At 39.1% G+C, this 103405-nt stretch overlaps 2 protein-coding genes across 4 annotated transcripts; one reads left to right on the top strand and one right to left on the bottom strand.

Annotated features, from left to right (window-relative positions):
- Positions 1-6166: 6166 nt before the first annotated feature.
- On the top strand, positions 6167-57113 carry TPP2 (tripeptidyl peptidase 2). Of its 3 annotated transcripts, XM_081946758.1 has the most exons (30): positions 6170-6534; positions 14501-14629; positions 14809-14904; positions 16000-16104; positions 18358-18482; positions 21334-21497; positions 23108-23262; positions 26450-26526; positions 27011-27138; positions 28689-28788; positions 29985-30133; positions 30239-30354; positions 31575-31743; positions 32380-32537; positions 36312-36388; positions 37686-37792; positions 38095-38249; positions 39084-39200; positions 40079-40179; positions 41204-41300; positions 41558-41695; positions 43519-43763; positions 44766-44844; positions 47011-47049; positions 51215-51360; positions 51495-51591; positions 52533-52663; positions 53806-54013; positions 55071-55190; positions 55938-57113. In XM_081946758.1, the coding sequence occupies exons 1-30, from the start codon at positions 6370-6372 to the stop codon at positions 56025-56027; spliced, it is 3783 nt and encodes a 1260-aa protein (XP_081802884.1). In that variant the 5' UTR covers positions 6170-6369; the 3' UTR covers positions 56028-57113. The 3 variants fall into 3 exon arrangements, with proteins under 3 accessions (XP_081802886.1, XP_081802884.1, XP_081802885.1); XM_081946759.1 differs by lacking the exon at positions 47011-47049 and having other exon boundaries at positions 55938-57110; XM_081946760.1 differs by lacking the exons at positions 55071-55190; positions 55938-57113 and having other exon boundaries at positions 6167-6534; positions 52533-52674; positions 53806-53973.
- Positions 57114-57301: 188 nt separating this feature from the next.
- METTL21C (methyltransferase 21C, AARS1 lysine) lies at positions 57302-72030 on the bottom strand. Its single transcript, XM_081949380.1, has 5 exons — positions 71978-72030; positions 65689-65798; positions 63080-63219; positions 59783-59900; positions 57302-57944 (listed from the first exon to the last, which is right to left on the bottom strand). The coding sequence occupies exons 2-5, from the start codon at positions 65786-65788 to the stop codon at positions 57550-57552; spliced, it is 753 nt and encodes a 250-aa protein (XP_081805506.1). The 5' UTR covers positions 65789-65798; positions 71978-72030; the 3' UTR covers positions 57302-57549.
- Between the last annotated feature and the right edge of the window lie 31375 nt (positions 72031-103405).

Here is a 103405-nt window from a genome sequence, read left to right as displayed (position 1 = left end):
CATTCATAACTCAAGGACTACCTGTTTCATCTAAATGTTTATGTGTTCCAGTTTTACCTATGTGAATAAATTATATTAATCAACCTGCGTGTGATAAAAACCTTGTATGGTATATCTTTTCCATTCTCAGGTTGATCTAAACAAGGGACTCTACAAGGTTGCTTGCAATGCTACCAGTAAAGTTTAGATACAGGTAGTCCAATCATTCGTTTAGTGACTGTTCAAAGTTACAGCAGCACTGAAAAAAAGTGACTCATGAGCATTTTTCACACTCCTAACCATTGTAGCATCTCTATGGTCACATGATCAAAATTTGGAAGCTTTTAAAGACAGTTTTTCTAGATCGCCTGCTCTGATTTTACCGAGCTGTCTTTATGTAATGTTTTTTATCAATTGTATGGAGAACATTATTTTATTGTTTTACCATTGTATTACCATTGGTATTGTATTTACTTTATTTTATATTCTACCTAAAATAGAATGCAAGGGGGAGTTATAGACAATAAGTAAGTTATAGAACTATTTCATTTATTTATTTTTTATTTATTTGTCAATAAGTACAAGGAAACAAGTATGAAAAACACATGAAAAAATGGCACAAATAAATGGATAAAATAAGCAAATCATAGTCCTAAACACAATAAAGAGTACATATAAATGGGACAGTAGGACAGGGATGGTAGGCATACTGGCGCACTTATGCATGCCCCCTTAGGGACCTCTTAAGAAACATGTTAGGTCCACGGTAGACAGCTTAAGGTAAAAGGTATGGGGGTTAGAGGAACTAACAATGAGATCGGGTAGGGTGCTCCGCATATTTACTATTCTATTGCTAAAATTGTTTTTCCTGCAATCAAGATTCAGGGATGTTAGGATGTTATGCAGATTATCTTTGCACTAAGCTCAGGTTGGAACGTAAATGGCGTAGTTCAAGATTATCCAGGCCTAAAATTTCAAGCCTGGTGGTATACATAATTTTATTACGAGCAGAGGAGTTGAGTAATTATAGACAATAAATAAATAAATCTAAACTAATGATTGCAAATAAGAAAAAAAGAGAAATATTTTGATGCCTTCAAAATGTAAATGATCATTTCAGGGCCTTATCCCATGGTACACTAGTACACAAAGAACATTAATTAAATGTGACTAATTTATCTGTTTTCCCAATGTGAAAAGATCGGTTTTATGAATGAAATGAGCAGAATCCCGAATGAAAGAATGAACAAACTGAAATAATGGCTCCAAAAGAGATTAACGCCAAGAGAATGGAGCTGTCCAGTTGAGGGACGAACAAAACATATGCATAAACATATTAGAGGAAGGTACTCAGTAGAATGTTATCTATTGAGAGACATGAATTCTAAAATATATGCAAATTGTCCTAAAGGCTATGCACAGCCATTTTTGCAAAGGGGACAGGGTTTCGGGAGGCCAGAAATGCTGTATTCAGTGTATAAAACGCACCCAGATTTTCAGCCTCTTTTTTAAGGGAAAAAGGTGTGTCTTATACTCTGAAAAATACGGTACTTACTGAATGTGTAATGCTGACAATTTGAAAACTCTCTTCATTAAAACTGCTAAGGCTGCAGATAAGACTATGAGAAGAACAGAACCTGTCTATAGTTGAGCTGCATAATCTTCATAGTTGACATGGAACTTTTTTTTACCAGGGTCAGAATATTCCTCAGGTCCATTTTGATAAGGATCCTGTCACCTGCTTGATCTTGAGGAGCTTCAGTCACCAAGTCTTAAAGTCTCTCAGCTGCCACCTGCTTGACTGGGATCTGAAAAATGGGGGTTGACTTTTGAATCTTCTTTTGTGCCATTTTAAAAAGTCCCCACATTTCACCAGCCTATGTGACCAGCTCAATTCACATGTAATGGGATCCATCCTATGCATTTTTTCAGTGTCATATTAATTTTGCTTAGTGAAGCCCCGAAATAGCCGAAATTACGAGATACCCAATTTATAAATGAGCCATTCATTTTACAGGTAGTCTTCAACTTACAGTTCATTTAGTGACTGTTCGAAGTTGCAACGGCACTGAACAAAAATGACTCACGACTATTTTTCACATTACCACTATTGTAGCATCCTCACAATCATGGGATCAAAACTCAGATGCTTGGCAACTGGTTGATATTTATGACTGTTACAGTGTCCCGGGGACACACGGAATCCCCTTTTGCAACCTTCTGACAAGCAGTTATTGGAGAAGCGAGTTTCACTTAGCAACTATGTTACTAACTTAACAACTGCACTGATTCATTTAACAACTGAGGCAAAAAAAGGTGACAAAATGGGGCAAAACTCAATGTCTCGCTTAACAATAGAAATTTTGGGCTGAGTTTTGATCCTAAGTCGAGGACTACTCTGTATATTCAATTTTTTTCTACTGGAACTGAAACGGCTCCTCCACCTTTACTACAAGTTGGGGTATAGGCTGGAATAAAAAAGAGCATTGGAGTAGCTGAGGGGCACCCTGTGAATGTCCCAGTCTTGGACTTGGGTCTCCATAGTCATCGTCCTTTTCCAGCATACATTCCGGGCATCCAACGTCTTTCTCTAAACCAGTGGGTCTCAACCTTCCTAATGCCGCGACCCTTTAATACAGTTCCTCACGTTGTGGTGACCCCCAACCATAAAATTATTTTATGTTTTCCGTATTTTTCAAAAATTTGTGTTTTCCGATGGTCTTAGGCGACCCCTGTGGAAGGTCATTCGACCCCCAAAGGTGTCCCGACCCACAGGTTGAGAACCACTGCTCTAAACCATCTAAACCAGTGGTTCTCAACCTTCCCAATGCCGCGAACCTTTAATACAGTTCCTCATGTTGTGGTGACCCCCAACCATAAAATTGGTGTCTCGGTTCCTAAGACCATCGAAAATATGTGTTTTCCAATGGTCTTAGGCGACCCCTGTGAAAGGGTCATTCGAACCCCCAAAGGGGTCCCGACCCACAGGTTGAGAACCACTAAACCATGAGAGGGACTTTGGAATCCTAGTGGAAGATCCCTTGAATATGAGCCAGCAGTGTGCAGCAGCAGCCCAAAAAGCTAACACAATCCTGGGTTGTAGAAACAGAGGCACAGAATCAAGATCACATGAAGCATTACTACTGCTTTACAAAACACTAATAAGACCACCCCTGGAATACTGCATCCAATTTTGATACCATACTACAAAAAAGATGTTGAGACTTTGGAAAAAACTTCAGAGAAGAGCTACTAAGATGATCAAAGGCCTGGCGACTAAAACATATGAAGAATGTTTGCAGGATTTGGGCTTGGCTAGTCCAGGGAAGACAAACTTGCAGCCCACGGCCCAAATGCATCATGTGCTGAACCCACCCCGCCCTGTTTAGCGAAGGGGGAAACAGTCCCAATACGTCACGTGACGATGGGAGTTTGACAGCCGTGAGGTAGTCTAAGGAAAACAATTAGGGGCGACATGACAGCAGTATTCCAGTATTTTTTTTTTCAAAAGTTGTTTATTTTTTCATTTTCATACAAATAACCACATGTATACCATTACATAATCAACACTATTTTGTATTATTCAATATTATGTCGTCTTACTATCAACCGCCAAAGACTTTCATTAGCTCTTCTGCTCTCCATATACCATATTTATACCCTTTCCATCACTTTCTTCTCCCTCTCTCCACCTCCCTACCTCCTTTCTTCCCTCTGTCTCTTCTCTACTTCCCCTTCCTCTCTTCTTCTCCTCTCTCCTCATTCCACTCCTTCTTTCTCTTCCCGTCCTCCTACCCTCTCTCCTAACCCTATCTTCTTCCTCTTGCCTCTCTCCTCTCTTCCACACTCTTCATAATAATAATAAATAATAATAAACTTTAATTTATAAACCGCTCCCATTCCTAAACAGGACTCGGGGCGGTGTACAGTCATATTAAAACAGTATGAATACAAAATATAGATATACTTAAATATACAAATAGGTAAACGGAGGAGGTAGGATATGCACTGTACAATATTTGAATTAAAATACAAATAAACATTAAAATTACCCTTAAAAACTACCCAATAAGATGTTTGCCAGGAGGTTAAAAATGGGACTATAAATCAGTTAAGCCAGCTAATTTGAACAGGTGGGTCTTAAGCTTCTGTTGGAAGGAGCGGAGGTCGGTAATAGTTCTAATATGGGGGGGGGGGGAGGTCATTCCAGAGGGTTGGGCCCATCACAGACAAGGCTCTACTCCTGGGCGCCGCCCGTTGACATGTCATTTACATGGTGTATTTCAGCATCTGAGCGGGCTCCATTTAATGTTGATAGTGTTAGCAATTTCATTTCAATAAACATCTTTCATATTAATAATTTTAACATATATCCTCCTTTTTTTAAAAAAAGTACACATATATAGCAATTATATTTAACCCCCCCCCCAAAAAAAACCCTTATTTTTTGGCCAAAGTGTGGACCTGGTTACAATTTCCAGCTATTATCATCATAATATTGTATAGTTATACATCATTACATGCCCCCAATTTTTAGTTCTATTTTTAGAACTATTTTTTTAGCAGTATTCCAGTATTTGAGGGGCTGCCACAAAGAAGAGGGGATCACATTATTCTCCAAAGCACCAGATGGCAGGACAAGAAACAACGTTTGGAAACTAATCAGAGAGAAGTGTTGAATAAAAGGAAAATGTTCATTTAAAAGAATAATTAATCACGTATTATTATTTTGTATAAGAAAATGGAATTGGTATTGTTTCTAAAAAGGCAAATGTTTGATATGTCAAATGGCACAATTACAAGCTGTTTCAAAATTACCTGTATGTAGCAGCCAACATCTAAGAATCAGCTGTGTGAAAAGACAAGCTTAGCGAGCCAGCTGAAACCTCCAGCAGAGGAAGAACAAAAATAACAACACTTATACTAGCAAGGAAAAAGGTTATGATGAATATGATGAACTTGTTAAAAAAATTTGAACAAAGCTGGAGGGAGCTTTAAGAATTGAGTAGGATACCGTGTCAAAAAGGGGAGGGGGAAATGTTCTTGCCTCTTAAGGGAATAAAAGCTGATGAATGCTTTGTTCCACACCTGTGTTTGCAAATACATGAATAAACTTTGCTGCTTTCAAGTTGCTGTCTCAGGTAGTTCCATATGCCAACGTGCACTGTTTATAACTGAAGCAACCTGGAATTAAGGAGAAGGGGGAGTCCATAAGCGCACCAGCATGCCTACTTTCCCTGTCCTACTGCCCCCACTTATTTGTATTCATTTCCTTTGTTCATGTCCCTGTTCATACTTATACCTGCTATCTTGTGCATGTTTGACAAACTAATAAATAAAACAATAGAAACTGCCTAACAGTGATGATGACAATCAACCAGTGGAACAGCTTGACTTCAGAAGTCATGGATGCTCCATTACTGGAGGCAACAGTAACAGAGTTGGAAGGGACCTTGGAGGTCATCTAGTCCAACCCCTGCTCACGCAGGAGACCTGTACTAGGGACTCGAACCGCTGAACTGCCGACCTTTCTGATCGACAAGCTCATTGTCTTAGCCACCGAGCCGATGTTTAAAAAGAGACCGGACAGCCACTTGTCTGAAATGGTTAGGTTCTCCTGCTTGAACCGGGGACTAGCCCAGGAGTCCGCAAACTTGGCAGCTTTAGGACTTGTGGACTTCCCCGGCCGGGGAATTCTGGGAGTTGAAGTCCACAAGTCTTAAAGCTGCCAAGTTTGCAGACCCCTGGGCTAGACTGAACAACCTCTAAGGTCCCTTCCAGCTCTTCCTATTCTTATTATTGCTATTGCATTCCATTCCGTTCTATCGAAGCGGCCACCCTCCCCGTCCCACACCAGCGAACAAATAGTATTAAGATCTCGCGTTGTTTGAAATAAGACGAAGCCGAGGCCGGTGAGTCTACTCCAGCGAGACTGGAAACCGCGAAAGTGGGAAAGGCGGGAAGGAGGGGCGGAAGAGAGCTCAAAGCACTGCAGGCTATTAATCAACCTGCTGCCCCTTTAAGAAAGCCTTCCCCTTTCTCATTGGTCCACACCTCAAGAGGGAGCCGCGCTGTAATTTGAGAGGCGGTTCCAAGTCTCGCTCAGCCAAGCCAAAGCACGATCAAATCTCCCTCGCAGGCTGCGAGTGCTCGTGACGTGGCACCCCTGCCGGGCTGTGCTTATTGTTGCTATTGGCTAGAACGGCGGCGCATGCGTTCGGAGGGAAAAGAAGCCTGCGCCCTTTCCCCCCCTTTCTTCCTTCGGGAGCGTTTCTTCCCAAGAGAGCCGTTGCGTCACCTCGGGCTGCGCGGCCCCTTCTTGTCTTTCCGTGTCGGTTGCGTGTTTGGCGTCTTCTTTAGCCTTTCCTTCCCTCTCCTCTTGTTTTCAACATGGCGGCGTCGGCTGGAGACGAGCAATTCCCCTTTCAAGGGCTTCTGCCCAAGAAGGAAACCGGAGCGACCTCCTTCCTTTCCCGGTACCCGGAATATGATGGACGGGGTGTTCTCTTGGCCATCTTAGACACGGGTGTGGACCCCGGCGCTCCGGGCATGCAGGTGAGATGCCAACGGAGGTCTCTCTAGCCTTAAATTGTATTATTATTATTGTTATTATTTTCTCTTTGTGTCGCTTCTTCCCGCTACAGGTAGTCCTCAACTTACGACCACAATGGAGCCCAAAATTTAGGAATAGGAATAGAGCTGGAAGGGACCTTGGAGGTCTTCTAGTCCAGTCCCCTGCTCAAGCAGGCGAACCTATACTCACCGTTTCAGACAAATGGCTGTCCGGTCTCTTTATAAAGAGGTCTCCAGTAATGAAGCATGCATGACTTCTGAAGGCAAGCTGTTCCACTGGTTGATTGTCCTCGCTTTTAGGCAGTTTCTCCTTGATTCCACGTTGCTTCAGTTATAAACGGTGCACATTCGCATGTGGAACTACCTGAGACAGTTAACTTTAAAGCAGCAAAGAAGCTTCTTCACGTATTTGCAAACATGGGTGCACCTGTGGCTAAGCGAGACATTGGTTCAGTGAGTTTTGCCCGGCTTTTCTTCTTCCCTTTGTTAGGTGAATCATTGCAGTTGTTACATTAGGTACAAGGTTGTTAAGTGAATCCGGCTTTCCTGTGGACGTTGCTTGTCGGAAGTCCGCAAAAGGGGATCGCATGATGCTGCAACCGTTATAAATGTGAGTCGGTTGTCAAGCATCCGAATGTAAAGCACTTGCCTATGGGGATGCTGCAATGGTAACAAATGGTCATAAGTCACTTTTTCCAGTGCCGTTGTAACTTCAAATGGTCACTAAGTGAACTGTTGTAAATCAAGGACTTCCTGTACTTCATACTTTGGGTTGAATAATAGTGTAAGAGAGATTTGTTTTTCACAGCATTTCCTCCTGCTGTTGCTCTTTAGTTGTCAAATCGCCCCGGTACCAGGCTTTGTATAGTTCAGTGGATGGAAAAGTTAGATAATAGGCATGGAGAAGATACAAGGAAAGTTGAGTGGCCTTCTTGGTGTAAAATGTGTTGGGTGTCCGCAGGGATTAAGAGACTGCTTCCTTTGGAGAAGCTCAAGGAGAAAGGGAACTGCTTATTGGGATAGGAGAGACACAACCTAATTCATATCTTCTTTTTTTTCCACTTCTTGGGATCTTGGGTCAGATAACTTTAGAATGGGGATATTATTATTATTGTTGTTGTTAATCGCACAGTCAGCCAGATGTTCAGTCTGGGTTTGGCATTTTTGTCTACCTATCGAGTCCTTAGCAAGGACCTGGGATAGGCAAATCTGGATGTTTGATGGTGTTACAGATATCGTCGCAGGATGGAAGCAGTACCAAGTAAAGCCGCCTTCTGCAATTGACTGATGGCAAATTTGTCAATGCCTATGGTGTTAAAGTGGTGCTCCAGTTGTTTTGGGACTGCACCCAAGGCGCTTATTACTATTGGTACTACCCTTGCTTGCCTTTGCCATAGTCGTTCTGTTTCTATTTGTAGGCATTTGTATTTTGTTATGATCTCCAGTTCTTCCTCTTCTATTCTGCTGTCTTCAGGTACTGCCATATCCACTATCCAGACTTTTTTGTCTTTCTTATCGACAGCTGTTAAGTCCAGGGTGTTATGTAGCAGGTCCCTGTCTGTCTGGATTCTGAAGTCCCAGAGCAATTTAACTTCTGTGAAACTTCATTTTCTATGACTTTCTCTATTTTATGGTGACACCAGTTCTTGCTTACAGGCAAATGATATTTCTTGCAAATCTTCCAAAGCACCATTATTGTTACTTTGTCATGCTGCTGCTGGTATTCAGTTTGTGCAATCTTCTTGCAGCAGCTTATCAGGTGTTCCACTATTTCTTCAGCTTCTTTGCATAGGTGGCTGTTACTATTATTGTTGTTACCATGTTTTCCCGAAAATACGACATGTCCTCATAATACAGCCATGCCACATTTTTCTGGTGGGCAAAAATATAAGCCCCCCCCCTCCGCATATAAACCCCCTGGACAACCCCCCACCTCCGGCCAGGCAGAGCGCCGCTCACCAACCTAGCAGTATCCCGAAGGTGCCAAGCCGCCGGAACCTGGGGGGAGGCAAAGGTGATCACGTTGCTTGGCACCTTCAGGATACCGCTAGGTTGGTGAGCAGCTCTGTGCCCAGCTGAAGAGGGGCGTTGCAGGGCGGCTGCTCTCTTGCGAGTGGACTCCCAAAGAGCCGGGCCTCATGGGTGAATGGCTGTGTTGCTCTGTCGCAGCAGTGCAACACAACAGCCATGAAGCGACCACGCTTATGAGCAGCCATCCGGCAAACCCCCTTTGCAGCCGGGCACAGCACCATTCACTGACCTTGGGGTATCGCCAGGTCGCGTGAACACCTGTTCGCCGCCGCCCAGCTCCCGCGGCTTGGCGCCTTCCAAATGCCAGTGAATGGCGCTCTGCACGGCTGGAGAGGGCTTGCGCGAGCGGCTGTTCTGCTCTCGCTCACCCACCTCCCAATGCATGGCCCAGCTCTCATTACAGAGCCAGGGCACCTACGCCGCTGCCAGCATCCCAGCCTGGCTTTTTCCGCGGCTTCTGACCTGAGTCTTTCGGCAGTGGCCACTCTGGGCACACGCTCTATGGTTGTGGGCCAGCTGCCCGCAGAGCGTACAACCGTAGAGCATGCGCCCAGAGCGGACAGTGCCGAAAGACTCGGGTTGGAAGCCACGGAAAAAGCCAGGCTGGGATGGCGGCGGAGGTGCCCTGGCTCCGTAATGAGAGCTGGGCCATGCATCGTGAGGCTGGGAGGCGGGTGAGCGAGAACGGAACAGCCGCTCGCACAACCCCCCTCCAGCCGTGCAGACCGCCATTCATTGGCATTTGGAAGGCGCCAAGCCGCGGGAACTGGGCAGCAGCGAACAGGTGCTCACGTGGATTGGCGATACCCCAAGGTCAGTGAATGGTGCTGTGCCCGGCTGCAAGGGGGTTTGCCGGGTGGCTGCTCGTGAGCGTGGTCGCTTCATGGCTGTTGTGTTGTGCTGCTACGGTTGCAGTGTCCCAGGGTCACATGATCCCTTTTACATCCTTCTGACAAGCAAAGTCAATGGGGAAGCCAGATTCACTTTACAACCGTTTTACTAACTTAACTGCACTGATTCATTTAACAATTGTGCTGAGAGTTATAAAAGGCTATAAAATGTGGCAAAACTCACTTAATAAATGTCTCACTTAGCAACATAAAATTTTGGGCTCCATTGTGATTGTAAATTGACTACCTATATTCCCAAAGATGGTTTTCCAAAAGACAACTGGAGCTTCTTGGGTTTTTTCCCCCCTTGAAACCATTTCACTTCTCATCCAAGAAGCTTCAGTTGTAACTCAATTTTGGGAGAGATGACTGCAAAAAATATAAATCTTTCCATTCCCCCATCATTCGGTTAGAATTTAAGAAGCTCTCAGTCTCCTTAGGCATACATCCATGTAATGTTTGACAACATTGGAAGTAATTTGTTACTGTCTACTGAGGTTTTTTTCCCAGCCTTCCTACTTTACTATGTAATGTTAGGATTCCTTAGTAGTCTTCCATCCGAGTACCAATGATGACACATAGGATACAAACTTTTTTTCCCTTACAATCCTAATATGATTTTTTTTTCATTAAATATACAGTACATTATAAGAATTCAGTGATGCCTTAAAATGCATTTTTGTGTAGAACTATACAAGGCATTTGAAAGGGAAGCCCTAATGTCCCACGTCTCTTAAATGTTAGAATAGTTACATCTTTTTAAGGCTTGTATGTATTCCCACATACTCCTTTCACTAATAGTCCCAGTGGAAGTTTTCTTTGTACATTAACATCTGTACAAATCTTTGGCAAAAGCTGAGGCTGCTTTGGTGTTTCAAAGAGGGGCTTTGTTCAAGTTTACAAATCTTGTGAAGAAACTTTCAGCCTTAATGTTTGTAGTTTGAGTTTCCTTCACATGTTATCAGTGGATGTTATATGCATTATATTGAAGTAAAGAGAAATGGGGTTGTAGGGGAAGTATCATTAAAAGTGTTGCAGTCATCTTTATAAATTAGCAAGATTGTTACTATAAGTCAGTGATGGCGAACATATGGCACGCGTGCCACAGGTGGCATGCGGAGCCATTTGTCAGGGCACGCGAGGCGCTGCCCTGTTAGCTGGCTTGCGCGCATGCGCGCGCTGGCCAGCTGACTTCACCGTTTTTAAACGCCATTTTTTTCACCCTCCCCAGGCTCCAGAGGCTTTATAGGAGCCTGGGGAGGGTGAAAAGAGCCTCCCCCGCCCCCCCGGACGCCCTCCGGAGGCTTCAGGGACCGTCCGGAGGCTTCCGTGAAGCCTTCAGAACGCTTAAAATGACCCTCCGAGCAAACCGGAAATGACTTCCGGTTTGCTCAGAGGGTCGTTTTAAGCATTCCGAAGGCGTCAGGGAAGCCTCCGGACGGTCCCTGAAGCCTTCGGAGCGCTTAAAACGACCCTCCGAGCAAACCGGAAGTCACTTCCGGTTTGCTCAGAGGGTCGTTTTAAGCGTTCCGAAGGCGTCAGGGAAGCCTCCGGACCGTCCCTGAAGTCTTTGGAATGCTTAAAACGACCCTCCTAGCAAACCAGAAGTCACTTCCAGTTTGCTCGGAGGGTCATTTTAAGCGTTCCAAAGGCTTCAGGGAAGCCTCCGGATGGCCTCTAGGGGGGCGGGGGAGGCTCTTTTCACCCTCCCCAGGCTCCTATAAAGCCTCTGGAGCCTGGGGAGGGTGAAAAAAGCATGTAAAAATGGGGGGGTTGTGCCTGTTGTGCGCACATGCGCACTGGGGGGGTCGCATATTGCATTATGGGTGCAGCACGTCCGCACACGACCCCCCTGTGCTCCGTCCACTTGTGGCACGCGAGCCAAAAAAGGTTCGCCATCGCTGCTATAAGTTATAATGCTGAACTCTCTAAAACTCTCGGTTATGCGTAAAATATTATGTTATTGAATGAAGTTGCGTCACCTGTACAAGGTATAATTAAGAAAAATGTGTGATCCTCTTAAAACTGGCTGATGTTGCAAATGGGATTGTGAAAACTGAAGGATGTCAAATTTCAGGAAAAAAACAAAGAGGTATATTATTAAATGTTTTACGTACTTACTGTAATTAATTCTTCATAGGTGGGAGGGGAAAAAAGCCCTAACTAGTTCTGCCATGCCAACGATTGTGCAATACTCTGTAAAATAATTGTGTTTACTGTGCTTGACACATTTAACAGTGATTAATTAATTGCAATTTAATTATATGGGAATGCTTCAATTCATAATTAGCAGAAAGTTGAAGGATTTCTATGAGCATATTACCTTGCTCTTGTCAAATCAAGACATGCAGCAGTATAATTTTAAATTGAGATTTATGAAAGGCTTAGATGTGGTTAACAGGTTTTAAAAGTTATGGTTATAGAATCTTAAAATTGCCCTTTGGTGGCTCTTGTTCAAATTCAGGTAAATCATGTAATTCAAAATAACATTAATGAGGAAAGAGATGAGACTAAAGATGTTTAATTACTAAATGCAATGTGGTTCATGGATTACAGGGAACGTATCTGGTCAGATGTGCTGAATCCTCCCCATTAACCTACATAGTTCCTAACAGCTTTAAAATTTAAAGTTTAGTTTTAAAATTCTTGTGTTGTCAGGCTGCAACCTTTTCCCCTGTTAAGTATAGGGAGCAACTTGATTCAGGTTATGGTTTCTTTCAGTTTTATTTTCAGTTAAAAACCCTTTTCCATTTAAAAAGTCATGTTTTTTAATTGTTTAGCGAGATATTTGAGAGAGAGAAAGATGAATATCTCATCTTTGTGTGTTCATGATATTTTACAATTCATATATTAATGGAATATATGCATTTGTATTTTGTCTTAAGTGTCAAGAAAATTTGGTAAAGATGAAATTTTGATGTTTAGTTATTTTTGGATTCAATATTTAGTTATGCTAAATGACACACAAAAAAACATTTTCTTTGATCTTTGGAAAACCTTGCGAAATCCTTAACTTTCGTGGAGAACAATCATGTACCCTAGAGTATAATTTAAGAAACATTGAATATAAAGATATAATTAAACCTAGTGTAATTGTTTTGCTATATAAATTTTGTAACATTTAATGATTTAGAATATTTTACAAATAAAACCCAAAATAAAATGTTTTAAAATACAATGTACTTGTTATGCTTTAGGACAGTACTATCATTACGTAAATAAATTCACAATGTAAATTTTGTTGAAAACATAAAGTAAAAGTTCTTTAAGAGCAAGTTAGGGCCAGCGGTATGGTAACTGAGAATTATAAAATATGAGTTCTGGTCACACCTTAGTCACACCTTAGTTGGATGACTACAGGCTTTGTGCCAGTCTCTCTCTCTCTCTCTCTCTCCCCCTAGGAAGAAGGCAGTGACACACCACTTAAAAATATTACCAAGAAAACTAAACAAGGTTGTCCATGTATTGAACTTGAAGGCAAAAAAAAAAAGAAGTCACCTTCATTGTTTCTGTCCTAAAAATTAAAACCTTAAATCTAGTCCAGTAGTGGCTAACCTTTTTGGCACCGAGTGCTGACACAGGAGCATGCGCGCGCACCAGCTGGTCTTCAGACATGTGCGTGACGGAACCCAGAAGTGCAGCTAGTGACGGCGCACATGTCCACACGGCCACCTGCTCTCTTCTGGATTCCGGACCAGCTGGCTGGCACACATGTGCGTGACAGAACCCGTAAGAGACCGGCTGGCCATGCACGCTGGTCTTCACGCATGCACCTGACTGAACCCGGAAGTGCAGCTTGCGACGGTGCACGTGCCCACAGAGAGGGCTCTGTGTGCCACCTCTAGCACATGTGCCATAGGTTCGCCATCATAGATCTAGTTCATTACTTAAGGCTTGAGTTTGGTTAGCTCTGCTTGGTCTTACTCTGCCTCTTGTTATACATGAGATCTGTTAAACAGATTAGCTCCAATGGTAGGCAGTATGCAGATTGCTGTAATAAAAACAAAAGTTAAATATTTGATTGTATTGAGCTTGATATGAAAGCAATTATGTTATTTAGTTTTGAATTAAGACAATTGCTACGGTATTTTGCTTGGATGTTAAAGCTGCTTTTCAAATGAATTTTGCATCCTTGTTTTATCCTGGCCAATAAAGATCTGTCTCTGCTTTGTCATATCCTTCCAGTTGATTTTCCATACTGTCTCCTTTGTGACAGTATCCAGTTTATCTGCTTCCTCTTACATAATTTGAATTCCTATTCCTCCCACTCTTTATAGGATGCTTATGTATAAGCTCTACTGTACCAAGTATTACCTTTGATTATTACGTTTATGTTTCAAACTCTCTAAAATGCATGGCTCTTATAAGAGCAATTTGTTTTAAATGGCTAACATTGCCATGACCGGAGAAGGTTGTCTTAATAGTTGTACCAAAATTTTGGAATTCTCTGTTGTAAGAGTCTCATAATGGTCTGTGAATTAATGAAGACCTTTTTCAGAATGGTTTGGGCAGGAATAAATTAAATGCAGGTTGTCCTCAGATTATGGTGGCCATTGGGACCAAAATTGCTATTGCTAAGTAACATTATTGTAAAGTGCAATGTCACATGACAGCATTGCTTAGCAACAGCAATTCAGGCCATCCTGATTGCCATCATTAAGCAAGGACTATGTGATTCATTAAGCAAGAACCTCGTGTGGAAAAAAAAACCCCACCTTTTAAAAAATTCTTCATACTCTGATGAATTGACATAGGCCAATCAAATATAATTCTCACTGAATTGTGAGCTTTGTTTCTACTGAATATTTGCTTATCTTGCTGTTTTAACCTGTGCTGTTAATTTGAACTTTATGGATTTGTTTATGTTGTGAATCAACTTGGCTTTAGAAAAGGCTGAATTACATTTATTGAAGTAAATTTAGGTGGTGTCTGCTGTAACAGACCGATAGCATTATTCCAATCCATGTAGCAGTAGTTATAAAACAGAATATTCAAGTATCATATGTGCTTTTATTTATTGCCTTTAGGTCACAACTGATGGAAAACCCAAGATAGTTGACATAATTGATACAACAGGCAGTGGGGATGTAAATACTTCGACTGTTACAGAAGCAAAAAATGGAGAAATTACTGGTCTTTCAGGAAGAATTTTAAAGGTAACAGAATTTGGCATTAAATTGTGATGCCCTATTTTGAAACAAAACTTTAAAAAAGCCCGATTGGGCTTATTATCTAGGGAGGTCTTATTTAGTTCTTATTATAAATAGTTCAATAATTGCTTGAAGTGTATGAACCAAACGTAATTTATGTTTCTCCTTTCTTTCCTTTTTTTTAGATTCCAGACGACTGGATAAATCCTTCAGGAAAATATCACATTGGCTTAAAAAATGGTTATGAATTCTATCCTAAAGCTCTTAAAGAGAGAATACAGGTATTATTTTATATTCTTTATCCTAACTTCAGTTACATTTGAAGTAATTTTGAACCACAAGAAAGAAAGAAAAATGCATTTAGGTTGTTGTGAGTTTCTGCAAATACTCCATGCCAAAATCCTGCTTGGATTTCAGGACAGATCTTTTTCAGCAAGGCCCCTGGTGAGCAGGAGTTCTTGCGATCTTCCCTCCTCTTCTGGAAATTGCAAATGATAATCACATGATCACGGGGCACTTGGCAAGTACAAATGGGTTTCCAAGTGCCCAGATTGCAATCATGACTGTGAGGGCACTGCAACGGCCATAACTTTGGGCACAGATGTTCAGAATTTCAATGGTTTCTGAATGAATTAGAATTAGAATTCTTTATTGGCCAAGACACACAAGGAACTTGTCTCCAGTGCATAAGCTCTCAGTGTACATACAACAATAGTGATAAATCATTATCATAGTCATTGTAAAAATACATTCATCCTAAAACATTAGATAAAACACAGTGATAGTAATGGATACAAAATAAGCAATCAACATAAATTATACTTGGATGATTTAAATTGTAAGATACAAACAACAAAGTTATAGTTATAAGAAGATACCGTGATAGGTAATAGGGAAGGTGAGGGAATAATGATGGTAATACTGCCTTTTTAGATATTTCAACAGTATTGTGGGAATTAATTGTTTAGCAGAGTGATGGATGGGGGGAAAACTGTCCTTGTGTCTAGTTGTTCTGGTGTGCATTGCCCTATAGCATTGTTATAGCAAATGTTCCTTAAGCAAGGGGTGCTTGTACTAATATCTGTTGCTTGATGCCTTTTGAGTGTACTTTTATTCCCTTTGAATTAAGAGACAACACTGAAATTTCTTTTTAGCACTATTCATGCAGCAGCATTTTAAGCATTCTGGGAGTTTATTTCTACTTGTCTGTATTGATAAAGTGTTATAATATTGAAAGTATTGCATATAAAAAGCAAGATTGAGAGAATTGGTTCATTTCAAAGTTTATAACTGAGGTAAGATATTGAATTTATTGTAGTAAAAATTGCCAAGTTTTGATATTTTTTAAAAAATCAATTGCTATTTATTTATTTTAGAAAGAACGCAAGGAAAAACTTTGGGATCCTGTCCACAGATTAGCACTAGCAGAAGCCTGTAGAAAACAAGAAGAATTTGAAGCTGATCAACTCCCTTCATCGCAGGTTTGTATATTAGTATCTATTTTAGAAGAAAAAGCTTGAAGCTGTCTAAATGGTTATAATAGTCAATAAGTACTAGTAAGACCCACGAATGGAAGATTACTTTTGCATAACATACTTACAAATGACAGTTTGTCTAAAAACAATCTGAAGGCTGGTTTCATGTTATGAACGCTTTCCTTAAATTACTTACACTTTAAAATTATTTACTAAAATGAGCTGCTAATATTTTAGTTTGAAGGGATATTCAGGTTAATTTTCTCAATGCCATTAAATAGTTGCAATTGTCTTGTATCATGAGCAAAGTGAGCACCCAGACGACTCTGTTGGAGTTTTAATTGCTTCAGATTGTAGGCACATAAAATATTTAAGTTTAATTTGTTTTCTCTAGTCTCATTATAATTACAGAAATTATTCTGAAAAAGCCCAGGCTGTAATTAGGCTCAAATTCAAAGGGCTTTCAATACCTGTAGGGTAATAATTAAAAAAAAATATTCAAAGCATTTATATATCTTTTTTTACAATTTAAAAAAAAGCTTCCAGGATTACTTACAGATTAATAAAGAAATACAGTCCATTCCCCCAGGGTTGTAATTTGAAGTAACATCACCCAAAATAAAATATACAGGTGAGAAGAAGGAACAAAATTATATATCACTACTTAATTTGCCTCCTCCCTTCTGGCCTTTAAAAAGTCTGTGAAAAATTAGTTATTTCATCAAGCCCTGGAGCCAAAGCTGCTGGGGTTATCTTTCCAGATGACAAATCAGTTTTGTTTTAGTCTGGAAAGTTATTACCCATTTTTATGATTGTTTTACAAGTTACATTTAATTTTAATCTTAATTGTTTATCTGTTGTTTAATCCAAACAATGGATTTAGGGAGTTTTATACAGTACCACTCAGATTTGATTGATTAGAGCAGCCTATAAGCCCTGCAAAGGAGAAAGAAAGAAATATGAATGTAACAATCGCAATGCAGCTGAAAGAACGGGTAGTCCTTAAGTTACAACCACAATTGAGCCCAACATTTCTGTTGTTAAGTGGAATATAACAAATGTAAAATGGGGTAAAAGTGAATTTTGCCCCATTTTACTATCTTTCTTGACACAGTTGTTAAGTGAATCCCTGCAGTTGTTAAATTGGTAACATGGTTATTGAGTGAATCTGGCTTCCCCGTTGACTTTGCTTGTCAGAAGGTCGCAAAAGGGGATCACATGACCCCGGGACACTGCAACCGTCATAAATATGAGTCAGTTGCCAAGCCTCTGAATTTTGATCATGTGACCGTGGGGATGCTGAAATGGTCATAAGTCTGAAAAACGGTCATAACTCACTTTTTTCACTGACGTCGTCACTTTGAATGGTCCCTAAATGAACTGTTGTAAGTCGAGGACTACCTGTAATTATGCCAGTTAATATACAGGAAAAATATTGAAAGAAAATACTTCAAATGTGAGTTACTTATATCAGAGTAAATAAAATATCTGATTCAATGTTTCCTTAATAACCATAAAAAAGAGAAGTTTAGGCAAAGGTAGCTTCTGCATGAGACACATCGTATATGTGGCATAGCAATAAATATCGTATATATCTTAACTGGGTCCAGTAGCTATAAAACATTACATGTTTTCATGACTATTACAGACCTCTAACTGTATGTAAACTTGCTGTTAATGAGATGCAGAGAAGTAATGTGTCAGGGTTCCAAATAGCATCCAAAATTAAATCAGAGTCTAAGGCAAAGTATTGCTCAAAGTTCCAATTTATTAAGAGAGCTATGTTGGCACATCTGGGGAAACCCGAATCAGAAAGCTTCCTGGTTTTCCCCACCCAGTTGAAAGTTCAGAATCTTGCTCCCACACCCACAAATCCATCACATGGTCAATGCTGCCATGTTGGCAGTTTGACCCATCCAGTTCCGGTCAGGTGCAGAGGTGTAAAGACAAAGGATGACCTTGGATTCTAGAAAGGAATTTTATTTTGGCTACATGGCATTTAACTCCATACCATCCCCCCTCCCATTTTCCCACAATAGGAACGCATAGTAGAATAATGGAAAGTGTGGCAGGCTGAAGATCCAAAAGGGAATATGGCTGCAGGCCTGACATAATGGTTGAACTGTTACTGGGTGCAGTATAAACACTATGCTATATATTTTTTTATTGCAGTGAGAGAGGAGCATATCATTTTTTTTTCTCTGTGTAGGGGAAGCGTCGCTTTTAGCATACTTTTTCAGGAGACCCTTTATTTTCCAGGAAAACAAATTAATGAAGGAAGAGCTTCAGAGTCGGGTGGAACTGCTAAACTCTTTTGAGAAAAAATATAATGATCCTGGCCCTGTGTATGACTGCTTGGTGTGGCACGATGGTGAAACTTGGAGGTAATTTTTTCCCTTATATTAAAATACCAATTCATTTTTAAATTAAGACTTTAACTGTAAAAAAAGGTTATTATTATTATTAAGATTAATAGAATTTATATCAGCGTAAGGAATATTGTTTTGAGAATTATGATGATTATCTCAGAATGGATGTACCCAGACAACACACTGTTCAATTGAAATGGGAATTTTTGCACATAAGAAAATAAAATAAAAACTTACTTAAAAGAAGAATAAGGGTGGTGTAACTTTCATCTTTACCGTAATAGATTTGTTGCTCCAGTCTCTGTCAACTAAGGGCAAGATAGCACTGCCTGGGCAAAAAATTTCGGTTACAATGTGGAATTGGCTAAGTGGGAAAAAGTTTGGATACTTAATTAGAAACTAACATTGGCTACGGCGTATAAAGAAAATCTTTATAAGATGTTCTACAGGTGGCATCTCTCTCCAGCACGGCTTTCCAAAATGTTCAAAAATCTGGCCCCAAACTGTTGGAAGTGTAAAAAAACACCAGGCACTTTCTATCATATGTGGTGGACGTGCAATGAGGCAAAAAAATATTGGAAAATGATTCAGTCGTGGTTAGAACAAACGGTGGGAGAACAAATTATGTTTAAACCAGAAACTTTTCTCCTAGGCATAACACCGGAGGGGTTTAAGAAAGATACACTTTATCTAATTATACATATACTAACTGCAGCGCGCATAACCTATGCACAGTATTGGAAAAAAGAAAATACACCATCAGAGCTAGATATAATCAGAAAAGTGTTGGCCTGTGCAGAAGCAGATAGGCTCACTCTTGAACTTAAAAATAAAGGGGAATCAGAATATTATGAGGTATGGAATAGATTTTATGATTGGTATAAGACAAGATGACAAGACTGGAACCAATGTATATATTGTGATTGAACAGAAGGACAGACAATGTATTAAGTAGATTAATTGTAAATGGTTGAAACTAGCTGTACATAATGTGAATGTATGATCACTCCGACTCCGCGGTATTGCATTGTTTTAAATGTAAAAACAATTTATATATATATATGGCAAGATAGCATTCTAATCCATAGACTCCTTCAGTGAATGAGACCAAACTGAGAAAATGCCTTTCAGAAAGGTGCTGTTGTCATTTGTATCTGAGGGCTTTCTGTCCTCTAGATCTTAGCATGATGAAAAAATAATAATCAAATGAAGGTCCTTTTTTCTTACATAGGACTTCTAGAAATAAAGAGAAAGTAGGCTACCATTACTGCACACCCTTGCAGCAGAGCAGAAAGCATAGAAATCCAAAACTGTTGCCCAACTTCCTGTATTTGAAATAGAGGAAGTGGGCATATAAATCAAATTGGAAACTAAATAAATATTATTCTAAGCCTGATATGGAAAAGGTGGGCCAGAAGGTCCAGCCAGAATGCCAGTTGCAAGATAAAGACTTTGCATTTGGTTCTTTCTGTTGTTCTGTTTTCATACTTAGGAAAATTAGGAACAGTTGTTTTCTCTTTGGAAGTGGATGATATAATCATCTGTCTCATCTTTACTGCTCTCAGAGTAGGAGAGCCACGCTAGTTAGGTTTAGTGTATCAATGGTAATTTACTGATCAAATAATGGACTTTTCCTGCGTTTTGACCTCTTATTTAGTGATGACATTCCTATGAACACCCTTATTTAAAGAGGGTGAAGAGTTCCCATTTCAGTTTTTGTGTATGATGTGCCTCATTGCTTAGTTTTTAATTATATGCTTATAAATAAATGTAATGCTATGTTATATTAGGTTACATTGTTGTATCAAAAGGAAATAAGACGCACCTTTTTCCCCTCAAAAAGGAGGCTGAAAATCTGGGTGCGTCTTATACTCTGAATACAGCATTTTTTTGCCTCCTGAAACCCCACTCCCTTCACCAAAATGACCATGCATAGCTTTTAGGAGGCTTTCAGAGAGCTCCTGGGGGCTGGGGAGGGCAGAAATGAGCAAATAATGAGCCGTCTTTTGCTCACTTTTGCCCCTCCAGCCCCCAGAAGCACCCTATAAGCTTCCTAATGCCCCCCCCTTTTTTTTTTTTTACAAAAAGGGCTTGTTTTCGCATAAAACGAGCCAGGTTTTGCTTGTTTTTGCCCCCACCCCCAGGAACACTCTACAAGCCTCCTAAGGGCTATTCATGCCCTTTTTAAAAAAAAAACAGGCCCATTTTCACGAAAAAAAGGTCCTTTTTTGGGGAGGTTTGCAGAGTGTAAAAACTTTTTTAAAAATTGCCTCTTTAAAACCTTGGTGCGTCTTATACTCTGAAAAATACGGTAGATGCAGGGAAAGAATTTTTGCCCTGTGGGGAACATTAGTCCAGCTACAGTGTTAAGGATTTTGAATCACCTGGCTGGGGGATTCTGGGAGTTGAAGTCCACAGGACTTAAAAGTCTCCAAGGTTGAGAAACACTAGCCTAGACAATGTTCTAATGGCCTGTTGCCTAGTAATAATGAGAGTATTAATAAAGCTGCATAATGAAATTATTCTACCTTAAAAGCAGTTGAAGGAAAATAAAATCTAAACATTGATTTTGTGTATTTGCTCATTCAAATCAGCCTAATTTTATGAGGGATTGTTACAGATTGGGAGTATACTCATGTTTTAAAATAGCAGTTTTTATTTGCCCGGCTAAAGTCAGTTTTGAATTTATTATGTGCAGCTGATCACGAGGCTTAAAATTGTGAGCAGGATCACATTAGTAAGTATGGAAATTGCTATTGTGACTGAACGGCAGACAGCATTTGAGAGGAACATACAATTTTATAAGAAAGGAGAACGGAGAATCAATCTTTATTGATTGATCAGTCTTTATGCTCCTTCTCCACAGAGCTTGCTTAGATTCCAATGAAACTGGTGACCTTTCTAATTGTACTGTTCTGCGGAATTACAAAGAAGGTCAAGAATATGGATCTTTTGGAACGTCAGAAATGTTAAATTACTCTGTCAATATTTATGATGAAGGAAATTTGCTTTCGATTGTGACAAGTGGAGGTAAGACTTTACAAAATACTAAAATTTATGTACGACCGGTAAATATGTAGTTTGTAGTTAATCCCAAAGAAAACTCTTAACTTTTAACATCAGATACATATTTGATAATAGCAAAACACAGTGAGCAACTTATTAAAACAGCAGTGTTTTAATCATGGGATAAATATGCAGGAAGATTGAAAGCATTAGTTTAATGACATTGCGTGGGTTGCATAAAATCTTGCATAAAGGTATGATAATGTATATAATATATAATATACTATATATTACATAATTATGAGCATTATGTAATTGTATTTATAAAGAAAAAGCTTTTTTTAAAGAAGTCATTATAGAACAGAAATACAAACATAAGAAAAAAGCGGAAAAGAGAAAAAAGTACAAAAAATATATTATATTTAGAATAAATGATCAATTTTTAAAAGGTCAACATTAAACCTTGATTCATCAATTTTTTTCACAGATAGAAAGAATTCAAAAATAGAGTGAAACCATATTGGTCCAATACGGAAAGACTGTGTAACACAGATTTACAGAGATGAATGCTGAATAAATTTCTATATAATGTTTGAATTAACAGAATAATAGAGTTGGAAGGGACCTTGAAGTTCTTCTAGTCCAACCCTCTGCTCAAGCCTATACCATTTCAGACAAATGGCTGTTCTGTCTCTTTTTAAAAGCCTCCAGTAATGAAATACTCAAAACATTTGAAGGCAAGCCACTCCACTGGTTTATTGTTCTCAGTGTCAGGAAATTTCTCCTTCGTTCTAGGTTGTTTCTCTCCTTGGTTAGTTTCCAACCATTAATTAATGAATTAATGATTTTTTAAAATACAACTGTAGGTAAAAATCTCCATGGAATTGGTTGGCTTTTGAAACCAAATCCATCACATTTTCCTATGATTCAGAATATCTAGACCATAATAGGCACCAGGATGATTCTTTGATGACAGCTTTCTGACTTGAGGTGCAGATGTAAAATTGGTTCTTATCTGCATTCTGATGATACTTAATCCATATTGGTTGATGATTTATCTACAGTTAATGTAGATATTAAATATGGGAGAGAAGGGAGAGCCATGAAGCATGCCCCAGCAGAGAGGTCAAAGTAGAAACCTCTCTATCCCAACCTTTGGAGGGAGTGGGAAAGGATATTATCAGAATCAAATAATATTAGGAGGGTTGAACTCGCCTGTTTTGGTCTCTTCAGAGGTTATCCATAAGCATAATCAATATAGCCTCAGGGAGTGAGAGGATTGGAGACTAAGCAATGATTAGCTACAATGTCTAGGTTTTGTGACGATTTTCCCGAGGAAGGATGCATGGCCACCTTTATGGCACTCTTAACTTCCATCCCGGAGACTTCCCATCAACAAAAAAGAGCAGTGATCTTGAGTATAAAGTGGCAGATGATATAATATTCATTTTACTGTAATCTATTTCCAAATTTGCATTAAAATGTATCGCACAACAGAACTATCAGTCACAATTGATGCAAACTGTGCAGAGAGGGATGAAATGTGGCAAGTTATGGATCCGATGGGTCAGGTTGAATAACAATACACTGAATTGCTTGAGTTTTTTTAAGGTGAATTCAACTTTTTTTTTCAGGTGCCCATGGAACACATGTTGCTAGTATAGCTGCTGGGTATTTTCCTGAAGAGCCAGATAGAAATGGTATAGCCCCTGGTGCACAAATACTTGCAATTAAGGTTGGTGATACAAGATTAAGCACTATGGAAACCGGGACTGGCCTTATAAGAGCAGTAAGTACTGGCAAAATCGTTGCACAGAAAAACTAATCATAAAGCCTCCCTTTATTTATATTTCCTGAATAGTACTCTAAAATGTTCTTGGGCTTCCTTGATGTCTCTTTTGAGATATGAATAAATGCCTTTCTTAGAATGCTTTCCAAGTTGGCACTAAGTGTACAGGGCAGTGAACTAAAACAAGTTTTTTCTGAAGTAGCCATATTAGCAAAGAAGGAATGGTTGTGAAGCATAGGAGGGCCGGTAGTTCATCCTGGCATGCCAAATTTCCTCAGGTCAATATGATCAGGGCAAATTTGTTATTTAAACATGCTCAGTTTAGCCTCACATGAAGCTTCTGCATATTCATTTAAAGACAAGGCCATAGCAATAGTTATTTTGACAGTTAGGAAGGTTTTGGCCTTCTGGCTGAAACTTCCAGTATTTTGCCTGAGATAAGAGAATTGGATACATATTTCGTTGGAAATTCTGTGGGTGTAACTATCTTTTGTCTTCCTTTTTCTAGTTAGGCTGCAATCATGCAATCATATTATTTTTATTTAATAAAAATGAAGAATAACAGAATACAATAACAAAGTTGGAAGGGAGCTTGGAGGTCTTCTAGTCCAACCTCTTGCTCAAGCAGGAAACCCTATAATATGTCAGACAAATGGTTGTCCAATCTCTTCTTATAAACCTCCAGTGTTGGAGCGCCTACAGCTTCCGGAGGCAAGTCGTTCCACTGATTAATTGTTTTAACCATCAGGAAATTTCTCCTTAGTTCTAGGTTGCTTCTCTCCTTGATTAGTTTCCATCCATTGCTTCTTGTCCTGCCTTCAGGTGCTTTGGAGAATGGGTTGACCTCCTCTTCTTTGTGGCAGCTCCTAATATATTGGAACACTGCTATCATCTCACCCCTACTCCTTCTTTTCATTAAACTAGACGTACCGTATTTTTCGGAATATACCAGAGTATAAGATGCACCAGAGTATAAGATGCACCAAGGTTTTGAAGAGGCAAATTTTTTAAAAAGTAGGTAGGTAGATAGAGGGATAGAGAGGGAGAGAAAGAGAGAGAAATACAGTAGGTAGGTAGGGAGAGAGAGAGTAGGTAGGTAGGTAGGTAGGTGGAGAGAGAGAGAGAGAGAGAGAGAGAGAGAGAGAGAGAGAGAAATAGGTAGGGAGAGAGAGAGAGAGTAGGTAGGTAGGCAGGCAGGGAGAGGGATAGAGAGACAGAAATACAGTAGGTAGGGAGAGAGAGAGTAGGTAGGGAGGGAGAGAGAGAGTAGGTAGGGAGGGAGAGAGAGGGAGGGAGTAGGTAGGTAGGGAGATGTTTCCAGGTGTATTTATCCATGTGCTGGAGAAGAAAATCGCTGACAACCTGCAGCACCTAAGACTTGTTTCTGCTGGCACAGCACTTGATCAATGTAATTCTCATCAATCACTCTAACTAAAGAGCTTTCGGAAAGAAAGAAAAAAAGTTTTTGCACTCTGCAAACCTCCCAAAAATGGTTTGTTTTTCCGAAAACGGGCCTGTTTTTTTTTTTTTCAAATAAAAGGCATGAATAGTCTTAAAGGGGCTTGCAGAGTGCTCCTGGGGGGGGGGGGGCAAAAACGAGCAAAAAACGGCCTGTTTTTCAAGAAAACAGACCTTTTTTGTCAAAAAATTGCATGTATAGCCTTATGGAAGCTAATAGAGTGTGGCTGGGGGCTGGGGGGGGTCAAAGGAAACAGCCCATTTTTTGCTCATTTCTGCCCTCCCCAGCCCCCAGGAGCTCTCTGAAAGCCCCCATAAGGGTATGCACAGCCATTTTTGTGAAGGGGGCGGGGCTTTGGGGGGCAAAAAAATGCTGTATTAGATGTATAAGACGCACCCAGATTTTCAGCCTCTTTTTTGAGGAAAAAGGTCCGTGTTATACTCCGAAAAATACAGTACCCATTCCTGCAATCTTTATTCATATGTTTTAGCCTCCAGTTCCCTAAGCAGTTTTATTGCTCTTCTCTGCACTCTTTCTAGAGTCTCGACATCTTTTTTTGTATCATAACAACCAAAACTGGATGCAATATTCCAATTGTGGTCTTACCAAGGGATTATAAAGTGGTACTAACACTTCATATAAACTTGATTCTATTCTTTTGTTAATGCAGCCTAGAACTGCATTGGCTTTTTTGGCAACTGCAACGCACTGCTGGCTCATATTTAAGTGATTGTCCACTAGGACTCTTAAAATCTTATCTCGCCGCTATTGAGCCAGGTACAACTCATCCTGTATTGGTGCATTCAGTTTTTCTTTCCTGAATGTAGAACCTTACTTTTTTCACTATAGAATAAGATAAGGTAAAATAAAAATAAAGGAATGTTTTAATAATTTTAATTTTTTTAAAAAGAATTACATAGGAAAGTTTAGCCTCACAGTTTATTTTAGTCTGAAATTGCAATGTTATGTAGGGCAATGCTTCTTGAGAGTTGCCAATTATTTGCAAAGCTCCCTTGGTATATTTTCATAATGCTAGGATGAAATGTCAGTAGTGCAGCTGCGATAACATAATTTTAAAAAAAGATAATGTGAAAAATTTATAGAAACTAGACCAGGAGTGTCAAAATCAAGGCCCAGGGGCCAGATCCAGCCTGCAGGGTGCTTAGATTTGGCCCACAGGGCCACCTGAAAACAGCAATGGACTAGCCCACAGTGCTTCTACCAGCAAAAACGGAACTTGGGAGCCTGTTTTCTCTGGCAGAGCGCTCGGGCCACCACAGGAGCCCCGACATGAGTGACATCGAACTGGTCACCGTGACCACCTGAGGTCCAATACTATCCTGCTGTAACCCTGAATGAAATCGAGTTTGACACCCCTGAAGTAGACTAAGGAATGACCATCAGTCTGTGAGATTAAATGTTTCATAAGTGAATTTTGAAGGAGCTGAGTTTTCTTTTTTTCAAATCCACTTTGTTTAATATCCGTTTGCTTTTATGATGGGCAGAGCTTTAAATTGTGTTTTTTTATAAATAGTATAGGAAATGCAAGAGGTCTATTACTATATATATATATATATATATATATATATATATATATATATATATATATATATATATATATATATATATATATATATATATTCTGATTAAATTAACAATTAGCTACAAATAAATGATGTTGTTTATGCAGTGCTCTGAGCCTTAAACTTTTTTTTTTTACTTTGACAGATGATAGAAACAATAAAATATAAATGTGACCTTGTCAACTACAGTTATGGGGAGGCAACTCATTGGCCAAATGCTGGGTAAGGAGATTATATATTTATGAGTATTACTTTGCTCTGTGCCAGCAGTGGGGAAACTCATTTAATTTAAAATAATGAATTAACCAAGAATAGAATTGTTGTGTCATGAATTACTGAAGCATCCTGTGTTCACATCCTAGAAATCGTATACAGTTGGAGTGACTGTAGAGAGCCAACGCCACAGTAGGGAATTTCAACACAAATTCCTGGCAGGAAATAGCAGGAGAATGTTGTTGTGGTAGACCAAATGAGCAAATTCCATCCCCCTTTTCACTTTTTTCATGGGAATCTTTATTCATTTTGTACAATGTTCTGATGATTATGATGCTTTGTTACATTGCAGTCCAGAAAGGTGGTGGTAGCATGAGTAGATGCAGCTTGTAGGAGTCTATACAATAAAGGTTATCTCTGACATAAATGAAGAAAGAACAGAAGTAAGTGAAAAAGCCCTTTCTCAGTTTGTGATGTTTTATATCTCTTCTAGGAGAATGTGTGAAGTTATTAATGAAGCAGTATGGAAACATAATGTAATTTATGTTTCAAGTGCTGGAAACAATGGTCCCTGTTTGTCTACTGTTGGATGCCCAGGGGGAACTACATCTAGTGTGATTGGCAAGTATTCACATTACTAGCAATAACAATACCACGTCAACCTATATACCACTCCATTTACAGCACTCTCTGGGCAGTTTACAATGTCAGCATATTGCCCCCAACAATCTGGGTCCTCTCTTTACCAAGGTTGGAAGGATGAATCAACCTTGAGCTTGTTAGAATCAAACTCCAGACTGTGGACAGAGTTAGAATGCCTGCAATACTGCACTCTAATGCTTTGCCGCCGTTACGTAAATTATGGAATTATTTTCTTAAGAATTAAAAGGAGTTTTAAAATGTTTATTAAGGCTGAAAGTTGACTAAAATGATAAATGTGAACTTACATTATTCGCTATGTCTCCAGAATGATTGGGAATGTTTTACAGTTTTTCATTAACATCAGTTCCTCTTTGTTTAGCTGAGCTTTGTAATCTCAGAAACGTAATATAGACATCCAATGTCTATTTTCTAATGTAATCTTTTAAGAATTAGTTATTCTACAGAGCAAAACATGGATGCACAGAACATACCCAAAGCCAGGCTACTGTATTACCCATCTACTGGAGACATGCTTTAAAGCTACAATTGGAAACTGAGGAGAATTCTGTATAACAGAATCATACCGATTGTTTTCCTAGTCTCTCTACATATGAAACTCTGCCTTGTCTTGATTTTTCTTGAAACAGCTCTAAATCTGATTTGTAAAAAAAGCTCATGTCAGAGAGAGCATTTCCTAATTAGAAATCTATACATAATAAATGCCAAAGTTAAATGATATGGGGAATTTAAAATAGCTTAAATGTGGTGGAAGCTTTTGCCTTCTGTTCTCCAGTATTTGAATTTTGGAGTTTATTTATTCTGATCTGGAAGTTAATATGTAGATGTTGACTAATGTCTAATCATAGCCTTATCTGCCATGATTTTATCTAATCCATTTTTAAGTTCCCCAAGTTTACAACTACACATTGATGAAGTATTTTTAATTCACATTAATTTAACCATTTAACTTTATTATTGAATGAGCCGGGATGTATTTAAAGCATTAGCTTATGTAGGGGTTAACTCCATCTTGAGCTGTTTTTTTTTTCAAAAAAGTCACTATTTTTCATCCAATACAATTTCATGGGGTTATTGTTGAGAGTAACTGGAAGAAGAGTAATATGTGTGCCAGCTTCCTTTACATCCTTGAGGAAAAGTGAGATATAAATCTTAATAAATCAATAGTATCTAACTATACAGAAATGGATGTATTATGTTTATGCATCCTATCTAACTATTATGTGCATGCATAGGTTCTGAATAATTTGTAAAGCAAATATTGCGTACATTTTGACATAGTGAATGATTCATTTGAGTGGAGACTGAAGTAATGATATCAAACAGAAACAAAAAATATGTCTAGTTTATAGTATAAATATGCTGCTATTTTGGAATGATTTTTTTTTTAAATTCTTTGAAAAAAGATACCATTACCCACTTAACAGTGATTAGAATTTAATGTAAACATAATTTAAATCATTAAAGAGAACTAATGGTAGACTTGAATCTTATGTCAACTAATCCTAAAGGTGTTGGTGCATATGTATCCCCTGATATGATGGTTGCTGAGTACTCCTTACGAGAGAAATTACCTGCAAATCAGTATACATGGTCATCTCGAGGACCAAGGTAAGTGATATATTAATGTATGAGTTAAATCCTGGTGTTTTTATAATCCACTTAGAAATTACATGTTAATATGGCAGAAAATAACTTGAAAGTACAACTTAGGTTTCCAAATCAATTAAAGAGTCTAACTTCTGAAAAATGGAACTGATTTTCAAGAATTTGAGATAAATAAAATCATTTTAAGGTGAATATGAGTAGGAAGAGAAAACTTTTAAGTTTTGTTTCTTTTTTTAAAAAAAATGTAAATATACTTTAAATTCTGCTTTCTTAACTGATCCCTAACCTTGCAATACTTACATTCTGTGATATAAAAGCTGTATATATTAAAATACATATTAAAAAGAAGCAGGTGTAAATGTATGTTACTGAAAATAGTAAAAAAAAAAAATCCTAGTATAGAAAAAGGTTGCAAAAACACTTAACATGAAGCATGCCTGCACACTAAATTAGGGATAATTTTCAGGTGTCATCAGAGTGTTGATGATACTCAACTTTATATCTCCACCCCTGATGATCCAAATGATGCTCTTGCTGCTCTCTCGGGGGAGTCTATGACAATTCGCTGCAGCCAACTTGCTGCGGGACAAGAGTTACACTAATATCAAAGAAATGGCAGAACAGAATCATTAAAGAAAGGATGCAAAAGGAGGAACAAAATGAAATGTGAATGACAACACATAAAGTAATTTTTATTTATTTTAATAATGAAACAGAATTGTTAAATTGTCCCGCGGAGAGTTGGCCATGGCAAGTTGTCCCGTGGCTAGTTGGCCATGGCGAGGTGGCCGCAGCAAGTTTGGCTGTGTCACATTCTCATTCCCCTCTTGTGGTGCCTGGAGGCTATCCAGGCTTTGAATGAGCCCTGGCAAGACCAATTGAAGAAATGCACGATAGTTCATATAATTTTATAGGATAGCTATAGAAGAATAACTCTTGAAGTCATTATATGCACATCTACATTGGTTCCTAATTGGTAGATATAAACTATAAACACATATGTATTCTGAAATACATAGACATTCTGAACTAAGGAACGAATTAAATGTAATGCACTTAAGACCCAGCCGTCCATTAAAAAGAATGTATTAGTACAGACAAAAAGGAATATTTGGTGATATTGTCTAAAGGAGGGCTACTTGACAGCCTGGGGAAAAAAAATGAGAGTTTTGCTATTCTGACGTTTATATTAATTTCAGTATTGATGGAGCCCTGGGAGTGAGTATCAGCGCACCTGGTGGTGCTATTGCCTCTGTCCCTAACTGGACATTACGTGGTACACAACTCATGAATGGCACCTCAATGTCTTCACCCAATGCTTGTGGTGGCATTGCTTTAATACTCTCAGGTAAAATGGAATACTATTCTTTTAAAACAAATTGCATTTTGTTGATTGTAAGAAGTGTGTTGATGGCTAACAGTTTTATCTGCTTTACTCTTCCTTTGATTACAGGACTCAAAGCTAATGATGTAGATTATACTGTTCACTCAGTCAAAAGAGCATTAGAAAATACAGCAGTGAAGGTGGATAATACCCATCTGTTTGCCCAAGGACATGGTATTATTCAGGTAATTTACTCTGGTGTTGAAAGAACAAAATCCCATATTTACAAGCTATTGATGGAAAAAATAATATTTAATGTCTGCATTCCTAATGTTGCATTCAAAGATTTATTGTTCTCTACTTCTCCTCCCCTTGCCCCCCACCCCATGCATAATAATTAATTTTGGGGGGATGTTTCCTGTTTGTCTTCACATAATTGTAATGATATTCTAATAGCTATATTATTAGCACTGAAATTATTAAGAGGGTTTTTTCGTATATCTTGGCCCCATTTTTTCTTGTGTTATTCTGTTTAAGAAATGAATTGTGAACACTTTAATTGTCAATGGGACCTATTTCTGATTAACATGATTATGTAATGTAATCATATTTTGTTTTTTGGCGATTACACTGGCTCTTCCAAATTCTCCTTTCCCTAAAGTTAAAAAAAACAAAACACCTTTTTTTTTCAACTTGGCATTCCAGAAACGGGTGAATATCTTCGATGGCTGAGTTGTTGGAGGATAGGTGGACAGAAATGTTAGCTGTATTGTCCTTGATAGTTATGGTTTTATGCTTAGAGTTGAGACTCTTTTTTTTATTATTTTAGTATCTAACATTATTGTATCAATTATTGTATCAATCGTGCTTTGCGGTGATGAGCACGTTGCACACGAAAATTGGAAAATAGATAGATGAATAAATACTTCAGTGACCCAGATACCTTGAATACACAGAGATCATCTATAATAGAAATTTACATTTTAATTTCTGAAAATGATCAATACAAATATGAAAGCGATTAAAAAGAGTTAAGTGAGAATTTACAAAAAAGTTACTGTGATGAAGATTTTGTCACAGCTGGTTAATTTCCTTATGAAAATGGCACCTGTAATGATTTTTAATTTAGAAATGTAAACATTTACCTTGTAGTATAATTATTAGAAAGCTTTCTCTCTTAAGAGCAAACGATGACATTTTAAAATCACTTCCAAAGGTAACAGTTGAAAGACAGATTTACTTTAACTTCTTAGTCCTAAACTAAACAATCTGTTTTTGATCCAATACTTCATCAGCTGATGATATTTAAAGATTTATTTAGACCATTTGCCCAAGCTGGAGGAAACTTTGCTCCATGGAACTGCTGTCAATCAGTATTATTTGGGGGCAGATGTAAAACATGAATTTCATACTGAAGAAAATCTGGGTTAATTTTGATTTATTCTTTTAATTCATTTTTCTCTAGGTTGATAAAGCCTATGACTACCTCATTCAGAATAAATCATTTGTTAACAACATAGGCTTTACTGTTACTGTTGGTTGCAAGCGTGGAATCTACCTCAGAGAGCCTTTTCAAGTAGCTGCACCTTTTGACCACAGTGTTGGAATAGAACCTTTATTTCCTGAGAATACAGGTAGAAATCAGCTATTTTCATTACATATTTTCAAAGGTAGATATTGGGGAAGATTTGGGGAGTTACCGCTATGAGATGGGACACTCTATAAATTGTTTAAATTAATAAATTTGATAAAAATAGATAGAGACAAATGATACTATGGAGCAAGTATAAGCTTAGGTTATTGTAGCAGCCTGTTGGTTGAGTTGCCAGTTCCATCTTGGTCTAGGGCCATGATGGCGAATCCATGGCATGTGTGCCACAAGTGGGCATGCGAGCCATCGCCTTAGTTCAGCTCTACCACAAATGCATGCACACCTCCCGTAGGCCAGCTGGTCGTCGGCTCTCTGGCGCTCGGGGGTGTGGCATGCATGGGGTGTGTGCACGTATGTGCAAGGGGGGCTGCAGGGGCGGGGCAGGATTCATGCATGGGAGCCAGGCACACATTGCATTTTGGGGGTACAGGCACTCGCTCCGGAAAAGGTTCACCATCACTGGTCTAGAGGTAGAGCAAATCCGGGGAAATTGGATTCCAACTTCTAGCGAGATAGGACAGTGTTGGCTGTGGGAATATAGCCATTTTCTGTTTAAATCCTTTAAATTTATTTTCTATCTAAGGGATTAAAACTTAAAAGTTGCATGTTCTTGTTTCAGAAAATAATGAGAGGATATCGCTGCAGCTTCATTTAGCTCTAACATCAAACGCTTCCTGGGTTCAGTGTCCCACCCACTTGGAGCTCATGAATCAGTGTAGACATATTATCATTCGGGTGGATCCCCGTGGCCTACGAGAAGGAGTCCATTATACAGAGGTATTGGTTTTGGTTCTCTTAGGCCTTATCTTTGACAACTCCACTAAAGAGATACAGGCATTTTAGGTAGGATTTTGTTCTCATCGTAAGTATCGTAATCATCCTACCTCTTCTTATAGATCAAAAGATGTAATAGGAATTAACTGTTATTTGTCTCTGATTCACACTTGTGATAGGATTGTGAGGGAGAGATATGGCTGAAAAAATAGTCTTTTTCATTGTTTTACACTGTTGAGGTGGAAGGGGAAAATGGAAAATGAGCATTAAGGAAACAGTCAATGACTTATTAGCCAGCCATCAACACCCCCATCAACAAATAAAAACCCAGACACAACCATGTAAATGCTACACACAGAATAGCCCAAAGCACATATTCTGGTAGAGAGAAATCCCCTGAGAATAGCTCCAACACAGGTTTGGAAGCTCAGAAATCTAAATTTCTGTTCCCAATGACCAATCCAGATTGGATCCTACAACATTATCCTGGGACATGTATATTTGCCTTCATTTGTGAGAGACATGGAAGGGTTGCACGTCAAACACTTTGGCTTTGGGAATCCTTCGCAACACCAAGGCATCCACTTACAAACAAGTACATTTCCTACACCAATGCACTTGGAAAGAGTCTATTCCATGCAGCCTATGATACTGATCACCAGTCAACATGGAGATGGACAGACATATGACGTAAGCATTCAGCAAACATATGTTAGGGATCTTAATCAATGATTGCCATCTAAGATCGGGCAAGTTCAAAACAGCTATCAATATCCATAAGGAGGATTGTCTATCATAACTTGAAGAAGAACTAGTCACCCACCTAGAGAATGTTACTAGGACCCTTGTAAAAGAAAGACAGGCGAGAAAAAGGAAACAATTTGAGGATAAAATTCAAAACTCCAAAACCTGTGTGAGTTTGGTCCATAATTTATCGAACAAACAAGCCACTGGGAATTATGAATACTTGAACATGTTAATAACGTGAGACGCCACACCAAGAGAATTCATAGCAGCGTTAGAATCCATATTCAACAGAGTAGAGATAGAAGAGTCATCAAAACATGTCATCCGACAAAAAATATCAGCAATGCTGGTCACACACAAACAAACAGTGCACTCCGCCCAATGGAGAAACGCAACTTGAAGGACGGGAAACACGACCAGGACATTATTATTTTACCTGCAGATAAAGGTCACTCAATGGTGCTGATGAGCCATACAGATTATGAAATGAAGGCATTCGCCCTGCTCAATGATTCCTCAGCATACAGACCAGCAAAGGCATCAGAAATGAGAAAGAGGATCCCACAATTGAGTGCTTATCCCAGCCAACTCAAACAAAACAACTATATAATGGGAAAAGAATAATGGGAAATGAGAAATAGACACCTAGCAAGATTTTAGGAACTCCCCAAGATGAACAAAATAGAAATCCCCCCTCAGATCTATTGTAACACTACGAGACTAAACTTGGCTAAACGGCTGTCATAATGCATACGCTTCCTGACCCCACCCTCAAATAGTACAGTGACATAATCCATACAATTTTTGACAAAACTACAAGGCTTAAATGTGGCTCTTGACAAGATTATGGTCTACTTTGATGAAGTGTCCTTATTTATATCCCTCCCTCCCTATTTAGCATACGAAGTAAGAGATAAAAACTAGAAGAGTACAACACATATCAGAGCAACTTAACCAGGACACAAATCATGAAGCTGCTCCAGTACTGTCAATATACGTTCTTCATGTTCAAAAGAGAAATGTATGAGCAAATAATGAAAAAGGAAAGACTCACTGGAGAAGAGCCTAATGCTGGGAAAGATGGCGGGCAAAAGAAGAAGGGGACAACAGAGAATGAGGTGGCTGGATGGAGTCACCGAAGCATTAGCCGTGAGCTTAAATGGGCTCCAGAGGATGTTAGAGGACAGGAAGGAACGTTGTCCACGGGATCACGATGGGTCGGACACGACTTCGCAACTAACAACAACAACATGAGCAAATAAAGGGATCCCCCATGGGATCCCCAGTATCAAGAATTGTTGAAGAAACTGTCCTGCTTGGACTAGAACACCATGTATTTCCAAACTACACCTCTAAATTTGGGTGCTGCTATATGATATGTCATCATCAAAAGAAATGCTGCACTGAAAAACTTTCATAACTTACTGAACTCTATCTTCTGAGGCATACAATTCACAATGGAGGAAGAAACGCATAGACAATTACCATTTTTAGATGTGGTTTGTCACTAGGCAAGAAGATGGGAGCCTGGAAACCACAGTTTATCGCAACAACTAAAACATCCCACACGTTCTTAGTTTCAACAATAACCATCCATTGTCACACAAAAAGAGGGGTGCATGGCAGGGTGAAAACCCACTGTAGTACCTGGCAAACTAAACTGGAGAGCAGATACCTGCGTGAACAATTCAGAAAGAATGGGCACAGACATTATAGTATGCCTATTCAACATACAAGGGAGAGAAAAGAAGAAAGAAGGTACAAGACCAACTATATGGCACCCCCTGCCATACATTTCGGAAGCAGTAAAATGCAGCTTTACTGCAAGAGATCTGCAAGCGGGCACGGCACACCGCCCAGAAGCTACCATAGAGGACAAATCATACATTGCAAAGATCACTTGGATGTGGGAGACACTTCTAATGCAGGGGTGCCAAACTCCAGGCCCGCAAGCTTCATCCGTCCCACAGGGCTGCCATGGAAACAGCGAAGGATTGGCCCACAGTGCCTCTGCCAGTGAAAACAGAGTTCCATTTTTGCGGCCAGAGGGTTGCAGGAGGACATTGCAGTGAAAAACAAAGCTCGGGAACCTGTTTTAGGTGCCAGAGCGCTCGGGCCACCACAGGTTCCCCCAACACGAGTGACATCAAGCTGGCCAAGCCTATCCTGGCCACACACACACAGGCCCCCACCCTGAGGTCAAACACAATGAAATTGAGTTTGACACCCCTATTCTAATGTAATATACCAGATCTGCTGCATGGATTGCCCCTATGACTATGTAGAACAGACGGAAGAAAGCTATAACCACCTGATCGCAAAAACACAAGTGAGTGGTCAGACAAGGAGACCCAAACTCTTTGGTAGCCTCACATTTTAGTGAACAAGGCATACATTTAATTTCGCAGCTACTAAGGTTGTTGGCTGTGCAGGGACAAAGATAGCCAGGGTAAATAATTGAAATGTAGGAAACAGGCCCCCTTGTCAGTCAATAGGATTGCTAATTTATCACCAGTTTTATCATGTTATATTAAGAGCCGAGGACTTGGCAGCACAAGAAAACAACTGCCTACAACTTAATAACTAGCCATCAATACCTCGATCAACAAATAAAAAGCCACACACAACTAGGCGCCATACAAATACTATGCATAGACTAGCCCAAAAGCACACATTCTGGTAGAGAGTTCCCTGAGGATGGACTCCAGACAAGTCCAAATTCTTGCAAGATTAAGCCTCTGGTTCCGGTAACCGACCCAGTTTGCATCCTGCATTAAGGAAACATTCTGATTAAACTGAACTAATAATTTCTAGCACAGTGTGTCAAATAAAGATACTAGCTCACTGTGAAGATTAAAATAAATTGGAAAAAAAAATCTTTTTCAAAATATTTAAATTGAGTTATAATGCTTAATGTACAGGTTAGAGTTTAAGGAAATTTGATTTGTAAACGTTTAATATTAAAGACATTGCCTTTTAAAGATTGAAATATTAAAAATATGACAATTTGTGGTGTTTTCACTGCTTTAGGTGTGTGGTTATGAAATAACAATGCCCAACGCAGGACCTTTGTTCCGAGTTCCTATAACTATTGTTATACCAACAAGGTACGTGGATTTTTACTCTTGTCAGAAAATTTGTGGCAATGTTTATGGGGGAGGTTTGTTTTCTATTTCTGTTGTTCAATATACATTCCAAACAATAATAGTCAATAGAAATAAAATCCCTTTATATATTGTATGTGGAGTTACACATTCTCAGCAATCTTGTTTTCAATTGTAGCCAGACAGTTGCCTTGGGAACGGTTGTTTGTCACAGTATTTGTTCTGTAATAGAAAGGAAACTTTTCAGTTTTAATTTTTCTGTATAGCCAATTTTTGAAATTTTGTTTTTTGCTTGTTTAAAAATGGTATCAAGAGCCAGAATCGTTGATGATCCTATCATATTTTATTTTTGTAAAAAAAACAACAACAATTTTTAATCAAAGACAGTATCGTATTGCTGTAATTATTTAAAATATTTTTGGACCACTCTAACAAACAAAACTCTTCCTATGTAGGCTTGCTTAAGTGCTTTTTAGATATGTTAGACTACAACGTCTATAATAATAGTATCATTCTGGAATCTCTGGAAATACCAGAGAGGGGGAGATTGTTCAGAGATTGGGTTTTGTGTTTGTGTTTGCCTTCGAGTCAGTGTTGCCACTTGCTTGGGTAAATTCTACAATTTTGTTGGCAAGATTTCCCAACTCTCGGCAGCTTCCTAGGACTGAGAGAGGCACTGGCCCAAGTTCACCCAGTTGGCTGTGTGCCTCAGGTGAGATTAGAACCCACAGCTCCCTTATCTCTAGCCTTGGACCTTTATCACTATACCAAGATGGCTCTTGGTGTTCAGAGGTATAGCTAAAAACATTAACAGCTATTCTCAATTAGATACTATGGTGAAAGCCAGCTACATATATATATAAGCTACATATATATATATATATATATATATATATATATTATATATATATATAAGGAGGCGATCCTGTGGCTTAGTGGCTAAGACTTCTGCCTAAGAATAATACAGCCCAGGTTCGAATCCCAGTAACGGTATGGCTAGCTGATGAGAGCTAATTAGCTCGAAATAGATCTATACTAGTCTCCCTTTATTTATTTATCAGTACAAATACAACATTTATTTATATATATATATATATATATATATATATATATATATATATATATATATATATATATATATATATATATATATATATATATATATATATATATATATATATGAATGACATGATTTTTTGTTTTTCAACCTTATTAAAATATTTAATATTCCAATCTATATTGATAGTTTAAAGTGAGCTTTCTACAACTTAAAAAAATTACATTTTTTTTTAAATCACAGGGTAGGTGAAGCCTCAAACTTTGATCTCAAATTTACTAATGTTCATTTTAAACCGGGACAAATTCAGAGACACTTTATTGAAGTTCCATCGGGAGCAACCTGGGCTGGTAAGGTGAATCTATTGGATTCCTCTTGAAATCCATGAAGATTTTAGTATAGATATTGGAGAAATGTTTTATTTAAATATCTGAAATCTATCTGTAGCATTATATGTTCAGATTAAAAGTGTTTTTCCTCAGTGTAATGGTGGTTAGAATATTTTTTTATTGTTTTAATAATAATGAGCATATTTATTGCTGAAGAGTTAAATGCTGTGAAACTAAATTTATCAATATTTTTCTGATACATATTTGCCTCATAGAAAGGAGCCTATAATATGAATATTAAAGTCATGCCTTTTCTTATTTAGAAATCTCAGTCTGTTCATCATCATCTGATGTAACTGCCAAGTTTATTCTCCATGCGATTCAGTTAGTAAAACAAAAGGCATACCGGAGCCATGAGTTCTACAAGTTCTGTTCAATACCAGAAAAAGGATCAGTCACTGAAGCATTTTCAGTATTAGTAAGTTCCTTGAATTAAGAATTGAGTACCTGTCATTTATATGCTACATTTGATACATGATAAATGTCAATCATCATGTGCTCAGCCTGAGAGTGACTTATAGGTTGCATAGAAGAGTCTTTCAACTAAGATTCCTATTTGAATATTGTAAATACTGGTCGCCTGCTGCACTTTCATTGTGAAAATCCTACATGTCAACCATAGAATGTAAGGCAATACTAACTTTAAAAACTAACGTAATGTCCCTGATCCAGAGCCCGTTTTTTGGCTGCAGAGGCCTTTCCTGAAGGCCTCTGACAACAAAACAGTTCAGAGGTAATGCGCGCGAGCAGCGGCAAGCGGCGACAGAAGTGGGCCGGCAGCGGCCACATGGGCTCCTGCTGGGTGGGGCTGTTGGTGCCACCGCTGCAAAGTAAGACAATGGAAGATATCTACCGAAAATAAGATCTGGTGCCTCTTTTAGAGACAAAAAATATATATCTTATTTTCGGGAAAACATGGTAGTAAGGAGAGCACTCCTTACTAGCACTGATGTTGTTACCTAGTTAGGGTAATGAAATGTCTGCAAGAAAACAAGCTCAGAGAGCACCAAGGACTCCTCATTTCAACCCTGAGCTACAAATATTCTCATTTATTGGTAAACTTGAATGGTTTGGTTTAGTCATCGCTAAGAATTGCAAGTTATTTATAGTTCAGCAGCCATATTCTCCTTGGTTTATGACTATTTTTTGCTAAGAGCTGGGATGCAAAATGTTTATACGCTGGGATGAGGAGATGAGGCTTAAGAGGGGAAGAAGACTTTAAATAAATTTATTTTTCTTTTCCTACCAACAGGAGGGAAGAACAATTGAAATTTGTATTGCCCGATGGTGGGCAAGTCTCAGTGATGTCAGTATTGATTATTCCATTTCTTTCCATGGCATAGTTTGCACTACATCTCAATTGAACTTTGTAAGTGTCACAATTTGCTTTTTTTTTTTGAAATTCTGTTCATTTTTAAAATTGTTAAAATCATAAGTTAGTAGTATTAGTAAATGCCCAGCCAAATTTCATGGAAGTATAGGTGATTTTGTTTTCTTCATTAAAAATGGTTGAAATCACACTAAATTTCAGTAATCTTACTCCAGCGAGATGATTTAGAGGTAAATAATATTGCATAGCATTGACCAGTTTTATTAGATTAATCATTTTAGTTTTGGATCTGTAAATGGGTTAAGGGGTCCTTGAAGTTTTATGGCATTTATCTATGGTGTCATACCTGCTCCAGTTATATCCCTAGAAAAGAAAGACTCTTGACTTTATTTGGTTGAAGTGATAGGTTCTTTTACTAAGGATTAGTGGTTGCAGCAAAAGCAAAGCTAGATTTGAATATTCCTGCACAAACATACAAAGATTCTCCTTGTTTGTGGCCCTCCCCATGACTGGACCATCAGTGTCCAGTCACTGGACTCCAGTGGAAGCCCAGCTTGATGTTTTGGGAACCGCTTTGATTGTAGGCATGTCTCAGAGAAGCTTCACATTCTTTCTCAAGCTAAGCATCCTTGGGGTTGTGGAATTTGGCTGCTTAGCAATGTCCTCCCTCATCCCTTACAACCCCCTTCACACCACCTGCATAATCTCCCTAACTTCCTCTGCCCTGCTCCCTCTATTTATGGCAGGATGCCAACAAGCTTAGTGATACATAGTGAAGATGATAGAGCTGACATATGGTGCATTGTCAGCTCTTAAGGGGAAGCGCCTTGGAAAAGCATGACTTAAATATATATACTGTTGGCCTAATATTAATCTGAAATTCATTTCAAATAAACTTTTTCACTCTTTGATTATAGCATGCTTCAGAAGGCATAGTGCGTTTTGATGTTCGGGCAACACTGAAATACGAAGATATTGTGCCTTGCATAAATCTAAAATGCTGGGTTCAAACACTAAGGTACTAAAAGAAATTTAGATTCAAATAAGTGTAATGCATAGTGCAGGGGTGTCCAAACTTGGGAACTTTAAGACTTGTGGACTTCAACTCCCAGAATTCCCCAGCCAGCATGGCTGGCTGGGGAATTCTGGGAGTTGAAGTCCACAAGTCTTAAAGTTCCCAAGTTTGGACACCCCTGGCATAGTGAAATAAATAACTTGTACTGTAGTTAGTAAGATTAAATAACTTTCTGTCACATTGAATATAAATATAAAGTAAATTTAATATTTGAGAAAGATATTCTGTTTATTTTAAGTATGTAATTATTGTCTGTTGAATGTTTAAATAAAGATTTAACTAATGATTTAATCATCATGTTTAATGGTTTAATTAAAACCTGAAAATGGAATTACAGCTTGCCATCAAGACAGCTGATTTATATCTGAGGCAGATTGTTTTGGTCTTAACATTTTTGAAATAATCAAGAGAGCTTGGTTTATGTTTAATATGAGAAGTTCTGCTCCTGAGACAGTTTGAATTTGAAATATTTTTTCCCTGTAAATCTGGGTTTTGTGTTATTATCTGAACTTCCCAGAGTTGCCTCAAGCTGCAAGATGGGTGACATATAAATTTAATCAATCCAATAAAAATAAATTTAAAAAGAGGGTTAAATTGTGTTTAACATAATTAAGCATAAGCATATCTTAAGCCAGTAAGTGTACCTGTGTATATGTACAAGTTTTAAAAATGAATTGTACAAGAAGCGATGGATGGAAACTAATCAAAGTGAGAACCAATCTAAGGAGAAATTTCCTCACAGAAACAATTAATCAGTGGAATGACTTGCCTCAAGAAGTTGTAGGTGCTTCAACACTGGAGATTTTTAAAAGGAGATTGGACAGCCATGTCTGAAATGCTATAGGACTTCCTGCTTGAGGAAGGGTTGGGACTAGCAGACCTCCAAAGTCCCTTCCAACTCTGCTATACTGTTATTCTTTAAAACCTTGCCCTCATTTTTCTCCTAATGTGTATTGTTGAATTGCAGACCAGTGAGTGCTAAAATAAGGCCTTTAGGATCCCGAGATGTATTGCCAAATAATCGACAATTGTATGAGATGATTTTGACATACAACTTTCATCAAGTAAGTCTGAGTTATTTAACTGGATCTAACTCAATAAAATGATTTTTTATGGAATATTGTAATCCACCCAGAGTCACTTGGCTATATAAATTTGTTTAATAAACAAATGTAATAATAAATTATGAGCCATCCGGGGTCATTTAGAGTCAGATGGGGCAAGCAAGCTTGATAAATTACCATTGTCAGTATCAATAATAATAATAATAATAACATTTAATATTGTTTTTAAATGCCTTTATCGTTTTATTTTTCTTCAGCCCAAAAGTGGAGAAGTAACTCCAAGTTGTCCCTTGCTCTGTGAACTCTTATATGAATCAGAATTTGACAGTCAATTATGGATTATCTTTGACCAGAATAAAAAATTAATGGGATCAGGTGATGCTTATCCTAACCAGGTATTGCCAATATGTTTGTACTCGTTTTTTATATGATTTCATAATTTTTGTTTTTAATTTTAGGATGTAGTGCTTGCCATGTTTATGCAAATAAATATTTAAAAATTAGATATTTTTTCATTCTCAAGTTGAATTTCCATTCATTTATATACTATTCTTCATTTCTTATGCAACTACTTGTAAATATTATAAAGAATAACTTAAAGTTGTTCTGATAAATAAAGCTGCTTCTTGAACAAGTTGTTTGATTTTATAAATTTATTATAAATCTGACTAATGTATAGCTTGCCATTTGGAAATATAAGCAGCTTTTATCTGTTGGGTAGTTAGATAGATTAGATAGATGGACGGGATTGGTGCATCCTTGAAAAATATATACAGCCTTCATTTTATGGTTTGGGCACAAATGCCTACCTAGCTTCTGCTAATGCATGGACAGTGATAACATCCTGTGCAATGGTGTAAGGATAGAATAAGTCACAGCTTAGGTTATAAGTGATAGAAACATAATTTATATGAAACCACAATCCCATGCTAGGCTATTCTGCAAATGGATAGGGTAGTATTCCATCCATTAATAACAGTCAAGCTGTTCTACAACTCTAAAAGGTTGCTGATCCAAATAAATGAACAAAAGCATAAAACTTCAAGATTTTATGCAATAACCTTGCTTACCCCATTTTCTCTTAAAGCAATATAAATACTATTGAACAGATGAAATGAGAATTTCTTGGCCAAGCATTTGCCATTAAATTGAATCACTCACAGAAGCCCTTTGATGGACGGGCATGGAGGACGGTTCTACGTCACTTTGTAACTTCAGAGATTAATAGTATTGAGAGAACTTCTAGAATTGCAAGGCCAGAAGGGCAAGGATCTGCAAAAAATCAAATCTCCAGCTGAAACGCCTAATAGATTTTAGTCCCTTTTAAAGATAGAAAGAACATTTTGTGCTTATGTAAGGAAAGTTCAGGATCCAGTCAAGTCAACTTTAAATAGGTTATACAGAATACAAATTTACCTTTTATAAACAATATGCAACAGGAAATAGGCATCATAAAATTTGATACTATAATTAAAGTGCATAATAATCAAACCTAAACATGTATTTATGTTCATACTGGCAAATCTGTAATTCTCCATAGTGAGGGGAGGAGTATCCAGGATGGGTTGACCTTGTCCTCTCATTGATTGGGCTGAGTCAGATAAGCTCTTTGGGCCACGCCCCGGTCACCAGGTACCACCCAGTTATCGACTCAGCCCCTCAACGGGCGGCTGTGATCATCCCAAGTTCCTGGAATTTTTTTTTTAAAGGATTGAACTCATTGTTAACTGGATTGCATTCTCTGCCTCCCTGCCTGAGTGAGTAACTGGCTCTTGGCTGATTCCTTGGCCAGGAAAAGAGAGAGAGAGAGCACACGCAGCAAGCCCTTCAGGGCAACGTGCAGCCCAGGTCATAAAGATAGACCTAGGGCACTAATCGAGACTGCAGGCGAGGGGATGCTCCCCTGGAAGCCCTGGGAAGGCAGTCATGTCGGAGAGGCTGGAAATACCATTTACCTTGTGATTGGAAGGGATTTGGGTAATTTTTCTTGTTAGATTTTTTTTCCAAAGAATTTAGTAAGAGATTCCCTCTCTGGGCCTCAAACATGTAACAAATGTCCAAGTTTAAGTTTTGCATACTTAACAGTGACATGCTTTGTGAAAATATTCTACTTCAATTAGAAAGGAATAGTGTAAAGTTGAACTGAAGGAAATGTAATAGTGTGTTAATCTTCTTCATCAAATGAGTCTAGGTACTAAATAATTGCTCTTTTCCCTAGTATTCCCTGAAACTGGAGAAAGGAGATTATACCGTGCGACTACAGATCCGTCATGAGCACAGCAGTGAGCTGGATCGCATCAAAGACCTTCCATTTATTGTCTCCCACAGACTGTCTAATGCACTGAGTTTAGATATATATGATACCCACAGTCAGGCTCTCTTAGGGAAGAAGAAAGCAAACAGTATATCTCTGCCACCAAATCGCACACTGCCATACTTTGTTACTTCTTTGCCAGATGACAAGTAAGTTATGTCCCTTTTGTGGCACATAGCATGCAACGCTTTGATTAGCAAACTCTTCTGAACTTTCAAACTTGGGTAATTTAAGAAAAAAATAGTACCGCCTATTTATTTCTACCCTGTGCCTGCAGGCACTAGCATCTGCTGAAATCTGGCTGCCTTTCCTCTCCATTGCCCATGTTTCCATATATATGTCTTCCCTTAATGTATTAAATCTAGAGTAGTCACTTTTTACTAATAGAATTTGTTGCCAAGGGAGGCCTTCCATTGAGGATCTGTGACAGGCCTGTCAAACTGGCAGTCCACAGGCCGGATGTGTCACATGTAGGCCACGCGTACTCCGGCTCTGCAAAGGCAAAATAAATCGCAATACGTCACGATATGTCACGTGATGCAATTGAGTTTGGCACCCCTGGTCTATGACAATTTGCTGTGGCCGACTCACCATGGACAATTTGCCCCCGTCCAGCTTGCTGTGGCCAACTTGCCTCAGGACAACTTGCTGCGGGACAAGTGTTACACTAATATCAAAAAAATGGTGGAATAGAATCAATAAAGAAAGGATGCAAAAGGAGGGACAGAATGAAACGTGAATGGCAAGAGTTTAAATAATTTTTTATTTATTTTAAATAATTAAATAGGATTGTCCCACTGCAAATTGGCCATGACAAATTGGCCCGTAGCAATTGGCCTTGGTGAGTTGGCCCCGACAAGTTGGCCATGGGAATTTATCCCATTTTGTTCCACTTAGGTTACTGGAATGAGCAGAGCTGGGGATTTTTTAAAATCTTTTGGGTGGGATCAAGGATACAAATAGGTAGCTTCCAGAGTCCTCCTATTCCCATCCTCAGCCTTAACCCCCTTCACCCCTATATATTGGGCTTGACATTGCATTGCTGAAATTAAGTTCAATTTGCAGTTGAATTAAACACTTTGTTCAATGGGAAGGTACAAAAATGAGAATGTGAGCATGAATTTAAAATATTTTGCTTGTTCGTTTGTTAGAGTACCTAAAGGAGCAGGTCCTGGATGCTATCTTACAGGATCATTGACGCTTTCAAAGGCAGAACTTGTGAAGAAAGTGGTGAGTAAAACAAAAGCCTAAACTCAAAACTGTTTTGTGTTGTTTTTAAAAAAGGTAATTGAAATTGACAAACTTGTGTGAAAATGATTTTGAACAGAGTAATCCAGACTTTTGGGAGTTTTTTTTCCTGAAGTCTCTTGAAAAGTTTCAAATACTAAATGCCATTTTCTTTATTGTTTAAATACAACTGCCTTTCAGGTTCTGTTTGGACTTGAATTTTTGCTATTTTTACGGTAACTTCCAGCACCTTGTTACGAATTGTATGTTAACATGCTACATTGCCTTTAATAATTTCTGTAATTATTTTATCCAGCTGCATACCTTGGGGTTTCACTTCAATCTAAAAAATATAACGTTAGTTATTCGGGTTATATTAAAATAGTTGCTGTCTAGCATACATTTGCTGACTAGGAAGTACTTCCTTATTTTAGGCCAAGCTCTTGTTGATGATACAATTCATAAGGTTTCATTTTGCTATCAGCAGAAGTAGCCTGCAGCACTGCATTCTAACTACTGCGCCATCACTGCTCTATAAAGCTATAGTCCTATTATACTAAATAAAAGATGCAAGTATTTGTTACCAAGTAAACATTTGTTTACCAATAGTGCATCCTCAAAGTAATTTCTTTGTTATTCAGTACACACATATACATATTTATTTCATATTAAAATGTCATAGAGTCAAGCTAAATGTATCTTCCACACTTGGAATATAGGGAATATGTCTGATCAGTGAGTTTCCAAAACAATTTGGCTTAATATAATTGATAAGGTTTAGGAATTGATTTTACCAGCTTACCAATTGATTTATTAATAATTCATCCTAAAAAGTGTCCACCGTTCATATATTGGTTATGTTCCATCTGAAAATATGTTTTAATCTAGATTGTGGTAGTATAGGTAAATTAAATAATTGTATTTGAAATTGTAACTCTGCCAATTAGACAATTGAGCCCATTCAATTTGGCAAAATAAGTAGTAACTGTATAGATACTAAAGAAATATTTTAGCAGTGGTTAAAATAATTATCTTTTCCCCCTGCTCTGCCCCTTGGAGGGCGGTAATGTTATTCTTAGAATACTGCATTTCTGATGTTTCTTTTGCCTGCTTATTATAGAAGAGATTATTATTATTACTAATTTAGTTAGAGAATTTTTCCATGCCTCTTAGTTTCGTCTTGCTTTAAATATTTCAGAAACCATAGACGATTTTGGTGCATTGCAGCTAAGATGAAAACATGTCAGAGTCTAGCATATTTTTAAAAATATAGAAGACCATCTCTAGCATGCTTCTGTTCAAAAATTAATTACTGACGATTTAAAACATAGTTTCCAGATTATACTAAGTCAAATATATTTATATATGATTAATATTATTTGTTAAAACCAAGTGATATTTCTATACATTTTTTGCTTTTCATGTGAAAGAAATAGGGTAATTTCACTAATATAACAACAGTGTTGTGTATAGTAAAGCTGTGATCTAGAACATCGGCCATCAACCTTTTCAGTACTAGGGACTAGTTCCCTGAAGGAGGTTTTTCCGCAGACTAGAGGGGGGCGCAGTTTCGCATGCTACCTGCATCCCGTGGGTGGGGCTTCGCTTGTTTGCGCAGCTCGGTTTCTGTCATGCCACAGCCCAGTGCCAGTCCATAGACAGGGAGTTGGTGACCCCTGAAAATTAATTGTAGTATAGTACTATAAACAAGTCAGAGTATATATAGAAAAAAATCTAAAAGTGGCTTGAATGATTGATAGTTTCTTCAAAGTCCTATGGTAGGTTTTTAATGCTTCTCTTTCCATGAGACTTGCCCCAATGTTGTATTACCTCTAAACTCAATGAAAATGGAAAGTTTAAGAAAGCCATTGCAGTTCATTGAATTTTAAATGGGAATGTGTGCAAGTAGTAAAAGTTAGTTACATTCTCTATTGTTGGGTTTCCAAATATTGGGATTTATTTAAATCAAGATTTAAATCAAATCCTTAAATAGCATAACCTTTGTGCTTTCTGTTTTTTAAAGCTAAAATATTGGGATTTAGAAGTATGTTTTAAAGGGAACAAGACATTTAGTGTTCTTCAGTAGTGAATAAAAACTTGATAGATAGTGTCTCCATTCTATAAGAGTTTTGTGGATATTTTCTTACAGTATGTTGTTCTAACTCCCAGGGGCAGTCTTCAGCAAAGCGGCAAGGAAAGGTTAAAAAGGTACTGAATGCCAGTTTTTGAAAGATGTATTTAAGTATTTTTGCCTATCATTTAAAGCAATATACTTAGTTATTTCTATCTTTGGTTACCTTTTATGCAGCTTAATTATTCATATCTTTGAACAGTAAAATTGCATCAGAATAGCAGATTATTAGTTTAGCATGATAGTAATGATATTCGGTGATGGAAGTATTTAATATCTTATCCTACAAAATGATTTTTCTTTTTTAAAAAAAAATACGCATAGCTCTTACATACTATTGCCATATGAAAACCACAGATTGTAAGATTGGGCAGGATAAGGAATATTAGTCCAGTAGCATGGTAAGAGAATTCTCTTTGCTTGCCAGCAGTTTCCTCCTCCAATGGGTACAATCTCATTAGAAACAACGAGAATGAAACTATATGTATCAGAGGCCCTTGTAGCAAAGAGGGAAGTTTTGTTTATTTTGTGATTTTTAATAGTGTAGTGTTAAATGTTTTGAGATGATTAAAAGATTGAAAAATCAATATTATACCACTCTAGCCAAATGGTGACTGCTCTAACCTGTTCTGACCCAGCTCCCCAAACACAACAGATCCTCTGCAGTGAACTCAAAAGATTCCTTTATTAAGAGTGCCCCCCCCCCCGTCTCTCTCTCTCTGCAAGCTCCATTCCCTCTTCCCCCTTTGAGCTCTGAGGTTCCCCGAATGCTGACCCTAACTCCCACGCCTCCTTCTCTGATTTGGCTGCTGGAGGGGTCAGCGGACACAGGCCACAACATAACCATTGAAGCTGTATGTGGTTTAAGGACATAATTTATTGGAGATTGGTTTAAAAAGCTTTGGAATTAGTCACTATCTCAAATAATAGAAACATTACCCCACTTCGCCTCATATCTGAGAAATGATGCTGCATTTCTCAGATACCATCTGCATTTTCCCTTCACATACCCACCCTCTTTGACTTCGGAATGGGGTAGGATGTATAATCAGCAGGATTCAGGCACCATCTTGGCAGAATGGGTTGTCATTCTTTGACATACAATTTTAAGTGTTTGTTTCCTATAATATTGACAATCACCTGGTGAGTCAAATTAAAATTGCTGGTCTAAGCCAGATGCAGTGTAGGCTTGTGGAAGAGGAATCTAGAGCATTAATAAGTATCTTGTATTTGTGAATGTTCCTGCCATAATATGTGTTCTTATATTTATGTAGCTTACTTAGTTTAGCTATGTGTTTTATGGATGGGATTATGGAGATTGAAGGGTTCCAGTAGGAAAGTAATATTTTATTTACATGTTTTACTCGGTTGAGACAGCTCCGTGCTAATATAACTGTGGGTGGTTTTTTTCCTGTAATAGTTAATAAAACATTATTTGTTTACTTAGCACTTTTTGCTAAAATGTTTGCTTCTAAGGTAGGCCTGATAAAGGAATTCTGATATAATGACTTGTATTTTGGACATTTTTCTTTGACTGATATAGAATCCAGTCCAACTGGAACTGGAAGGAACTAAAACACTGATGGGAAAGAAAGAATTCACAGAGATGCCTTACTGCCCATAAAGCATTTAATAATACATCCCCATTCAGCCTTTTTATGTTTTAGAAGCTGACCCAATTTTGCTACTAACGTTTTTGGTTTGTTATAGATACACCTATTACTGAAAGTATTATTAAAAGTGTATCTTTGAAAACCACTCTTAGACTTTTTTTACATCTTGTCAAAATGATTAAGTGGCTTAAAAAGCGAAATGTGAAAGACTTTTGGGGAAATTTGGCTACTATTTCATTCATGGGTCAGATAGCTAGTGTTACAATATAATGATGAATTTTAATTTACCTTTAATTAGTACTTTGTTGGGATATGTCAATTATATATATCAGGGATCCCCAAACTTCAGTTCACTGATCCTCTCAAGAAGTTTCAGATTGTTACCAATTCCCAAACATTTATTACGGAAAATATACACTACTTTAATAGTAGTAAATAATAATAATATCAACTCCTTGAATAGTTCCAAGAACACATGGGTCAATATTGACCACTTTGGAGAACACTGATATAGATTTGCTATGGAAATATAAGAAATCAGTCTCGGGACAATATGTGTGCATTTTGATTTTCTTCCACAGTTGAGTTTATAAGGTCACTTGTGAACAACCTTATAAATAAGGGTATTTTTATATATTATACATTTGTATAATGTATGTTTGTGTGTTACACATTTTTGTTATTGTAAAGCACATTAAATTCAATTACCAACTCTGGGATAAATCAGGATTCAGACAATTGAAGCTATGATCTACTATCCTGGTTTTTTCTGAAGGCAGTAGCCATATTTTCTTGTTGAGTCAAACAAGATGGGAGGAGGCTAAGAGAGTAGATATACAGGCAGATGTCTTAATTATATTTTTACTTATTAAGTGAAGATAATCGCCAAAAGCTGCCACTGACTCTTTCATAATATTGTTAGTTTTTTTGAGGGCTGTGGGTATCATTTAAAGTTAATCACCTCTTCCTTATATTAGATACCACTGACTGCATGACACAGTTTTTCAAGATTCTAGGAAATTCCTCCAAATGTTCCTCTTCTCTTGGATTTCATTTTTTTAGGTTTTGCTCAAGTAATGTTACTTTTATTTCAAAATCTCTTTAAAGGTTTGCTCTTTTTGAAAAAATCTTCCAAGAAGACACAGAAATTCAGATTTGTAGGACAAAAGAAGTACCTTTTGTTGCCAAAATAGAGACAAAATGAAATGTGAATGACATACATACATACATACATACATACATACATACTTACTTACTTACTTACTTACTTACTTACTTAAATAATTCAATTGTCCCATGGCGAATTGGCTGCGGTGAATTCTCCCACTCTGACCCAAACTATTTAATCACAAGAAATTTCCCCTGGGAAAAACTTTGAGTTGTTATGTTTTAGCCATACCCTTGCAAATTAATATTATCTCAATCTGTTTTTATAGACTTTGTACATTCTCATTTTCATATGCCACCATGATGTCCACAGATTTACGGAGACGTGTGTAAATTGTAATGTGTAATATAGAGTAATACATAGGGCAACAGAGAAATACTTGCAGCATTTTTAAAAAGGTTTTATCAAATACTGAGATTTCTAGGACCTTAAAAGATGTGATTCTATGCTTCCAAAAACCAGATATTGGTCAAAAAATTCCATAAGTACTTGTTGGCTGATTTTAAATAAGAAGTACTTCACCATCATTCCAATTTAACTTGTAAAAAAATTAATACATTCGTTTTATACTGTGGCTGATCTTTTTTTTAAAAAAATAAAAGAATAGGTTAGAACTATGATGACTGTTACTTGAATATTTAAGTATGTTTTTTACCATATTATGATTTCATCCTAATCCCTTTTGAATAATAAAATACCTGAATTGAAATTCTGCATTAAATATTGAACAATAATGCATAATTTCCTCAGAAACCACAGTAATATATTATTAGCCATGAGGCCACATCCTAATACAAAATACAAGACAATAATAAGACTACATGTCTTATTAGAATGCTAGCAATATACTTTAGATCAGGGGTCTCCAACCATAACAACTTTAAGATTTGTGGACTTCAACTCCCAGAATTCCTCAGGCAGTTTTGCTGTCCACAAGTCTTAAAGTTGCCAAGGTTGGAGACCCCTGCTTTAGATTGGTTTAGGCCAGGGGTGTCCAAACTTGGCAACTTTAAGACTTGTGGACTTCAACTTAAGTCCACAAGTCTTAAAGTTGCCAAGTTTGGACACCCCTGGTTTAGGCTTTACAACATGTACTCTCATCATCTGAGGGAAAAAAGTCCCATGGTTAATGATGCCAATTAATTTATTTATTTTTTCAATAGTCTGCTGTATTTTTCCACAAAAGAAGATGTAGGTTACATGACATTAAACTTGTGGAGGCTAATCAGTTTGCTGAGGTGCAACTCGTGTGAAATATTTCTGGAATGATTATTAATCAAAATTTGAAATTTGTGGGAGATGATTTGAACTATTCTTTGGACCAAATCTGTTCTAGTCCTCCAAGGCTTCAAAAGATTCTGAATGATCATATACACTCTTCTCAGTTTTTATAATGTATGTTTTGTGAGAAAGAAAATATTGATACTTATTCTGACCATATTGCTATGCTTTTTACTCTAGGATATAATTTCAGTTCATTATCATTTGATCCCATCCCCAATAAAAAGTAAGAATGGAAGCAAGGATAAAGAGAAGGATACAGACAAAGATATAAACAATGAATTTGCAGAAGCTTTAAGAGATTTAAAGATACAGTGGATGACAAGGTATGTTTAAGATTTTTGTTGCCATATCATGTCCTTGAAGAACCAATACATTGGTGCAAATTGTGTTTCTTTTCCACCATGCTTTCGTTATAGACTACTAGAGTTAACATTTTCATTAATACATTTATTTTCAGGTTTGATACCAGTGAGATATACAACGAACTAAAAGAGACCTTCCCTAACCATCTCCCCTTATACGTTGCAAGACTTCATCAACTGGATTCTGAAAAGGTGCGGCCCATTTTCTTTTTTAAAACATCTTTCATTTTAAATCCACTGAGCCGTCTCTAAGCCCCAAATAGACAAATGGTTCCTAATTCAGTGCTCTAAATCAACTGAAGTTATTAATTGAACACCTTTAAACTGTTCCAGAATTTATTCCATTTATTATACTAGTGAGTATTTTGTGGAGATTACTGATGATTTTTCTTCTCTTAGAATCGTTTCAGCAGAACACATTTGATTTATTTTTGAGCTGAATCTCAAGCTTAAAAACAATAGCAGCAGCCACAAGCTTATTTATTAAATCTACAAAACACATAATCATAACTAGAAAAAACAGTATTGGCTTGATATGATTGTGAATAAATGAATTAGACATGTTATGTTATTTTCCAATATGTTTATTTGCTATCATTTTATAACTCAAAAAAAATCAAATTTCTCTATTTTTTTAATGTTCAACCTAGAATTCCATGCATTAAAAAAGGTAAAATGCAGATTTGAAAACCATCATATTCAATGTCACTTGACTATAATATTGTAAGCAAACAATTTACTATTCAGAAACATGTTTCAGTAATATAAATCTGATTTATAGAATGTTTGCTTTGCTGCTGAAACTATAATAATTATTAGCAAAACATTAATTTTAGTGAATTACAGAGTGCCGTTCAAGTTCTTGTTTTTATGCCTATCTTTCTGCATAGATGATGACAATTACAGTAAATGCACTTCTTTATTTTCAAAGTATGTTTTCTGCTTTGGATCAAAATAACTTCCCATCTCTCCTATCAACTTGAATATTCATAGTATTTTATTAATTCATACCTATTTTTTTGTTAAATTTATTTGCTGCCTGTCTTGCTATGGGACTATTCTAGGCGACTTACAACAATAAAAAAAAAATAAGAGAATAATTTAATAAAAGAATATTGTTTATTTTCTTCCAGGAGCGAATGAAATGTTTAAATGAAATAATTGAAGCTTCTAATACAGTGATATCTCATATCGATCAAACAGCCCTTGCTATTTATCTTGCTATGAAGACTGATCCCAGACCTGATGCTGCTACTATAAAAAAGTACCTAGCCAGTAAATACTTTTTTTCCTTGCATCTTATTTCAGCAGTTATCTGCTCTTCTAAGCTAAAAAATTAAAACGTTTTCATATTCATGAGAAAAGAAAACAATCATAAACTGAGCACACTTAATTGCATTTTATACTTTAAAACACTATTTTTAGGGTTGGTATGATATTGCCAAGGAGGAAAGATTGAAGTCTAGAGTATCGTAGCAATACACGTTCAAAGATCATCAGCCAGCCAACAATTCTGCCCAAATCTTTGTATGTTATTACACATTTGTATTAGATTATGGCAAGTAAAAAAACAGTACTTAAACATTTTTAAAGGGAAAACAAAGGATAAACTGTAAAACCATAAAGCCGGTATTTTAAAAAGCAATTTGAAAAACCCTTCCTTCAGAAGGTTGCAAATAAGATTGAGAGATTTTTCTTAATTGTTTTATCTGGGTTTTACCCTCGGCAACCATGGTAGACTTTTACTCCTTGTTAATACTATTTCTTGTTTCTCTGTTTCTAGCTACCCAAAATTGAATTTGTGAGATGAGTGGCCATGTAAATCAAATAAGTAAATGGATGGATAGATAAATGTTAGTGTTCTTCCTTTGAAAAGGGTAGAACTGCTGTTTTTTTGATGAAGATTCCTAGTTAAAAATATTTTGTAACTAGACTCTTTACTCCAGTTTAGAAATGTTGCTGTTGTTAGTTGCGAAATCGTGTCCTACCCTTTGCAACCCCATGGACAACATTCCTCCAGGCCTTCCTGTTCTCTACCATCCTCTGGAGTCCATTTAAGCTCACCTCCTACTGCTTCGGTGACTCCATCCAGACACCTCATTCTCTGTCGTTCCCTTCTTCTTTTGCCCTCAATCTTTCCCAGCATTAGGCTCTTCTCCAGTGAGTCCTTCCTTCTCATTAGGTGGCCAAAGTATTTGAGTTTCATCTCCAGGATCTGGCCTTCTAAAGAGCAGTCAGGGTTGATCATCTCTGGTGGTATCATAGTCAGGATATTATGTTATATACTTAGAAGGGATGCAGGTGTATTTTGTGATGGTGAAATTCGGGAGTTTAGGAAAAATCCATATATAGGCATGATGAAAGAGACCTGTTCACTTAAATGAAATATATATTGTTCCCACATAGTGAGATGGAAAAGCAGAAATCTACCTTAGTAGATGCTCTCTGTCGGAAAGGATGTGCGTTATCAGATCAACTTCTGCAGTTACAGGCCCAGGAAGGGGCTGCATCAAGTGAAACTGAATGTAAAGATGATAATCAAAAAGCTATCTTGAATACTCTAACAGAGACTTTCTGGGAAACATCAAAATGGACTGACCTGTTTGACAGCAAGGTATGTTGGGAGGCGTAGAACCATTTGTTCACACAGTTGAAGAAAGGAATCTCTAGGTTATGATACCTATTATCAATTTAGGTGGAGACCAGTGTTTTGTATTTAAATTGTATAAAAATATTTGCACGCAAGAGCTGCTGTCAAAATGGTAATTCAAATCTTATGTAGCATAATGCATTCAGTAGCGCAGAACTCTTATAAAGACATAATGATAGTGGCTTTCTACCAGTTCCCTGTACATCTTACATGTTGTCATGAGATGTACATCTGATTCATAAATAAATTAACCTCTGGCCGTAGTCTGTTGTAATCTAATTCTGCTGCAGCTAAATCTAAGCATGTTTAATTGGAAAGCTATCACTATGTCCTGCCTTATATGGTGCTCTGAACGTTAATGGCATCATGTAAATGAATGCCTCATTCTTTAAACTATATTTAAATAAGTCCTAAAATAACATTAATATAAGCTGTTTAGAATTATACAGCTGGGAATAACTCAAACAACATTTCATTGCAGTCAACTGAACTTGAGAGGTAGTCCTTGATTTATAACAGTCCATTTACTGACCGTTCAAAGTTATAATGGTACTGAAAAAAGTGACTTATGACTGTTTTTGCACTTATGACCATTGCAGCATACCCACGGTCACATGATCAAAATTCATATGCTTGACAACCGGCTCATATTAATGACGGTTGCAGTGTCCCGGGGTCATGTGATCCTCTTTTGCGACCTTCTGACAGGCAGTGGGAAAGCTATATTCACCCTAACCCTGCCCATGTTATTAACTTAACAACTGCAGTGATTCACTTAGCAACTGTGGCAGCAAGGTGATAAAATGGGGCAAACCCCATTTCACAAATGTCTCACTTAACCACAGAAATTTGGGGCTCAATGGAGCCATAAGTTGACGAGTGCCTATACTTGAAGGCGATTTTTATTCTAGTTCTGTCTTATCTACTGTTGACTCCAAAAGTGAATTTGGATGATTAATCTTTGCAGAACTTATATTCTGCTTACAAATCTCTACCTCCATTTTTTAATGCTCTTCCATAGGTTTTGCTCTTTGCTTACAAGCATGCACTGGTAAACAAAATGTACGGCAGAAGTCTCAAATTTGCAAATAAACTTGCAGAGGAGAAACCCACCAAAGAAAACTTGAAGAACTGTATACAGGTACGTTGCTATTCAGTTCAGTTCAATCAGTATACAAGTGTCAGTAACATTCAAGAATTATAAAATCAAATTAGGACAAGTTTTCTAGGCCTAATGGATAAAAAAATGGAGGAAAATGGAATGTTGATGTTATGTATGCTGACATCAGCAAGATTGCTCTATCTGTGCACAAAAATTGAACTTTAATTCCCACAAGGGATGACTAGCTGCAGACGCTAATGAAGTTAGCAGAGATAGCTAAATTGACTGCTTTAATTAAAGAATAAAAATACAAATAACATTTTTACTTGGAAACCGCTTCTGGACTCTGTGCTTGAGGTGGAAAAAAAACAAAACAGCGATTTTGGGATTTTGCTGATTAGATAGTTTGTTGTTACAGAAATGACTCGTATATATGATTATATAAAAGTAAAAAGTTGAGGTTATTATCTTATTCTACTGCACTAAAACCTGTTAGAAGTAAGTCAGTGCTTTTTTTCTTCTTCTTTTACCTTGCATTTTTTCCTCTTCCCTTTTCCCTACTTTCCTATTATTTTCATTTTTCTTTGTATTTTAATTTTGATAAACTAATAAAATTTGTCAACACGACAACAAATTTTCTAGCAATATCATTGACTAAGTGAAAGTCTAATATATATTGTATTCTAATTTACTAGCTAAATACATTAAGTTTCATTTTCATGACTGGCTTAATACAAAGTTTACTTGTATATAAAAGATTTGTTTTTTTTGTTCTTAACCTTTTAGTTAATGAGGCTACTCGGATGGACTCACTCTGCGTCTTTTAGTGAAAACTGGCTTCCTGTGATGTTCCCACCTGATTATTGTGTGTTTTAAAATACTGCAGTTGTGAATTCAAGATGTTCTTATATTGACTAAATATAACTTACTAGATTGCATGTTTTCATCTATTAATGGATGCTTCACTTGTATGTATTAATCAGAGGATAAGGGGCTGCAGTATATTTGTGTAGTTTGGGTCCAGACATGATCCAAACTGAATTTAAACTGAATTCTTAGTTCCTTGAGTAGTTCATTTGCTTCAGAAGTGAAAATTTAAACACAAAACCTATTGCATACATCACATTGCTGGCAATGGATGTTTGAGAAGAGCCAGCACCAAAGTTTAGAAAATGAAAGTGAAATAGCTCCTTGCATGTGTATGTGAACCTTAACTGTTTGTAATTTTAATCATAAGGCTATACAAGCTGTTATTTTTACAATGAACAGGATTTTAACATGTTTAAACACAAACTTTCAATTGTATGAAAGCCTTAAATGAAGCTACAATAAAAGTAGCTAAACACTTATTTATTAGATTTACTAATAACAGAACTTAATTACCAGTATCATTTGCAAGAGTTTACATTTTGTTTTGTTTTTTAGAAGAATAACTTCCACACTTAGTAACAATGTGTTCTGAATTACTGGTGCAAAGGTGCTCTTGGATATCTTCACTTTGGAGATACTCACAAATATCCACATGATGCAGAGTATCGGCAAAAACCCGATACATGTATAAAGTGTCAGTCAACACTTAATCAGGTATTGTAAAACTTATACATACATGTTAATAATGTTTGAAAAACAAAAAAACACTGCAGAATAAATATGCAGATTTAAATATCAAAGCTTTGAGTACTCATGGTTTAGTTTTTTTAAAAAATAAAATATCGAATAAATTTGAAATCTGTTTTAATTTTTCAGCAATGTGGCTCTGTCAGGGGGCTATACACTCACATTTTCTTGTATTCTAATCAGAAGAAGTGCAAACTCCCATCTTTCATGGTGTACTAATGACAATTTATCTTGGGAATCTTGGTTTATGAGAACATACTGTAGGATAAAAGTGGACCTCCTCTCCTTTCTGTTTCTAATCCAACAATGTGATTAGATACATAGAGTTTCAAGCCTTCATTTATAAATATTTATTAAACCAAGGTTCTCCAACTTTGGGACTATGGAGCTCTGTTCTGTACTCAGGAACCAGGCTGCACAGCTGAAGGTAAGCGACACGTGAACAAGCAAAACCGAAACCCCCACCACTAACCCCCACCACCCCTGGTCCATGGAAAAGTTGGCTTCCATGAAACCAAAATGGTTGGGCACGGCTGAATTAAACGTCAATGAAGGAATGCCAGAATGTGTCAGATGCTAGACATGGGCATAGCTAAGGGGGAAAGCATAACCAAAAGGTCCAGGCCTCCTAGTATCTATTCTTTTGTTAAAACAACTTGTCTTTGAGAAAAGCTCCAAATAAGTACCTAATTGAAAGGGTTAAGTCTTGAAATTTTAAGAATCAGACTCTTCTGATAAGGTCTCGGCTTTTGCACTTCAATCTGGATTCTGCTTCCTCATTTTAATTCCCTTTGATGGTGCCTTTGAACAACTTGATACTTGACTCGGGAAATTCCGCTAGCTGGGTAATATTGAATGCGTTGCTCATTGAGCCCAAAAATTCATAATCTGTGCTGAATCTAAATTTATTTGCCCAAAGCAACGTTGTCCCAGGCTGGCATAAGTAGTGAAGTGTATCCAGCAGAGCATCTAGAGCTGTGTGATGGTAGACAACATCGGTAGCCACAATGAAATCGTAATGGTGGGTCGCTTTGGGAAAGTCTTCAAGAAGATTCGTCCCCCAAATGAGCTTCCTCACTTCAGGCTTGTGAATGTCTAGATTCTGTGTATTCCTAGTAATATTGAACTCCAAGTTTACAAGTACCTCAGGCAAGTCAGTAGCTGTGACAAAAGCTCCTGAAAGATTAAAAAAAAATAACATTGTTCAGTCCATAACCTGCCTTGATAAAATTGTCAGTTGTGGAAAGGGAGGTAGGTCCTAATATTAATTCAACCATCAATGTACTTAAGTTGTCTGCACCAGCAAATCATAAAATGGACTGGAATTGCATCGTGGATTACATCACTGTAATACAAGTAGTTCTCAACTTACAACAGTTCATTGACCGTTCAGAGGTACAATGGCACTGAAAAAAGTGACACACGACCTTTTTTCACAGTTATGACCTTTCCAGCATCCCTATGATCATGTGATCAAAATTCAGATGGTTGACAACTGGTTCATATTTATGACCATTGCTGTGTCCCAAAGTGATGTGATCAATTTTTGTGAACTTCTGACAGTAAAAATCAATGGGGGAAGCCAGATTCACTTAACAGACTGGGTTACTAACTTATCAACTGCAGTGATTTACTTAACAACTGTGGCAAGAAAGGTTGTAAAATGGGGCACAATTCACATAACAAATGTCTCACTTAACAACAGGAATTTGGGGCTCAATTGTGGTCGTAGTTGAGGACTAGCTAGAGTTGCTCTGTTTGCACACCATAATGAGCAAAAATCAAGCAAATCATGTATGGTTTAGAAGATGTGAATTTACTTATAGTTATTCTTTAAACACTAGTTTTATGAGTAAATGTCAAGAGTTTGGGCAGCATGACTATTAGTATGAGATAAACTCAGGAGCAAAACACAGCACAGGGAGCCTTTAGACCCGTGATGGCAAACCTATGGCACATGTGCCACAGGTGGCATGCAGAGCCATTTCTTAGGACATGCTGGCCAGCTAATTTCAGCCTTCAATTTCAGCTGTTTTTCACCCTCCGGTGCGAAAAACAGCCCAACTCGCAAACCAGAAGTTCGGGAACGGACTTCTAGTTTGCGCATTGGGCTGTTTTTCTCTCTCTCGGGGTTTCAGGAGGCTTTCCTGAAGCCTCCGGAGGGAGAAAAACGGCCCAACACGCAAACCGGAAGTTGGAAAATGGGCTGTTTCCAGCCTCCAGAGGGCCTGGGGGGGGGGGCGTTTTCGCCCTCTCCAGGCTCCTAGAAAGCTAGAGCCTGGGGAGGGCGAAAAACGGGTCCACTGTGCCATTGCGCACCAAAAGCGGGGGAGTCACGTACACGTGCATGGGGGAGGGCATGCGTGCACATACATCCCTTATGACATACGATGGCAAAAAGGTTAGCCATCACTGCTTTAGACAATTAATAGTGGTTTATACTGTATATACATATATACAGACATACTCATTTAGATGAATCCCTTACCACTCAGCTACGGACACAAGGAGAGAAATGAGATACACGACGAGAGAGAGAGAGAAATACCCCCTAATGGCTTCCTATATATAGACACTTCTTAAAGAGGTAAATGACTTGTGTGGACCCCATCGGAGGTGATACATGTGTTGCTGAATCATCCTCATTGCATCAGCCTACAGATTACAGTTTACAACCTTACATCAGCTGGCAGCTACTAAATCCTCAGTTACCTGACAGTAAAATACTACAAAATGCCTTTTAGGTGAGCCATTCCTAGCTATTATAGTTTTGCTGAGCATAGTAAATCAACATTAATGTGCATAATCGGTAGCAATAACACATACAATACATGTACACAGAATGATGAAAAATCAATGGAAAGGGGGAAATTGGACGTGTCAAACTGATCCATGTTGAAAGAACATTTAGGAGAGACAGAGCAGTGAAAGTCTCCATGTTTGAAGTGCTTGACTGAAAAAAAACCCGAATCCCTATGGTATCTTATAGTCCGAAAAATCAATGTACAAGTTACCTAATATACTTGCCACAATAGACACTAGACCTGTCCCAGCTCCAATTTCAAGGACTTTCTTTTCTTTGAAGTCAATTTCCTCTTGATTTGATTCCAGGTACTGACATAAAGCAAGAGCCTAAAAGAGTGGGGGAAATCTCTTGATCATTTCAAAGTTGTTTATATATAAATACATTATTTTTCTTTTGCGTTCGGAAATAGGTCAGAATACAAATGAAGGAGTAAAGGCAGATTGCTGCACATTGTAGCTATGCTTCCTAATCATGCTCACCATGCAAGAGCCTTAAGATGCCATACACTGACATTCTCCTGAGACACAGAAGCAAAGGCAGGAGTTTATTACACTTTATAGAAGCTTTTTCAACTGGAATGGGAAAAGAAGGGGATTGAATCTAATCAGATCGCAAAAGAAACATTGAACTTTCAGGAAATGCACACGCTTAATGTGTTAGCAGAATTGATCTGGCTCTCTTGGGTGTGTGCCTCTTTCACTACTGATTTTAATAACAGAAATCTATATTAACGTTTTCAACCGTGTTAGTACTACACTTGGAGTGAGTCTTCAGATAATTTTGATGGACAATGACAAGGAAGAGTTCCTGTCCTTGACAAGAAGACTGATTCAGGAAAAGGCAGGAGCATTTAGGAAAAAGTGAGTGGTTCAAGATAATTCATGTCAGAAACATGAAGCCTGATAGAACTCAATTTCTATTTTAACAATCTCAAGTAAACACTGTCTATTGAATATTTTTTCTCTCCTTTCCTTTTTTTATTTTAAAAAGTTGCATACTTACTGCCCCAACTATTCACAAGTTAAAACAATCCAAATAACAAATGTCCAAAGTTACAGAGTGTGGATCTTCCAATACATAACAAGTGTCATAGAATAAATTCTGAGGCAATCAATAATGTTTGCAACTACAATTGACATGAATATGAGAGCAGCCCCCTAAATCAGTGTTCATCTTAACACAAATAGGGTTGCACACTTTTCTTTTTTAAAAAAATCTGATTTTGGCAATTTACATTAAAAACAGAATTTCTAGAAGCAAAGCCAGTAACTTAGGAAATTTATTCAGTATCAAAACCATTTTTCCCCCTACCAGAACTTAGCTCACAACTTTGTTGCTTGTTTTATATTTTTTGCCCTGTCCAAAAGACCTTAAATAAGGCAAACTAACTAAAGAAGCAGGAACTCTTGATGAGTACATCAAGATTAAATAGTTGGAGAGTAAGAGAAGCCGTGTGGTTAAATTATTTTATGTTAAATCAGCTACTTAATGGCAACACATAATCACTCTGGGTCCTGTTTAACTACCCTAGCAACATTTCTTTGATTTAGGGATAATGTAAAGCAATTGATATTTCCAGTGAACACTTAAGTAAAGCTATTGTAGGTAATCCCCGGGTTACAAGCGTTCCCCTAGCAAACGTCTGAAGTTACACGACAAGCACCTTCTAGCATTTACGAACAAGTCCCGAAACTACAAATCTTGCAGCACCAAGGTAGTTCTTCGCCCTTACAAACAACCACAGAGGCTCTGCAACATATGTTTTGCACGTTGCCAGCCGAAATGGAGCTTCTGAGGATCTGCCCCTCAGAAGCTCCATTTCGACCGGCAATGTGCCAAGCAAGGCCTGCGGAGGCCCGAACAGAGCATCGGAGGGGCGCACGGAGCTGAGTGGCTGGAGAGGAGACTGCTTCCTAGATCTTCACAAGGTAAGTGACTCCGCACAGCAGGTTGGCGGGAAGGAATTGTGGAGAACATGAGGTATTTGGGTGGTCTTAGGTAGGTGGCCAGTTCCATCACTAGCCCCCCCCCTGGCCTTTCCCACCCTGAAAATGGGCGAAAGAGAGTTATTCCATTCAAGGTATGAGATTCACTGCCACGAATCCTTGGGTAACCAATGGAATGGGTAAGCTCCATTACACTCATAACTTGAGGACTATCTGTACGTAGCCAGTTTAGTGGCATCTGTTCTTAATTCATGCGTTTTATTTAACTGGAGATCAATATTTCAATCAGAATAGAGCTGGAAGAGATATTGGAGGTCTTCTAGTCCAATTGCCTGCTTAAGCAGGAGACCCTATTCCATTTCAGACAGGTGGCTATCCAGTATTTTCTTAAAAACCTTGAGTGATTAAGCACCTACAACTTCTGAAGGCAAGCCGTTCCACAGGTTAATTCTATTTTATTCTCATTGTTCTCACTGTTAGGAAGCTTCTCCTTAATTCTAGATTTCTTCTCTCAATTAATTTCCATCTATTGTTTCTTGTTTTGCCTTCTGGTGCTTTGGAAAATGAGTTGACCCCCTCCTTCTTTGTGGCAGCCCCTCAAATACTGGAATACTACTATCATGTCCCCGCTAGTCCTTCTTTTCTCTATACTAGACATACCCAATTCCTGCAGCCGTACATATGTTTTTGTCTCCAGGCCTTTAATCATCTTAGTTGCTCTTCTCTGCACTTTCTCCAAAGTCTCAACATCTTTTTTGTAATGTGGTGACCAAAATTGGATGCAGTATTCCAGATGTGATCTTAACTAAGGAATTTATAAAGCGGTGCTAAAACTTCACATCATTTTGAGTCTATGCCTCATCAATAGGGGACAAGACTATAGCGCCATGCAATCCAAGTTAGTCAGTCTAGTCATCTTGATAACAGTCTTATATACAATAGCAGAGTTGGAAGGGACCTTGGAAGTCTTCTAGTCCCTTCCCCTGCCTAGGCAGGAAACCTTATACCGTTTCAGACAAATGGATATCCAACATCTTCTTAAAGACTTCCAGTGTTGGGGCATTCACAACTTCTGGAGGCAAGCTGTTCCACTGATTAATCGTTCTAACTGTCAGGAAATTTCTCCTCAGTTCTAAGTTGCTTCTCTCCTTGATTAGTTTCCACCCATTGCTTCTTGTTCTACCCTCAGGTGCCTTGGAGAATAGTTTGACTCTCTTCTTTGTGGCAACCCCTGAGACATTGGAACACTGCTATCATGTCTCCCCCTAGTCCTTCTTTCTATTAAGCTAAACATACCCAGTTTCTGCAACCGTTCTTCATATGTTTTAGTCTCCAGTCTCCTAATCATCTTTGTTGCTCTTCTCTGTACTTTAGTCTCCCCATCTTTTCTACATCGTGGCGACCAAAACTGAATGCAGTTTTGGTCGCTACGATGCCATCTTAGGTTATGTCATTATGAATATTGCCACTGCTCCCCTCCCCCATCATTAATACTGCTCGAGGTGGCAATACCGACCAAAATAAAAGACATAAGCAATAGTGAATATTTCCAAACTTACAGCAGGCCATACTACAGCTCCAAAGCAGTCAATGGATTCTTGAATGATGATCTGATGGCCAGCATAACAATAATGTTCTTTGTCAAAATAGTAGGAGGCCTTTGAAACCCATTTGGGCAATATTTTAAATACAGGTGGACCTGTGAGGGGAAAATGATCAGAGGTCATTTGTTTCCCTATTTTTTGTGAGATGCTACAGAATTAAACAAAACTTCAGAAAGTTTGCTCTAAAATCCTCATAATACAGGCGGTCCTCGACTTACAACAGTTCGTTTAGTGACCGTTCAAAGTTACGACAGCCCTGAAAAAAGTGACGTAGAACCATTTTCCACACTTACAAACAACTGTTGCAGCATCTCTACAGTCGCGCGATCAAAATTTGGGTGCTTGGCAACTGACTCGTCTTTATGACGGTTGCAGTGGCCCCAGGGTCATGTGATTCACTTTTGTGACCTTCTTACAAGCAAAGTCGATGAGGAAGCCAGATTCACTTAATAAAGAGGCTAATGGATTCCCTTTTGGTCATTGCAACCTTTGTTGCAAACAATCGTTCTGGACATTTTCATACCCATAATGTCATTTCATTCAATTCTACTTGTGAGAGGTGGGGGAGGTGAGTATTCTCCCCCCGCCCCGTCTCTCCCTCTTTCTTTCTCTTTCTCTGAGAGAATGACTTCCTGTAATGCTTTCTTTTTGTTTTGGATGACTACAGTTCCAGAGACTGCACTCGGGGTGCGGTTGAGAGTTCCCTTTCTGAGAAGGGGTCCTTCACATTTATCATGTCTCTTCCTTGGGGCCTTTGTTACGCGAACCTTTTTTTTTTTTTTTGACATGTTCTTCAGAAGGCAGGAAGCCTGATCCTGAAACTGAAAACAAATTCCTGATTTTTGGTTATGCTTAGAAGGAGTGGATTATTAGCCATCTCTCCCTTTCAGAAGCACCATGAATCTGCGGCAGCTTGCTGTTGTTGCCCGCCAACTGGCAGTGGAGCTGGTGGCAGATTCGGAGGATGAGGAGGTCCGGGAGGAACTTGGGCCAGTGCTGGAGTCTGAGGAAGGCTCTGATGGATGCTCTGCGTCGGACGCAGAGATAGAGCCAGGGCCGTCCGACATTTCCCAGCCACCGGAGAGGCAGCTGCCTTTGGCGGCTGATATGAGTGAGGAGGAAGAACAGCTGAGGCCTGTTCCAGGCGCACATATGCAAAGAGCAGTAAGAAGAGGAGAACGACGGAGGACAAGGAGTCGACTTGGGAAGCAAAGCACATGTGGACACTGAATGGCTCCTCCCTGGCAGGGGAATAAATAGAAGGAAGGGAAGTGGTTGTTGTAGGAGACAACAGTTCGTATTTCTGAAGATTTTGCTCATCATGTTTTGTGCCTCAGAGACTGCTTGCCAGAAGTTAATTTGCAGCCTTTTGGCTGGGAGCTCCCGGCCTTGCAATTATCTCAAGGAACTGATAAGATCTGTTACTGCAGTTAACTCCTTGAAGGACTATTGCCTGGACTTTTTGGTGGGTGAATACAATTAATTCACAAGAGGTAAATAAAGAGGGCCGTTGTGACAAGGAGTCTATTTCTTGCTACTGCTAAGGCTGGGTCAGAACACTTGCCTGCTGCCTTACCATGAATCTGCAGTGTTCAGACAAGGGACTCCCTGCAACCAAATGGAACATCTGGAGGGAAGCTGCAGGTTTTTTTTTCCATGCTCCCAACCTTTCCAGTTTCCACTTCAGGAAACTGAGCCAAAAGGACTACATCCAGTGAGAAGGCAGAGCGTGGATGCGCTGTAACTTGTCCTGTGTTGTGGATTCACCAGAGAGAAGTACCCTTTGGCAAATTGCACAGGATGAGGGCATGTTGGAAGAGCACCGATGGACCATTGGCAGGGGGGAAATGCTGGCAGAGGGCCAGCCGACGATAAATGCCCACATTGGATCGACAGTAGTGGGAGTCCGGCAGTGGAATGGGTGCAGACATGTGTCCATGGTTAATTGTCCCAGACCCCACTTTCCCCAACGCCCATGAGCATCTCTGAATAGCTGAGACTGAATGCAGATAGTCTTCGACATTCAAAGTTAGAATGGCACTGAAAAAAGTGACTTGGGACCTTTTTCACACTTATGACCATTGCAGCATCCCTATGATTGCGTGGTTTATATTTAAATACTTGACAACTGACTCACATTTATGACGGTTGCAATGTCCCGGAATCTTGTGATCCCTTTTAGCAACCTGACAAGCAAAGTCAATCAGGAAACCAGTTTCACTTAACAACCAGGTTACTAATTTAAGAACGGCAGGGATTCACTTAACAAATGTGTCGAGAAAAGTCATCCAATGAAGCGGAAGTTGCTTAACAAATTTCTCACTTAGCAACATCAATTTTGGGCTCAATTGAGGTCATAAGTTGAGGAGTAGCTGTACTGCCTTTGCAAATCATTGCAATAAAAAACCGAGGATGAATACAATTCTCAAAATCTAGTACTCGCGTTTTATCTGGCGAGCAATGCTAAGACAACTTTTTAAATTATTACTGAATGTGGTCAATCTATTACATAGCTTAGAAGGAAAGAATATATTCATGCCAGCGTGCATATTTTAAAGTGCCACCTGAGTCAGGTAATAGAGAAGGATTGTCGTGGTTGTCCTCTTCCTCTTCTGTTAATTTTTGAGCCATTTTAGGGAGCATCTGCTGCTTTGTAGATATCATAGCAGAAATCCTGTTAAAGGAACAATCAAACCATGGAACGTAAGCATAAATCACCACATTTCTAATTCATCTATCTAGCATCTTGCTGTATTAAGAAGCACCATGCTGAAGCATGGTACCTTTATTTTGATCCAATGCTGGGTTTCTTTTCTACCCCCAAAAAAATCAAAAGCCTTTCACACGGTTTGTTATCTTGACAGTGGCAAATTGGAAGCCCAAAGGCAATTTAAGGAATGCTGATAACCAATTCATATCCTGGGAAATCAGCTTTCTCCCGTCTCCTGAGAGGCTATCTACTATTTTCCTCAAGCACTTTCAATGGATTGAGGGAAAGACTAGCCTTCATCCGTTCATATTAGGTGGATAATCTTTCAGTGGCCAAAAGTTTAAGAAAGGTCCAGGAGTGCTTGGGACCTCTAGCAGGATTGAGGGCATGGAAGAGAAGTTTGGGGCTTTAAAAAAACAACAACAACAAAGAGATATGCCTCTTTCAAGATGTAAGAAACTAGCAAAAGGGGTATCCTAGGCCCACGAAGAGAGGCGTCAATGACCACATATGATCCTCGGGTTTCACATCTTTGAATTAAGACTTGATACCCCAAGCATACCCTTTCTCATCCTTGCCTCTTTCCCCCCCCCCCTCTATGTGGCTTTTTAAAAAAATGTCAGTCTCAGGAACAAAACTCTTTTTTTTCCTTAAATTGCTACCTGAGATGCACTGGGAGCCTTTTAAGCTGAATTGCAGAATTGGAAAGCTAATAAAAACAAATCCATAGAAGCACATTCTTTGTATAGTGAACTTGTAAGAAACTATGTTAACAGAAATCCATATATTGTGATGACTCAGGTTTTAAATAGGCTAACGCAAATAAATTAGCTTGGTGCACCTTCTTTAAAGGTAAAGGTTCCCCTTGCACATATGCATTCCTGACTCTAGGAGGCGGTGCTCATCTTTGTTTCAAAGTCGAAGAGCCAGCGCTGTCCGAAGACGTCTCTGTCAGGGGTTGGTTCCTACAGGCGTTGGTACCGGTTCGCTTTGCGCGCACCAGATGTGCGTTTCTCACACATGCGTTTCTCACACATGCGTAGTTCACTGTAAATTGTTCTGCGCATGCACGAAGACAATGAAAAGCTAATAAAAACCATGGCGGCAATGGCAGCCAAGACTGGGGAACAGGTTCAGGGGCGTGGCCAGCCTGGGTCGCTGCCAGTTCTGTGACCCAGGCCAAATGACCACTACCGGTTTGCCCAAACTGGTGCAAACTGGTAGAAACCCACTTCTGGTCTCCATGGTCATGTGGCCAGCATGACCAAACGCCAAAGGCGCACGGAACACTGTTACCTTCCCACCGAAAGTGGCTCCTATTTTTCTACTTGCATTTTTGCATGCTTTCGAACTGCTAGATTGGCAGACCCTGGGACAAGTAACGGGAGCTCACTCCATTACACAGTGCTAGGGATTCGAACCACCAAACTGCCGACCTTTCTGATCAGCATTTTAGCCACTGAGCCACAACATGTCCCTGCATCTTCTACGGTATGGATTCAATCCTTGCTTATTCACCCTCCAAGACCTGTTTTAGCTACGGCAACAATGAAGAGATAGCAGCAACAGTGAAAGAAACTGTGTGAAGGAAAAACAACGGGAACCACTTTTCAACAGTAGTTTTATTGTTGGTCCACTATGTTACAAGAATCTCATCAGATGACTGCATTCCCTTGGAAATAATAAAATAAGGTAAGGCTTGAAAAGATTTTGGGGCAGGCCTGGCTTGTGCTACTTACTGCAACACAAAGACTCTAAACTTGGGTCTCTCTTAACATCTTCATCCAGATTCCACTGTAGGAAGTTAGCACCTAACCCTCTCCTAGGAAAATGAGACATTTTAGGAAATATTAAAAGGGCAGAATATTTCCCCTAAAAAGAAAAGTAGAAATTCAGAGAGGCAGAAACTCATTCCAGTACCTGTGTTAATGGGCCATTAAGGCCTGGACCAGTCTATTCTACCTAACAAAGATCTACCCCATTTCATTGCCCTTCATTGCACCACCCACCAAATTTCAACCAAACTTAGACAACCTTCAAAGCTAGCTATGACCTCTGACACCAGCCAATCAGGATACTCTTCCTGTGCCCCCAGGAAGTTCAAAGCCCAGAGAGGGCATAAAACCCAGGGACTTTCAACATCTCTTCCCTTTTTCATCCAGGAGCTCCAAGGCATGTGATTCTGTCCACCATTAGACCATCTTTCCAAACATCCTCCCTCTTTTGTGCATATCTACAGCACAATTTTGCCGTAGATAATGCAAACATTTCCAACTTCCAATTATATACATTAAAATTTTGCAGCAGTAAACATGAGCGCTGTTTTTTTTTTTAAAAATGAAGCAGTGCCTGTTTCTCAAATTGATCATATATATCTGGACTGTGCATATGGCCGAAGCCCTCTGTTCCTAGTATATGCCTGCTTGTCAAAACCACTATTTTGAATTGGATTTTGATTACTAATATTTTGGGCAGAGGGTAGAGGGTGGTTCAGACCCTGAGCTTGTTGATCAGAAATGTCGGCAGTTCAGCTGTTTGAATCCCCAGCACCACGTAACGGAGTGAGCTCCCATGACTTGTCCCAGCTTCTGCCAAACTAGCAGTTCAAAAGCATATAAAATGCAAGTAGAAAAATAGGAACCACCTTTGGTGGGAAGGTAACAGCGTTCCGTGCACCTTCGGTGTTTAGTCATGCCGGCCACATGACCACAGAGACATCTTCGGACAGCGCTGGCTCTTCAGCTTTGAAACGGAGATGAGCACTGCCCCCTAGAGTCGGGAATGACTAGCACATATGTGCGAAGGGAACCTTTACCTTTTTATTTGGGTCAGTAATAGAAAATGTCAACAGCGATTACAGCCAGAAGATTCTCACCCCTGGTTTGCTGCATCATTTCCCATTTTTCATTAAATAAGGTTGCCAATATATTACATTCCCCAATTTAAACACCTTTTGGTGTTTAAGCTATGCATCCACACTGTGCCATTCATGTTGTTCAACATGAATACAATCCAATACAAATACCATGCACCTTAAAAATTAAATTAAGGTTTGAAAAGCAAATGCAATCCAATTAAATGTTGAACAACTAAAGTAGAGGGATGCCAAAGAGACTCTTCAACCAGGCTGTCATTGCTCTAGAGACACCCATGCTCCAGTCTATAGCCTCCTCAGCCCACCTTTCAAAGTTATACTTGGGGTCTTCGATCCTCTTTGTATTTTTGGTAGAAGTACAGGTAGTCCTTGAAGTACGAATGTGATGGAGCCTGCCCATTATGGTTGTATGTCCTGTCGATTGTAAAATTGGGTCAGTCACATGACCAACCTGATTTTACTCCCTCTTTGGGGGCAGTCATTAAGCGAATGCAACGATTGTAAAATAGCAAAACAATCACAATTTTTTTCCAGGTAAGCCATATCTTGTAACCGTCACTAAACAACTGGTCATAAGTTGAGGACTACCTATATTTGAATGCTGTCTTGCAATAGTCTTGGTATACTGATGCAGTTTCCACCCCCTTTCATCATGACTCCAGAGGACAACTTTGGCCTGAAACCAGTGAGGGGGTTCCGGATGCATCTTAGTGCCTCCGCGAGCCTCCGCAACGCTCCAGCTGTTCAGCGGAGCAGAGCGCAGGTGCTGTATGTATCATGCGTGTGCAGGGAAGCACACAAGACTTAAAAAACCAGTAAGGAGCTCAGGCGGGCGGGCGGGTGGCCCCTCCGGAGCACCTTACGTAACGTAACGCCTGCAACTCAACACTGCTTGAAACACAAATGTTCATGTCAGCCTCAAACTCTCTGAGCCTCCGTTTTTATGATCGTCAGAGAGTGATTTTGCTACAGCATGAAAAATTCAGGACCTTTTCTAAATCTATATGGCTGACTCTTCAGCGATCAGACTATATTTCAGGTACAGGTAGCCCTCGAGTTACAACAGTTCATTTAGTGACCATTTAAAGTTACAACAGCACTGAAGAATGCGATTTATGACTGTTTTACGATCTCTGCAGCATCCCCATGATCATGTGATCAAAAGATCAGTTGCTTGGCCACTGGTTCATATTTATGACCCTTGTTGTGTCCCAAAGTCACGTGATCCCCTTCTGCGACCTTCTGACAAGCATAGTCGATGGGGAAGCCAGATTCACTTAACAACCAGTTTACTAACTTATCCAACTAAAGTGACTCACTTAACAACTGTGGCAAGAAAAGTCGTACAACGGGGCAAAACTCACTTAACAAATGTCTCACTTAGCAACAGAAATTTGGGGCTCAGTTGTGGTCGTAAGTCAAAGACTACCAGTATATGTGTGGACTGGCTGATCTTTATGTTTGGCGAGGCTATTAATTAATCATATCCAAACCTTCCTGGATGGCTTTTTAATATTGTAAATTTTGGGGTTTTAATTTGGTTTTAGACTGTTTTTAACTTGAAATGAGTTCGGGTATTTTACAGACCGTATGTTTATGTTGGTTGTCTAATGTTTTGTTGTTCTTGCTTTGTTGTTTTATATGTACTGTCTGTACACCGCCCCGAGTCCCTGCGGGGAGAGGGGGGAGGTATATAAATTTAATAAAACTCAAACTCAAACTCAAATACTCTTAAATATCTTATAAAACATTATAGTCAGTGGTGGGATTCAAATAATTTAACAACTGGTTCTCTGCCCTAATGACCAGCTGGGTAGGCGTGGCTCAGTCATGTGACCGTGTGGGCATGGCCAACTCAATGTCACTCAGGTCGATGGGCTCTTTGCCTTAGCTGTTACAATGTAATAAGGTTTAACCGGAGAGGCAGTTTGTGTAAGCAGGGCAATAAAGATTAGGCTAGAAACAACACCAGAATGTTTCCTTCCTGCCTTCCTTACAGGATTAGCCCTGTAAAGTGGAAAAACACAAAAAGAGATTTCTTCCAACAACCGGTTCTCCCAACTGCTTAGAAAGTTAACAACTGGTTCTCCCGAATAGGTGCAAACTGGCTGAATCCCACCACTGATATAGTATTATTAATTCAAATTAATAAGGTAATTATTACTTAGCGAAAAACAGGTGCTTTCCATCTGGCTTTCCACTTCATTTTTAATTTTAAGTCCTAAGGTGTAAGAATAATTTAAATTTAATACCCACTAGATGTCCTCAAAAGCTTGTGCCAGGGAAAAATTCTGCCATATTCAAAGCATGCAAACATTACAAGGGTAATAGGGAAGAGTCCCTCGTGATCCTTATTCAAAGCAGTTCACATGCTCCCTTATATTCTAAGTAGGAAGGCACGAATCGTTCATCAGACTAATGGTAGAGATTTTGATTTGATTTTCATACTGAAATTGCCAAATGAAGTTTTAATGTCTGATCGATATTAGTGATTTTTCATAGAGGCATACTAGAAAACCCGAAGGTAAGTAAAGAAGTCACAAATTTTGTTAAAAACTTCCTGGTGGGGGTTAAAATTGCCATGAAAATGGTTGTAAGTGGTTGACAAGCCCTCACTTTTCCACTTTTGTTGTATTAGTGGCATCGTTACGAAACAAAAATGTAGGAATGGAATTTACACACTGGGACATTTGAGCGAGCCTCCTGTAAAATGAATGGCAGCTGTTTACGGGAAGCTGGGAGGGAGGAATTTCACAAGGGAAATTGTCCAAAGATTGCACCCACAACTCCAGTCATCAGCCATGAATTTTGTCATTTACTTTGATTTCCCTTTTACAATTGTCATGCATTCATACCTACTAAAGCCAAATAACAGCTCTGTCTCACACATTTACTATTGCATAAGCTTTTGTGGTTCGTAATACATTTCATCAAAATAAAACAGTTTGCTTTCTTCTGCAAACTGTTTTAGAAATTGGCTCACTGCTAAAAAAAAAAAAAACATCCTCCACAAATCTTTTCAAAGTTAGGTGTTTTTTTTTTCCCTTTTCAGATTCTGAAGTCTCTCTTAAAAGTTACTCTTCCAACAGTGACTAATATACTACCGGTTGGTTATACATCTTGATTGACCTAACAACCACCTGTTGTGCCCTGTATCCAAGATATGTATTAAAAATAAACCTGAAGTTTAAAATGCCCATTCCATATGTCTCAGCACATTCATTTCTCCCTTTACTTGCAGAAAAAAAAACCTAGCATTAGAATTTACCTGGAAAGTGAATTAATCCAGATGTCAAAGATCCGAATTCTTAGCTGAGAGATTTCAAGTAGCCCAGTGTCTTTTTATAGTAAAGGTGTGCTGTAAGATCTTGACTGAGGCAAAGGAGGTGGGGCCATTCTCCCAGTCCATTTAGGGATTTAAAAAAAACACCCCACAGACAATTGTAGTTTTGATTACCATCCGCTATGTACAAACAAGAGAGGATAAATTTATCATTGTAATTAGAAATTGATGTAAAGATAAGGATTGAAACCTGCTGCAGACAACACACACGGAGCATAAAATGAAAACGGCAGCATAAATCTTTTAGGAAATAGCCTGAAATTAAGTCATCAACTGAGCTTCTCTAGGTCCTAATTCTACCGGCTGTCCAGAGGCTCAAAATCATTCATTTGAATGTAGGTAAAGTCCATGACATGTAGTAACACCTTTCCCATTACAAATCCATCAGCTCGTGAGTGTTCATTAATTCTTGTGTTTGTTTTGATGTCAACTGTCTTACGTAGATAAAACTTTTGGTACCTCTTTAATTCCCAAATAATATGAAGCCCCCAAAATAAATTAACGGTAGAATTTACCTTAAAATCATCCCATTATAAAGTTGGAGGGTAGTTTGATGTGAGATTGGTGGTGGTAGTAGTGATATAAATATGATTATATATATATATATATATATATATATATATATATATATATATATGTATGTATGTATGTATGTATGTATGTATGTATGTATGTATGTATGTATGTATATATGTATATGTGTGTGTGTGTGTATATATACATACATACATACATACATACATACATACATATATATATATATATATATATGCTGGTTTTGTTGTATTCGGGTCTTTTCCCGTGTAAGGTTGAGATTGTCTTTGCAAAGACAATCTCAACCTTACACGGGAAAAGACCCGAATAGAACAAAACCAGCATATATATATATATATATATATATATATATATATATATATATATATATATATATATATATATATATATATATATATATATATATATATATATATATATATATATATATATATATATATATATATATATATATATATACACACACACACACACACATACATATATGTTGTATTTGTACTGATAAATAAATAAAGGGAGACTAGTATAGATCTATTTCGAGCTTATTAGCTCTCATCAGCTAGCCATACCCTTACTGGGATTTGAACCTTAGGCATACCAGGGGTTGTAACACACACACATACATACATACATACATACATACATACATACATACATACATACATATACACTTTCCTTTATATGACAGCATCTTTTTGGAGTGTGATTCATTACAAAAGTCTGAAAGCTGGCATAGCATTCAACCCATATTTGATCACTGCATGCGCAGAAGCAAAAAACAAGATGGCAGCACCATAGGCGTAGAAACAGTTTGGGGGTGTGGCCAGGCAAACCGGGCCGAACCGATAGGAACCCACCTCTGGCATAGTCTAACAGAAACTTCAAAGCTTTTTCATTTAAAAGCACATGTTCTCCTAAAAATTCCATGCAAAAATCTTCTAGCAAATATTTTCCTCACTGTATTTCAATGAAGCATCTAAAGATATATTACTTTACTCTTTACTCTTCCAGACAAGACTTGTTTAAGAGTATGAAGTTCCCTGACAAAACTCCAAGTTCCACAAAGGGACATCTCCTCCTGCTTATAGAAATAAAGCAATATATCATTTCTCTGCAACTTTGCCCTTTTGGACAACACATGAAACATCACAATGGGTTTCTTGCTATGCACGCATTCTATAATGGTTGCATCATAAGGAAGAATTTTGACTTTTGTCAAATTCATTCATTTGATGTACACACACACACACACACACACACACACACCACTGTCTTGGTGCTTTGCTCATCTCTGCATAGGGGGGGGACTGCTATTTTTGTACATGTCATGAAATTGCATACAAATGAAATAGTAGAATAAAATTCTTTATTGGCCAAGTGTAATTGGACACACAAGGAATTTGTCTTCAGTGCATAAGCTCTCAGTGTACCTACAAGCAAAGAGAGATAAATCATGATCATAATCCTAAATACAAGCAACATAAATCATAAGATGCAACATTCAGTTATAGTCATAGGATACTAAATAATCAACATAAATCATAATAGGATACTAAATAAAAGCAATCAACATACATCATGAGATACAAACAACAAAGTTATAGTCATAAGAAGCTAAAGAAACAGATAATAGGAAAGATGATAAGGACAACAGTAATAGTAATATAGCCCTAGTAGGTGGTTTGACATCCCAGGACATAAGACCGTGTTGTGGAAATTAGTTGTTCAGCAGAGTGATAGCATGGGAAGAAAAATTGTCTTTGTTTGTAGTTGTTTTGGCAATCAATGCCCAGTAAAATAAAGTTAAATAAAGACAAAGGGCAGGTTTTGCATGTTTCATCATTCTGATCAAACTTTCAGATCACATAGCTGCCTCTGAATACAGTCAAAGATGTGTTTGGGAGAATATCAATAAACCCATGACTGCTGCTATGAAGTTTCACAGCCTGGATGACTAATTTGGTGCTTTAAATAAAAGCTGGTACAGTCATATGTCAGACAGATATCATTTGTTCTTCTTCTCTAAGATCTTTAAGCCAAATGGGGAAATAAAGATTATTGAAAGGCAAATACGAAATAGTGTGATAATATATGGGTGTACTGGTAGTTGATGATAGATTGATTAGATGTTGACATTTAATGACTGGCCCTCTGCAGGATGACCCATCGCTGACCTAACTTTTCAGATCTTCCAGCGATGGACCTATCACTGCTTTAATTGAACCCATCCAACTCTCTGCTAGTCATCCTTTATTTCTCTTTACTTTCATTTTGTTTTGCTGCATATTTCATCAATTTCTTAAAGAGAAATTGCATAACATGATAAGTTGAGCCTGGTAATTTGTGCCTCTAATGAGATCTCTGGATTGATTTGTTCTATAATAGGGGTATATAACCCTAACCCCAGGCAGCGGCCCATTACCAGGCTGTGCGAGTGGTGGGTTTGGATAATATACATTCTCAACACCTCCCAAGGTTGGGCTTAACTATTTTCTTTGTTCATGGAGGCTTGAGAACAGCTAAAAACAAAACTGTTATCACTATGTACAATGTGTTGAATGCACTCCTGCCAGTCCTGGTTTCTGAAAGAGAGGCTTTTTCTTGAAGGTTAAGGCTTATGGAAATTATTAGCAATACAATTGAAAAAGCAAATTTAAAACACAAGAAAAGTAGCCCATGCAGAACAGTGGTGGGTTGCAGGCAGTACACCCCGGTATGGGCGTACCAGAGCCTGCCCGGAGCACCGGATACCATTCAACCACGGTGCTCCAGAGCCGCCCCCCCCCAAGCTCCTTACCGGTCTTTTAAGTCTTCGGCGCTTCTGCGCCTGCGCATGGCATGTACAGCGCCTGCGCAATATCCATGTGGACGTCGCCAGATCCAGAACCCACCACTGGTGCAGAAGTACATGTTTCAAGTATTACAAAGCCCATTCTTTATTCCTCTCAAACCCTAGTTCCCTAGAAATGCCATCATCCATATCTCTGTGGGGAGGATGCTATTCCAGGAAGTGAGGGCCACAATATGCTTCTTGGGTCCTATAAGATGGCAATATTTAGTGAAGGGACTTAGAGCAGAAGCCCCCAACCTTTTGGGCATCAGGGACCAGTTCCATGGAGAGAGATTTTTATGCGGACTGGAGGAGACATGGTTCCTGCAGCCTGTGGATTGGGCTTCGCTTGTTTGGGCTTCCCAGTTTCTGGCATGCTGCGGCACAGTGCCAATCCATGGACGAGGGGTTGGGGACCCCTGACTTAGAGTACATCTACTCTCCTGGGTTGTCCTGGGTGGGTAGAAACAATTGGTCTCTCAGATATCTAAGCCCTATGCTACACAAGTCTTTGTCGATAATAACCAGCATCTTATTTTGCACTCCCAAGCCAACTGGTTGCATAGCAATGATGATATATGGACTGCACTGAGAGACACCTATTACTGCTCACACTATGACATATTGAACCACCACCAGTTCAACTTGTGTGACTTGATTTGCACGAGCGTGTGTGCATGCACCCGCCCACTTCCTGCACAGGTCACTTAATATCGAAACTTCTTCAGGTGAACATCTGGACTCAAAGAACCCAACAGCTCAACCTTGAGCGATGCATTCTGTTTACTACTGAAATCTGCAATAAACTGACAAAAGGAAATAAGATCCAAGTAAAACTCACATTCTTGAACCCATCCTTCAAAGATCTGCAGCTGATTTTGGCATGTCCCTCTAGACTAGAATGGAGAACGCTGTGGAAATAATTCCAGGTAATGCAGCCAACAGAGAGAACAGTTTTCCCCATTACAATGAGATCATTGCGCCTCCCATATTTCATTATATGAGTTACTAACAAGCCAAGCTGGAAATCCCTCCTGTAAGGTGAGGCTACCTAAGAAAATCAACTGATATATTATACTGTTAGGATTTTAATAAAAATAATATTAAACTAAACAAAGTCTTCCATTACCGCTTAGAAAAAGCTTTGGCTTTTGTGAAGCATATTTTATCAGAGGTAATGATAGAAGAATCTGAGGGGAAAATGCCTTAGGGGCTTAACTCAGATCTTGGCAAACCTTACATTGTCGTTATTTGTACATGAAGTAAGTAATGCAGCATGAGCATAATATGCTAGGAATGAAGCAGACAACAGTTATGTGTTCTGGAAAATAATAGAAATCCTCATGGAGCTTTAGAGCTTTCCCTGTAGTCTCTCCTAGGGATGATCATAGAAATTGTTTGAGTATTATCATGCCATGTTTTACAATACGTCCCTTTGAAGGTCCAAAATAAAATACCCTGTGTTAAATTGGCCTTGTTCCCCCGCTAAAGGATATAGAATTACATCCTAAATCTACTTCAATTAAAAATTTGCCTCCTCAGACATTTTGAGTTCATTGCACAATGTAGTCAGGGATTTTATATTGGCCTCTGATTGTTTAAACATGTAAGATATACTGTATGGCTTGTATATGTCGCGAGCTTTTCAAATTTAATATTATTGATCTGTATGTACCTTGTTTCCCTGACAATAAGACCTCCACGAATAATAAGCCCAATTGGGCTTTTGAGCGCATGCGTTCAAATAAGCCCTCCCCAAAAATATTGCAATGCAGCAGCAGCCATGAGGTGACCACACTCACCTCAAAAATACAATACAATACAATACAATACAATACAATACAATACAATACAATACAATACAATACAATACAATACAATACAATACAATACAATACAATACAATAGTAGAGTTGGAAGGACCTTGGAGGTCTTCTAGTCCAACCCCCTGCCTAGGCAGGAAACCCTATACCGTTTCAGACAAATAGCTATCCAACATCTTCTTAAAGACTTTCCGTGTTGGGGCATTCACAACTTCTGGAGGCAAGTAGTTCCACTGATTAATTGTTCTAACTGTCAGGAAATTTCTCCTCAGTTCTAAGTTGCTTCTCTCCTTGATTAGTTTCCACCTATTGCTTCTTGTTCTACTCTCAGGTGCCTTGGAGAATAGTTTGACTCCCTCTTCTTTGTGGCAACCCCTGAGATATTGGAACAATGCTATCATGTCTCCCTTAGTCCTTCTTTCTCTTAAGCTAAGCATACCCAGTTCCTGCAACCGTTCTTCATATGTTTTAGTCTCCAGTCCCCTAATCATCTTTGTTGCTCTTCTCTGCACTCTTTCTAGAGTCTCCACATCTTTTTTACATCATGGCGACCAGAACTGAATGCAGTATTCCAAGTGTGGCCTTATTAAGGCATTATAAAGTGGTATTAACACTTCACGTGATCCTCCCCAAAAATAAGGCCAAGTGCTTATTTCGAGGTTCAAAAGAAAATGAGACCCTGTCTTATTTCCGGGGAAACACAGTATATATCTGGCAAATCATGTCAGACTGGGAAGCTAAGAGAGTACTTCCTTGGTTATACTTGGATGGAAGGTCATCAAGCACAGAATAGATTAGAACATTGAAAATACATTGCTGAAGAGGGTCTATGACAATATGGGATCTTCCCAGGTATTGATGTCAGTCTGTTGTTTTCTGGATCCATCTTTTTTTCCTTTTCTAAAATTGGGAACCGTGTCAGCTATTTTCCACTCCTTTGGTAGTTCCCCGGTGCTCCAGGATTTTTGAAAGCTATGGTACAGTGGTTCTGAGATAATATCTACCAGCTCCTTCAGAATTCTGGGGTGCAATCCATCTGGTCCTGGTGGTTTAAACTCATCTAAAGTGGACAGGTGTTCTCTTGCCATCTTCTTACTTATATTCCTAGGCTGTCATTTACAGTTCTGTTTTTGGTAGGTTGCGCTATTATTTTTTTCCTTTTTGCATGAAGACAGATGCAAAGAATGAATTAAGCAGCTCTGCTTTCTCCCTCCTGGCCATCACTTCCTTGCCATCTTCTCCCATTAGTGGACCGATAGTTTCCTTGACTTATTTCTCTTTTTTTTTACATTTTGAAAGAAATATTATTATTATTATTTATGACATTTGTTTCAAGTCTTGGTTCATTCAGAGTCTTTCCTGACTTCATCTTTGCAGATTCGGGATATATGCTGGTATTCTGCCTTAGCCTTTCCATTTTTTTTATACTTGTCCTTTCTGTCTTTCATTTTATCAGACAGTTCTTTATGCAACCATGCTACTTTCTTCTTGGATTTCTTATTCTCCCTTTTTAGTGGTATTGTGTTGGACTGGGCTTTTATAATCATATTTTTCAAAGTTTCCCAAGCTTCTTGAAAAGCTTGGGAACACCAAACTGATTGGGTACACCAAACTGATTATTCTATAAGGTGTTTTCCCTTTGAGATTTTCATCCATGGAATCCTTCCCAAGTTTTCTATTGGGAAGTTTGTTGAAATCAGCTCTTTTAAAGTCGAAGACACTAGTTTGATTTTCTTCTATTGCTTGCATCTGTGTTATATTGAATTCCAATATGACACGGTCACACTCCCACCTTCAGCTTCAACCCCCTCTCTCACTTCTTCTCTGTTAGTAAGAATTAAGTCCAGTATAGCTGTCCCTCTAGATCCCTCCTCTGTCTTTTGGAATGATAAAATTGTCAGCTGGCTCTTCAGGAACCAATCTGATCTCCCACTTGATGCAGAGTTTTTCTCCCAATTGATGTTAGGATGACTTTATGACATGTGTGCCTTTAAGACATGTTGACTCTTGTGATTGCCTGGACTAGTCCCTTCAGTTTTCTTGGCAAAATTTTGGGAAGTGGTTCACCATGGCTGCCTTCCTAGGGCTAAGAGAGAGTGACTGGTCAAGGTCACCCAGCTGGCTTTATGCCTAAAATGAGACTAGAACTCAGTCTCCTGGCTTCTAGACTGGTATTTTAACCACTACACCAAACTGATTATTCTATAAGGTGATAAGTAAGCACTATTGTAAGAGGATACAGTAGTCTCTAGATTAAATTTAACATTCCCTAAATTAGGATGTTGTGGATTACAAAGGTAGTCAAATCCACTTAGAACATAATAAGGTGGGTTATTTATATCTGAACAGGGATTATGGGAGACTATGACTAATTTGAAATGTTGGATATTAACTATTGATTTAAATGCCATTCTTTACCCTGCATGTTCTAGCTGTGTAAAGAGATTTAGAGATGACTTTGGAATGAAAGAATAATTGCAGAGGTACATAGTCGAGAAGGTGAGATGAGAAATAAATTAAAATTAAATTAAAAATGACTTTTCCTTTGTTAGTATTATAGGAGACAGAAAAAAACTCAAGCAGTTTTATAACAACTCAATTCAGTTGTTATATTCTACTATAGTATAGCATCATTTTGGAATCTCTGCAATGTCTGTCTCTTGACCTGGCCTACCTTGAAAGACTGACATGTTGGCATGCCAATAAATAGATGTTATAGTGGATTTTTTAATTTATTCTTGCAATGTTGCATGTGCTAGATTTCAGATCACCAGTCAGCTGGATACTGCAATGTCAATGCTGTGACATGGAGAAAAATCCATAAACAAATCATATTACCAAAGCTCAAGTATTAAAGCATTAAAGTTTCCTGAAATATTGCCAGTGTTGTGGCAATCAAATGCAATTCCTTATTTAGGCCTGTGGATTAGGAGTCTAGATTATTGAGTCCACCTGACTCCATACATTCTCTCCTATTGATAAATATAAAGCCCAGAATAAACTTTTGAGTAGATGTTTATCTATGGAATGACCTGACCATATTATGCCATATCATCAAATAATGCCCATTGTAGACCAATGATATCACACAGTCAACCTCAACCTATCTATTTTTGGTATGAATAATTAGTATATGAATCATTAGGAAGAAAACTTACTGCTGAATACCTATAGTTCAGGTGGTGAACTTTGTTGAAGAGGTCAGAACTAGGCTGCTCATTACAGTAAGCCTGTAGAATTAATATTCATAAAAGCCAATAGTATTTCATTTCAATAATATACAACCAAATAATGTACAAAAATGCTTATCTCAAGGCAAAGCTTATTAGCTGGATGTCAATAGAAGACTAGACCACAGGCAGAAAGGGGGGAGATAATGCATGGGGGGTTGTCTACAACAACTCGCCACAGCCAACTCTTCATGGCCAACTCACCACAGTAGACTTGTCATGGCCAACTTGCCATGAGACAATTTGCCATGGCCAGTTCACCATGGGATAACTTGCTGCGGGACAAGAGTTACCCTAATATCGAAGAAATAGTGGAATAGAATAGAAGAAAGGAGGGACAAAATGAAAGGTGGATGACAAAAATCAAAATAAATTTTTAACTATTTTAAATAATTAAATTGAATTATTGACTTGCCCTGCAGCAAGTTCTCTTGTGGTGAGTTGGCCATGGTGACTTGTCCCACAGCCAAAGGGCCATGGTGAGTTAGCTATGATGAATTGGCTGTGACGAGTTGCCCGTGGCAAGTTGGCTGCGGCAAGTTGTCCCATTCCAATGTGCATACTTTTTTCACATATTTTCTCTCTTTTTCTAGCAAGCACTCAGTACTAGATTTTGGGGAGGTGGATTCCCCAAAGTGTAAAATAAAGTAGGCAAACTTTGGAGAAGTGGACACTACATTTCATGGTTTAATCAGGCTGAAGCATGCAATAAACAGGACAACAACGCAACATGAGTGGCTTAGGATGTTCCAGAAACCCAATCTTACCCAAGGGTCTCAAGTTCTCGCCACCATCTAAATTCTAGTGATAGGGTCTCCAAGATCAAAGTAGGAGACGTAGACCATGGTGCCAGAGGTGGGTTTCTGCAGCATTACTGCCGATTCAGTGCGCACGCGATTTTGCAATTTTACTGCCAGTTCGGCTCCGCACACATGCGCAGTAGCCTATTAATAGGTCTGTGCATGCGCAGAACATTTTAAAAGGTTAAAAAAAGATGTTGCGGCGACCGGGGAACCAGTTCGGGGGCTTGGCGAGCATGCCATCCCTACCGGTTCAGAGACCCAGTAACCATTTCCACCTAACCGGTGCGAACCGGTAGGAACCCATCTCTGCATGAGGCTAAAGGGCAACGTTCTGAGAAATAAAAATGACTTCTAGCCACAAATTAGCAATGATGCCATTCTTATCCAAATTAGCATTTTTTTTAAAAAGAAGTACTTTTAATATCATATCTTCAGCAGAGTGAATTGCTGTGATGGAGTTGCTATTTTATTTATCCAGGGATTTAAAAAGAAGGAAAGAACTGGAAGGACCTCATTCAATTCTCTTATTAATCCATGCATGAAAGCACCTTCTGGGCAGAGATTGGAATGGAGGGAGAGAAATTGGGGAGTCTTCTCAGCTTCTACTGAGACATGACCCTCCAGGAACCAAAATACACCCTAAATCATAGACTAGCTACTTTCCTGGCCAACAGAATGTTGTGTAGAACAGCCAGCTGTCATTTCCAGGCCTCCTCAAGACTTCTCCTATGCAATGAAGTCAGCCTAGTGAATGTCTACCTGGAAATGGAATGTGAAGCTTTTGAAAATGGGAAGTGATGTTCTTAAACCTGACAGTTTTATCCTATTAAGGTTCCTTATAGAATCAGCCCAAAAAGCTTTCTGAATGTTTCCCTCTTACCAGAACATGGCATTTATTGCTTTAATTTAAGTATTGCAAAGTATTGCAAAAAGAAAATAGCTGTAAACAGATGGCTGAAAAGAACAGTTTGTTTGATATGCTTTCCTTTTCACTCTCGCTGACTTTCTACCCTCTGGGTGGGAAATGACAGTTCACTGTTTTACACAACGTGGAACTAAAGAATGGGAACCAATATCTATGCTCCTTTGATCCCATTATTTCTAATCTGGCAGAACACAGCAATAAGGTATTTAAAGCCTATGGAAAGGCAGGGTCTGTTATCCCAACAGCTGTTTAAGCAGATGAAAGGGGAAAGTAAAAGTAATTAAATTACAGCACTGAAGTGGAAATTTAGAGACAGTAGCAAAGGTTCCACCAATCAACTTTAAGGATAAGGATTTAGCAATGGTATGTGCTAGAATTTTCCAAATGCTTATCCATCATCATATGTAGAGATTCCCCAACTAAGTACCTCCTCAATTTGTTCAATCTCATAATTCCTGCTGGATCAAAACAATTGAAGGGCACCAAATTGCCAAACACTTAACTGGGAAAAGGAGCATATGCAAATGGATTTCCACTTGTAAAGACAATCTGAGAAGAAAAGTGCCTATCAGAAAGCAGTATGACAAGGTTAATAATGGAAGAATTCACATTCTCACACTCTATTCCTCTCTTACACACTTTATTTGTGAACCTGTCAGAAAACTGTCCCGTCACATCTCATTTCAATGCAAATGTAAACATTTTCCGAATAACAGAGACCTTAGAGATCTTCTAGTCCAAATCCCTGCTCAAGCAAGGAGACCCTGTATCATTTCAGACAAATGGTTGTTCAATCTCTTTTTAAAAGTCTCCAGTGATGGAGCATCCACAACTTCTGAAGGTAAGCCATTCCAACTGGTTGATTGTTCTGACTGTCAGGAATTTTTTTCTTAGTTCTAGGTTGCTTCTCCCCTTGATTGGTTTCTATCCGTTACTTCTTGACTTGCCTCCTGGTGCTTTGGAAAACAGATTGACTTCATCTAAGATTGACTTCCCTAACCCCTCAAATATTGGAACACTATTATTATGTCACCCCTAGTTCTTCTTTTCCCTAGACTAGATATAGTCAATTCCTATAACCGTTCATCATATGTTGTAGCCTTCAACCTCCTAGTCATCTCTGTTCCTCTTGTCTGCACTCTTTTTTTATATATATTGTGGTGACCATAACTGGATGCAGTATTCCAAGTATGGTTTTATGGAGGCTTTGTAAAGCAGTACTAACACTTCAAATGGTCTTGATTTTATCATCTGTTAATGCAGTTTAGGATTGCATTGGCTTTTTTGGCAGCTGCAGCACACGGCTGGCTCCTATTTACAATACAATACAATAATACAATAGTAGAGTTGGAAGGGACCTTGGAGGCCTTCTAGTCCAACCCCCTGCCTAGGCAGGAATCCCTATACCGTTTCAGGCAAATGGCTATCCAACATCTTCTTAAAGACTTCCAGTGTTGGAGCATTCACAACTTCTGGAGGCAAGCTGTAAATGCTGATCCACTAGGACTCCAATGATCTTAAATGATGATCCACTAGGACTCCAAGATCTCTCTCACGGTTACTGCTATTGAGCCAGGTTTCACCTAATCTGTACCTGTATGTTTGGTTTTTCTTGCCTAGGTGTAAAATCTTTTCTCTACACTAAATTTTTTTTTTGTTAGATAGAGCCCAGTGTTCTGTTGAGACCATCTGAAACTTGAGAAACTTCTGGGGTTTTGGCTATTTCTGCAAGCTTGGTGCTGTCTGCAAATTTGATGAGTACTCCTTCTATCCCTCACCTAAACTGTTTATGAAGATATTGCAGAATATTCGCCCTAAACCAGAAACTTAGGGTAGCCCAATGTTTATTTCCCTCCATGTAGATGTAGTTCCATTAAGGACTAGATGTTGAGTGCAGTTTGTCAGCCAGTTACAAATCCATCTGTGGTTAATGCTATTTATCCCACATTTTTCTAGCTTACCGAGAAAATTGATGTCCACTCTCCAGGCTTCAAAAGGCTGTGTGAAGTTATTTATTTAAAGTGTCTTAAAGCAGGTTAGCAATCATATTTAAGAACAGCCATCTACTAAAGCAATTAATATAAAATATAAATATGGGAGAAGAAAAAGAAAAGGAATAGCTATCCTCTCTATCATTTGTGGTCAATTGTATGTTTGGAGAAAGAGAAACAAACATCCCATCTTGAAATCTAAATGAGATTTGCTGCAGTTTATATATAGTATAATATATAATATATAGGAGCTGGTAAGAAAGGAACTCTGTTGCTTGGCCTGCAGACATTGTGAGAAGGAACCAATCTGGACAGGATTCACCACTGCAACATGTGATAGTGTTCTGAAGTTAGTGGAGGTTTCTAATTTGTGACTGATGCAAGCAACTCACTGTGCTAGAAAAAATATATAGTTATAGTTCTCCAAGGATGAAGTAAGGAAGCTTAAAGCCACATAAATAAACAGTGGCTTGAAAACATGGAATGTTTCTTTTCTTTGCACTGGAAATATATTACAATACAATACAATAGTAGAGTTGGAAGGGACCTTGGAGGTCTTCTAGTCCAACCCCCTGCCTAGGCAGGAAACCCTATACCGTTTCAGACAAATGGCTATCCAACATCTTCTTAAAGGCTTCCAGTGTTGGGGCATTCACAACTTCTGGAGGCAAGCTGTTCCACTGATTAATTGTTCTAACTGTCAGGAAATTTCTCCTCAGTTCTAAGTTGCTTCTCTCCTTGATTAGTTTCCACCCATTGCTTCTTGTTCTACCCTCTGGTGCCTTGGAGAATAGTTTGACTCCCTCTTCTTTGTGGCAACCCCTGAGATATTGGAACACTGCTATCATGTCTCCCCTAGTCCTTTTTTCTCTTAAGCTAAACATACCCAGTTCCTGCAACCATTCTTCATATGTTTTAGTCTCCAGTCCCCTAATCATCTTTGTTGCTCTTCTCTATACTCTTCCTAGAGTCTCCACATCTTTTCTACATCGTGGCGACCAGAACTGAATGCAGTTTTGGTCACCACGATGCAGTCTTAGGTTATGTCATTATGAATATTGCCACTGCTCCCCTCCCCCATCATTAATACTGCTCGAGGTTTAATACTTACATCGTGGCGACCAGAACTGAATGCAGTATTAAAGTATTAAAACTCAATACTTGATTTATAAAACAACTTTCCTTCAAGAGTAGTCAACATGCATGATTGCTCATCAGTTCTGCATTTCACTGATCTCCCCCCAAAAAAGTTTTAAGCAGTTAAGACAAAACCTGAATCTCATAAGCATGAATGACAGCTCTACCGTAGGGTCCTTCCAATGTTACACTGATTTCTTTTTTTTTAATCATTTAAAACTTATATTGATCAAAGCGGCACCTTTTTTGTCTTTTTCACTCAGTCTGAATTTCAACACACAATCTATTTCTAATCCTGCAAATGGAGCTGTATTGTATCATATCACATCCCATTATGTTGTATCTCCTGTAAAGAAAATCTAATTTTAGAAATGTCCATATATCCTACACAGAAAACTTATTTAATAAAGACCAGATGAGAACGGTTATTTCTCCTGATTCTTGGAAGTAGGACATGAAATATAACCGACCATCTCCAGTGGAGTTTCTCAAGGCTGAGAAACTTATTTGCCAAGTATGAGCACGGAATACGAGACATCACGGGCTTGGAATGCAGTATCAAATTCATCATGCTAATAAGGTTGCCTGGCCTTCTTAGATGTCAGCTTCCCAACTCCTCTTGAAGGTACCTCTCATTTTGACACATATATAGGCAGGCACACCCCTTTGCCTTGTTTTGCCAAGTAATTCCATTTGAACTTAAGATACTAGCATGTGTATCTGGCAGATTACATAGCCATCAAAATTGTGTAAAGCCAGTGCAAAGCCTCCTCACAGCAGCCGTAAAGATCTCTCAGGGAGAGTCTGCCTCTTTAGGATTCACATTTCCAAAAAGATGAAGACGTTCTTACATCTGTAGTGGCCACTTGCAAAAAAAAAAAAAAACCCTCGCCTACTAAAGCAATATTCCATATGGTTTTCGTTGTTTGTAAATTGCCTCAGGCTTTGCATTGGCTTGACAAAATTTATGTGGGCCTAAATGTGTCAAAATGATAGGTCTAACAATGTGAGGCAACCTAATACGGGTAGTTGTTGACTTACAACAGTTCATTTAGTAACTGTTGGAAAGGATTGAAAAAATAGAATATAGAATAGAATAGAATTCTTTATTGGCCAAGTGTGATTGGACACACAAGGAATTTGTCTTTGGTGCATGTCTTCAGTGTACATAAAAAGACAAGATACATTGGTCAAGAATCATAAGGTACAGCACTTAATGATAGTCATAGGGTACAAATAAGCAATCAGGAAACAATCAATATCAATATCAATAGTAAGGATGCAAGCAACAAAGTTAGAGTCCTGCAGTCATAAGTGGGAGAAGATGAGTGATAGGAACGATGAGAAGACTAATAGCAATAGTAATGCAGCCCTAGTGAATGGTTTGACAGTGTTGAGGGAATTATTTGTTTAGCAGAGTGATGGCATTCGGGGAAAAAATTGTCCTTGTGTCTGGTTGTCTTGGTGTGCAGTGTTCTATAGCGTCGTTTTGAGGGTAGGAGTTGAAACAATTTATGTCCAGGATGTAAGGGGTCTGGAGATATTTTCTCAGCCATTTTGTTGACTCGTGCAGTATACAGATCCTCAATGGAAGGCAGGCTAGCAGTAATTGTTTTTTCTGCAGTTCTGATTATCCTCTGAAGTCTTCGTCTGTCTTGTTGGGTTGCAGAGCCAAACCAGACAGTTATGGAGGTGCAGATGGCAGACTCAATAATTCCTCTGTAGAACCGTATCAGCAGCTCCTTGGGCAGTTTGAGCTTCCTGAGTTCCTGAGAATGTGACCTATGACCATTTTTCATAGTTATGACCTTTGCAACATCTCCATGATCAACATTCAGATGCTTGGCAGCTGGTTCACTCTTATGACTGTTGCAGCATCCTGGGGGAGGGGTGTGTGTCACATAATCCTCTTTTGTGACCTTCTGACAAGCAAAGTCAAGGGGGAAGCCACATTCACTTAACAATTGGGTTACTAACTTATCAACTGCAGTGATTCACTTAATAACTGTGACAAGAAAGGTCGTAAAACAGGGCAAAATTGACTTAACTGTCTTACTTAGCAACATAAATTTTGGGGTCAATTGTGGTTGCAAATCGAGGACTACCTGTATTTCCTGACAGTTAGATCAATTAATCAGTGGAACAACTTGCCTCCTGAAGTTGTGAATGCTCCAACATTGGAAGTTTTTAAGAAGGGATTGGACAACCATTTGTCTGAAATGGTATATTTACTCATCGGAGAGACAGCATGGTGTAGTGGTTAAGGTGCCTGAATGGGAATGGTCAGACCCCTTAGGCAGAGCAGCCAATTGTGTGATGTGGTCTAATGACTCCCTCTCAATCCCAAATTGGCATCAGGCTCTGCAGGTGGCACACAGAGCCCTCTCTGTGGGCACACCAGCTGTCGCCCCAATCCAGCTCCACCGTGCATACACGCGGGCCTCCCGATGGTCAGCTGGTCTTTGGGTCTCTGTTGTGCATGTGTGGGGAGTGGGGTGCATGTCAGTGATGGGTTATGGACCCCGTTGCAACCGGTACAGTGCAACAGGGCCCGGCATCCACCACATGAATGCACACAGTGTGTGCACGCACATGTGCAGTGCGCGCATGTGTCCTACCCTCCAGCAATGCCTCTGCGAGCCTCCACGAGCTCCAGCTGCTCGGCAGAGTGACGCGCAGGCACCATATGCTGCATGCGCGGAAGCACCAAAGAGTTCAAATACAGGTAAGGACGACGGGTGGGCGGGTGGGCCCTCCAGAGTACAGTACCAGAATGGTACCTGGTGCTCCGGGCAGGCACTGGCATACTGCCTGCACCCCACCACTGGTGCATGCACAGGGGGTGCTCACATTGCATTTTGGGGGCTCGTGCAGCACCCCCGTGCCCCGTTTTGGCTTCCAGGTTGGTGCAGGAGGCCTTCCAGACCCAAAATGGAGCATGGGGAACATCCCCCCTCCACACCCCATTTTGGGCCTGAAAGGTCTCCTGCATCAACCTGGAAGCCAAAATGGCCAAAAATGGGTGAGGGGTGGGGGAGTATGTGTGTGTGGGGCATGTGTGCATGTGTAGGGGGTGGGGCAAATGCGCAGGAGGGCGGGGCATACAGGGGAGGTCACACGCTTTCAGCATGCCACAACAAAAAAGGTTAGCCGTCACTGGCGTAGGGTTTCCTGCCTAAGAAGGGGGTTGGACTTGAAAACTTCCAAACCTCCCTTCCAACTCTGTTATTCTATTCTATTCTAAATAAGAAATGAAATACCACTTGTTCAAATCATTCTCTTAAATATATTCTGTGCCTGAAACCTCTCTAGCAGTGAAGAGTTTATTGCCTTATTTTTTCTGTTTCTTTTAAGAAGTCCTTGAATGATAAACCCCAAAGAAGGACCGAGTGTTGATACTTTTGCAATGAGGGGCATTTTCTCCGGGGCTGTTGATTGCTGTAGTATCACGAGTGGGGACAGGCAGCTGAGGATGATGTCATCTCTTTGAACTGCAGATTCTTGCAAACCTATGCAAGCACACAGTAGCCCAGGCCAAAACTAGGCATGAAACCAACACCCTTCTCTCTTTTCACTTTCTCCTTGGCAGGAGACCAATGGCTGCCAACCACCAGTTGCCAATGAAGGTTCCACCCCACCAGGGGTGGGTTCCTGCCAGTTCTAACCTCCTCTATAGAAGAGGTTCCACAAATCTACAGGGCCGTTTAGAACCGGTTTCAGCTCCCTCCCCCCGCCCATCCGCACATCATCAAGATGAAGAGCGAGAGGAGGAATTCTGGGAGTTGAAGTCCACAAGTCTTAAAGCTGTCAAGTTTGAACACCCATGGAGTTTTTTTTCCTAAAGGGTTAGGGGTGCAAGGGTCTTGTAACTTGACAGCTTTAAGACTTGCACGCTTCAATGCCAGAGTTCCTGAGCCAACATGACTGGAGGAGGAATTCTGGGAGTTGAAGTCCACAAGTCTTAAAGCTGTCAAGTTTGAACACCCCTAGGGGTTTTTTTTTCTAAAGGGTTAGGGGTGCAAGGGTATTGTAACTTGACAGCTTTAAGGCTTGTGTGCTTCAAATGCCAGAGTTTCTGAGCCAATATTTTGGTTGCTAAGCAAGAGCGTTGTTAAGTGAGTTTCACCACATTTTACAAGTTGGCCACACCCACCCAGTCACATGGCCGGCAAGCCACTCTCACCCGGTCACATGGCCAGCAAGCCATTCCCACAAAGCAGGCCACACCTACAGAAGAGGTTCTAAAAAAAATTGAAACCCACCACTGCACCCCACCCACCCCCACCCCCAATGGACTGGTTTGAAATGGAAGCCGACTGTGATACACAGTCTCCGTAATGTAAGATGGTAGAGGACAAGGGCTCCCTTCAGGAGGCAAATGAAAGCGAGAATTCCCTTCAATGGGGAAATAGGATTCCTACAGCTCAATGTTTCAAAGCTTAGCAAATTGGCTCAGCATTTCTTACTGCTCACATCACAAGGTCCTAGGTCTTTACGGAGCTCAGATTGCAACCTGACCCTTTCCACTTCCTCTTAAGAATTACTTGATGGAACAAATATCCTGTCCTTGAGGAAGATGGAAACTATCTTCTGCCTCTTTTCATTCTGATCTCCTATTATTTTCTCTTCCCTTTGATTTGAACAAATTTAAAGAAAGCCCTTTCGATTGCATCAATATCCTTCACTGAACCAAAGGTAATTTGCTTGTGACAGCTGATGAAAGCAAACTAGGGCCTGTACGACCAAAGATACGAACAATTTCCCCTTACCTTCTACCTCATTCTAAGAAAAAATAATAATTACGAATATTACGTAATTTGGAATTAATCTAAGCAGTGACTTGCTACAGAAGCTGTACAGGTAAGCCTCAACTTACAACAGTTTGTTTAGTGACTATTCAAAGTTACAGCGGCACTGGAAAATGTGTCTTGTGACTGTTTTTTACATGCTACCTTTGTGGCATCCCCAGGATCATGTGATCAAAATTCAGATGCTTGGCAACGGGTTCAAATTTATGACCGTCACATGATTCCAGGATCACCTGATTTAGAGGTGGGTTGCTCCTGATTCGGCCTGGATCAGGCGAACAAGTAGTAGTGCAGCGGGAATCTCCGCCCACCCGCCCAGATGCTTCTGCACATGCACAGAAACAGCACGCGCGCAAACGCGCCCGAACTGGTAATAAAAAATTGGCAACCCACCACTTTTGTGATCTGACAAGCAAAGCTAATGGAGAAGCCAGTTACACTTAACAACCGTTACTAACTTATGAACGGTAGTGGTTCACTTAACAACTATGGCGAGAAAAGTTGTGAAATGGGGCAAAACTCACTTAACAAATGTCTCATTTAACAACCTAAATTTGGGGCGCCATTGTGGTTGTAAGACAAGGACTATCTGCATTTGATTAGTTTGCCAAGGTTTTAGTTGAGTCTCAACCTATGTTTTGAATAGCAATAGAAAGAAATCACACATTTTATTCTTTATCTCATCCTAGGGGGGGGGGGGGGGAATCTTGCTAATTTCAGACTATTTTTCAAGAAAGCATTACAGAAAGGCAATGCAATCAAAAAATACACTCTGCCTTCAACGTAGTATGCGAACATGAATTTTCTAAAAGATTAGTCATTTCAACTATTAATCAAAAGTATAAATTTTGTTTTTGCTTTTTAAGTGGTTCTTTTATGGTGTTTTATATATTTCTGTCATTTTTTTAAATGATACATTTCTTTTTATTCGGGAAATATCCAAATAGCTTCTTGCATATTCATACAGACTAATGCATGACAAGAGTCAGCAATTTACTATAGGAATTATGGCAAAACGCCATTACAGTTAATTATGGTCCTGTTCACGTTCCATTTTTTAAATTTAAAATGACCCACCACTGTCTCACAAAGTCATATAATGGGATTAGGGAAGATTCACTCTAAAAAAAAAAAAATCTTCTCTCTTTTTTCTCTGCATGGCATTAACAATCTATAAGATGGAATTTAATTAAAACAAATGAAAAATGCGTTGAAGAACCACAGAGTTTTACATTGAGAAGTAAAAGTTTTTCACTGTAAACAAAAATGTGATTTTATATTTCTATTCCCTTATAGTCTATAGGCATTATAATCTTCATAATGGACAGATGTTTTCCTAGCTTACCTGGATTCTGGGTAGAATTTAGACATATGTATGTCATCACCATTGCCACTCCCCTCTTTAAATAAGAAAACACTTGTTGGTATCTCCTGATAGCTTAGGAGGACTGTCAACAGATTACAGTGGTATTCACAAGGTAATACCCTGCTGAAAGCAGACAGATGCAGCAGAAAAGTGGGTTTCTGTTTTGAGATACACACACAAAAAACACTATACAAATACAGAGAGGGCTTAGTAATTAAAAAGTGACACTTTTTTTTTCTTTACATGTAGTCCTTGACTTACTGGACACTGTGGCAGAGTGGCTAAGATTCTGAGTTTGTCGATCAGAAAGGTCAGCAATTCAATGGTTCGAATCCCGGAGTGAGCTTGTCCCAGCTTCTGCCAACCTAGCAATTTGAAAGCATGTAAAAATGCAAGTAGAAAAATAGAAACCACCTTTGATGGGAAGTAACAGAGTTCCGTGCGCCTTTGGCGTTTAGCCATGCCGGCCACATGACTATGGGGACGTCTTCGGACAGCACTGGCTCTTTGGTTTTGAACTGGAGATGAGCACCACCCCCTAGAGTCGGGAACAACTAGCACATACCGTAGGTGCGAGGGGAACCTTTACCTTTACCTAGTCCTTGTCTTATGACCATTGGGACCAGAATTTCCTTTGCTAAGCAAAGTGAATTTTAAATAAGTCATGACTTATTTATTTATTTGTTTGTTTGTTTATTCGATAGTTGCTCCAACCTTAAGGGATACAATCAGGGGTGAAATTCAGCAGGTTCTGACTGGACTGGAGAACTGCTAGCTGAAATTTTGAGTAGTTCGCAGAACCAGCAAACACCACCTCTGGCTGGCCCCAGAGTGGGGTGGGAATGGAGATTTTGCAATGTCCTTTCCCCAGGAGTAGGGAGGAAATGGGGATTTGGCAGTATCCTTCCCCTGCCGCACCCACCAAGCCACACCCATAGAACCAGTAATTTAAAAAATTGAATTTCGCCACTGGATACAACCACTACTAATAGGTCCATTCCATAATCCCTTTGATAAAGAATTGGGTGTAATTTGCAAGCTTTTCCTACCACCGGATCTTGCTGGTTTCATCAAAGTGATGGAATCACTGTTGCAACATTCCATTGCCAGCTGTGCCCTTTTGGGGGACACATGTGATGTCACGACCCTCAGAGAAACTGATTCAGGGCTTAACGTATAATGTTTCACACTGCTGTTTTTGATAGCTCTTTCCACGGTCGCTTCCACGGTCGCTGCTGTGAGGGGTATCCCAGAAGGGGAGATCAAAATAGTTAAGATGTTGGCTATGAATCAGTGGTGGGTTACGGATCCCGTTCCAACCGGTGCGGTTGGAACAGGCCCGGCGGTGTCCTCATGGACACGCGCGAACCTGCGTGATGCTCCAGCTGCTCTGCAGAGCATCGTGCAGGAGCTGTACACGCCATGTGCATGCACGGAAGCACAGAAGCCTTAAAAGACAGGTAAGGAGCTCCGGCGGGCGGGTGGGCCCTCCAGAGCACCATACCAGAATGGTATCCGGTCCTCCGGACAGGCTCCGGTACTTCTGTACCAGGGCGTACTGCCTGCAAACCCACCACTGCTATGAATGTGGAAAGCCACATCTCCTTTTATATGGTTATGATACCAGCAAGTTATTTTTCTGTTGTTGTTTTTTCTGCAGAATTGTTGAAGGCGTTTTTGTTAAATCATGCAAACACAGATGCATTGGAAAAGTTATTTGCCGACCCAAAAAACCAGGTAGTCCTTAACTTGCATTTACTGACCGTTCAAAGTTACAACAGCATTGAAAAATGCAAGTGATGACTGTTTTTCACACAACTTTTGTAGCATCCCCATGATCATGTGACCAAAATTCAGATACTTGGCATCTGCTTCATATTTATGGCCATTGTTGTGTTCCAGGATCATGTGTTCTCCTTTTGCGACCTTCTAACAAGCAAAGTCAATGGGGAAGTCAGCTTCATTTAACAACTGGTTTACTAACTTATCAATTGCAGTGGTTCACTTAACAACTGTGGCAAGAAAGTTCATAAAATGGGGCAAAACTCACTTAACAAATGTCTTCACAACAGAAATGTGGGGCTCAATTGTGGTTGTAGGTCAAGGACTACCTGTAGAAATGTACAGCATATACTCTACAATCTCTGGACATAGTTATCTGGTAACAAGCCATGACAACATCACACAAGCCATGACATTATTGGGAAAATGAAGTGAATTAGATAATTGCAACTGACAATGATTTCCTGCAGGCATATACACTAGACTGTATGTGCCTGCAGGAAATCATTGCCTATATCTAGAGCAGTGCTCTAGACATACACAAATAGATTCAGTCATCAATACTCTGCTACCAATGTCAGCATAGGTCAGAACAGATAAAACTAAAAAGTTCCAATTTCATTTCATTTAATCCATTAAAATGGATGAGACAGTGGCCTGAAAAGGTGCCTAACGTTTGGGATTTATTTCCAGCTTGGGAGAATGGTCCAATGGTCAACCTCATTCATCATCTTTGCTACAGGTTTAGCTACAAAAGGTTGGCCTGTGAATTTCTAATTCGTCACACAAATAAAATCAGGAAACAAGATTGGGCTTGTGGTTTTGCTGAAAACTGACACCAAAAGCAATGAGGTCAAATGGTAATACTTCATAACAACAGCATGGTGACTGGGCTACATCCCCTCTGATTTATGACATGTATCACCGCTTCTGAGTAGTTGTTTAAATAAACATTTCAGGACAAGAACTTGGAAGTTACCTTTTTTTTAAAAAAAAAATGTTTTTGCACCTTTGCACCTTTTTTCTTGTTTTTTTATAATTTTTGTAGAAAATCAATAAAGTAGATCATTTAAAAATTGAGGAGGAGGGTACAAGAAATTGGCAGCATGATCAGAAGCAGTGACGTGCGGTGAGGTTTATGGCTGGTGAGGCTGGTGATGTCATCAGGAAGGCGGGGAATGGGACCACGTGTGCTGGAGGCTCAGGCTACCTCAGCCTCCAGCACACATGATCCCATTCCCCGCCTTCCTGAGCGTGCTCCACCGGCTCGTGCTCCGCAGTCCTCGAAAGCGACTGGGGAACGACGAGAACCTTCCTGCCTCTGCTGGACTTTGCGCGCTCCTCGCGACTGAATATTGCAGTCGCAAGGAGCGCGCGAAATCCAGCAGAGGCAGGAAGTTCTCGTCGTTCCCCAGTCGCTTTCGTGCCTTCGTCATCCGGGAGCGCCAACAACATTTCTGCCTCCGCCCTCCGCAGCTCCCGGGCATGCCCGGATGGATGTATATAATATTATAATATTATATATCTATATCTATATCTATATCTATATCTATATCTATATCTATATCTATATCTATATCTATATCTATATCTATATCTATATATCTAGATATAGATATAGATATAGATATAGATATAGATATAGATATAGATATATTATATAATATTATATACTATTATTTCATGAAGAGAGGTGAGGCTCTGCCTCCCCTGCCTCCCCTGCCTCCCCTGACCGCACGTCCCTGATCAGAAGTGTTTGGGAGGGTTTTTTTGCATTAGTTCTATACTCTAGATTTAAAAAGTGGGATTGAAATTATATTTACAAATGTGTAAAATATAAAAAATCTATTTATATTTACACAATCCTAAATAATTTTATTTGTATTATATTTACAGAACACACCAAAACCAAAACAAAACAAAAAGATTGTATGCATGGAATTAGTCGCAATTTTCCTTTAGTTTTTGTTTGGTTTGTGCTTCTGAGCAGGGGGGATTTGAGGCTGGATTTCTTTTCACTTGAAAAGTTGGTTTATTGGTTTATTTGTTTACTGAATTTGACACTTCTTACTGCCTTGTCGTGGCGAAGGGGCATGCGTAGTTCAATGAAGCTATGAGCTATGCTGCGCAGGGCCACCCAAGATGGACAGGTCATAGCAGAGAGCTCTGAAAAAACGTGATCCACTGGAGAAGGAAATGGCAACCCACTCCAGTATCTTTGCCATGAAAACCCGATGGACTGTTCCAAAAGGCAAAAAGATATGACGTTGGCAGATGAGCTCCTCAGGCCGGAAGGTGTTCAATAGGCTACTGGGGAAGAGCAGAGGGCTAGTACTAGTAGCACCAGAAAGAGTGAAGAGCCAAAGTCAAAAGGACGCTCAGCTGTGGATGTATCTGGTGGTGAAAGGAAAATCCAATGCTGTTAAGATCTATACTCCTTAGAAACCTGAAATATCAGTAGGCGTGAGCTTAATGGACTCCAGAGGATGGTAGAGGATACGAAGACCTGGAGGAACGTTGTCCATGAGTCGTGATGGGTCGGACAAGGCTTCGCAACTAACAACAAAAAACTCCAAATGACAACGCAATATTCCAGAAAATGTAAAAACAATAGAATAGGAAACAACTAGAACAAAAGAAAGACGCATAAGATGGCAAATCCATCAGAGACATCACACAACTTGTGCTTAATTGGGTGCCGCTGAGCCAGGTTGATACCTGCTGACTGAATGGGCAAACAACTGTCATCTTGACCTGGACTTTACTTATTTACTCATCGGAGAGACAACACGGTGTAGTGGTTAAAGTGCCTGAATGGGAATGGGCAGACCCCTTAGGCACAGCAGCCAATTGTGTGATGTGTTCCAGTCACTCCCTCTCAATCCCAAATTGGCATGAGGCTCTGTAGCAAGCTGGTTGATGGACAAAAGTCCTTTTTCTATCATGCTCTTACAGTTTTGACAGTTTCCCCTTCAAAAACATCCTGGCAGCCCACCACAGGTAAGAACTACAGCTGAAACAGCTACTACAAAGTAGATGGTGTAGCTCTCCTAAAAGTATTATTAATACAAAAGCACATAATAATTAACTTTTAGATGTAGCTCTTTCACCAGATTTTTGCAATTGTTAAATAATTTAGAACATAATTTATCCTTGATGATATTCATCAAGAATGAATCAGAGAGAGAGAGAGAGAGAGAGAGAGAGAGAGAGAGAGAGAGAGAGAGAGAGAGAGAGAGAGAGAGAGAGAGAAATAGGTGACTGGATGGATGCATACATGGATTGAGCATTATAGATAGGCAGGCAGTCTTAAGTATATCTATTTATTATAAAAATTAACTACTGTTCAAAAGATTTAAGAAATTGTTTATGATTTACACTGTATGAGAAAGCAAAACAATAACCTGCAATATTGGAAAATATGCTTTTGGAAGATTCCTTTGTATCAGACCTTGACACTGCCTGGACAAGTTCCTGCAATATTTTTGGCAACATTTTCAAAAGTGGTTTGCCATTGCTTCTTCCTAGGGCCAAGAGAAAGTGACAGGCTTGAGATCATCCAACTAGTCTATAAAAAGGAACTAGAATTCACATTCTCCTAGTTTCTAGCCTGGTATTTTAACCACTACTCTAAACTGGCTCTTGGAGAATATGCTAAACAATGTGAAAAACATAATAAAAAGAGTATTTAATATTGTATAAAGAATTACACGGGAATGGTTTTATCTATTACTGAAACCTTCCAATGTTGTGGTTACTAAGAGCTGACAGCAACTAAATGGCATGTAATCAGCCCAAAAACTACCAAAAAAAGCTGAATCTCATGCATTCATTTACTGACTTTGAGATTCCAAAAAGTGCTTCTTCCAAAAGGCAACTGAACATTCTCATTTTCCCCCCTTTGAAAAGGTTTCACTTTTCATCCAATTAACAGAATATTTTCAAAGGAAAAAAAAACCAAGAAAGTCCAGTTGCCTTTTGGAAAAAGCATCTTTGGGACAAACCATGACATGGATGATTGAGAATCTCCATAGACTTTGAGATTCATTTACAATTCTAACTTTTCCCTGGAGGGTTATCGCTCATCTTTTAGACATTGTTCATATCTGACTCAAATACATTGCTTAAAGGCAAATTAGCTTGGGAGCTGGAGCATATGTGAAAAAGTTGTGCTAAATGAATCTCCTTCTGATATTACACCAAGCTGAGATCAGCCTCTCTGTAGGTATCTAAACTGAGTGTTTTATGGTGAGGCATGCAATTCCTTCAACGATGAGCGTGACTTTTCTTAGTTTCTTGGGGACAGTTTGGATAAATAAGCAGTTGTTCGTGAAAGGATCACAGAGAGCAATGAAAGTCATATGAGCTTCCTTCTGAGATCCAAAACATGTCCCAATCCACATAGGAGAGACCATGGTTATTCAAACAAATAAGGGTGTATTTTTAATCCCCTATAAATAAAAGGAAGCACGATAGGGAGCCATTTAGGGTTGCATACCATATTGGAGAAAGGTCTGATGAAGCTTTCTTATGAACTCGAGCTTGTCATAAACCTCTGATTTATGAGGAGTAGAAATACATCTGATGCTGTAGCTCTTTCTGCTTCTTCATAATAGTCTTCACTTGCAATTTATATAGATACTCATATCATCAATCTAATATACTGTATATATATATATATATATATATATATATATATATATATATATATATATATATATATATATATATACAATTATTATCATTGTTAAACTTTCATTTGACTATAACTATTATTACATCCGTTTATGTGAGATATTCTAAATTTAAAATAAATTTAAATTATGGCATTTCATTACATCATCCTAAAGTCATCCAATAATATTACATCTTTATATTATATTCTATATAAAATTGTTTATCTTTAGTTACAAAACTTTTGAGCATCCTCTCCATAGTCCTCACTTACAATTTGTATAAAATTTCATATTATCAATCTAGTGTATATATGTGCATTATTATCATTGTTAATAATTTATTTGACTATAACTATTATTGCTTTATTTTATAAGAGTGCAGAGAAGAGCAACAAAGATGATTAGGGGACTGGAGGCTAAAACATATGAGGAACAGTTGCAGGAACTGGGTATGTCTAGTTTAATAGAAAGAAGGACTAGGGGAGACATGATAGCAGTGTTCCAATATCTCAGGGGTTGCCACAAAGAAGAGGGAGCTGGGCTTTGGAATAGGAAATATAGGTGAGTATAATAGAGTGGAGGGTGGATGGGCCCACTTCAAAGTTGGAGCGAACCTGTTTGTTCCCAGCTGATAGTCAGAGCTACCGGTTCACCCGAACCATTCTGAACCAGTAGAATCCCAGTCCTGGCTAAGACTAGTGGTTAAATGTTAAAGGTGCTGAATGTTTGGTTGTTGTTCAGAAGATATTAAATTCAAGTAAGAACAAGAATAATGATAACCCTTCTTTTCAGGTAACTTTATTTGTTCTGTGTTTTAGCAAAACATTTTTCTACAAGACTGCCGTGCCCCATTGATGCCCCATTTCTTGAAAAATGTTTTTGCTAATATAGACTTTCTGTTGGTCTCACATGTATGTGAAAATATCTGAGGTTTAATATGTGCCTTACTGAGGTAGACTTCCAAAAAATTTGCTTACTGACATTTATACTCAATGGGGTAAGATAGAACTGCTATAAAAGTGTTATGCATGGCCCAGAACTCTTGCTCATTTCCAATGCAAGCTATCCGTGAATTGAAACAGCTGTGGCTTCCCTACTAGCGGGTGCAATGTGTCACATTATACCGTTGCAGGAATGCAGTAGCCTTAAATAGGGAATGACAAATTTATAGCAGCAAGGATAAGTCTCATTTCTTCACCATGCCTGCATAAAACCATATCCATCATCTGGATTAATTAAACCAATAGAAAAACCATTCCTCTCTAATTACAAATAAATAAAGGCAATACATAGGGTGAAGTTGCCATTGCACAGTTCAATAAGCTCAGTTCTCAGTGTATTTTAGCTTTTCTATCTCCAGATCTTAGATCATTTCTTTTTCCGCTGATCCTGAACAGGTTGTTTAAATAAGGGTAGGATTAGTGATATAGAGATTGAGAAATAGATGGATTATGTCTGTCTGTCTGTCTGTCTGTCTGTCTGTCTGCCTGCCTGCCTGCCTGCCTGCCTGCCTGCCTGCCTGCCTGTCACTGTCTCTGACTCTCTCTGTCTCCCCCTCTCTCTGTCTATCTATCTACCTACCTATCTATGGGTTGCTGACAGTTCGGCCGAACTGGTAGCGGAATTCAGGCCTAGGTCGCAAAAACAGCAGCGACCCAGGCTTGCCACACCCCCGAACTGGTTCCCTCGCTGCTGCTTGGCTGCTGCCATTTTGAATTTTAGTGACTGCGCATGCAGATTGCACACGGGTTGCGAACCAGCATCAACCCGCCCCTGGAGTCTGGCATGACCGTAGATCACAAAAAGTCGGAAATGACTTAGCGACTGAATAACAACGTTACCACCTTTACAATGCATTACCACAATATTACTATTGTTGCATAACATTTAATAATAATAATAATAATAATAATAATAATAATAATAATAATAATAATAATAATATGTAGTTATTATGTTAGCATCTGTGCTGCAAAGAACTGTAGCTGCTGCCAAAGTAAGCTCAGCTGCTTAAGTGCTGACAAATGCAGCCAAGCTTGTTAGCTTATAATAACTTTGTAGTAAGAGGGTCTGTAAAAGGAAACGTCTAGTTGAGAAATCTAAATGCCAAGCCCCTCAAAAGAACTTGTTTAACACAAACTTCAACCAGTATAAACAAAGAAACTATTAAGAAGGAGAAGGACCAGGAAGGAAGATGGAATCAAGTATACTAAATACCAGAAAACTATGAAGGAGATAAACTGGAGGTACTATTTATTTATTTAAGTTGGAATTTCTGGGTAAAGTTTCTGGCCTAAAGCCCCAGCTTATTCACATGAGCTCAGACTAGGAAATATGGCTATAAACAGACAATTACCTTTTGTTATATTGTTATATAGGTATCCAATATTTAAATGCATAATTCATTTCAAAAGGAGTACTTTCAACAAAGTAATACAAACAGATGGGTTTTGCTTGGCTGTCAAAAGTGAGATCTTAACAAGTGCTTTATTTGACAAGTGCTATGCTAACAGTGCATCTTATCTGCAATAGTGGCGAATATCTGTTGCTTGGGTGTAGGATGAGGGTGGAGGTTTGTTCTCCAGTCTTGTGGCTTGGTTTCCGAAGGTTTTTTTTTACCAGGCTAGGTAATATCTTCAGCAGAGTTTAGGGGATGTCAGTGGTCTTCTGTTTATAAGGGCTTCAGGTGTGTGTGTGTGTATGTGTCAAGTGAGAGTCTTGTGATGGGTTAGATGTGGGTTTGTCAAGTGAGGGTCTTGTAATAGGTCAGGTGTTTGTGTGTCAAGTGAGAATCTTGTAATGGGTCTTGTGATGGGTCAGGTGTGAGTCACCAGTGAGAATCTTGTGTTGGGTATTGTAATGAGGAAGTTACATCAGGAGAGGGTCATTGGGAGGATATGGTTGTGAGAGCTTGCATGGGTTGGTTGAGGGTTGATGCTGCCTCTGGTTGGCTGTGAGGTTGATTTGAATTCTGAGGGGTTCTAAGCTGGTTGTAGGTCAATGTGTCAGTTGATGAAATTGCTTGTGGAGTGCCAAGCTTTGATGAATTCACGAGCATGGCAGGTGGTTGTGTGGCCGATGGTTTCTGGGTTGCTCCAATCAAACTGGTGCTGTTTGGTCAGTGTAGGCCAGGGGTGGGTTCCTGCCAGTTCTAATCTCTTCTATAGAAGAGGTTCCACAAATCTACAGTGCCGTTTAGAACCGGTTCCAGCTCCCTCCCCCCGCCCGTCTGCACATCATCAAGATGAAGAGCGAGAGGAGGAATTCTGGGAGTTGAAGTCCACAAGTCTTAAAGCTGTCAAGTTTGAACACCCCTGGGGTGTTTTTTTCTAAAGGGTTAGGGGTGCAAGGGTCTTCTAACTTGACAGCTTTAAGACTTGCACACTTCAATGCCAGAGTTCCTGAGCCAACATAACTGGAGGAGGAATTCTGGGAGTTGAAGTCCACAAGTCTTAAAGCTGTCAAGTTTGAACACCCCTGGGATTTTTTTTCTAAAGGGTTAGGGGTGCAAGGGTCTTGTAACTTGACAGCTTTAAGACTTGCGTGCTTCAAATGCCAGAGTTTCTGAGCCAACATTTTGGTTGCTAAGCAAGAGCGTTGTTAAGTGAGTTTCACCACATTTTACAAGTTGGCCACACCCACCATCACATGATTACCAAGCTACTCCCACCCAGTCACATGGTTGGCAAGCCACTCCCACAAAGTAGGCCACACCTACAGAAGTAGTTCTAAAAATATTGACACCCACCACTGGTGTAGGTAGACATTAAGGATTTGAGATTGTGGCATTTGACCGCCAGCCGGTGTTCGTGGATCCTGTTTTTTAATTGATGCAATGTTTGTCCCACATAGAATTAGTTGCAATGGTTCAATGTTTGTCCCACATAGAATTGGTTGCAATGACTACCGTTGATTTTGTAGATTACATTGTTTCTTTCATCCTTCTGTATCTTGTTTTTGGTTTTGGATGTGTCTTATCAGGGAAAGATTATGGCTGCCTCTGCTCCACAGAGACATCTGTGTAATATAATGCAAGAATGGGAATGTGTCTCTGGCAAAAGGGCAGAAGCCCCACTAAGAGGGAAAGAAATCCAAGTACACACACACCACACCGATGTCCAATAGATATAAATAGTGATTTCCCCATTAGTAACCAAAAAAACCACAAAATCTTTGCCACCTTCACAGCTATTTAAAAACACAGGATCTGTGTTATTTGGCCCCATGCCAACTTTATTATGTTTCATAAATATTTACAATTGTTTAAAAGAGCCTTTATATCCTTGGCTCTGATCTTTCATTTTCCCCTCTCTAATCCACTCTGTATTTTACCCAGAAGCAAATTTAAATAACCTCAGGGACATTTACTTATTAGTATAGATGTTATGACTGCACTATAAATATTTCAGAAGCAACAAGGTTTCAGGGCAGTTTACATTTCCTTTCTGAACGGGTATATTTTCTCTGCTGATTCTTTTTTTCTCAGCCTTTCCCGTGCCTTTGCATTACAGCATCTACTAATTTAACAAGGATAATGAATTGCAAGAAGTTTTTGCTCGGTAGGCCACATGGTACTCTTCCAGTAAGCCTTTCACAGGCCCTGTTAAGTTAGACACTTAGTCTTAATGGATTCCATTGATATGAAGTCAGTTTGACATTAAAATCTTTGGACACTTTTCTTTCCCAGAAAATTTTAAACTATGAGGTAAACAGGTTTCCACCTAATGATCAAGCCCCAAATAACTGCCTGAACTGATCGTCTGCTTCTGAATCACAGTCCAAGGACACTTGATTGGACAGTTACTTCTCTGACATGGTATAGGGCAGTGATGGCGAACCTATGGCACGTGTGCCACAAACGGCACGCGGAGCCATTTGTCAGGGCACGCGAGGCGCTGCCCTGTCAGCTGAGTTGATCTTTTTAAAAGCTATTTTTCGCCTTCCCCAGGCTCCAGAGGCTTTATAGGAGCCTGGGGAGGGCGAAAAGAGCCTCCCCCGACCCACCCACCCCGGAGGCTTCAGGGGCCGTCCAGAGGGTAGTTTTAAGCATTCCGAAAGCTTCAGGGAAGCCTCCGGACGGTCCCTGAAGCCTCCGGAGGGCCTCGGGGGGGGGCGGGGGAGGCTCTTTTCGCCCTCCCCAGGCTCCTATAAAGCCTCTGGAGCCTGGGGAGGGTGAAAAAAGCATGTAAAAATGGGGGGGGTCGCGCGTTGTGTGCGCATGCGCACTGGGGGGGGGGGTCGCACGTTGCATTATGGGTGTGGCACGCGAGCCAAAAAAGGTTCGCCATCGCTGGTATAGGGCAAGGGTGTCAAACTCAAGGTCTGGCCACAGGGCCACCCTGGAAACAGTGAAGGACCGGCCCGCAGTGCCTCTGCTAGCAAAAGCAGAGCTCAGGGAGGGGCTGCACTTGGTCCCCTGGGGGCCAT

The sequence above is a fragment of the Natrix helvetica genome, assembly GCF_964273705.1.
Source record: "Natrix helvetica genome assembly, chromosome: 3".
Lineage (NCBI taxonomy): Eukaryota > Metazoa > Chordata > Lepidosauria > Squamata > Natricidae > Natrix > Natrix helvetica.
The sequence above is the reverse complement of the archived record's forward strand: the minus strand, read 5'-3'. Positions and strand labels throughout refer to the sequence as shown.

Bases quoted from the DNA above. Each gene is read 5' to 3' on its own strand.
- METTL21C (XM_081949380.1), bottom strand. From the start codon at position 65,788: ATGATATCTACAAAGCAGCAGATGCTCCCTAAAATGGCTCAAAAATTA. The intron at 63,220-65,688 runs GTGGCACTTTAA...TTCCCCTCACAG, and splicing joins TTCTCTATTACCTGACTCAG to GTCCACCTGTATTTAAAATA. The intron at 59,901-63,079 runs GTAAGTTTGGAA...CCACTCTTTTAG, and splicing joins GAGCTGTAGTATGGCCTGCT to GCTCTTGCTTTATGTCAGTA.
- TPP2 (XM_081946758.1), top strand. From the start codon at position 6,370: ATGGCGGCGTCGGCTGGAGACGAGCAATTCCCCTTTCAAGGGCTTCTG. The intron at 41,696-43,518 runs GTATTGCCAATA...TCTTTTCCCTAG, and splicing joins GTGATGCTTATCCTAACCAG to TATTCCCTGAAACTGGAGAA. The intron at 43,764-44,765 runs GTAAGTTATGTC...TTCGTTTGTTAG, and splicing joins ACTTCTTTGCCAGATGACAA to AGTACCTAAAGGAGCAGGTC.